At 57.2% G+C, this 140654-nt stretch overlaps 1 protein-coding gene and 1 pseudogene across 1 annotated transcript; one reads left to right on the forward strand and one right to left on the reverse strand.

Annotated features, from left to right (window-relative positions):
• Positions 1 to 25374: 25374 nt before the first annotated feature.
• On the reverse strand, positions 25375 to 109388 carry LOC147120758 (uncharacterized; the record flags this gene model as incomplete). The annotated part of the gene is made up of 5 exons (XM_085984257.1): positions 25375 to 25527; positions 58681 to 59052; positions 60397 to 60639; positions 107391 to 107762; positions 109140 to 109388. Coding segments are annotated over 5 exons (1389 nt in total), but the record flags the coding sequence as incomplete, so codon positions are not given.
• A 14942-nt stretch (positions 109389 to 124330) lies between these two features.
• The window catches only part of LOC147120759 (uncharacterized), an 18659-nt pseudogene continuing 2335 nt past the window's right edge, over positions 124331 to 140654 (forward strand).

The following is a 140654-nucleotide window of genomic DNA, read 5'->3' on the forward strand; positions in this document are numbered from 1 at the left end:
TGATTTGGGGGTTAGTGTTGATTTGGTGTTTAATGTTGATTTTGGTGTTTAGTGTTGATTTGGGGGGTTAGTGTTGATTTGGAGTTTAGTGTTGATTTGGGGTTTAGTGTTGATTTTAGGGTTTTGGGTTGATTTGGGGGTTAGTGTTGATTTGGGGTTGGTGTTGATTTGGGGTTTAGATTTGATTTTTGGGTTTTGTGTTGATTTGGGGTGTTAGTGTTGGTTTGGAGTTTAGTGTTGATTTGGAGGTTAGAGTTGATTTTGGGGTTTTGTGTTGAGATGTGGTTTAGTGTTGATTTGGGGTTTAGTGTTGATTTGGGGTTAAGTGTTGATTTGTGGGTTAGTATTGATTTTGGGGTTTGGTGTTGATTTGGGGTTTAGTGTTGATTTGGGGTTAAGTGTTGATTTGTGGGTTAGTGTTCATTTGGGGTTTAGTGTTGATTTGGGGTTTAGTGTTGATTTGGGGGTTTAGCGTTGATTTGGGGTTTAGTGTTGATTTGAGGTTTAGTGTTGATTTGGGGTTTAGTGTTGATTTGGGGTTTAGTGTTGATTTGAGGTTAGTGTTGATTTGGGGGTTAGTGTTGATTTGGTGTTTGTGTTGATTTGGTGTTTAGTGTTGATCTGGGGCTTAGTGTTGATTTGGGGGTTTAGTATTGATTGGGGGTTTAGTGTTGAGTTGAGGTTTAGTGTTGATTTGGGGGTTTAGTGTTGATTTGGAGTTGATTGTTGAATTGGGGTTTAGTGTTGACTCGGGTGTTATTGTTGATTTGGGGATTTAGTGTTGATTTGGGATGTTAGTGTTGATTTGGGGGTATAGTGTTGATTTGGGGTTTAGTGTTGATTTGGGGGTTTAGTGTTGATTTGGGGGTTAGTGTTGATTTGTGGTTTAGTGTTGATTTGGGGTTTAGTGTTAATTTGGGGTTTAGGGTTGATTTGGGGGTTTAGTGTTGATTTGAGTTTAGTGTTGATTTGGGGTTTAGTGATTTTTGGGGTTTCGTGTTGATTTGGGGCTTAGTGTTGATTTGGGGGTTTAGTGTTGATTTGGGGTTTAGTGTTGATTTGAGATTCCGTGTTGATTTGGGGTTTATTGTTGATTTTTGGGTTTTGTGTTGATTTGGGGTTTAGTGTTGATTTGGGGTTTAATGTTGATTTGGTTGTTTAGTGTTGATTTGGGGGGGTTAGTGTTGATTTGGAGTTTAGTGTTGATTTGTTTTTTATTGTTGATTTTTGGGTTTTGTGTTGATTTGTGGGTTAGTGTTGATTTGGGGTTTAGTGTTGATTTGGAGTTTGATGTTGATTTTTGGGTTTTCTGTTGATTTGGGGTTTAGTGTTGATTTGGGGTTTAATGTTGATTTGGGGGTTTTGTGTTGATTTGGGGGTTAGTGTTGATTTGGGGTTTAATGTTGTTTTGGGGGTTTAGTGTTGATTTGGGTGGTTAGTGTTGATTTGGAGGTTAGCTTTGATTTGGGGTTTAATGTTGATTTGGGTTCTAGTGTTGATTTTGGGTCTAGTGTTGATTTGGGGTTTAGCATTGATTTGGGGTTTAGTGTTGATTTGGGATTTTATGTTGATTTGGGGTTTCGTGTTGATTTGGGGTTTAGTGTTGATTTGGGGTTTAGTGTTGATTTGTTGGTTTAGTGTTGATTTCGGGGTTAGTGTTGATTTGGGGGTTAGTTTTGGGTTGTAGGGATTAGTTTTGATTTGGGCTTTAGTGTTGATATGCGGTTTAGTGTTGATTTGAGGTTTAATGTTGATTTTTGGTTTATGTGTTGATTTGGGGGTTAGTGTTGATTTGGGGTTTAATGTTGATTTAGGTGTTTAGTGTTGATTTGAGGGGTTAGTGTTGATTTGGAGTTTAGTGTTGATTTGGGGTTTAGTGTTGATTTTAGGGTTTTGTGTTGATTTGGGGGATAGTGTTGATTTGGGGTTTAGTGTTGATTTGGGGTTTAGCATTGATTTGGGGTTTAGTGTTGATTTGAGGTTTAGTGTTGATTTGGGGTTTAGTTTTGATTTGGGGGTTAGTGTTGATTTGAGGTTAGTGTTGATTTGGGGGTTAGTGTTGATTTGGGGTTTGTGTTGATTTGGTGTTTAGTGTTGATCTGGGGCTTAGTGTTGATTTGGGGGTTTAGTATTGATTTGGTGTTTAGTGTTGAGTTGAGGTTTAATGTTGATTTGGGGGTTTAGTGTTGATTTGGAGTTGAGTGTTGAATTGGGGTTTAGTGTTGACTCGGGTGTTATTGTTGATTTGGGGATTTAGTGTTGATTTGGGAGGTTAGTGTTGATTTGGGGGTATAGTGTTGATTTGGGGTTTAGTGTTGATTTGGGGGTTTAATGTTGATTTGGGGGTTAGTGTTGATTTGTGGTATAGTGTTGATTTGGGGTTTAGTGTTGATTTGGGGTTTAGTGTTGATTTGGGGGTTTAGTGTTGATTTGAGTTTAGTGTTGATTTGGGGTTTAGTGATGTTTTGGGGTTTAGTGTTGATTTGGGGTTTAGTGTTGCTTTGGGGGTTTAGTGTTGATCTGGGGCTTAGTGTTGATTTGGGGGTTTAGTGTTGATTTTGGGTTTTGTGTTGATTTGAGGTTTAGTGTTGATTTGGGGTTTATTGTTGATTTTTGGGTTTTGTGTTGATTTGGGGGTTAGTGTTGATTTGGGGTTTAATGTTGATTTGGGTGTTTAGTGTTGATTTGGGGGGTTAGTGTTGATTTGGACTTTAGTGTTGATTTGGTTTTTATTGTTGATTTTTGGGTTTTGTGTTGATTTGTTGGTTAGCGTTGATTTGGGTTTTAGTGTTGATTTGGAGTTTGATGTTGATTTTTGGGTTTTCTGTTGATTTGGGGTTTAGTGTTGATTTGGGGTTTAATGTTGATTTGGGGGTTTTGTGTTGATTTGGGGGTTAGTGTTGATTTGGGGTTTAGTGTTGATTTGGGGTTTAATGTTGATTTGGGGGTTTTGTGTTGATTTGGGGGTTAGTGTTGATTTGGGGTTTAGTGTTGATTTGGGGGTTTAGTGTTGATCTGGGGCTTAGTGTTGATTTGGGGGTTAGTGTTGATTTGGGGTTTAATGTTGATTTGGGTGTTTAGTGTTGATTTGGGGGGTGAGTGTTGATTTGGACTTTAGTGTTGATTTGTTTTTTTTCGTTGATTTTTGGGTTTTGTGTTGATTTGTGGGTTAGCGTTGATTTGGGGTTTAGTGTTGATTTGGAGTTTGATGTTGATTTTTGGGTTTTGTGTTGATTTGGGGTTTAGTGTTGATTTGGGGTTTAATGTTGTTTTGGGGGTTTAGTGTTGATTTGGGTGGTTAGTGTTAATTTGGAGTTTAGCTTTGATTTGGGGTTTAATGTTGATTAGGGTTGTAGTGTTGATTTTGGGTCTAGTGTTGATTTGGGGTTTAGCATTGATTTGGGGTTTAGTGTTGATTTGGGATTTTATGTTGATTTGGGGTTTCGTGTTGATTTGGGGTTTAGTGTTGATTTGGGGGTTTAGTGTTGATTTCGGGGTTAGTGTTGATTTGGGAGTTAGTTTTGGGTTGTGGGGATTAGTTTTGATTTGGGCTTTAGTGTTGATTTGCGGTTTAGTGTTGATTTGAGGTTTAGTTTTGATTTTTGGGTTTTGTGTTGATTTTGGGGTTAGTGTTGATTTGGGGTTTAATGTTGATTTAGGTGTTTAGTGTTGATTTGGGGGGTTAGTGTTGATTTGGAGTTTAGTTTTGATTTGGGGTTTAGTGTTGATTTTAGGGTTTTGTATTGATTTGGGGGTTAGTGTTGATTTGGGGTTTAGTGTTGATTTGGGGTTTAGATTTGATTTTTGGGTTTTGTGTTGATTTGGGGGGTTAGTGTTGATTTGGAGTTTAGTGTTGATTTGGAGTTTAGAGTTGATTTTGGGGTTTTGTGTTGATTTGGGGTTTAGTGTTGATTTGGGGTTTAGTGTTGATTTGGGGTTAAGTGTTGATTTGTGGGTTAGTATTGATTTTGGGGTTTAGTGTTGATTTGGGGTTTAGTGTTGATATGGGGTTTTGTGTTGCTTTGGGGTTTAGTGTTGATTTAGGGGGTTGGTGTTGATTTGGGAGTTTAGTGTTGATTTGGAGGTTATTGTTGATTTGGGGGTTAGTGTTGATTTGTGGGTTAGTGTTGATTTGGGGTTTAGTGTTGATTTGGGTTTTAGTGTTGATTTGGGGTTTAGTGTTGATTTGGGGTTTTGTGTTGAATTCGGGGGTTGGTTTTGATTTGGGAGTTTAGTGTTGATTTGGAGGTTATTGTTGATTTGGGGGTTAGTGTTGATTTGGGGTTTGTGTTGATTTGGTGTTTAGTGTTGATCTGGGGCTTAGTGTTGATTTAGGGGTTTAGTATTTTTTTGGGGTTTAGTGTTGAGTTGAGGTTTAATGTTGATTTGGGGGTTTAGTGTTGATATGGAGTTGAGTGTTGAATTGGGGTTTAGTGTTGACTCGGGTGTTATTGTTGATTTGGGGATTTAGTGTTGATTTGCGAGGTTAGTGTTGACTTGGGGGTATAGTGTTGATTTGGGGTTTAGTGGTGATTTGGGGGTTTAGTGTTGATTTGGGGGTTAGTGTTGATTTGTGGTATAGTGTTGATTTGGGGTTTAGTGTTGATTTGGGGTTTAGTGTTGATTTGAGGGTTTAGTGTTGATTTGAGTTTAGTGTTGATTTGGCGTTTAGTGATGTTTTGGGGTTTAGTTTTGATTTGGGGTTTATTGTTGATTTGGGGGTTTAGTGTTGATCTGGGGCTTAGTGTTGATTTTGGGGTTTAGTTTTGATTTGGGGTTTAGTGTTGATTTGGGGGTTAGTGTTGATTTGGGGTTTAATGTTGATTTGGGTGTTTAGTGTTGATTTGGGGGGTTAGTGTTGATTTGGACTTTAGTGTTGATTTGGTTTTTATTGTTGATTTTTGGGTTTTGTGTTGATTTGTGGGTTAGCGTTGATTTGGGGTTTAGCGTTGATTTGGAGTTTGATGTTGATTTTTGGGTTTTCTGTTGATTTCGGGTTTAGTGTTGATTTGGGGTTTAATGTTGATTTGGGGGTTTTGTGTTGATTTGGGGGTTAGTGTTGATTTGGGGTTTAATGTTGTTTTGGGGGTTTAGTGTTGATTTGGGTGGTTAGTGTTACATAGATACATAGATACATAGAAGATAGGAGCAGGAGTAGGCCATTCGGCCCTTCGTGCCTGCTCCGCCATTTAATGAGATCATGGCTGATCCTTTAATTCAGTATCCCGTCCCCGCCTTCTCTCCGTAACCCTTAACCCCTTTTGCCCGTAGAAATATATCTAATTCCCTCTTAAATATATTTAATGAGCTGGCGTACACTGCCCTCTGTGGCAATGAGTTCCACAGGTTCACCACTCTCTGAGTGAAGAAATTCCCCCTCATCTCTGTCCTAAATGGTTTAGCCCTTATCCTTCAATTATGTCCTCTAGTTCTGTTCTCACCCGCCAAGGGAAACATTCCTTCTGCATCCAGTCTGTCTAGACCTGTCAGAATTTTATACACTTCTATGAGGTCCCCTCTCAATCTTCTAAACTCCAGTGTGTACATCCCTAAACTACATAGTCTCTCCTCATAGGTCATTCCCGCCATTCCTGGTATCAGCCTGGTGAATCGCCGCTGCACCCCCTCCATGGCAAGAACATCCTTCCTCAGATGAGGCGACCAAAACTGTACACAGTACTCGAGGTGTGGTCTCACCAGTGCCCTGTACAGCTGCAGCAAGGTATCCCTGTTCCTGTATTCTAACCCTTTTGCTATGAAGGCCAGCATACCGTTTGCCTTCTTGACCGCCTGTTGCACCTGCATGCTCGCCTTCAGTGACTGGTGTACAAGAACACCCAGGTCTCTCTGTACTTCCCCCTCTCCCAATCTATTGCCATTTAAATAATAATTTGCCCTCCCGTTCCTGCACCCAAGGTGGATAACTTCACACTTGTCCACATTATAGTGCATCTGCCATTTATCCGCCCAATCGCCCAGTCTGTCCAAATCGCTCTGGAGCTTCCTGGTCTCTTCCTCTGAGCCCACCCCACCTCTTAGTTTAGTGTCGTCTGCAAATTTGGAAATGCTGCATCCGACTCCCTGATCCAGGTCATTAATGTAAATTGTGAACAGCTGGGGGCCCAGGACAGATCCCTGTGGTACCCCACTTGTTACTGCCTGCCATTCAGAAAATGAGCCGTTTATTCCAACTCTCTGTTTTCTATCTGACAGCCAGTTCCCTATCCACGCCAAAACTTTCCCCTTTATCCCATGAGCCTCAATTTTCCATGCTAATCTTTTATGTGGGACCTTATCGAAGGCCTTTTGGAAGTCCAGGTACACCACATCTACTGGCTCTCCCCCATCTATTCTACCAGTTACTCCCTCAAAAAATTCCAATAGATTAGTCAAGCACGATTTACCCTTTGTAAATCCATGTTGACTCTGTCCTATCCTGTCCCCATTTGCTAAGTGCTCCGCTATTTCATCCTTAATGATGGACTCCAGCATTTTGCCCACAACTGATGTAAGGCTTACAGGTCTGTAATTACCTGCTTTTTCCCTACCCCCCTTTTTGAATAGTGGGGTAACGTTAGCTACCCTCCAATCCATCGGCACTGTTCCCGAGTCTAATGAATTCTGAAAAATCATCCTTAGTGCATCCGCTATCTCTAGGGCCACCTCCTTCAGTACCCTAGGATGCATGTTATCAGGCCCTGGGGATTTGTCCACCTTCAATCCCTTTAGCTTCCTTAACACCATATCCTTAGAGATATTGATTTGCGTCAGTTCCTCCTTTGCCAATGTCCCTATTTTTCCCGATATCCCAGGGAGGTTTTTTGTGTCTTCCTTCGTAAAGACTGACCCAAAGTATGCATTTAGTTGATCTGCCATTTCCTTATTTCCCATTATATATTCCCCCGTATCTGACTGCAATGGACCAACTTTGGTTTTCACCAGTCTTTTCCTTTTGATATATTTATAAAAGCTTTTGGAGTTAGTTTTTATATTTTCCGCCAGCTTGTTTTCGTAAGCTATTTTGCCCCTCTTGATCATGCCCTTTGCCCTCCTTTGCTCTATCTTAAACTGTTCCCAATCTTCCGCTCTGGCGCTTTTTTTGGCTATTTTATACGCCCTATCTTTGGATTTTATGCTGTCTCTAATTTCCCCTGTTATCCACGGTTGAGTCACCTTTTTAGATTTCCTTTTATGCCAGATTGGTATAAACAATTTTTGCAATTTTGTCATTCTATCTTTAAATGTTTGCCATTGTTTATCTACCTCCAGTCCTCTCAGGAACGTTGTCCAATCAGACCTACTCAGTTCCCGTCTCATGGCATCATAATTCCCCTTGTTTAAATTCAGGACCTTAGTCTCTGAGTCAATTTCTTCGCTCTCCATTTCGAGTGAGAAATCGATCATGTTATGATCGCTCTGACCCAAGGGTCCCCGTACAACAAGATTACTGATTAGTCCCTTCTCATTGCACAGTACCCAGTCCAATATAGCCTGTTCCCGAGTTGGTTCCTCGACATATTGATCCAGATAACCATCCCTTAAACACTCAAGGAATTCCTCCTCCTCATTATTTTTACTGATTTTTGGGTTTTGTGTTGATTTTGGGGTTAGTGTTGATTTGGAGTTTAGCTTTCATTTGGGGTTTAATGTTGATTTGGGTTCTAGTGTTGATTTTGGGTCTAGTGTTGATTTGGGGTTTAGCATTGATTTGGGGTTTCGTGTTGATTTGGGATTTTATGTTGATTTGGGGTTTCGTGTTGATTTGGGGTTTAGTGTTGATTTGGGGTTTAGTGTTGATTTGGGGGTTTAGTGTTGATTTCGGGGTTAGTGTTGATTTGGGGGTTAGTCTTGTGTTGTGGGGATTAGTTTTGATTTGGGCTTTAGTGTTGATTTGCGGCTTGGTGTTGATTTGAGGTTTAGTTTTGATTTTTGGGTTTTGTGTTGATTTTGGGGTTAGTGTTGATTTGGGGTTTAATGTTGATTTCGGTGTTTAGTGTTGATTTGGGGGGTTAGTGTTGATTTGGGGTTTAGTGATGTTTTGGGGTTTAGTGTTGATTTGGGGTTTAGTGTTGCTTTGGGGGTTTAGTATTGATCTGGGGCTTAGTGTTGATTTGGGGGTTTAGTGTTGATTTGGGGTTTTGTGTTGATTTGAGGTTTAGTGTTGATTTGGGGTTTATTGTTGATTTTTGGGTTTTGTGTTGATTTGGGGGTTAGTGTTGATTTGGGGTTTAATGCTGATTTGGGTGTTTAGTGTTGATTTGGGGGGTTAGTGTTGATTTGGACTTTAGTGTTGATTTGGTTTTTATTGTTGATTTTTGGGTTTTGTGTTGATTTGTTGGTTAGCGTTGATTTGGGGTTTAGTGTTGATTTGGAGTTTGATGTTGATTTTTGGGTTTTCTGTTGATTTGGGGTTTAGTGTTGATTTGGGGTTTAATGTTGATTTGGGGGTTTTGTGTTGATTTGGGGGTTAGTGTTGATTTGGGGTTTAGTGTTGATTTGGGGTTTAGTGTTGATTTGGGGTTTAGTGTTGATTTGTTGGTTTAGTGTTGATTTCGATGTTAGTGTTGATTTGGGGGTTAGTGTTGATTTTTGGGTTTTGTTTTGATTTGGGGGTTAGTGTTGATTTGGTGTTTAATGTTGATTTTGGTGTTTAGTGTTGATTTGGGGGGTTAGTGTTGATTTGGAGTTTAGTGTTGATTTGGGGTTTAGTGTTGATTTTAGGGTTTTGGGTTGATTTGGGGGTTAGTGTTGATTTGGGGTTGGTGTTGATTTGGGGTTTAGATTTGATTTTTGGGTTTTGTGTTGATTTGGGGTGTTAGTGTTGGTTTGGAGTTTAGTGTTGATTTGGAGGTTAGAGTTGATTTTGGGGTTTTGTGTTGAGATGTGGTTTAGTGTTGATTTGGGGTTTAGTGTTGATTTGGGGTTAAGTGTTGATTTGTGGGTTAGTATTGATTTTGGGGTTTGGTGTTGATTTGGGGTTTAGTGTTGATTTGGGGTTAAGTGTTGATTTGTGGGTTAGTGTTCATTTGGGGTTTAGTGTTGATTTGGGGTTTAGTGTTGATTTGGGGGTTTAGCGTTGATTTGGGGTTTAGTGTTGATTTGAGGTTTAGTGTTGATTTGGGGTTTAGTGTTGATTTGGGGTTTAGTGTTGATTTGAGGTTAGTGTTGATTTGGGGGTTAGTGTTGATTTGGTGTTTGTGTTGATTTGGTGTTTAGTGTTGATCTGGGGCTTAGTGTTGATTTGGGGGTTTAGTATTGATTGGGGGTTTAGTGTTGAGTTGGAGTTGATTGTTGAATTGGGGTTTAGTGTTGACTCGGGTGTTATTGTTGATTTGGGGATTTAGTGTTGATTTGGGATGTTAGTGTTGATTTGGGGGTATAGTGTTGATTTGGGGTTTAGTGTTGATTTGGGGGTTTAGTGTTGATTTGGGGGTTAGTGTTGATTTGTGGTTTAGTGTTGATTTGGGGTTTAGTGTTAATTTGGGGTTTAGGGTTGATTTGGGGGTTTAGTGTTGATTTGAGTTTAGTGTTGATTTGGGGTTTAGTGATTTTTGGGGTTTCGTGTTGATTTGGGGCTTAGTGTTGATTTGGGGGTTTAGTGTTGATTTGGGGTTTAGTGTTGATTTGAGATTCCGTGTTGATTTGGGGTTTATTGTTGATTTTTGGGTTTTGTGTTGATTTGGGGTTTAGTGTTGATTTGGGGTTTAATGTTGATTTGGTTGTTTAGTGTTGATTTGGGGGGGTTAGTGTTGATTTGGAGTTTAGTGTTGATTTGGTTTTTATTGTTGATTTTTGGGTTTTGTGTTGATTTGTGGGTTAGTGTTGATTTGGGGTTTAGTGTTGATTTGGAGTTTGATGTTGATTTTTGGGTTTTCTGTTGATTTGGGGTTTAGTGTTGATTTGGGGTTTAATGTTGATTTGGGGGTTTTGTGTTGATTTGGGGGTTAGTGTTGATTTGGGGTTTAATGTTGTTTTGGGGGTTTAGTGTTGATTTGGGTGGTTAGTGTTGATTTGGAGTTTAGCTTTGATTTGGGGTTTAATGTTGATTTGGGTTCTAGTGTTGATTTTGGGTCTAGTGTTGATTTGGGGTTTAGCATTGATTTGGGGTTTAGTGTTGATTTGGGATTTTATGTTGATTTGGGGTTTCGTGTTGATTTGGGGTTTAGTGTTGATTTGGGGTTTAGTGTTGATTTGTTGGTTTAGTGTTGATTTCGGGGTTAGTGTTGATTTGGGGGTTAGTTTTGGGTTGTAGGGATTAGTTTTGATTTGGGCTTTAGTGTTGATATGCGGTTTAGTGTTGATTTGAGGTTTAATGTTGATTTTTGGTTTATGTGTTGATTTGGGGGTTAGTGTTGATTTGGGGTTTAATGTTGATTTAGGTGTTTAGTGTTGATTTGAGGGGTTAGTGTTGATTTGGAGTTTAGTGTTGATTTGGGGTTTAGTGTTGATTTTAGGGTTTTGTGTTGATTTGGGGGATAGTGTTGATTTGGGGTTTAGTGTTGATTTGGGGTTTAGCATTGATTTGGGGTTTAGTGTTGATTTGAGGTTTAGTGTTGATTTGGGGTTTAGTTTTGATTTGGGGGTTAGTGTTGATTTGAGGTTAGTGTTGATTTGGGGGTTAGTGTTGATTTGGGGTTTGTGTTGATTTGGTGTTTAGTGTTGATCTGGGGCTTAGTGTTGATTTGGGGGTTTAGTATTGATTTGGTGTTTAGTGTTGAGTTGAGGTTTAATGTTGATTTGGGGGTTTAGTGTTGATTTGGAGTTGAGTGTTGAATTGGGGTTTAGTGTTGACTCGGGTGTTATTGTTGATTTGGGGATTTAGTGTTGATTTGGGAGGTTAGTGTTGATTTGGGGGTATAGTGTTGATTTGGGGTTTAGTGTTGATTTGGGGGTTTAATGTTGATTTGGGGGTTAGTGTTGATTTGTGGTATAGTGTTGATTTGGGGTTTAGTGTTGATTTGGGGTTTAGTGTTGATTTGGGGGTTTAGTGTTGATTTGAGTTTAGTGTTGATTTGGGGTTTAGTGATGTTTTGGGGTTTAGTGTTGATTTGGGGTTTAGTGTTGCTTTGGGGGTTTAGTGTTGATCTGGGGCTTAGTGTTGATTTGGGGGTTTAGTGTTGATTTTGGGTTTTGTGTTGATTTGAGGTTTAGTGTTGATTTGGGGTTTATTGTTGATTTTTGGGTTTTGTGTTGATTTGGGGGTTAGTGTTGATTTGGGGTTTAATGTTGATTTGGGTGTTTAGTGTTGATTTGGGGGGTTAGTGTTGATTTGGACTTTAGTGTTGATTTGGTTTTTATTGTTGATTTTTGGGTTTTGTGTTGATTTGTTGGTTAGCGTTGATTTGGGTTTTAGTGTTGATTTGGAGTTTGATGTTGATTTTTGGGTTTTCTGTTGATTTGGGGTTTAGTGTTGATTTGGGGTTTAATGTTGATTTGGGGGTTTTGTGTTGATTTGGGGGTTAGTGTTGATTTGGGGTTTAGTGTTGATTTGGGGTTTAATGTTGATTTGGGGGTTTTGTGTTGATTTGGGGGTTAGTGTTGATTTGGGGTTTAGTGTTGATTTGGGGGTTTAGTGTTGATCTGGGGCTTAGTGTTGATTTGGGGGTTAGTGTTGATTTGGGGTTTAATGTTGATTTGGGTGTTTAGTGTTGATTTGGGGGGTGAGTGTTGATTTGGACTTTAGTGTTGATTTGTTTTTTTTCGTTGATTTTTGGGTTTTGTGTTGATTTGTGGGTTAGCGTTGATTTGGGGTTTAGTGTTGATTTGGAGTTTGATGTTGATTTTTGGGTTTTGTGTTGATTTGGGGTTTAGTGTTGATTTGGGGTTTAATGTTGTTTTGGGGGTTTAGTGTTGATTTGGGTGGTTAGTGTTAATTTGGAGTTTAGCTTTGATTTGGGGTTTAATGTTGATTAGGGTTGTAGTGTTGATTTTGGGTCTAGTGTTGATTTGGGGTTTAGCATTGATTTGGGGTTTAGTGTTGATTTGGGATTTTATGTTGATTTGGGGTTTCGTGTTGATTTGGGGTTTAGTGTTGATTTGGGGGTTTAGTGTTGATTTCGGGGTTAGTGTTGATTTGGGAGTTAGTTTTGGGTTGTGGGGATTAGTTTTGATTTGGGCTTTAGTGTTGATTTGCGGTTTAGTGTTGATTTGAGGTTTAGTTTTGATTTTTGGGTTTTGTGTTGATTTTGGGGTTAGTGTTGATTTGGGGTTTAATGTTGATTTAGGTGTTTAGTGTTGATTTGGGGGGTTAGTGTTGATTTGGAGTTTAGTTTTGATTTGGGGTTTAGTGTTGATTTTAGGGTTTTGTATTGATTTGGGGGTTAGTGTTGATTTGGGGTTTAGTGTTGATTTGGGGTTTAGATTTGATTTTTGGGTTTTGTGTTGATTTGGGGGGTTAGTGTTGATTTGGAGTTTAGTGTTGATTTGGAGTTTAGAGTTGATTTTGGGGTTTTGTGTTGATTTGGGGTTTAGTGTTGATTTGGGGTTTAGTGTTGATTTGGGGTTAAGTGTTGATTTGTGGGTTAGTATTGATTTTGGGGTTTAGTGTTGATTTGGGGTTTAGTGTTGATATGGGGTTTTGTGTTGCTTTGGGGTTTAGTGTTGATTTAGGGGGTTGGTGTTGATTTGGGAGTTTAGTGTTGATTTGGAGGTTATTGTTGATTTGGGGGTTAGTGTTGATTTGTGGGTTAGTGTTGATTTGGGGTTTAGTGTTGATTTGGGTTTTAGTGTTGATTTGGGGTTTAGTGTTGATTTGGGGTTTTGTGTTGAATTCGGGGGTTGGTTTTGATTTGGGAGTTTAGTGTTGATTTGGAGGTTATTGTTGATTTGGGGGTTAGTGTTGATTTGGGGTTTGTGTTGATTTGGTGTTTAGTGTTGATCTGGGGCTTAGTGTTGATTTAGGGGTTTAGTATTTTTTTGGGGTTTAGTGTTGAGTTGAGGTTTAATGTTGATTTGGGGGTTTAGTGTTGATATGGAGTTGAGTGTTGAATTGGGGTTTAGTGTTGACTCGGGTGTTATTGTTGATTTGGGGATTTAGTGTTGATTTGCGAGGTTAGTGTTGACTTGGGGGTATAGTGTTGATTTGGGGTTTAGTGGTGATTTGGGGGTTTAGTGTTGATTTGGGGGTTAGTGTTGATTTGTGGTATAGTGTTGATTTGGGGTTTAGTGTTGATTTGGGGTTTAGTGTTGATTTGAGGGTTTAGTGTTGATTTGAGTTTAGTGTTGATTTGGCGTTTAGTGATGTTTTGGGGTTTAGTTTTGATTTGGGGTTTATTGTTGATTTGGGGGTTTAGTGTTGATCTGGGGCTTAGTGTTGATTTTGGGGTTTAGTGTTGATTTGGGGTTTAGTGTTGATTTGGGGGTTAGTGTTGATTTGGGGTTTAATGTTGATTTGGGTGTTTAGTGTTGATTTGGGGGGTTAGTGTTGATTTGGACTTTAGTGTTGATTTGGTTTTTATTGTTGATTTTTGGGTTTTGTGTTGATTTGTGGGTTAGCGTTGATTTGGGGTTTAGCGTTGATTTGGAGTTTGATGTTGATTTTTGGGTTTTCTGTTGATTTCGGGTTTAGTGTTGATTTGGGGTTTAATGTTGATTTGGGGGTTTTGTGTTGATTTGGGGGTTAGTGTTGATTTGGGGTTTAATGTTGTTTTGGGGGTTTAGTGTTGATTTGGGTGGTTAGTGTTGATTTGGAGTTTAGCTTTGATTTGGGGTTTAATGTTGATTTGGGTTCTAGTGTTGATTTTGGGTCTAGTGTTGATTTGGGGTTTAGCATTGATTTGGGGTTTTGTGTTGATTTGGGATTTTATGTTGATTTGGGGTTTCGTGTTGATTTGGGGTTTAGTGTTGATTTGGGGTTTAGTGTTGATTTGGGGGTTTAGTGTTGATTTCGGGGTTAGTGTTGATTTGGGGGTTAGTCTTGTGTTGTGGGGATTAGTTTTGATTTGGGCTTTAGTGTTGATTTGCGGCTTGGTGTTGATTTGCGGCTTGGTGTTGATTTGAGGTTTAGTTTTGATTTTTGGGTTTTGTGTTGATTTTGGGGTTAGTGTTGATTTGGGGTTTAATGTTGATTTCGGTGTTTAGTGTTGATTTGGGGGGTTAGTGTTGATTTGGGGTTTAGTGATGTTTTGGGGTTTAGTGTTGATTTGGGGTTTAGTGTTGCTTTGGGGGTTTAGTATTGATCTGGGGCTTAGTGTTGATTTGGGGGTTTAGTGTTGATTTGGGGTTTTGTGTTGATTTGAGGTTTAGTGTTGATTTGGGGTTTATTGTTGATTTTTGGGTTTTGTGTTGATTTGGGGGTTAGTGTTGATTTGGGGTTTAATGCTGATTTGGGTGTTTAGTGTTGATTTGGGGGGTTAGTGTTGATTTGGACTTTAGTGTTGATTTGGTTTTTATTGTTGATTTTTGGGTTTTGTGTTGATTTGTTGGTTAGCGTTGATTTGGGGTTTAGTGTTGATTTGGAGTTTGATGTTGATTTTTGGGTTTTCTGTTGATTTGGGGTTTAGTGTTGATTTGGGGTTTAATGTTGATTTGGGGGTTTTGTGTTGATTTGGGGGTTAGTGTTGATTTGGGGTTTAGTGTTGATTTGGGGTTTAATGTTGCTTTGGGGGTTTTGTGTTGATTTGGGGGTTAGTGTTGATTTGGGGTTTAGTGTTGATTTGGGGGTTTAGTGTTGATCTGGGGCTTAGTGTTGATTTGGGGGTTAGTGTTGATTTGGGGTTTAATGTTGATTTGGGTGTTTAGTGTTGATTTGGGGGGTGAGTGTTGATTTGGACTTTAGTGTTGATTTGTTTTTTTTCGTTGATTTTTGGGTTTTGTGTTGATTTGTGGGTTAGCGTTGAATTGGGGTTTAGTGTTGATTTGGAGTTTGATGTTGATTTTTGGGTTTTGTGTTGATTTGGGGTTTAGTGTTGATTTGGGGTTTAATGTTGTTTTGGGGGTTTAGTGTTGATTTGGGTGGTTAGTGTTGATTTGGAGTTTAGCTTTGATTTGGGGTTTAATGTTGATTAGGGTTGTAGTGTTGATTTTGGGTCTAGTGTTGATTTGGGGTTTAGCATTGATTTGGGGTTTAGTGTTGATTTGGGATTTTATGTTGATTTGGGGTTTCGTGTTGATTTGGGGTTTCGTGTTGATTTGGGGGTTTCGTGTTGATTTCGGGGTTAGTGTTGATTTGGGAGTTAGTTTTGGGTTGTGGGGATTAGTTTTGATTTGGGCTTTAGTGTTGATTTGCGGTTTAGTGTTGATTTGAGGTTTAGTTTTGATTTTTGGGTTTTGTGTTGATTTTGGGGTTAGTGTTGATTTGGGGTTTAATGTTGATTTAGGTGCTTAGTGTTGATTTGGGGGGTTAGTGTTGATTTGGAGTTTAGTGTTGATTTGGGGTTTAGTGTTGATTTTAGGGTTTTGTATTGATTTGGGGGTTAGTGTTGATTTGGGGTTTAGTGTTGATTTGGGGTTTAGATTTGATTTTTGGGTTTTGTGTTGATTTGGGGGGTTAGTGTTGATTTGGAGTTTAGTGTTGATTTGGAGTTTAGAGTTGATTTTGGGGTTTTGTGTTGATTTGGGGTTTAGTGTTGATTTGGGGTTTAGTGTTGATTTGGGGTTAAGTGTTGATTTGTGGGTTAGTATTGATTTTGGGGTTTAGTGTTGATTTGGGGTTTAGTGTTGATATGGGGTTTTGTGTTGCTTTGGGGTTTAGTGTTGATTTAGGGGGTTGGTGTTGATTTGGGAGTTTAGTGTTGATTTGGAGGTTATTGTTGATTTGGGGGTTAGTGTTGATTTGTGGGTTAGTGTTGATTTGGGGTTTAGTGTTGATTTGGGTTTTAGTGTTGATTTGGGGTTTAGTGTTGATTTGGGGTTTAGTGTTGAATTCGGGGGTTGGTTTTGATTTGGGAGTTTAGTGTTGATTTGGAGGTTATTGTTGATTTGGGGGTTAGTGTTTTTTGGGGTTTGTGTTGATTTGGTGTTTAGTGTTGATCTGGGGCTTAGTGTTGATTTGGGGGTTTAGTATTGATTTGGGGTTTAGTGTTGAGTTGAGGTTTAATGTTGATTTGGGGGTTTAGTGTTGATATGGAGTTGAGTGTTGAATTGGGGTTTAGTGTTGACTCGGGTGTTATTGTTGATTTGGGGATTTAGTGTTGATTTGCGAGGTTAGCGTTGACTTGGGGGTATAGTGTTGATTTGGGGTTTAGTGTTGATTTGGGGGTTTAGTGTTGATTTGGGGGTTAGTGTTGATTTGTGGTATAGTGTTGATTTGGGGTTTAGTGTTGATTTGGGGTTTAGTGTTGATTTGAGGGTTTAGTGTTGATTTGAGTTTAGTGTTGATTTGGGGTTTAGTGATGTTTTGGGGTTTAGTTTTGATTTGGGGTTTAGTGTTGATTTGGGGGTTTAGTGTTGATCTGGGGCTTAGTGTTGATTGTGGGGTTTAGTGTTGATTTGGGGTTCAGTGTTGATTTGGGGGTTAGTGTTGATTTGGGGTTTAATGTTGATTTGGGTGTTTAGTGTTGATTTGGGGGGTTAGTGTTGATTTGGACTTTCGTGTTGATTTGGTTTTTATTGTTGATTTTTGGGTTTTGTGTTGATTTGTGGGTTAGCGTTGATTTGGGGTTTAGCGTTGATTTGGAGTTTGATGTTGATTTTTGGGTTTTCTGTTGATTTTGGGTTTAGTGTTGATTTGGGGTTTAATGTTGATTTGGGGGTTTTGTGTTGATTTGGGGGTTAGTGTTGATTTGGGATTTAATGTTGTTTTGGGGGTTTAGTGTTGATTTCGGTGGTTAGTGTTGATTTGGAGTTTAGCTTTGATTTGGGGTTTAATGTTGATTTGGGTTCTAGTGTTGATTTTGGGTCTAGTGTTGATTTGGGGTTTAGCATTGATTTGGGGTTTCGTGTTGATTTGGGATTTTATGTTGATTTGGGGTTTCGTGTTGATTTGGGGTTTAGTGTTGATTTGGGGTTTAGTGTTGATTTGGGGGTTTAGTGTTGATTTCGGGGTTAGTGTTGATTTGGGGGTTAGTCTTGGGTTGTGGGGATTAGTTTTGATTTGGGCTTTAGTGTTGATTTGCGGCTTGGTGTTGATTTGAGGTTTAGTTTTGATTTTTGGGTTTTGTGTTGATTTTGGGGTTAGTGTTGATTTGGGGTTTAATGTTGATTTAGTTGTTTAGTGTTGATTTGGGGGGTTAGTGTTGATTTGGAGTTTAGTGTTGATTTGGGGTTTAGTGTTGATTTTAGGGTTTTGTGTTGATTTGGGGGTTAGTGTTGATTTGGGGTTTAGTGTTGATTTGGGGTTTAGATTTGATTTTTGGGTTTTGTGTTGATTTGGGGGGTTAGTGTTGATTTGGAGTTTAGTGTTGATTTGGAGTTTAGTGTTGATTTTGGGGTTTTGTTTTGATTTGGGGTTTAGTGTTGATTTCGGGTTTAGTGATGATTTGGGTTTAAGTGTTGATTTGCGGGTTAGTATTGATTTTGGGGTTTAGTGTTGATTTGGGGTTTAGTTTTGATATGGGGTTTAGTGTTGCTTTGGGGTTTAGTGTTGATTTAGGGGGTTGGTGTTGATTTGGGAGTTCAGTGTTGATTTGGAGGTTATTGTTGATTTGGGGGTTAGTGTTGATTTGTGGGTTAGTGTTGATTTGGGGTTTAGTGTTGATTTGGGTTTTAGTGTTGATTTGGGGTTTAGTGTTGATTTGGGGTTTAGTATTGATTTATGGGGTTGGTTTTGATTTGGGTGTTTAGTGTTGATTTGGTGGTTATTGTTGATTTGGGGGTTAGTGTTCATTTGGGGTTTAGTGTTGATTTGGGGTTTAGTGTTGATTTGGGAGTTTAGAGTTGATTTGGGGGTTAGTGTTGATTTGGGGTTAGTGTTGATTTGGGGCTAAGTGTTGATTTGGGGTTTGTGTTGATTTGGTGTTTAGTGTTGATCTGGGGCTTAGTGTTGATTTGGGGGTTTAGTATTGATTTGGGGTTTAGTGTTGAGTTGAGGTTTAGTGTTGATTTGGGGTTTAGTGCTGATTTGGGGTTAAGTGTTGAATTGGGGTTTCGTGTTGACTTGGGTGTTATTGTTGATTTGGGGTTTAGTGTTGATTTGGGTTTAGTGTTGATTTGGGGTTTAATGTTGATTTGGGGTTTAGTGTTGATTAGGGGGTTGGTGTTGATTTGGGAGTTTAGTGTTGATTTGGAGGTTATTGTTGATTTGGGGGTTAGTGTTCATTTGGGGTTTAGTGTTGATTTGGGGTTTAGTGTTGATTTGGGGGTTTAGCGTTGATTTGGGGTTTAGTGTTGGTTTGAGGTTTAGTGTTGATTTGGGGTTTAGTGTTGATTTGGGGATTAGTGTTGATTTGGGGTTAGTGTTGATTTGGGGGTTAGTGTTGATTTGGGGTTTGTGTTGATTTGGTGTTTAGTGTTGATCTGGGGCTTAGTGTTGATTTGGGGGTTTAGTATTGATTTGGGGTTTAGTGTTGAGTTGAGGTTTAGTGTTGATTTGGGGGTTTAGTGTTGATTTGGAGTTGAGTGTTGAATTGGGGTTTAGTGTTGACTTGGGTGTTATTGTTGATTTGGGGATTTAGTGTTGATTTGGGTGGTTAGTGTTGATTTGGGGGTATAGTGTTGATTTGGGGTTTAGTGTTGGTTTGGGGGTTTAGTGTTGATTTGGGGGTTAGTGTTGATTTGTGGTTTAGTGTTGATTTGGGGTTTAGTGTAGATTTGGGGTTTAGTGTTGATTTGGGGGTTTAGTGTTGATTTGGGGGGTTAGTGTTGATTTGGAGTTTACTGTTGATTTGGTTTTTATTGTTGATTTTTGGGTTTTGTGTTGATTTGTGGGTTAGTGTTGATTCGGGGTATAGTGTTGATTTGGAGATAGTGTTGATTTTTGGGTTTTCTGTTGATTTGGGGTTAGTGTTGATTTGGGGTTTAATGTTGATTTGGGGGTTTTGTTTTGATTTGGGTGGTTAGTGTTTATTTGGAGTTTAGCTTTGATTTGGGGTTTAATGTTGATTTGGGTTCTAGTGTTGATTTTGGGTTTAGTGTTGTTTTGGGTTTTAGCATTGATTTGGGGTTTAGTGTTGATTTGGGGTTTCATGTTGATTTGTGGTTTCGTGGTGATTTGGGGCTTAGTGTGGATTTGGGGTTTAGTGTTGATTTGTGGGTTTAGTGTTGATTTTGGGGTTAGTGTTAATTTGGGGGTTAGTTTTGGGTTGTGTGGATTAGTTTTGATTTGAGATTTAGTGTTGATTTGCGGTTTAGTGTTGATTTGAGGTTTAGTGTTGATTTTTGGGTTTTGTGTTGATTTGGGGGTTAGTGTTGATTTGGGGTTTAATGTTGATTTGGGTGTTTAGTGTTGATTTGGGGGGTTAGTGTTGATTTGGTGTTTAGTGTTGATTTGGGGTTTAGTGTTGATTTTAGGGTTTTGTGTTGATTTGGGGGTTTGTGTTGATTTGGGGTTTTGTGTTGATTTGGGGTTAAGTGTTGATTTGTGTGTTAGTGTTGATTTGGGGTTTAGTGTTGATTTGGGGTTTAGTGTTGATTTGGGGTTTAGTGTTGCTTTGGGGTTTAGTGTTGATTTGGGGTTTAGTGTTGATTTAGGGGGTTGGTTTTGATTTGGGAGTTTAGTGTTGATTTGGAGGTTAAGTGTTGATTTGTGGGTTAGTGTTGATTTTGTGGTTTAGTGTTGATTTGGGGTTTAGTGTTGCTTTGGGGTTTAGTGTTGCTTTGGGGTTTGGTGTTGATTTAGGGGGTTGGTGTTGATTTGGGAGTTTAGTGTTGATTTGGAGGTTATTGTTGATTTGGGGGATGGTGTTGATTTGTGGGTTAGTGTTGATTTGGGGTTTAGTGTTGATTTGGGTTTTAGTGTTGATTTGGGGTTTAGTGTTGATTTGGGGTTTAGTGTTGATTTAGGGGGTTGGTTTTGATTTGGGAGTTTAGTGTTGATTTGGAGGTTATTGTTGATTTGGGGGTTAGTGTTCATTTGCGGTTTAGTGTTGGTTTGGGGTTTAGTGTTGATTTGGGGGTTTAGTGTTGATTTGGGGGTTAGTGTTGATTTGGGGTTAGTGTTGATTTGGGGCTAAGTGTTGATTTGGGGTTTGTGTTGATTTGGTGTTTGGTGTTGATTTAGGGGGTTGGTGTTGATTTGGGAGTTTAGTGTTGATTTGGAGGTTATTGTTGATTTGGGGGTTGGTGTTGATTTGTGGGTTAGTGTTGATTTGGGGTTTAGTGTTGATTTGGGTTTTAGTGTTGATTTGGGGTTTAGTGTTGATTTGGGGTTTAGTGTTGATTTAGGGGGTTGCTTTTGATTTGGGAGTTTAGTGTTGATTTGGAGGTTATTGTTGATTTGGGGGTTAGTGTTCATTTGCGGTTTAGTGTTGGTTTGGGGTTTAGTGTTGATTTGGGGGTTTAGTGTTGATTTGGGGGTTAGTGTTGATTTGGGGTTAGTGTTGATTTGGGGCTAAGTGTTGATTTGGGGTTTGTGTTGATTTGGTGTTTAGTGTTGATCTGGGGCTTAGTGTTGATTTGGGGTTAAGTTTTGAATTGGGGTTTAGTGTTGATTTGGGGTTAAGTGTTGAACTGGGGTTTCGTGTTGACTTGGGTGTTATTGTTGATTTGGGGTTTAGTGTTGATTTGGGTTTAGTGTTGATTTGGGGTTTAATGTTGATTTGGGGTTTAGTGTTGATTAGGGGGTTGGTGTTGATTTGGGAGTTTAGTGTTGATTTGGAGGTTATTGTTGATTTGGGGGTTAGTGTTCATTTGGGGTTTAGTGTTGATTTGGGGTTTAGTGTTGATTTGTGGGTTTAGCGTTGATTTCGGGTTTAGTGTTGATTTGAGGTTTAGTGTTGATTTGGGGTTTAGTGTTGATTTGGGGATTAGTGTTGATTTGGGGTTAGTGTTGATCTGGGGCTTAGTGTTGATTTGGGGGTTTAGTGTTGATTTGGGGTTTAGTGTTGATTTGATGTTTAGTGTTGATTTGGGGTTTATTCTTGATTTTTGGGTGTGGTGTTGATTTGGGGGTTAGTGCTAATTTGGGGTTGAATGTTGATTTGGGTGTTTAGTGTTGATTTGGGGGTTAGTGTTGATTTCGAGTTTAGTGTTGATTTTTGGGTTTTCTGTTGATTTGGGGTTAGTGTTGATTTGGGGTTTAATGTTGATTTGGGGGTTTTGTTTTGATTTGGGGGTTAGTGTTGATTTGGGGTTTAATGTTGATTTGGGGGTTTAGTGTTGATTTGGGTGGTTAGTGTTGATTTGGAGTTTAGCTTTGATTTGGGGTTTAATGTTGATTTGGGTTCTAGTGTTGATTTTGGGTTTAGTGTTGATTTGGGGTTTAGCATTGATTTGGGGTTTAGTGTTGATTTGGGATTTCATGTTGATTTGTGGTTTCGTGTTGATTTGGGGTTTAGTGTGGATTTGGGGTTTAGTGTTGATTTGGGGGTTTAGTGTTGTTTTTGTCGTTAGTGTTAATTTGGGGGTTAGTTTTGGGTTGTGGGGATTAGTTTTGATTTGATATTTAGTGTTGATTTGCGGTTTAGTGTTGATTTGAGGTTTAGTGTTGATTTGGGGTTTAGTGTTGATTTGGTGTTTAGTGTTGATTTGGGGGGTTAGTGTTGATTTGGTGTTTAGTGTTGATTTGGGGTTTAGCGTTGACTTTAGTGTATTGTGTTGATTTGGGGGTTTGTGTTGATTTGGGGTTTAGTGTTGATTTGGGGTTTCGTGTTGATTTGCGGTTAAGTGTTGATTTGTGGGTTAGTGTTGATTTGGGGTTTAGTGTTGATTTGGTGTTTAGTGTTGATTTGGGGTTTAGTGTTGCTTTGGGGTTTAGTGTTGATTTGGGGTTTAGTGTTGATTTAGGGGGTTGGTTTTGATTTGGGAGTTTAGTATTGATTTGGAGGTTATTGTTGATTTGGGGGTTAGTGTTCATTTGGGGTTCGTGTTGATTTGGGGTTAGTGTTGATTTGGGGCTTAGTGTTGATTTGGGGTTTGTGTTGATTTGGTGTTTAGTGTTGATCTGGGGCTTAGTGTTGATTTGGGGGTTTAGTATTGATTTGGGGTTTAGTGTTGAGTTGAGGTTTAGTGTTGATTTCGGGTTTAGTGTTGATTTGGGGTTAAGTGTTGAATTGGGGTTTCTTGTTGACTTGGGTGTTATTGTTGATTTGGGGTTTAGTGTTGATTTGTGTTTAGTGTTGATTTGGGGTTTAATGTTGATTTGGGGTTTAGTGTTGATTAGGGGGTTGTTGTTGATTTGGGAGTTTAGTGTTGATTTGGAGGTTATTGTTGATTTGGGGGTTAGTGTTCATTTGGGGTTTAGTGTTGATTTGGGGTTTGGTGTTGATTTGGGGGTTTAGCGTTGATTTGGGGTTTAGTGTTGATTTGAGGTTTAGTGTTGATTTGGGGTTTAGTGTTGATTTGGGGTTTAGTGTTGATTTGAGGTTAGTGTTGATTTGGGGGTTAGTGTTGATTTGGGGTTTGTGTTGATTTGGTGTTTAGTGTTGATCTGGGCTTAGTGTTGATTTGGGGGTTTAGTATTGATTTGGGGTTTAGTGTTGAGTTGAGGTTTAGTGTTGATTTGGGGGTTCAGTGTTGATTTGGAGTTGAGTGTTGAATTGGGGTTTAGTGTTGACTCGGGTGTTATTGTTGATTTGGGGATTTAGTGTTGATTTGGGAGGTTAGTGTTGATTTGGGGGTATAGTGTTGATTTGGGGATTAGTGTTGATTTGGGGGTTTAGTGTTGATTTGGGGATTAGTGTTGATTTGTGGTTTAGTGTTGATTTGGGGTTTAGTGCTGATTTGGGGTTTAGTGTTGATTTGGGGGTTTAGTGTTGATTTGAGTTTAGTGTTGATTTGGGGTTTAGTGATGTTTTGGGGTTTAGTGTTGATTTGGGGTTTAGTGTTGATTTGGCGGTTTAGTGTTGATCTGGGGCTTAGTGTTGATTTGGGGGTTTAGTGTTGATTTGGGGTTTAGTGTTGATTTGAGGTTTAGTGTTGATTTGAGGTTTAGTGTTGATTTGGGGTTTAGTGTTGATTTGGGGTTAAGTGTTGAATTGGGGTTTCGTGTTGACTTGGGTGTTATTGTTGATTTGGGGTTTAGTGTTGATTTGGGTTTAGTGTTGATTTGGGGTTTAATGTTGATTTGGGGTTTAGTGTTGATTAGGGGGTTGGTGTTGATTTGGGAGATTAGTGTTGATTTGGATGTTATTGCTGATTTGGGGGGTTAGCGTTGATTTGGGGTTTAGTGTTGATTTGAGGTTTAGTGTTGATTTGGGGTTTAGTGTTGATTTGGGGGTTAGCGTTGATTTGGGGTTTGTGTTGATTTGGTGTTTAGTGTTGATCTGGGGCTTAGTGTTGATTTGGGGGATTAGTATTGATTTGGGGTTTTGTGTTGAGTAGAGGTTTAGTGTTGATTTGGGGGTTTAGTGTTGATTTGGAGTTGAGTGTTGAATTGGGGTTTAGTGTTGACTTGGGTGTTATTGTTGATTTGGGGATTTAGTGTTTATTTGGGGGTTAGTGTTGATTTGGGGGTATAGTGTTGATTTGGGGTTTAGTGTTGATTTGGGGGTTTAGTGTTTATTTGGGAGTTAGTGTTGATTTGTGGTTAAAAGTTGATTTGGGGTTTAGTGTTGATTTGGGGTTAGTGTTGATATGTGGGTTTAGTGTTGATTTGAGTTTAGTTTTGATTTGGGGTTTAGTGATGTTTTGGGGTTTAGTGTTGATTTGGGGTTTAGTGTTGATTTGGGGGTTTAGTGTTGATCTGGGGCTTAGTGTTGCTTTGGGGGTTTAGTGTTGATTTGAGGTTTAGTGTTGATTTGGGGTTTATTGTTGATTTGGGATTTCATGTTGATTTGGGGTTTCGTGTTGATTTGGGGTTTAGTGTTGATTTGGGGTTTAGTGTTGATTTGGGGGTTTAGTGTTGGGTTGTGGGGATTAGTTTTGATTTGGGGTTTAGTGTTGATTTTTGAGTTTTGTGTTGATTTGGGGGTTTGTGTTGATTTGGGGTTTAGTGTTGATTTGGGGTTTAGTGTTGATTTGGGGTTAAGTGTTGATTTGTGGGTTAGTGTTGATTTGGGGTTTAGTGTTGATTTGGGGTTTAGTGTTGATTTGGGGTTTAGTGTTGCTTTGGGGTTTAGTGTTGATTTAGGGGGTTGGTGTTGATTTGGGAGTTTAGTGTTGATTTGGAGGTTATTGTTGATTTGGGGGTTAGTGTTGATTTGTGGGTTAGTGTTGATTTGAGGTTTAGTGTTGATTTGGGGTTTAGTGTTGATTTGGGGTTTAGTGTTGATTTGGGGTTCAGTGTTGATTTAGGCGGTTGGTTTTGATTTGGGAGTTTAGTGTTGATTTGGAGGTTATTGTTGATTTGGGGGTTAGTGTTCATTTGGGGTTTAGTGTTGATTTGGGGTTTAGTGTTGATTTGGGGGTATATTTTTGATTTGGGGGTTAGTGTTGTTATGGGGTTTAGTGTTGATTTGGGGGTTAGTGTTGATTTGGGGGTTTAGTGTTGCTTTGGGGGTTTGTGTTGTTTTGGGGGTTTAGTGTTGGTTTGGGGTTTAGTGTTGATTTGGGGGTTAGTGTTGTTTTGGGGGTTAGTGTTGATTTGGGGGTTTAGTATTCATTTGGGGGTTTAGTGTTGATTTGGGGGTTAGTGTTGATTTGGGGGTTTAGTGTTTATTTGGGGGTTGGTGTTGATTTGGGTGTTTAGTGTTGATTTGGGGGTTAGTGTTGATTTGGGGGGTTAGTGTTGATTTGGGGGTTTGTGTTGATTGGGCTGTCTGGGCGTGGTAAGTTGTGTAGATTGGGCGGCCTGGGCATGGTAAGTTGTGTTGATTGGGCGGTCTGTGCGTGGTAAGTTGTGTTGATTGGACCCATGGTGTTTCTCACTGGCCGCCGGTGAGGGTGAGATTCCTGTTACCATGCCGACACGCAGCCGGTGAAATAAAAGAAAACTGTATAAGAACTCGTATTTCTATAGCGTGTTTCACAGCCTCAGGATAACTCCCCTGTTCTGCTTCGAAATAGTGCTTTTATATCCACCTGAGAGAGCGGATGGGGCCTCAGTTTAACTTCCATCAGGACTGGATGCGTTCCTGGCCCAGATTGACAGCACACTCGTGCTCCCAGAGAGACAGCTAGCTTCTGCAACGAGTTAAAGGAATATGATATTTGAAATATTATAGTTTTTAAATACACTGATGATGAAAACACTAATACCAGCACAACTCACACCTCACAAGCCAATCACTGCTTCGGGAGACGCGGTACTCCGATTGTAAGTAGAAATACGCAAATCATTGATTAATGCAGCACAGAAGGAGGCCATTTAGACCAGCGTCATGTGCCGGCTCTTCGGAAGAACTGTCCAATCAATCTCGCTTCCCTGCTCCCTCCCCGGAGCCCTGCAAACGGTTTTCCCCTTCAAGTATGTGATCGATTCAGGAGGTCAGTCATTAATGTGGAGCCTAAGCCCAGGCTCGGTGCTGACTGCAGACCGCAGTGATCAGGAGTGCACAGCCCCTTCCCCACTGAAGCTGGCCCGGGTTCTGAAGGAGGTGACCTCAGCCTCAGAATCTGTGGGCATCAATCACTCAATCCCAGAGCTGTGTGCTGGGAACAGATGGCTGGGAGTCTGAGTCGCTCCAATTACTGTAAATGAGATGACAAATAGAGCTCATTGAAGTATAAAATTAGGACGATGATTATTTGATGTCGCTGCCTCGCAAATTGGTTGTAAAACACTGCATTGGAACTCAGCCAATGACAACTCTGAACTCCGAGCAATCGGGAGAAACTTGGTGTGGAGATTGTATGCAAATGCTTGCTGCCTGTTCCTTGATTACTCGGCAGTACAGGCCTGATTATTATTAAAAGGATTTAGTCCATCGGGATTTTATTTTGTTTTGCTAATTGCTGCTGCAAGATGTTAACCCTTGCTTGGCTGGCTTCTAGAACAGAGACTTGGGCAGCTGAACCGTGAGAAGTTGCTGATCTCCCAATGGTAGGTAGGGCATGTCACATGTCACAGATGGAAAAGATGCTAAACTCTATATTCTTCATACCTGAACTGGGGCAAGAGGCAGACAAGGTTTCGATTTAACGTCTCCTCCGAAAGACAGCAACTTCGACAGAGCAGCGCTCCATCGGTACTGCCCCTCCGACAGTGCAGCGCTCCCTCAGTACTGCCCCTCCGACAGTGCGGTGCTCCCTCAGTATTGCCCCTCCGACAGTGCAGCGCTCCCTCAGTACTGCCCCTCCGACAGTGCAGCACTCCCTCAGTATTGCCCCTCCGACAGTGCAGCACTCCCTCAGTACTGCCCCTCCGACAGTGCGGTGCTCCCTCAGTATTGCCCCTCCGACAGTGCAGCGCTCCCTCAGTACTGCCCCTCCGACAGTGCAGCGCTCCCTCAGTACTGCCCCTCCGACAGTGCAGCACTCCCTCAGTACTGCCCCTCCGACAGTGCAGCGCTCCCTCAGTATTGCCCCTCCGACAGTGCAGCGCTCCCGCAGTACTGCCCCTCCGACAGTGCAGCGCTCCCTCAGTACTGCCCCTCCGACAGTGCAGCACTCCCTCAGTACTGCCCCTCCGACAGTGCAGCGCTCCCTCAGTACTGCCCCTCCGACAGTGCAGCGTTCCCTCAGTGCTGCCCCTCCAACAGTGCAGTGCTCCCTCAGTACTGCCCCTCCGACAGTGCGGTGCTCCCTCAGTACTGCCCCTCCGACAGTGCAGCGCTCCCTTAGTGCTGCCCCTCCGACAGTGCAGCGCTCCCTCAGTACTGCCCCTCTGACAGTGCAGCACTCCCTCAGTACTGCCCCTTCGACAGTGCGGTGCTCCCTCAGTACTGCTCCTCCGACAGTGCAGTGCTCCCTCAGTACTGGCCCTCCGACAGTGCGGCGCTCCCTCAGTACTGCCCCTCCAACAGTGCAGCGCTCCCTCAGTATTGCCCCTCCGACAGTACGGCTCTCCCTCAGTACTGCCCCTCCGACAGTGTGGTTCTCCCTCAGGAGTGCCCCTTCGACAGCGCAGCGCTCCCTCAGTACTGCCCCTCTGACAGTATAGCGCTCCCTCAGTACTGCCCCTTCGACAGTGCAGCGCTCCCTCAGTACTGCCCCTCCAACAGTGCAGCGCTCCCTCAGTACTGCCCCTCCGGCAGTGCAGCGCTCCCTCAGTACTGCCCCTCTGACAGTGCTACGCACCCTCAGTACTGCCCCTCCAACAGTGGGAAAAAGGGAAGTGCAACGAGACCTGGGTGTCCTTGTGAACCAGTCGCTGAAGGTAAGCATGCAGGTGCAGCAGGAGGTTAAGTAGGCAAATGGTATGTTGGCCTTCATAGCGAGAGGATTCGAGTACCGGAGCAAGGATGATTTGCTGCAGTTGTACAGGGCCTTGGTGAGACCACACCTTGAGTATTCTGTGCAGTTTTGGTCGCCTTATCTGAGGAAGGATGTTCTTGCCATGAAGGAAGTGCAGCGAAGATTCACCAGACTGATACCTGGGATGGCAGGAATGACGTATGAGGAGAGATTGGGTCGATCAGGCTTATATTCACTCGAGTTTAGAAGAATGAGAGGGGATCTCATTGAAACTTATAAAATTCTAACAGGACTAGACAGACTAGATGCAGGAAGGATGTGCCCGATGGCGGGAGAGTCCAGAACCAGGGGTCACAGTCTAAGGATAAGGGGTAAGCCATTTAGGACTGAGATGAGGAGGAATTTCTTCACCCAGAGAGTGGTGAACCTGTGGAATTCTCTACCACAGAAGGCAGTTGAGGCCAGTTCATTAAATATATTCAAGAAGGAGTTGGATATATTTCTTAAGGCTAAAGGGATCAAGGGATATGGGGAGAAAGCAGGGACCGGGTACTGAATTTGGATGATCAGCCATGATCTCATTGAATGGCGGAGCAGGCTCGAGGGGCCGAATGGCCTACTCCTGCCCCTATCTTCTATGTTTCTATTGCCTCAGTACCGCCCCTTCGACAGTGCAGCACTCCCTCAGGACTGCCCCTCCGACAGTGCAGCGCTCCCTCAGTACCGCCCCTTCGACAGTGCAGCACTCCCTCAGTACTGACCCTCCGACAGTGCAGCACTCCCTCAGTACTGCCCCCCCAACAGTGCAGCACTCCCTCAGTACTGCCCCTCCGACAGTGCAGTGCTCCCTCAGTACTGCCCCTCCGACAGTGCAGCGCTCCCTAAGTACTGACCCTCCGACAGTGCAGCACTCCCTCAGTACTGCCCCTCCGACAGTGCAGCGCTCCCTCCGTACTGCCCCTTCTGTAATGTATGTACCTTTAAGGGGGAGAAATACTTTTTACAGCTCCTGTATCCTGTAGTACCAGCAGTGACCACACCTGTATATAAACCCTGAGTGGTGCTCTGTACAGTCAGTTGCAGTTTGAACCCTCATTCAGTAAACACCTGTTGATCATTCCCTGCAGTCTTTGTCTGATTATTGAAGGACACAACATTAAGATACACGGATATAACATTGGCGACGACGCAGATTCGAACCTACCTGCAACTCTGCATCACCTCCCAGGGATTTGTTCCTGGAGAACAGTGGAAGGAGGTCGAGTCCAGAAGCACGGGCGTCAACCACAGGCAACCGCCCAGTCATCCAGCGGAGATTTGAGCATCGCAGGGGAGGCTGTCGAGAGCCAGGCTTGGCTTTCCAGTCACGGTGGTCCAGCGAAACGGGCTGGCAACAGGTACTGCGCAGACCCTTCCCGGACAGCGGCTGCTAGAGCCGACCGAGCGGCACAGAAAAAGGCCGAGCAGCGTCGACGGGGGAGAGAGAGAGGGCAGAGCGCACAGGGCGCAGCCGGTGCTCAGTACCGAGCGGCGTCAACGGGGAGAGAGATGAGAGAGAGCAGAGCGCAGTCGGTGTTCAAGGGCCGAGCAGCGTCAACGGGGGAGAGAGGTGCGCAGGAAAACGCGAGGTGCTGCCATTGCCATGACGACTGCAGAGAGCGGCATTGGCAGCAGCGCAGGAGCAGCGCACGAAACCCACAGGGAGACGCCATTTTAAGCCGCAGCGGAGAAGAAAGGAAAGCACGGGAGACGCCATTTTAAGCCAGTCTAACCACACCCAAAAGTGCCGAAGAGTGGCAGTATCACAGCGTTCGACAATGAAGTCGAAGATTGGACAACATATGTCGAACGCATAGAAGTATACCGCAAGGCGAATGAAGTGCCAGATGACAAGAAAGCGCTGGTATTGTTGAATTCAATGGGTGCAAAAACGTATGGCTTACTACGAAACCTAGTAACCCCAGAGAAGCCAGTAGAAAAGTATTTTGAAAACATAGTGTCAATCCTACAGGACCACTTAAACCCCACACCGCTGCTGATAGCAGAAAGATTTAAGTTTCACAAAAGGAACCAGCATAAAGATGAAAGTAATGCTGAGTATTTAACGGAACTGCGCAAGCTATCAAAACGCTGCCAGTTTGGAACGGGACTAGCAGATACTTTAAGGGACAAGTTTGTGTGTGGGCTTCAAAATGAAGGAACCCAGAAACAGCTTCTATCAGAAAAGGATCTTACGCTGGACAAGGCTTTCAGCATTGCAGTATCACATGAAGCAGCAGCACGGGGCGCTGCAGAGATACAATGGAGACTGCAAGAATATGGCACAAATGAAATGTCATACGGAACAGTGAAGTGCTATCGCTGCAGCAGAACAACACACGACCATAAGGATTGCTGGTTCAAGGACAAAGTGTGCAGACAGTGTGGAAAAGTAGGACACATAGCAAGAGTCTGCAGGTCGGGAAAGAAAACCAGCAGCAAGAAATCTCCACAGGAGAAGTACAAGAAGGTACTTAAGGTGACGGAGAGTGGTTCAGACGAACAGAAGAGTGATACAGACTCCGGAAGCAAAGAGCTGGGTTGTCTGAATCTACATAATGTGATCAAAACGGAGGATCACCAAACTATCTGGGTCACGCTCAAGATAGCAGGAGTCCAAGTGAAAATGGAATTGGACACAGGATCAGCCCTATCAGTCATAAACCGAAGGGACTACAAGCGGCTATTCTCACATATACCCTTGAGAGATACAAAGATTGTCTTGAAGACGTACATGGGGCAAAAAGTCTACCCCAAAGGAAAAATAAGGGTGAACGTTATATATAACGGCAAGGAAACACCAAAAATGGACCTATATGTATTGCCAGATGGAGGACCACCACTACTAGGATGTGAATGGATCCGGAAGATACAGCTGGATTGGCATTCCATATAAGCACTGACTATAGATACCAAAAAGGATGATGAAGTCACACCTGGACGACTGTCAAAAATGCTAACTGACGCACAAGAAGTGTTCCAGCAGGGACTCAGAACACTAAAAGGCATAACAGCGACAATCAAAATAGAGGAAAATGCAAGCCCAAAGTTATTTAAGGCCAGACCGGTACCTTATGCGATCCGCCCAGCCGTCGAAGCAGAGCTGGAAGGTTTGGAACATTCAGGAGTACTGACCAAAGTGGACTGGAGTGAGTGGGCGACACCCATCGTTCCTGTAATGAAGAGGACGTTGAGTAATACGCCTGGGGAACCAAAGAAGGTTCGCATCTGTGGGGACTTTAAGGTGACAGTGAACCCAGTCCTTGACACTGTACAATATCCGCTTCCGCGGATTGAAGATATTTTCGCCTCGCTATCTGGAGAGAAACGCTTCACTAAGAATGATCTGGCCCAGGCGTACCTGCAAATGGAGGTAGAAGGAGCCTCGAAACAGCACCTCACGATCAACACTCATAAAGGTCTCTACCAATACAACCGGCTGGTGTTCGGGGTAGCATCAGCTCCGGCTATTTGGCAAAGGGCAATGGAACAAGTTCTGCAAGGGATTCCAGGGACCCAGTGTTATTTGGACGACATCCTGGTCACGGGCGAGAATGACAGTGATCACCTCGCCAACCTGGAGCAGGTGCTCACTAGATTGAAGGAATATGGGCTCCGAGCTAATCGCCACAAATGCAAGTTTTTCCAGAAGCAGATCTCGTATTGTGGTCACGTTATTGATAAAGAGGGGGTACATAAGTCCCCTGAAAAGATTGAGGCAGTAGTCAAGGCTCCAGCACCGGAAAATGTGTCACAACTGAGGTCGTTCCTCGGGCTGGTGAACTACTACCATAAGTTCTTGCCGAATTTGTCTACCGTATTACACCCACTGAACGCCCTACTGCAAACGGAGGTACCATGGAAGTGGAGTGACGAATGTAAATGAGCTTTCCAGAAGAGCAAAGCATTGATCACATCAAAAGAGGTGTTCGCTCATTTCAACCCAGCACTACCAATTCGGTTGGCGTGTGATGCATCACCCTATGGCATTGGAGCGGTGCTGTCGCACAAATTCCCGGACGGCTCAGAGAGGCCAGTAGCCTTTGCGTCTCGGTCACTAACCTCAGCCGAGCGTAACTACGCCCAGATTGACAGGGAGGCCCTCAGTCTAGTGTGGGGAGTGAAAAAGTTCAATCACTATCTGCACGGGCAGAAGTTCACCTTGCTGACTGACCACCAACCACTTGTCTCCATCTTTAATCCAAAGAATGGCGTTCCGGTGATGACTGCGCAACGGCTACAAAGATGGTCCCTTTTTCTAGGGGCGCACCAATATGAAATCGAGTATAAGGGCACGAAACAGCATGGAAACGCTGATGGGCTATCACACCTGCCACTGCCTACTGCGGAGGAAGCACCAGCAGTGGATCCTGTCGAAATATTTCATTCGGCTATAATTGAATGCTTGCCAGTAACTAACGCTGGTATAGAGAAGGAGACCCGAAATGACCCGATACTGCCTCGGGTATATGATTTGACGGTGACGGGATGGCCAGCACATGGCGAATCACTGTTGCCAGCATTCTCATCCAGAAGAGAACAGCTGTCAGTATGCCAGGGGACCTTGATGTGTGGATCCCGAGTGGTAATTCCACCCAAGTTAAGGGAGAGAGTGCTCAATGAGCTTCACGAAGGTCATCTGGGAGGGGTGAAAATGAAAAGCCTTGCTAGGGCTTATGTGTGGTGGCCGGGGATCGATCAGCAAATCGAGGACCTGACAAAGAGCTGCTCAGGATGCCAGGAGGTCCAAAATGTACCACCACATGCCCCTCTACACCCATGGGAGTGGCCCTCATCTCCATGGCAATGGGTGCATATTGATTTTGCTGGTCCATTCATGGACTCAATGTTTTTAATAGCTGTGGATGCGCACTCGAAATGGCCTGAGGTGATCAAAATGTCCTCCACCACCACGGAGAAAACTATTGCAGTCCTACGGACCATTTTTGCCAGGAACGGTTTGCCAGAGCAGATTTGCTCTGATAACGGACTGCAGTTTGTGTCCGAAGAGTTTCAAAGATTTATGAAAAAGAATGGGGTAAGGCATTACACATCCGCCCCGTATCATCCAGCCACAAATGGATTGGCTGAGAGGTTCATACAAACCTTTAAAAAAGCAGTAAAGGCCATGTGCGATGACGACATTCCACTGCAGCATAAGGTGGACAATTTCCTGTTAGCCTACAGAAATGCGACACATGCAGTCACCAACCAGGCCCCGGCCATGATGTTCTTTAACCGAAGGTTGAGATCTCGTCTGGATTTGCTCAGACCAAATGTACGAAGAGATGTTGAGAGTAAGCAATTCCAGCACATCAATGAGAAGCCGACAAGGAGCTTCAATGTAGGGCAACCAGTCTTGGCCCGCGACTACCGAACAGAGAAATGGCAACTAGGAACGATATGCACACGGCAGGGGCCACTAATGTACACAGTGGATGTTGGGGAGAACATTGTGAGACGCCATTCTGAACAGATCCTAGCATCACAGGAACGAGTCAACCCCATGTCTCGGCCATACGTACCTGGTGAGGAACCCGACGTACAGGTCGCATCTACCTCAGAAACAATAGCATTGGAAGCTGATGAATCAACTGACGACAGGGTGTTAGAATTGCCTCCGCACCAAGAATGAGACACTCGGGAAAGGCGTTATCCAGAAAGAATCACGGAGCCTCCCCAAAGACTGAATTTATAAATAGACTATTTTCAGTTAATGTTGCATGTTAAAAGTGTTAATTGTAATTAGTTTGATATTTAATTGTTAAATGAGTGTTATGGTACTGTTAATCTAAAAGGGGAGGAATTGTAATGTATGTACCTTTAAGGGGAGAACTACTTTTTACAGCTCCTGTATCCTGTAGTACCGGCAGTGACCACACCTGGATATAAACCCTGAGTAGTGATCTGTACAGTCAGTTGCAGTTTGAACCATCATTCAGTAAACACCTGTTGATCGTTCCCTGCAGTCTGTTGTCTGATTATTGAAGGACACAACATTAAGATGCACAGATATAACACCTTCGACAGTGCAGCGCTCCCTCAATACTGCCCCTTTGACAGTGCAACACTCCTTCAGTACTGGCCCTCCGACAGTACAGCACTCCCTCAGTACTGCCCCTCCGACAGTGCAGCACGCCCTCAGTACTGCCCCTCCGACAGTACATCGCTCCCTCAGTACTGCCCTTCCAACTGCAATGCTCCCTCAGTACTACCCTTCCATAGAAACATAGAAACAAAGAAGATAGGAGCAGGAGTAGGCCATTCGGCCCCTCGAGCCTGCTCTGCCATTCAATGCGATCATGGCTGATCATCCAAATTCAGTACCCGGTCCCTGCTTTCTCCCCATACCCCTTGATCCCTTTAGCCTTGAGAAATATATCCAACTCCTTCTTGAATATACTTAATGAATTGGCCTCTACTGCCTTCTGTGGTAGAGAATTCCGGTAGAGCAGCGCTCCCTCAGTACTGTCCCTCCAACAGCATAGAACTCCCTCAGTACTGCCCCTCCGACAGTGCAGCGCTCCCTCAGCACTGCCACTCCAACAGTACAACACTCCCTCAGTACTGCCCCTCCGAGAGTGCAGCACTCCCTCAGTACTGACCCTCTGACAGTGCAGTGCTCCCTCAGTACTGCCCCTCCGGCAGTGCAGCGCTCCCTCAGTACTGCCCCTCCGACAGTGGAGCGATCACTCAGTACTGCCCCTCTGACAGTGCAGCGCTCCCTCAGTACTGCCCCTCCAACAGTGCAGCACTCCCTCAGTACTGCCCCTCTGACAGTGCGGCGCTCCCTCAGTACTGCCCCTCCGACAGTGCAGCGCTCCCTCAGTACTGCCCCTCCGACAGTGCAGCGATCACTCGGTACTGCCCCTCCGACAGTGCAGCACCCCCTCAGTACTGCCCCTCCGACAGTGCAGCGCTCCCTCAGCACTGCCCCTCTGACAGTACAGCACTAAATCAGTACTGTACCTCCAACAGTGCAGCGCACACTCAGTACTGCCCCTCGAAAGTGCAGCACTCCTTCAGTGCTTCCCCTCTGACAGTGCAACACTCCCTCAGCACTGCCCCTCCGACAGTGCAACACTCCCTCAGCTCTGCCCCTCCAACAGTGCAACACTCCCTCGGTGCAGACCCTCCGATAGAGCAGCGCTCCCTCGGTATGGCCCATCCAACAGAGCAGCACTCCCTCAGTACTGCTCCTCTGACAGTGCAGCACGCCCTCAACACTGCCCCTCCAACAGTGCAACACTCCCTCGGTGCTGCCAATCCAACAGTGCGGCGCTCCCTCAGTACTGCCCCTCCGACAGTGCGGCACTCCCTCAGTACAGACCCTCAGGCAGTGCAGCACTCCCTCAGTACTGCCCCTCCGACAGTGCGGCACTCCCTCAGTACTGCCCCTCCGACAGTGTAGCTCCCCATCAGTATTGCCCCTCCGACAGTGCAGCACACTCTCAGTACTGCCTCTCCGAAAGTGCAACACTCCTTCAGTACTGGCCCTCCGACAGTGCAGCACTCCCTCAGTACTGCCCCTCCGACAGTGCTGACCTCCCTAAGTACTGCCCCTCTGACAGTGCAGCACACCCTCAGTACTGCCCCTCCGACAGTACATCGCTCCCTCAGTACTGCCCTTCCGACTGCAATGCTCCCTCAGTACTGACCCTCCAACAGTGCAACACTCCCTCAGCACTGCCCCTCCAACAGTGCAACACTCCCTCAGCACTGCCCCTCCAACAATGCAACACTCCCTCAGCACTGCCCCTCCAACAGTTCAACACTCCCTCAGCACTGCCCCTCCAACAGTGCAACACTCCCTCAGCACTGCCCCTCCAACAGTGCAGCACACCCTCAGTAATGCCCTTCCAACAGTGCAGCACTCCCTCGGTACTGCCCTTCCGACAGTGCAACACTCCCTCAGCACTGCCCCTCCAACAGTGCAACACTCCCTCAGTACTGCCCCTCCGACAGTGCTGCGCTCCCTCAGTACTGACCCTTCGACAGTGCAGCGCTTCCTCAGTACTGGCCCTCTGAAAGTGCAGCGCTCCCTCAGTACTGCCCCTCCAACAGTGCAACACTCCCTCAGTACTTCCCCCTCCGACAGTGCAACACTCCCTCAGCATTGCCCCTCCAACAGTGCAACACTCCCTCGGCGCTGCCACACCAATAGTGCAGTGCTCTCACAGTACTGCCCCTCCGACAGCGCTGCGGTCCCTCAGTACTGCCCATCCGACAGTGCAGTTGCCCAACAGTGCAGCACTCCCTCAGTACTGCCCCTTCGACAGTGCGGCGCTCCCTCAGCACTGCCCCTCCTACAGTGCTGCGCTCCCTCAGTACTGCCCCCCGACAGTGCAGCACTCCCTCAGTACTGCCCCTCCGACAGTGCAACGCTTCCTCAGTACTGACCCTCCGAAGGTGCAACACATCCTCAGCACTGCCCCTACGACAGTGCAGCGCTCCCTCAGTACTGCCCCTCCAACAGTGCAGCGCTCCCTCAGTACTGCCCCTCCGACAGTGGAGCACTCGCTCAGTACTGCCCCTCTGACAGTACAGCGCTCCCTCAGTACTGCCCCGCCAACAGTGGAGCACTCCCTCAGTACTGCCCATCCGACAGTGCAGCGCTCCCTCACTACTGCCCTTCCAACAGTGAAGCGCTCCCTCAGTACTGACCCTCCGACAGTGCAACGCACGCTCAGTACTGCCCCTCTGACAGTGCAGTGCTCCCTCACTACTGCCCCTCCAACAGTGCAGCGCTCCCTCAGTACTGACCCGCCGACAGTGCAGTGCTCCCTCAGTACTGACCGTCCGACAGTGCAGCACTCCCTCACTACTGCCCCTCGGACAGTGCAGCGCTCCCTCAGTACTGACCCTCCGACAGTGCAACTCACCCTCAGTACTGCCCCTACGACAGTGCAGCGCTCCCTCCGTACTGCCCCTCCAACAGAGCAGTGCTCCCTCAGCACTGTCCCTCCAACAGTGCAGAACTTCCTCAGTACTGCCCGCCGAATGTGAAGCACGCCATCAGTACTGCCCCTCCGACAGTGCGGTGCTCCCACAGTTCTGCCCCTCCAACAGTGCAGATCTCCCTCAGTACTGCCCCTCCGACTGTGCAGCATGCCCTCAGTACTGCCCCTCCGACAGTGTGGTGCTCCCTCAGTACTGCCCCTCCAACAGTGTAGAACTCCCTCAGTACTGCCCCTCCGACTGTGCAACACTCCCTCAGTACTGCCCCTCCGACAGTGCTGTGCACCCTCAGTACTGACTCTCCGACAGTGCAGCGCTCACTCAGTACTGACCCTCCGACAGTGCAACACTCCTTCAGTACTGCCCCTCTGACAGTGCAGCGCTCCCTCAGTACTGACCCTCTGACAGTGCAGCGCTCCCTCAGTTCTGACCCTCTGACAGTGCAGCGCTCCCTCAGTACTTACCCTCCGACAGTGCAGCACTCCCTCAGTACTGCCCCTCCGACAGTGCAGCGCTCCCTCAGTACTGCCCCTCCGACAGTGCAGCGCTCCCTCAGTACTGACCCTCCAACAGTGCAGCACTCCCTCAGTACTGCCATCCAACAGTGCAGCGCTCCCTCAGTACTGCCCCACCGACAGTGCTGCATACCCTCAGTACTGCCCCCGCCATATTGCAGCATTTCCTCAGTACTGCCCCTCGACAGTGCGGCGCTCGCTCAATACTGCCCCTCCGACACTGCGGCGCTCACTCAGTGCTGCCCCTCGACAGTGCGGCGCTGCCTTAGTATTGCCTCTCCGACAGTGCATTGCTCCCCCAGTACTGCCACTCCAACTGTGCAACACTCCTTCAGTACAGCCCCTCCAAAATTGGAACTCTCTCTCAGTACTTCCACTCAGACAGTGCTGCGCTCCCCCAGTACTGCCCCTCCGACAGGGCAGCATGCCCTCAGTACTGCCCCTCCGACAGTGCGGCGTTCCCTCAGTACTGCCCCTCCAACAGTGTAGAACTCCCTCAGTACTGCCCCTCCGTCTGTGCAGCACACCCTCAGTACTGCCCCTCTGACAGTGCAGAACTCCCTCAGCACTGCCCCTCCAACAGTGCAACACTCCCTCAGTACTGCCCTTCCGACAGTGCAGCACTCCCTCAGTATTGCCCCTCCCACAGTGCGGCACTGCCTCAGTACTGACCCTCCGACAGTGCAGCACTCCTTCAGTACTGCCCCTCCGACAGTGCAGCTCTCCCTCGGTACTGCCCATCCGACAGTGCAGTGCTCCCTCAGTACTGCCCCTCCGACAGTGCAGCACTCCCTCAGTACTGACCCTCCGACAGTGCAGCTCGCCCGCAGTACTGACCCTCCGACAGTGCAGTGCTCCCTCAGTACTGCCCCTCCGACATTGAAGCACTCCCTCAGTACTGCCCCTCCGACAGTGCAGCGCTCCATGAATACTGCCCCTCCGACAGTGCAACGCTCCCTCAGTACTCACCCTCCGACAGTGCGCCTCTCCCTCAGTACTGACCTTTCGACTGTGCAGCATTCCCTCAGTACTGCCGCTCGGCCAGTGCAGCTCTTCTTCATTACTGCTCCTCCGACAATGCAGTAATCCCTCAGTACTGCCCCACCGGCAGTGCAGCGCTCCCTCAGTACTGACCCTCTGACAGTACAGCGCTCCCTCAGTACTGCCCCACCGGCAGTGCAGCACACTCTCAGCACTGCCCCTCCGAGAGCACAGCGCTCACTCAGTACTGACCCTTTGACAGTGCAGCGGTACCTCAGTACTGCTTCTCTGACAATTATGAGGGGCATAGATAGGGTGGATAGAAAGGTTCTTTTCCCCTTAGTAGAGGGGTCAATAACAAGGGGGCATAGATTCAAGGTAAGGAGCAGGAGGTTTAGAGGGGATTTGAGGAAAAACTTTTTCACCCAGAGGGTGGTTGGAATCTGGAACTCACTGCCTGAAAGGGTGGTAGAGGCAGGAACCCTCACAACATTCTGTAAAGTGTGTGTCTATACTTAATCCAATAATGAAGAGACAGCTTGGCAGATTCAACGTAGGTCTTTACTTAATACCAACAGGCGGGAACTGAGGGGAGATCAGTACCCACAGTACTATTTATACCCCTATGGCCAGGGGTGGTACTACGGTATCACTACGCCCTACAAAGTAGTGCTGCCCTGGCCATAGGTTTAAAGCAACATACATATTACATACACAACATTCCTCCCCTTTTAATTAAAACGTACCCGTGCAATTAAGTCAATGGATGCCCCATAACTAGGGCTAATAACATTTGGTAACACAACATACATAACATATTTACATCAAGAGTTGTCTACTTATATATATATATAAGCAGAAACAGGTGATAGATTCAGTCTCTGAGGAGGCCTCCTGTCTCGACTAGGATAACGTCTTTCTCTAGTCGGTCTCGGTGTAGGCGGCGGTACTTCCGTCACCCCTTCATCGCTGGACTCGTCGGTGTCTGATGGCACATCCTGTGCCGTGGAGATCACTGGAGTGCTGAACTCCTCGCAATCCTGAGACCTCTGTAACGACGAGCTGGGCCATGATTCTGCTGTAACAATGTGCTGAGACGTTTGAGGTAGTGAATCAGTTGGGTTTCTGGACTCCACAAGTTGATCAGCATGTCGTCTGATTATGCCTCCCCCTGTCTCAACTGTGTACATCAAGGGTCCCTGGCGGGCCTTTATCGTACCAGACTGCCACTTTTCCTTCCTATAATCACGGGCCAACACTTGCTGCCCCACCTCGAAGCTCCGTGTCTGTCTGTCAGGAGCCCTACGAAATACTCGGTTTTTCACATCTCTCCGAATGTTTGGTTTGAGCAATTCAAGGCGAGACCTTAACCTTCTATTAAAGAACATGACGGCGGGGTCCTGGTTGGTCACCGTATGTGCAGCATTACGGTATGCGAATAGGAAGTTGTCCACCTTGTGTTGTAGTGGCAACCTTTCCTCTCCCATCGCCTTGATGGCCTTTTAAAAGTCTGTACAAATCGCTCTGCCAGCCCATTTGTAGCCGGATGATATGGTGCGGACGTATAATGTCGCACTCCATTCCTTTTTAGGAATGCTTGAAATTCTTCTGCCACAAATTATGGCCCATTGTCCGAACAGACTTGCTCGGGCACCCCGTTTCGGGCAAAAATGGTCCTTAAGACTGCGACCGCCTTTTCGGCTGTCGTTGATGACATCTTTATGACCTCCGGCCATTTTGAATGGGCGTCCACTACAATAAGGAACATCGCATCCATGAAGGGGCCAGCGAAGTCCACGTGGATCCTTTGCCACGGCGTTGAGGGCCACTCCCACGGATGTAGTGGGGCTTGTGGTGGTACGTTCTGTACCATCTGGCATCCTTGGCACGCTTTTGCTACTTCCTCAATGTCCCTGTCAATGCCGGGCCACCAGACGTAGGCTCTGGCGAGGCTTTTCATTTTGACACCCCCCAGATGACCTTCGTGTAAGTCCTGCAACACTTTATGTTGTAATTTTTGAGGGACCACTACCCTGGCTCCGCACATCAATGTGCCCCGGCAGACGGACAACTGGTCCTTCCTTGCCGAAAATGCCGGCAATGATGCGTCACCCTGCGCCGGCCAGCCTTTCACGGTTAATTCATAAACCCTTGCCAATGTCGGGTCGTTACGTGTTTCCCGCTCGATACATTGGCTGGTGATGGGCAAGTGTTCCATAACAGCCGTATGATATATTTCCACGGGGTCCTGTACTATCTCTTCGATCTCGGCAGGCAAGGGTAGCCGCAACAGGCCATCCGCATTGCCATGCTGTTGGGTACCCTTATATTCGATAAGGTACTGGTGTGCTCCTAAGAACAGTGACCATCTCTGTAGCCTTTGGGCCGTCATCAGGGCACACCTTTTGTTGGATTGAATATCGACACCAACGGTTGATGATCCGTCAGTAGTGTGAAACGTTGCCCATGTAGGTAGTGGTGGAATTTTTTTACACCCCACACCAGACTGAGGGCCTCCCTGTCGATTTGCGCATAGTTTCTTTCGGCTGTAGTTAATGACCTTGAGGCAAATGCTATTGGCCTCTCCGTCCCTTTGGGAAATTTGTGTGACAACACTGCCCCTATAGCGTACGGGGAGGCGTCACATGCCAACCTCATTGGCATTTTTGGGTCAAAGTGTGCGAGCACTTCCTTTGATGTGATGAGTTGTTTACCCTTTTTAAAAGCAGCCTCACACGCTTCGTCCCAATTCCAGGAGACTCCCTTTTGCAGCAATGAATTTAGTGGATGTAAAATGGACGATAAATTGGGGAGGAACTTATGGTAATAGTTTATAAGGCCTAAGAATGATCGTAACTGAGATACATTCTCAGGGGGCGGGGCCTTCACTACTGCCTCGATCTTTTCCGGGGACTTATGCAGGCCTTCCTTATCTATAATGTGACCACAGTATGAGATACGTTCCTGGAAAAACTCACATTTCTGCTTGTTCGCCCTGAGTCCGTATTGTTGTAACCGCAGAAGTACTCGCTCTAGGTTAGCGAGGTGGTCGTTATCCATTTGTCCTGTCACCAGGATGTCATCCAGGTAGCATTGCGTTCCTGGAATGCCCTGTAGGACCTGTTCCATGGTCCTCTGCCATATTGCCGGGGCGGACGCCACACCAAATACCAGGCGATTGTACTGGTGTGTGTTAATCGTTGTGGTGTATGTAACCTGTTCCACCTTAAGAGAACTTAAGCCTGTTCCACCTTAAGAGATGTACTACTTTCTCTGGCTGCTGTATACGTAATACCGGTGGTGACCACACCGGTATATAAGCACTGTGTAGTAATATTGTATTCAGTATAGTCCCTACCTCCAACCAGTAAAGACCTGTTGAATTTACTCTTGTAGCCTGTGTAGTAATTATCACTATAACACACAGACTTAACAGTGGCGACGAGTCCGATTCTTACCCTGCGGCAGTTATTTCCACGGCGGCTTCGTCCACAGACAGGACGTCGAAGAGAGGTTTCCACCCTCATCACCCTACTGGAAGACACGTCGAGCGGCAGGCATCGAGAAACCGGAGTGCAGAAGACATCCTGACCTCGAAGCCTCCATCAGCGACTGTCAGCTTCTTCTTTCTACCTCGGTGGTGGGTAAGCCGGGCAGCGACGCGACAGAAAGTCAACCGCGTTGGCTGTACAGACGGGGCTGGGAAGACGGAGGAATAAGGGCGGTGAGATCGATCGCGACCGGAGATAAGGGCCGGGCCGCTTTCGAGCGAAAGGCGCAGCGTGGGGACATCGATCACGACCGGAGATAAGGGCCGCATTCGGGCAAAAAGGCGCAGTGTCTGGGGAAACTGAAGGCGCGAGAGCCGCGGTGAAGCGGAGACAGCGTCGGGGGACGGTTGAAGACTGCCAAGCGCGGGAAAACCGCCATTTTGTGGGCGGAGGACGACGACAAGAGCGGGAAGCCGCCATCTTGGATAACATAAAAATACAATAAATTGCAACGATGCCTAAACATGGGAACATTAATACCTTTGATAGTGACATCGAAGATTGGGCCATGTATGTAGAACGCATACAAAATTATTGTAAGGCAAATAAAATTCCTGATGCAGATAAAGCACTAACATTATTAATTTAATGGGTGCGAAGACATACGGGCAATTGAAACACCTTGTATCACCAGATGAACCGGCGGATAAGACGTTCGAGGAGATTGTTACTGTCCTGAAAAATCATCTAAACCCCACGCCGCTGATACTAGCGGAACGATTTAAATTTTACGACAGAAGGCAGCTACAGCATGAAAGCAATGCTGAATATTTGATGGAATTACGTAAGCTAGCAAAATATTGTCAGTTTGGAACGGGACTGACAGAGGCACTACGAGATAAATTTGTGTGTGGTTTATTTAAACAGGATACACAAAAGCGACTGCTCGAGGAGAATGAGCTGACGGTTGAGAAGGCGGTCACTATGGCAGCAGCACACGAAGCCGCAGCGAGAGGCACGGCAGTAATGCAGCTACGGTCACCGGAACTCGGTACAAACAAATTGGGTTTGAGTTCTGTCAAATGTTATCGTTGTGGAAAGACAACGCATGATCAGAACCAGTGTTGGTTTAAAAAGCAAGAATGCAGAACGTGTGGCAGGCTTGGCCACATAGCTAAAGTATGCCGGTCAGGAAAGAAGACCAGCAACAAAAAGTCACCGCAAGGAAAATACGCAAAGGTACACAAGGTGACAAAGAACAGTTTGACCGAACAGAAGTCAGATTCAGACGCTAGCAGTAATGAACTGGATAGCTTAAGAGTACACAACGTTGGTAAGGATGCAGATCTCCAGACAATTTGGGTCACTCTTCAGATAGCAGGAGTCCAAGTAAAAATGGAATTGGACACTGGATCGGCATTGACGGTCATGAATAAGAAAGATTACAGAAGGTTATTCCAACATATTCCCCTACAGGATACGGAGATTATATTGAAAACATACACGGGGCAAAGAGTGTACCCCATCGGAAAAATAGAGGTAGAAGTGGTCCACAAGGGCGAAGAAAGCCAAGTAATGGACTTATATGTGCTACCTGAAGGAGGTCCACCACTACTAGGATGGGAGTGGATTAGGAAAATGAATATGGACTGGCACTCCTTGAAGGCACTAACGGTAGATTCCGAGGAAACAGATGTCAAACTTAAACGATTGTCCAGAATATTGGATGATGCTAAAGAGGTGTTCCAGCAGGGACTGGGAACACTGAGAGGAATTACAGCAAACATCAAGATTGATGAACATGCACAACCAAATTTTTTTAAAGCCAGACCGGTACCCTATACAATATGACCTACTGTTGAAGCGGAACTGGAAGCACTAGAACGTTCAGGTGTACTGTCTAAGGTAGATTGGAGTGAGTGGGCTACGCCCATTGTTCCCGTTATGAAACGTCCTGCGAGCAACAAGCCAGGACATCCAGGGAAGGTTCGCATCTGTGGCGATTTCAAAATCACTGTTAATCCGGTGCTTCACACGGTGCAGTATCCGCTTCCACGGATTGAGGATATTTTCGCTTCATTGTCTGGCGGGAAACACTTCACCAAGATAGACCTGGCGCAGGCGTACTTGCAGATGGAAGTTGAGGAAGAGTCACGCCAATACCTCACGATCAACACGCATCGAGGGTTGTACCGGTACAATAGGCTGGTTTTTGGAGTGGCATCGGCTCCAGCAATTTGGCAGAGGGCCATGGAGCAGGTATTACAGGGAATTCCAGGCACACAATGTTACCTGGACGATATTCTGATCACAGGTGATGGTGATGAACAACATCTCGCAAACTTGGAACTGGTGCTCAACAGACTGAAAGAGTATGGACTTAGAGTAAATCGGCAGAAATGTGAGTTCTTCCAGAAGCGGATCTCATACTGTGGCCATGTCATTGACCGGGAGGGGCTTCATAAGTCTCCTGACAAGATTGAGGCAGTTGTAAAGGCTCCCGCTCCGGAGAATGTCTCTCAGCTGAGGTCGTTTCTAGGATTAATTAACTATTACCATAAATTTCTGCCAAATCTATCCACGGTACTGCACCCGTTAAACGCTCTTTTACAGAAAGGGGTACCATGGGAATGGGGCGAAAACTGTAAGAAGGCATTTCACAAAAGCAAAGAATTGATCACCTCAGAGGAAGTGTTGGCTCACTTCAACCCGACACTGCCTATTCGGTTGGCTTGTGATGCTTCTCCATATGGTATTGGGGCAGTACTCTCACACAAGTTGCCAAATGGCACGGAAAGGCCAGTCGCGTTTGCATCCAGATCATTGACCTCCGCTGAGCGCAACTATGTGCAGATCGATAGGGAGGCTCTTAGCCTTGTATGGGGAGTGAAGAAGTTTAATCATTACCTGCAGGGCCAAAAATTCACACTTCTGACAGACCATCAACCGTTGGTATCCATTTTTAACCCTAAGAAGGGTGTGTCGGTGATGACAGCGCAGCATCTCCAGAGATGGTCTCTTTTCCTAGGGGCACATCAATATCAAATAGAATTCAAAGGTACGAAACAGCATGGCAATGCTGATGGGCTGTTGCGCCTGCCACTACCTGAAGAAGAAGACACGACAAAAGTTGACCCTGTTGAGTTATTTCATTCGACCATCATCGAGTGTTTACCAGTCACCAATGCAAGTATTGAAAGAGAAACCAGGAACGACCTGACACTGTCCAGAGTCTACGAGGTGACAGTGAAAGGATGGCCAACACGGGGTGATCCTCTGTTACCGGCATTTTCGGCAAGGCGAGACCAGCTGTCCGTCTGCCATGGTACCTTGATGTACGGGACAAGAGTGATTATTCCTCCCAAGTTAAGGGAAAGAGTTTTAAACGAACTGCATGAAGGTCATCTGGGGGGAGTTAAAATGAAAAGTCTTGCTAGGGCTTATGTATGGTGGCCGGGTATTGACCAACAGATTGAGGAGTTAACGAAAAGCTGCGCTGGGTGCCAAAAAGTGCAAAACGCACCTCCGATAGCACCGCTACACCCATGGGAATGGCCTTCAGCCCCATGGCAATGCGTACACATTGACTTTGCTGGTCCATTCATGGACTCCATGTTCCTAATCGCGGTGGACGCACATTCCAAATGGCCAGAAGTCATCAAGATGAATACCACTACTTCAGAAAAGACAATTGCGGTGTTAAGAACAATATTCGCAAGGAACGGATTGCCAGAACAGATCTGTTCGGACAACGGACCACAGTTTGTATCGGAAGAATTCCGACAATTCTTAAAGAAGAATGGAGTAAAACATTATACCTCTGCCCCATATCATCTGGCGACAAACGGGTTGGCTGAAAGATTTGTCCAGACATTCAAAAAGGCAATTAAGGCCATGAACGATGATCAGATTCCGCTGCAACACAAGGTCGACAAGTTCCTGATGTCATATCGAAACGCCGATTATGCAGTGACTAACCAAAGTCCTGCCATGATGTTTTATAACAGGAGGTTGCGGTCCAAGTTGGACTTGTTAAAACCAAATGTGCGGAGGGAAGTGGAAAACAAACAGTTTCGGCATATTAACAACAAGACCACTCGAACTTTCGACGTAGGACAACCAGTGTTGGCAAGGGGCTATGGAAATGAAAAATGGCAGTCCGGAACAATTCGGGCCAAACAAGGACCTCTGATGTACACAGTAGATATTGGTCATAATGTGATAAGGCGTCATGCGGATCAACTGGTAGAGTCGAGAGCAAGGGTCGAACCCATGGTTGTGACAGAGACAACTGTGGAAGACGTTAATGAACCTGAAGCATCTACCTCAGCAGGGAATGTACTTGATGATGATGACACCCAATACATTGGAAACCAAATAGAGGAGGCACCTCAACAACAAGAATCAGAGTCTACTGAGAGGCGTTATCCAAGCCGCATCAGAAAGCCTCCTGAGAGACTGAACCTTTGAACTGTTATACCTGAAGTTATATATGTATATATGTTATTATGTTATGTTAAATGGGGATATGACTGTTAAGCTAAAAAGGGAGGATTGTGGTGTATGTAACCTGTTCCACCTTAAGAGAACTTAAGCCTGTTCCACCTTAAGAGATGTACTACTTTCTCTGGCTGCTGTATACGTAATACCGGTGGTGACCACACCGGTATATAAGCACTGTGTAGTAATATTGTATTCAGTATAGTCCCTACCTCCAACCAGTAAAGGCCTGTTGAATTTACTCTTGTAGTCTGTGTAGTAATTATCACTATAACACACAGACTTAACAATCGTAAGGAGCTTTTTCGAGTCCTGCTCCACCTGTAAATAAGCTTGACAAAGGTCAATCTTCGTAAAGTGTGTACCCCCAGCTAACGATGCGAATATGTCTTCTATCCGCGGCAGCGGATACTGTAGCGTGAGCAGGACGGGGTTAAAAGTTATCTTAAAATCCCCGCAAATGCGAACCTTCTTTGGTTCCCCCGGTGTGTTATTTGCAGACTTCTTTATAACTGGGATGATGGGCGTGGCCCACTCGCTCCACTCAATCTTTGTAAGGACACCTGCACTCTCTAAGGCATCCAGTTCTGCTTCCACCGCTGGCCGAATGGCATAAGGCACCGGTCTGGCCTTACAAAACTTGGGGTTTGCGTCTTGAGTAATAGTTATTTTTGCTCTAATGTCCTTTAAGGTCCCCAGCCCTTGTTGGAACACCTCTGGTGTTTTTGCCAATAGTTTCGACAGCCTGCTTGTAATGGTTGCATCATCTGTGGTGGTCTCTACTTTTAACTCGTGTATCGACTTCCAGTCGAAGTTGATTTTTCTTATCCATTCCCTACCCAAAAGTGGTGGTCCACCGTTGGGTAGGACGTATAAATAAAGTCCTGGCACTTTTCTGCCGTTGTATTTAACTGTTACTTGCATTTTTCCCTTCGGGTAAACTTTTTGTCCCGTATATGTTTTTAATTTAATTTCCGTATCCTTTAAGGGAATGCTTTTGAACAGCCTGTTATAATCTTGTTCATTAATTACTGATAGGGCTGAACCCGTGTCCAGCTCCATATTAACTTCGATGCCTGCTACCGTCATTTTAACCCACATTGTGCTGTGGTCCTCCGTTTTGTCTACACCATATAACTTGAGACATCCTAGACCTTTAGGCTCTGCTTTTGTGCCTTCCTGTGACTCGTCTGAGCTACTGTCAGACCTCTTATGTATTTTTGTCCTTGCCTTGGTACTGCTCGGATTGCCCCCACGATTGGGTTTCGTACCAGACCGGCAAACTTTCGCTATGTGCCCCTTTTTCCCACACTGCCGGCATATTTTATCACGAAACCAACAATTACTTTGGTCGTGGGTGGTTTTGCCACAACGGTAGCATTTACCTTTGTGAAATGTCACCTCATGGGTGTCATAGCCGGTTGTGTTTTGTCGTATTTGAGCCGCACCCTGTGCTGCTGCTTCGTGGAGCGATGCTATTTCAATCGCCTGATCTAGGCTGAGCTGTTTCTTGGCTAGCAACCGTTTACGTGTATTCTCATTTAACATGCCACAGACAAATCTGTCTCTGATCACGTCCATCAATATGGCTCCAAACTGGCAATGTTTGGACAACCTTCTGAGCTCAGCTAAATAGGCTGCCTGCGACTCATCATTCCTTTGGTCGCGTCTGTAGAAGTGGTACCTTTCCGCTATAAATGGTGGCTTAGGGTTTAAATGTTCCCTTAACGTATCAACAATTTGGGCATACGTTTTGTCCGCTGGCTTTTCTGGAGTAAGAAGATTCCTCAGCAGCCCGTATGTTTTTGCCCCCATAAAATTTAATAAGGTTGCTACCTTTTGGTCATCTTCCACCTTGTTTACTATGCAGTAAAGTTCATGCCTTTCGATATAGGCCTCCCATTCTTCTGTGTCCTCCACAAATGGTGCCAACCACCCTTCTTTAGACATTTTAACTGCTGAAGAGAAAAAACTTTTCCCCTTTTGTCCACTAGATGGTGTGCTAGTCCTCGTGGCTCCGTTTGTTCCCCAGATCGCTTTCCCCTTTGTCCACTAGATGGCGCTGTTTTTTTTTGTATTTTAAACTGCTGGAGGAAAAAAAAAACTTTTCCCTTTTGTCCACTAGATGGCGTGCTAGTCCTCGTGGCTCCATTTATGTAAAGTCTGTGGGTTGTGCAGTTAATAAATACACAGACTTCAGAAGTAACAAACAAAACAGGTCTTTACTATTCGAAGGTCCGGGCGAATCTGCCCCAGCAATCCTGCCACAACACTTATATGCTGGTGTGGTCACTATCGGTATTACAGTATACAGAAGCCAAACAAATAGTGCCACACCTAAAGTAGTTCTCTTAAAGGTGAACGGTTACATTCAATAGTTCCCTTAAAGATAGACGGGTACACACACTACAATCCTTCCTTTTTAGCTTATTACTTACAGAGTCTCCGTTAAACATACATATCTTCAACTTCCTATAAAACAAATTACAGATATAATCTCGGTGGAGTCAATGTCATATAAAACAATTTACAGATATAATCTCGGTGGGAACAGTTCACAGGTTCAGTCTCTGCGGAAACAGTTCATAGATTCAGTCTCTGATCTTGACTCGTTCCGAACAACATTTCTTTGGTGTAGCCGGATTACCTGGCTAGCGTGACTCCTCCATAGCCTTTTTCTTGATGTAACAGCTTGAACTTTCGTCCTGTTGAACCAGCAGTGCGGACTTTTACAACCAACTGGCTGTCTTGACATTTTCCAGTTTTTCAACTAATTTAGCTCCTTTCGTAGTGTTCCGCCTGGAATGGTAGAAGTGCTAATATTTTAGACAGTTATTATCTTCTGCTTCTTCTTTTTCTTTTCTGCCTTTTTGAAACTCTCGGAGCTCCTTTCTCGGCTGCCAGCTGTAGCGCCACCAACTCTCTATGTTCCTTAGACCTTAAGTGCTTCCTCCGGATTTCAGCACTTTGGGAGTTTTCATCACAAGCTGGGCAGACCACATCCTCGTAATATTCAGTGTCACTCAACAGGTCATGGTAATATTCGGGTTCGTCCTGAGTTAGGCCAGCGAGAGAGCCTTCTTCTTCCTCCTCACCCGTCTGGGCGTTAGCTGACGGTGGTTCCTTCCCTAGACATCTTTCTTGAAAAGACTTCTTCATGCATTCATATTCATCCCGCTCTTCCTGGGTTGTCTGCCATTCCTTCACTACTGACCTCATTTGTGAGTTCAATACCTTCCCTTCCACCGGGGATTGCGGTATCAGGCTATTTAATCCTTCTACTGAAGCAGCTGTTTCAACATTCTTCTGTTCACATTGACGTGATTCAACGAACTCTTCATAGAGTAAACTGTAACACAAAATCTGTGTTGCCACCTCAGTTATTTCTGTAACTTTTGGGAGCTCCGAATTCCTTCCCTTTGCAGATTGAAGCTCGTGTTCCCATTGTGGAGTCTTGTCTCTCAGCATGTGAAGGAGTTGGCTGACCGTTAACTCTTCCGCGGGGACTCTGTGGATCAGAGTCTTCACCATTTCATCCACCTTTCCCTCCAATGCTTTCACCTTCCTTTCCTCTTGTACTTTGGTTTCAAGCGCTCAAAGAAGTTGTGCCTTGATGCTCCCAAGCTCATGTTCAGAGCCCATTCTTACAGTCTCTGTGTTTCTTACAGTTTCCTTCCCTTCCACTGAAAGGATTCCCAGTTGACTCTGCTCTTCAAGTCGTTGAACCTCGGTCATTGCCGCCTCATATTTGTCTTGGGTTTCCTCCAATATTTTTATGAGTTCTTGGACATCTTGTCTTTCATGTTCTGCCATGTCTTTCACCGCTAAATTCTCATCTATGGATGGAACTTCTACCGATGAGTCTGTCTTGGCCTTGAGCTCATCAAGAATTTCCTGCAGCCTTTGGACTTCTTGCTCATGTTCAACCTTTAGTTGTTCATATGCTTCTACTGAAACTAGCTTTTCGGAGGTTGCCGAGTTAATCCCCTCCAGAATTGTAGCCTGGGCCTGTTCATACTGTTCTTTCCACTTCTCACACTCTGCTTGTAAGGAGTCGTAGAGAAGAACTGGAATAAAACCCCGGCTTCCTGAAGATTCCTCTTCATTTGCTTCTTTCGCAATTTCCTGTTGGAGTTCAGCCAAGGCTGCTATGCTATCTGCCTCTTGAAGTCTCACTGCCATCAAATCTTCTTTATTCTTGCAGCCTATCTCAGTCATTTTCCCTTTATTTTCATTTAACTGAGTGATAAGCTCCTCTTGCAACATGGCCACATTATTCACATCAGGTAAAGAAGCGTTTCTCTTTTCCATGTCCAAGATTTTTTTCTGCATCTCTTTAAGTGCACACTGCGATTCAGCTTCTCTTAACCTTGCCTGCACTAGCTCCGTCTCCAATTGCAGAACAAAATCCTCAGTGTAGCGTGGTTTGCCTTTATGCTGTATCTCTAGCTCATGCAAATATTCTAACTCCTGAACATCATAAGGGAGGTGTGATCGGTAATTGGTCACGATGGCTCTATGGTCGCTCTCTGCTTGAGCCAGCAGGTTCTGTTGTCTTTCCAGACTCTCCCATTCAGTGTCATAGAACTTTTTCATTGTTTTCATCTCCTGTACGAGACGGTAACTTAATTGTTCGAATTGTTGTCGTACTTTGAAATAACGTTGAGTTCGAGCTCGGTGTTCCTCCGTAATGCATATGTCTGTGACTTGAACAGACTCAGAATTCTCTGTCTTTATGCACGCCATCGTTTTTCCAACCTTAGTCAGTGAGTTCATGTTAACCTTGTTTTTCATATGTGGGCTGGACTTATCGTCTTCCGGCTCAGAGTCTGAGCTGCTTGTCTGCACCGAGTCCTCACTCGTCATTGCTTGTAGGTAGTGCCATTCCATGTCTATTTTCTTGATCCACTCCCGTCCTAGAAGTGGTGGTCCTCCCTCATGTAGTACATACAAGTTCATTCTTGGGTGTTCTTTACCCCTATCTCTCACCTTGACTCTTATTTCTCCCATGGGGTATACTTTATGCCCCGTGTATGTCTGCAATACGAACTTGGTATCTCTTAAGGGTATGTGTGAGAATAGCCGATGGTAATCCCCTCGATTTATGACTGATACAGCTGATCCAGTGTCCAACTCCATTTTCACTTGGACTCCAGCTATTTTTAGCATGACCCAGATAGTTTGTAGGTCAGCTTCCTTACTCACATGGTGGATACTCAGACTACCCAGCTCCTGGCCGTTTGGATCTGAGTCTGGATTCTGTTCGTCTGAACTCTTCTCAGCCCCCTTGTATACCTTGTTGTACTTTTCTTGTGATGGCTTCCTTTGGTTGTTGGTCTTCTTCCCTGACCGGCATACCTTAGCGATGTGACCCAGTTTGCCACATTTCCTACATTCTTGGTTCTTAAACCAGCATTGATTCTGGTCGTGTGTTGTCTTCCCACAACGATAGCATTTTGTTGTACTCGAGGTAATTTGGTCCACCCCGAGCGCCGCCGCCTTTAGTTGCATTTCCGCCGTTCCTTTCGCTGCGGCTTCGTGTTTTCTTCCAGCAGCACGACGAGGGCGGTTGCCTCTCTTCGACGCTCTTCTTGCTTTGGTAATCTTGCCGCAGGGTACGATCGGACTCGTCGCCACTGTAAAGTCTGTGGGTTGTGCAGTTAATAAATACACAGACTTCAGAAGTAACAAACAAAACAGGTCTTTACTATTCGAAGGTCCGGGCGAATCTGCCCCAGCAATCCTGCCACAACACTTATATACTGGTGTGGTCACTATCGGTATTACAGTATACAGAAGCCAAACAAATAGTGCCACACCTAAAGTAGTTCGCTTAAAGGTGAACGGTTACATTCAATAGTTCCCTTAAAGGTAGACGGGTACATACACTACAGTTTATTCCCCAGCTTGCCTGCCCGTTCCTTGCAGCACCCGTTCCCTGGGAAGGATTTCAGTTACCTGGCCCTGGGTGGACTTTTGCCCCGTGGCTGGAGCGCCCCTCTCTGTTGCAGCTGCTCCTCTCGTACCTGGAGTGCTGGTCGATTTCCTTTGGTTGCCGCTGGACTCTGCGCCTCTCGTACCTGAAGTGCTGGGCGATTTCCTTTGGTCGACGCTGGAGTCTGCTCCTCTCGTACCTGGAGTGCTGGGCGATTTCCTTTGGTCGCCGCTGGACCCTGCAGGCTGGCTGGTAAGAAGCGTCTCTCCTTCTCTCTCCGTACTGCTGCCGTTGATTTGTTGCACCATGTACTGGTGAGTTCGAACGTTACTCGCCGCCAGTGTAAAGTATGTGTCTAAACTTAATCCAATAATGAAGAGACAGTTTGGCAGATTCAATGTAGGTCTTTACTTAATACCAGCAGGCGGGAACTGAGAGGAAATCAGTACCCACAGTACTATTTATACCCCTATGGCCAGGGGTGGTACTACGGTATCACTACGCCCTACAAAGTAGTGCTGCCCTGGCCATAGGTTTAAAGCAACATACATATTACATACACAACACATTCAAGAAGCATTTAGATGAGCACTTGAAACGCCATAGCATACAAGGCTACGGACCAAGTGCTGGAAAATGGGATTAGATTAGACAGCGCTTGATGGCCGGCGTGGACGCGATGGGCCGAAGGGCCTCTTTCTGTGCTGTATAACTCTAATGGGGGAGAAATTTGGTTTTTAGTGCCACTGATTAACGCCTAAAGAGGCCGAGAAGTGGGGCGCTAGCCAATTTCCGGGCAGGCGCAAGGTGCCTAGCGCCTCGCCCCATATTGAGCATGCATTTAGCGCTGGCGTGCCCGCTCATGGGCGCAGGCTGATTATGATGTCATTTGAGTGTGCAACGCCTTTTGGGTGCCCCGGACCGGAAATTCAGTGGTGCCTGGCGCTAATAGTGACAGCTTACCTGGACCTTACCAATTCGCTCTCAGGCTGGAGGAGCGTTATTTAAAGGGGACTGGTGCGGTTTAAAAGCGGCAGCCATTTTTGGAGCACAACTTCCTCGAGAGCTACAAAGAGTTGCTGAGCTGCACACTGAGAGCCATTTGACCACTGAGCCAGTGCAGACAGACGATTTTCAGCCTTCTGACCATCACCTTGCTGTTGGTGAGCCTTGACAACGGGGAACCTTCCTGTGGGCACTTATTAGGGGGGCTGCATTGGAGGGGAACGTCCTGCTGCTGAATCATCTGGAAAGGGCACTGAGACGCTGGGAGAGGGGGGGCCGGGCATGGCCAGACGGAGGAGGGCCAACAGACATCGCCACAGCAGACCTTACGCTGGCAACGTTTTCCGACAGCAGTTTTCCTACATGAACATGCCGGAGGAGCAGTGTGTCAGAAGGCTGCGATTTAGAAAGGAGGTGGTGACTGAGCTGTGCCAGCTGCTTCAGCCAGATCTGCAGCCTCAGATAAGGTGCAGGACATCTCTGTCGGTGGCTGAGAAGATGCCTGCTGGCCTGAACTTCTATGCGAGCGGCTCTTCTCAGGCTGCGCGTCAGAGGCTGATCAGAAGTAGCTTCTAGGCCCCTCTCACGGAATGCTTGCTGCCATTCCAAGAACAGGAATGGAACCGGTCTGATACCCCCAAGCCTGTGAAGGGTAAGATGCATGTAAATAGCAGGCATGGCCATTGTAAATGAAGAAAGTGTTTCATTACACAAAATGTGGTTCCTTCAAACATGAGAAAGTTATGGCAACAGAAAGCAAAACTAATACACTGACACATAACTGCCTCTCACACCCGGGAGACTGTCCAAAACATAAATCACATTCTGACCATCTTCCTTGGCCTTGATTCCACTGTGCCAACCACAGCATCCAATGCCCCATCAGTGAGGCGTTCCACCCTCTGCCTCACCCTTTCCATGTCTTGCTAGGCTGGTGCGCCACAGGTAGACTCCCACCGCTTTGAAGGCCTACAAGGCAGTGAGTGTGTCTGGTGATGCCAATTGACCTGCCCCTTTAAGAGCTGGCTGGCGCCAGTGTGTCTCAGGGAAAGTGATTATTGAAAGCACCTGCGCTGTGCCCCGCTGCCGCTGAATTGTGTTGCGCCCCCGGGTTAGCGCCTTAAGAGCCTCGTGCAGCACCTGATTTAGCGACGCAATCACCCTCAGGGGCGCAACGACCCAATATCGCGCCAGGTGGCACTAAATCACAACTGGTGCTAGGCTTTGCGCTTCGCCAGAACTAGCGCCCCAAATGGGGCGATACCCAATTTCTCGCCCTGTGACTCTATGCCCCTCCGACAGTACTACGCACCCTCAGTCCAGACCCATCGACAGTGCGGCGCTCCCTCAGTACTGCCCCTCCGACAGTGCAGCGCTCCCTCAGTACTGCCCCTCCGACAGTGCGGCGCTCCCTCAGTACTGCCCCTCCGACAGTGCAGCGCTCCCTCAGTACTGCCCCTCCGACAGTGCAGCGCTCCCTCAGTACTGCCCCTCCGACAGTGCAGCGCTCCCTCAGTACTGCCCCTCCGACAGTGCAGCGCTCCCTCAGTACTGCCCCTCCGACAGTACTACGCACCCTCAGTCCAGACCCATCGACAGTGCGGCGCTCCCTCAGTACTGCCCCTCCGACAGTGCAGCGCTCCCTCAGTACTGCCCCTCCGACAGTGCGGCGCTCCCTCAGTACTGCCCCTCCGACAGTGCGGCGCACCCTCAGTCCAGACCCATCGACAGTGCGGCGCTCCCTCAGTACTGCCCCTCCGACAGTGCAGCGCTCCCTCAGTACTGCCCCTCCGACAGTGCGGCGCTCCCTCAGTACTGCCCCTCCGACAGTGCAGCGCTCCCTCAGTACTGCCCCTCCGACAGTGCGGCGCTCCCTCAGTACTGCCCCTCCGACAGTGCAGCGCTCCCTCAGTACTGCCCCTCCGACAGTGCAGCGCTCCCTCAGTACTGCCCCTCCGAGAGTGCGGCGCTCCCTCAGTACTGCCCCTCCGACAGTGCGGCGCTCCCTCAGTACTGCCACTCCGACAGTGCAGCCATCGCCTTGGTAATGACCCTCCGACAGTTCGGCACTCTGTCCGCACTGCCCCTCCAACAGTGAAACATTTCCTTAGTACTGCCCCTCCGGCAGTGCAGCTCTCCCTCAGTACTGCTCCTTCGACAGTGCAGCGCTCGCTCAGTACTGACCCTTCGACAGTGCTGCGCTCCCACAGTACTGACCCTTCAACAGTGCAGTGCTCCCTCAGTACTGCCGCTCCTACAGTGCAGTGCTCCCTCAGTACTGCTCCTTCCGACAGTGGAGCACTCCCTCAGTGCTGCCCTTCCGACAGTGCTGTACTCCCTCAGTACCTCAGTACTTCCCCTCTGACAGTGCAGCGCTCCCTCAGTACTGAACTCCGACAGTGCATCGCTCCCTCAGTACTGCCCCTCCAACAGTGGAGCGCTCCCTCAGTACTGCCCCTCCGACAATGCTGTGCTCCCTCAGTACTGCTGCACCTACAGTGCAGTGTTCCCTCAGTAGTGCCGCTCCTACAGTGCAGTGCTCCCTCAGTACTGCCCCTTCGACAGTGGAGCACTCCCTCAGTACTGCCCCTTCGACAGTGCAGCGCTCCCTCAGTACTGCCCCTCTGACAGTGCAGCGCTCCCTCAGTACTGCCCCTTCGACAGTGCAGCGCTCCCTCAGTACTGCCCCTCCGACAGTGCATCGCTCTCTCAGTAATGACCCTTCGACAGTGCAACGCTCCCACAGTACTGCCCCTCTGACAGTGCAGCGCTGCCTCAGTACTGCCCTTCCAAAAGTGCAGCACTTCCTCAGTACTGCCCCTCCGACAGTGGAGCTCTCCCTCAGTACTGCACCTCCGACAGTGCAGCTCTCCCTCTGTACTGCCCCTCCGACAGTGCAGTGCTCCCTCAGTACTGCCCCTATGACAGTGTGGCACTCCCTCAATACTGATCCTTTGACAGTGCAGCGCTCTCGCAGTATTGACCCTTCGACAGTGCAGCGGTACCTCAGTACTGCTCCTCCATCAGTGCAGCACTCCCTCAGTACTGCGCCGTCAACAATGCAGCGATCCCTCCGTAATGACCCTCCGACAGTGCAGCACTCCCTCAGCACTGCCCCTCTGACAGTGCAGCACTCCCTCAGTACTGCCCTTCCAAAAGTGCTGCACTCCCTCAGTACTACCCCTCCGACAGTGGAGCACTCCCTCAGTACTGCCCTTTCGACAGTGCAGCGCTCACTCAGTACTACCCCTCTGACAGTACAGTGATCCCTCAGTACTGCCCCTCCGACAGTGGAGCACACCATCAGTACTGCCCTTTCGACAGTGCAGCGCTCACTCAGTACTAACCCTCCGACAGTGCAGCACTCTCTCAGTATTGCCCCCCCCCACAGTGGCATAGTGGTTAGCACTGTTGCCTCACAGCGCCAGGGACCCGGGTTCAAATCCGGCCTCGGGTGACTGTCTGTGTGGAGTTTGCACATTCTCCCCGTGTTTGCGTGGGTTTCCTCCGGGTGCTCCGGTTTCCTCCCACAGTCCAAAGATGTGCGGGTTAGGTTGATTGGCCATGATAAAAATTGACCCTTAGTGTTAGGGGGGATTAAATACGTGGGGTTATGGGGTTACGGGGATAGGGCTTGGGTGGGATGGCTGTCGGTGCAGGGACCGGGTGCTAGGGTTTGGATGATCAGCCACGATCTCGTTGAATGGCAGAGCAGGCTCGAAGGGCCGAATGGCCGACTCCTGCTCCTATCTTCTATGTTTCTATGTTTCTATATGTAGTGCGGCACTCCCTCAGTACTGACCCTCCGACAGTGGAGCGCTCCCTCAGTACTGACCCTCCGACAGTGGAGCGCTCCCTCAGTACTGACCCTCCGACAGTGCTGTGCTCCCTCAGTAATGAACCTCCGACAGTGCAGCACTCCCTCAGTACTGCCCCTCCGACAATGCAGCGATCCCTCAGTACTGCCCCTCCGACAGTGCAGCACTCCCTCAGTACTGCCCCTCCGACAGTGCAGCGCTCCCTCAGTACTGACCCTCCGACAGTGCAGCGATCCCTCAGTACTGCCCCTCCGACAGTGCAGCACTCCCTCAGTACAGCCCCTCCGACAGTGCAGCGCTCCCTCAGTACTGCCCATCCAACAGTGCAGCACTCCCTCAGTACCGCCCTTCAGACAGTGCAGCACACCCTCAGTACTGCCCCTCCGACAGTGGAGCATTCGCTCAGTACTGCCCCTCCGACAGTGCAGCGCTCCCTCAGTACTGACCCTCCGACAGTGCAGCCATTCCTCAGTACTGCCCCTCTGACAGTGCAGCGCTCCCACAGTACTACCAATCCAACAGTGCAGCGTTCCCTCTGTACTGCCCATCCTACAGTGATGTGCTCCCTCAGTATTGCCCCTCTGACAGTGCGGCACTCCCTCAGTACTGATTCTTCGACAGTGCAGCACTCCCTCAGTACTGCCCTTCCGACAGTGCTGCGCACCCTCAGTCCTGACCCTCCGACAGTGCAGCATTCCCTCAGTACTGCCCCTTCAAAAGTGCAGCATTCCCTCAGCACTGCCCCTCCGACAGTGGAGCACTACCTCAGTATTGCCCCTCTGACAGTACAGCGCTCCATCAATACTGCCCCTCCGACAGTGGAGCACTCCTTCAGTACAGCCCCTCCGACAGTACAGCGCTCCCACAGTACTGCCCATCCAACAGTGGAGCAATCCCTCAGTACTGCCCCTCCGACAGTGCAGCCATCACCTCGGTAATCACCCTCCGACAGTGCGGCACTCCCTCCACACTGCCCCTCCAGCAGTGAAACATTCCCTTAGTACTGACCGTCCGACAATACAGCGCACACTCAGTACTGCCCCACCGACAGTACAGCTCTCCCTCTGTACTGACCTACTGACAGTGCAGTGCTTCACCAGTACTACCCCTCCTACTGTGCAGCGCACCCCCAGTGCTGCCCCGCCGACAGTGCAGCTCTCCCTCAGTACTGCCCCTCCGACAGTGCAGCTCTCCCTCTGTACTGCCTCTCCGACAGTGCAGTGCTCCCTCAGTACTGACCCTTCGACATTGTGGCACTCCCTCAGTACTGATCCTTCGACAGTGCAGCGCTCCCTCAGTTCTGCGCCTTCGCCAATGCAGCGATCCCTCCGCACTGAACTCCCAACAGTGCAGCACTCCCTCAGTACTGCCCCTCCGACAGTGCAGCGCTCCCTCAGTACTGCCCCTCCAACAGTGCAGCGCTCCCTCAGTACAGCCCCTCCGATTGTGCAAAACTCCTTCAGTACTGCCCCTCAAAAATTGCAACTCTATCTCAGTACTGCCACTCAGACAGTGCTGCGCTCCCCCAGTACTGTCCCTCCGACAGTGCAGCGCTCCCGCAGTGCTGCCCCTCCGACAGTGCAGCGCTCCGTCAGTACTGCCCCTCCGACAGTGCGCCTCTCCCTCAGTACTGACCTTTCGACTGTGCAGTGATCCCTCAGTACTGCCATTCCAAAAGTGCAGCACTCTCGCAGTACTGCCCCTCCGACTGTGCAATACTCCCTCAATACTATCCCTCCGACAGTGCAGTGCTCACTGAGAACAGCACCCACAACTGTGCAGCACTCACTGAGTACTACCCCTACAACTGTGCAGCACTCCCACAGTACTGCCCCTCCGACAGTGGAGCACTCCCACAGTCCTGCCCCTCCGACAGTGCAGCGCTCCCGCAGTGCTGCCCCTCCGAAGGTGCAACACTCCCACAGTACTGCCCCTCCGACAGTGCAGCGCTCCCTCAATACTGCCCTTCCGACAGTGCTGCTCTCCCTCAGTACTGCCACTCCAACAGTGCTGCTCTCCCTCAGTACTGCCCCTCCGACAGTATGGCTCTCCCTCAGTACAGCCCCTCCGACAGTGCAGCGCTACCTCAGTACTGCCCCTCCAACAGTGCGGCTCTCCCTCAGTACTGCCCCTCCGACAGTGCGGCGCTCCCTCAGTACTGCCCCTCCGACAGTGCGGCGCTCCCTCAGTACTGCCCCTCCGACAGTGCGGCGCTCCCTCAGTACTGCCCCTCCGACAGTACGGCGCTCCCTCAGTACTGCCCCTCCGACAGTGCGGCGCTCCCTCAGTACTTCCCCACCGACAGTGCGGCGCTCCCTCAGTACTGCCCCTCCGACAGTGCGGCTCTCCCTCAGTACTGCCCCTCCGACAGTGTGGCGCTCCCTCAGTACTGCCCCTCCGACAGTGCGGCGCTCCCTCAGTACTGAACCTCCGACAGTGCGGCGCTCCCTCAGTACTGACCCTCCGACAGTGCGGCGCTCCCTCAGTACTGACCCTCCGACAGTATGGCGCTCCCTCAGTACTGCCCCTCCGACAGTGCGGCGCTCCCTCAGTACTGCCCCTCCGACATTGCGGTGCCACCTCAGTAATGTCCCTCCGACATTGCGACGCTCCCTCAGTACTGCCCCTCCGACAGTGCGGCGCTCCCTCAGTACTGCCCCTCCGAAAGTGCGGCTCTCCCTCAGTACTGACCCTCCGAAAGTGCGGCGCTCCCTCAGTACTGCCCCTCCGACAGTGCGGCGCTCCCTCAGTACTGCCCCTCTGACAGTGCGGCTCTCCCTCAGTACTAACCCTCCGACAGTGCGGCGCTCCCTCAGTACTGCCCAACCGACAGTGCGGCTCTCCCTCAGTACTGCCCCTCCGACAGTGCGGCGCTCCCTCAGTACTGCCCCTCCGACAGTGCATCGCTCCCTCAGTACTGCCCCTCCGACAGTGCAGCACTACCTCAGTACTGCCCCTCCGACAGTGCGGCTCTCCCTCAGTACAGAACCTCCGACAGTGCGGCGCTCCCTCAGTACTGCCCCTCCGACAGTGCGGCTCTCCCTCAGTACTGCCCCTCCGACAGTGCGGCGCTCCCTCAGTACTGCCCCTCCGACAGTGAAGCACTACCTCAGTACTGCCCCTCCGACAGTGCAGCGCTCCCTCAGTACTGCCCCTCCGACAGTGCGGCGCTCCCTCAGTAATGACCCTCCGACAGTGCGGCGCTCCCTCAGTAATGACCCTCAGACAGTGCGGCACTCCCTCAATGCTGCCCCTCCGACAGTGCGGCGCTCCCTCAGTACTGCCCCTCCGACAGTGCGGCGCTCCCTCAGTACTGCCCCTCCGACAGTGCGGCGCTCCCTCAGTACTGCCCCTCCGACAGTGCGGCGCTCCCTCAGTACTGCCCCTTTGACAGTGCGGCTCTCCCTCAGTGATCCCCCTTCGACAGTGCGGCTCTCCCTCAGTACTGCCCCTCTGACAGTGCAGCTCTCCCTCAGTACTGACCCTCCGACAGTGCGGCGCTCCCTCAGTGCTGACCCTCCAACAGTGCGGCGCTCCCTCAGTACTGCCCCTCCGACAGTGCGGCGCTCCCTCAGTATTGCCGCTCCGACAGTGCGGCGCTCCTTCAGTACTGCCCCTCCGACCGTGCGGCGCTCCCTCAGTACTGACTTTCTGACAGTGCGGCGCTCCCTCAGTACTGCCCCTCCGACAGTGCGGCGCTCCCTCAGTACTGCCCCTCCGACAGTGCAGCGCTCCCCCAGTACTGACCCTGTGACAGTGCAGCGCTCCCTCAGTATTGCCCCTCCGACAGTGCAGCTCTTTCTCAGTACTGCTCCTCCGACACTGCGGCTCTCCCTCAGTACTGCCCCTCCGACAGTGCAGCTCTCCCTCAGTACTGCCCCTCCGACAGTGCAGCTCTCCCTCAGTACTGCCCCTCCGACAGTGCAGCTCTCCCTCAGTACTGCCCCTCCGACAGAGCAGCTCTCCCTCAGTACTGCCCCTCCGACAGTGCGGCACTTCCTCAGCACTGCCCCTCCGACAGTGCGGCTCTCCCTCAGTACTGCTCCTCCGACAGTGCGGCTCTCCCTCAGTACTGCCCCTCCGACAGTGCAGCTCCCCCTCAGTACTGCCCCTCCGACAGTGCGGCACTCCCTCAGTACTGACCCTCCGACAGTGCGGCGCTCCCTCAGTACTGCCCCTCCGACAGTGCAGCGCTCCCTCAGTACTGCCCCTCCGACAGTGCGGCACTCCCTCGGTACTGCCCCTCCGACAGTGCAGCGCTCCCTCAGTACTGCCCTTCCGACAGTGCGGCGCTCCCTCAGTACTGCCCCTCCGACAGTGCGACGCTCCCTCAGTACTGACCCTCCGACAGTGCGGCTCTCCCTCAGTACTGCCCCTCCGACAGTGCGGCACTCCCTCCACACTGCCCCTCCAGCAGTGAAACATTCCTTTAGCACTGACCATCCGACAATACAGCGCACACTCAGCACTGCCCCTCCGACAGTGCAGCACACGGTCAGTGCTGACCCTTCGACAGAGCAGTGCTTCACCAGTACTACCCCTCCTGCAGTGCAGCGCACCCTCAGTGCTGCCCCGCCGACAGTGCAGCTCTCCCTCAGTACTGCCCCTCCGACAGTGCAGCTCTCCCTCTGTACTGCCTCTCCGACAGTGCAGTGCTCCCTCAGTACTGCCCCTCCAAAATTGTGGCACTCCCTCAGTACTGATCCTTCGACAGTGCAGCGCTCCCTCAGTACTGACCCTTCGACATTGTGGCACTCGCTCAGTACTGATCCTTCGACAGTGCAGCACTCCCTCAGTCCTGCGCCTTCGACAATGCAGCGAACCCTCCGTACTGAACTATCAACAGTGCAGCACTCCCTCAGTAATGCCCCTCCAACAATGCTGCTCTCCCTCAGTACTGTCCCTCCAACAGTGCGGCGCTCCCTCAGTACTGCCCCTACGACAGTACGGCTCTCCCGCAGTACAGCCCCTCCGACAGTGCGGCGCTCCCTCAGTACTGCCCCTCCAACAGTGCGGCTCTCCCTCAGTACTGCCCCTCCGACAGTGCGGCGCTCCCTCAGCACTGCCCCTCCGACAGTGCGGCGCTCCCTCAGTACTGACCCTCCGACACTGTGGCGCTCCCTCAGTACTGACCCTCTGACAGTGTGGCGCTCCCTCAGTACTGACCCTCCGACAGTATGGCGCTCCCTCAGTACTGCCCTTCCGACAGTGCGGCGCTCCCTCAGTACTGCCCCTCCGACAGTGCGGCGCTCCCTCAGTACTGCCCCTCCGACTGTTCGGCGCTTCCTCAGTACTGCCCCTCTGACAGTGCGGCTCTCCCTCAGTACTGACCCTCCGACAGTGCGGCGCTCCCTCAGTACTGCCCCTCCGACATTGCGGCTCTCCCTCAGTGCTGCCCCTCCGACAGTGCGGCGCTCCCTCAGTACTGCCCCTCCGACAGTGCATCGCTCCCTCAGTACTGCCCCTCCGACAGTGCAGCACTACCTCAGTACTGCCCCTCCGACAGTGCGGCTCTCCCTCAGTACTGCCCCTCCGACAGTGCGGCGCTCCCTCAGTACTGACCCTCCAACAGTGCGGCGCTCCCTCAGTACTGCCCCTGTGACAGTGCGGCTCTCCCTCAGTACTGACCCTCCGACAGTGCGGCACTCCCTCAGTGCTGACCCTCCGACAGTGCGGCGATCCCTCAGTACTGCCCCTCCGACAGTGCGGCGCTCCCTCAGTACTGCCCCTCCGACAGTGCTGCGCTCCCCCAAGTAATGACCCTGTGACAGTGCAGCGCTCCCTCAGTACTGCCCCTCCGACAGTGCAGCTCTTCCTCAGTACTGCCCCTCCGACAGTGCTGCGCTCCCCCAAGTAATGACCCTGTGACAGTGCAGCGCTCCCTCAGTACTGACCCTCCGACAGTGCGGCTCTCCCTCAGTACTGCCCCTCCGACAGTGCAGCTCTCCCTCAGTATTGACCCTCCGATAGAGCGGCTCTCCCTCAGTACTGCCCCTCCGACAGTGTGGCTCTCCCTCAGTACTGCCCCTCCGACAGTGCGGCTCTCCCTCAGTACTGCCCCTCCGACAGTGCAGCTCTCCCTCAGTACTGCCCCTCCGACAGTGCAGCTCCCCCTCAGTACTGCCCCTCCGACAGTGCGGCGCTCCCTCAGTACTGACCCTCCGACAGTGCGGCGCTCCCTCAGTACTGCCCCTCCGACAATACGGCGCTCCCTCAGTACTGCCCCTCCGACAGTGCAGCGCTCCCTCAGTACTGCCCCTCCGACAGTGCGGCGCTCCCTTGGTACTGCCCCTCCGACAGTGCAGCGCTCCCTCAGTACTGCCCTTCCGACAGTGCGGCGCTCCCTCAGTACTGACCCTCCGACAGTGCGGCGCTCCCTCAGTACTGCCCCTCCGACAATACGGCGCTCCCTTAATACTGCCCCTCCGACAGTGCAGCGCTCCCTCAGTACTGCCCCTCCGACAGTGCGGCGCTCCCTCGGTACTGCCCCTCCGACAGTGCAGCGCTCCCTCAGTACTGCCCCTCCGACAGTGCAGCGCTCCCTCAGTACTGCCCCTCTGACAGTGCAGCGCTCCTTCAGTCCTGCCCCTCCGACAGTGCAGCGCTCCCTCAGTGCTGACCCTCCGACAGTGCGGCGCTCCCTCAGTACTGCCCCTCCGACAGTGCAGCACTCCCTCAGTACTGCCCCTCCGACATTGCGGCGCTCCCTCAGTGCTGCCCCTCCGACAGTGTGGCACTCCCTCAGTACTGACCCTCCGACAGTGCAGCGCTCCCTCAGTACTGCCCCTCTGACAGTGCAGCGCTCCTTCAGTCCTGCCCCTCCGACAGTGCAGCGCTCCCTCAGTGCTGACCCTCCGACAGTGCGGCGCTCCCTCAGTACTGCCCCTCCGACAGTGCAGCACTCCCTCAGTACTGACCCTCCGACAGTATGGCGCTCCCTCAGTACTGCCCCTCCGACAGTGCGGTGCTCCCTCAGTACTGCCCCTCCGACAGTGCGGCGCTCCCTCAGTACTGCCCCTCTGACAGAGCAGCGCCCCCTCAGTACTGCCCCTCCGACATTGCGGCGCTCCCTCAGTGCTGCCCCTCCGACAGTGCGGCGCTCCCACAGTACTGCCCCTCCGACAGTGCGGCTCTCCCTCAGTACTGACCCTCCGACAGTGCGGCGCTCCCTCAGTACTGCCCCTCCGACAGTGCGGCGCTCCCTCAGTACTGCCCCTCTGACAGTGCGGCTCTCCCTCAGTACTGACCCTCCGACAGTGCGGCGCTCCCTCAGTACTGCCCCTCCGACATTGCGGCTCTCCCTCAATACTGCCCCTCCGACAGAGCGGCGCTCCCTCAGTACTGCCCCTCTGACAGTGCGGCTCTCCCTCAGTACTCACACTCCGACAGTGCAGCACTACCTCAGTACTGCCCCTCCGACAGTGCGGCTCTCCCTCAGTACTGCCCCTCCGACAGTGCGGCCCTCCCTCAGTACTGACCCACCGACAGTGCGGCGCTCCCTCAGTACTGCCCCTCTGACAGTACGGCTCTCCCTCAGTAATGAACCTCCGACAGTGCGGCGCTCCCTCAGTGCTGCCCTCCGACAGTGCGGCGCTCCCTCAGTACTGCCCCTCCGACAGTGCGGCTCTCCCTCAGTATTGACCCTCCGACAGTGCGGCGCTCCCTCAGTACTGACCCTCCAACAGTGCGGCGCTCCCTCAGTACTGCCCCTGTGACAGTGCGGCTCTCCCTCAGTACTGACCCTCCGACAGTGCGGCGCTCCCTCAGTGCTGACCCTCCGACAGTGCGGCGATCCCTCAGTACTGACTCTCTGACAGTGCGGCGCTCCCTCAGTACTGCCCCTCCGACAGTGCGGCGCTCCCTCAGTACTGCCCCTCCGACAGTGCTGCGCTCCCCCAAGTAATGACCCTGTGACAGTGCAGCGCTCCCTCAGTACTGCCCCTCCGACATTGCAGCTCTTCCTCAGTACTGCCCCTCCGACAGTGCTGCGCTCCCCCAAGTAATGACCCTGTGACAGAGCAGCTCTCCCTCAGTACTGCCCCTCCGACAGTGTGGCTCTCCCTCAGTACTGCCCCTCCGACAGTGCGGCTCTCCCTCAGTACTGCCCCTCCGACAGTGCAGCTCTCCCTCAGTACTGCCCCTCCGACAGTGCAGCTCCCCCTCAGTACTGCCCCTCCGACAGTGCGGCGCTCCCTCAGTACTGACCCTCCGACAGTGCGGCGCTCCCTCAGTACTGCCCCTCCGACAATACGGCGCTCCCTTAGTACTGCCCCTCCGACAGTGCAGCGCTCCCTCAGTACTGCCCCGCCGACAGTGCAGCTCTCCCTCAGTACTGCCCCTCCGACAGTGCAGCTCTCCCTCTGTACTGCCTCTCCGACAGTGCAGTGCTCCCTCAGTACTGCCCCTCCAAAATTGTGGCACTCCCTCAGTACTGATCCTTCGACAGTGCAGCGCTCCCTCAGTACTGACCCTTCGACATTGTGGCACTCGCTCAGTACTGATCCTTCGACAGTGCAGCACTCCCTCAGTCCTGCGCCTTCGACAATGCAGCGAACCCTCCGTACTGAACTTCCAACAGTGCAGCACTCCCTCAGTAATGCCCCTCCAACAGTGCTGCTCTCCCTCAGTACTGTCCCTCCAACAGTGCGGCGCTCCCTCAGTACTGCCCCTACGACAGTACGGCTCTCCCTCAGTACAGCCCCTCCGACAGTGCGGCGCTCCCTCAGTACTGCCCCTCCAACAGTGCGGCTCTCCCTCAGTACTGCCCCTCCGACAGTGCGGCGCTCCCTCAGCACTGCCCCTCCGACAGTGCGGCGCTCCCTCAGTACTGACCCTCCGACACTGCGGCGCTCCCTCAGTACTGACCCTCCGACAGTGCGGCGCTCCCTCAGTACTGACCCTCCGACAGTATGGCGCTCCCTCAGTACTGCCCTTCCGACAGTGCGGCGCTCCCTCAGTACTGCCCCTCCGACAGTGCGGCGCTCCCTCAGTACTGCCCCTCCGACAGTGCAGCGCCCCCTCAGTACTGCCCCTCCGACATTGCGGCGCTCCCTCAGTACTGCCCCTCCGACAGTGCGGCGCTCCCTCAGTAATGCCCCTCCGAAAGTGCGGCTCTCCCTCAGTACTGACCCTCCGACAGTGCGGCGCTCCCTCAGTACTGCCCCTCCAACAGTTCGGCGCTTCCTCAGTACTGCCCCTCTGACAGTGCGGCTCTCCCTCAGTACTGACCCTCCGACAGTGCGGCGCTCCCTCAGTACTGCCCCTCCGACATTGCGGCTCTCCCTCAGTGCTGCCCCTCCGACAGTGCGGCGCTCCCTCAGTACTGCCCCTCCGACAGTGCATCGCTCCCTCAGTACTGCCCCTCCGACAGTGCAGCACTACCTCAGTACTGCCCCTCCGACAGTGCGGCTCTCCCTCAGTACTGCCCCTCCGACAGTGCGGCGCTCCCTCAGTACTGACCCTCCAACAGTGCGGCGCTCCCTCAGTACTGCCCCTGTGACAGTGCGGCTCTCCCTCAGTACTGACCCTCCGACAGTGCGGCACTCCCTCAGTGCTGACCCTCCGACAGTGCGGCGATCCCTCAGTACTGACTCTCCGACAGTGCGGCGCTCCCTCAGTACTGCCCCTCCGACAGTGCTGCGCTCCCCCAAGTAATGACCCTGTGACAGTGCAGCGCTCCCTCAGTACTGCCCCTCCGACAGTGCAGCTCTTCCTCAGTACTGCCCCTCCGACAGTGCTGCGCTCCCCCAAGTAATGACCCTGTGACAGTGCAGCGCTCCCTCAGTACTGACCCTCCGACAGTGCGGCTCTCCCTCAGTACTGCCCCTCCGACAGTGCAGCTCTCCCTCAGTATTGACCCTCCGATAGTGCGGCTCTCCCTCAGTACTGCCCCTCCGACAGTGCAGCTCTCCCTCAGTACTGCCCCTCCGACAGTGTGGCGCTCCCTCAGTATTGCCCCTCCGACAGTGCGGCTCTCCCTCAGTACTGCCCCTCCGACAGTGCAGCTCTCCCTCAGTACTGCCCCTCCGACAGTGCAGCTCCCCCTCAGTACTGCCCCTCCGACAGTGCGGCGCTCCCTCAGTACTGACCCTCCGACAGTGCGGCGCTCCCTCAGTACTGCCCCTCCGACAATACGGCGCTCCCTCAGTACTGCCCCTCCGACAGTGCAGCGCTCCCTCAGTACTGCCCTTCCGACAGTGCGGCGCTCCCTCAGTACTGACCCTCCGACAGTGCGGCGCTCCCTCAGTACTGCCCCTCCGACAATACGGTGCTCCCTTAATACTGCCCCTCCGACAGTGCAGCGCTCCCTGAGTACTGCCCCTCCGACAGTGCGGCGCTCCCTCGGTACTGCCCCTCCGACAGTGCAGCGCTCCCTCAGTACTGCCCCTCCGACAGTGCAGCGCTCCCTCAGTACTGCCCCTCTGACAGTGCAGCGCTCCTTCAGTCCTGCCCCTCCGACAGTGCAGCGCTCCCTCAGTGCTGACCCTCCGACAGTGCGGCGCTCCCTCAGTACTGCCCCTCCGACAGTGCAGCACTCCCTCAGTACTGCCCCTCCGACATTGCGGCGCTCCCTCAGTGCTGCCCCTCCGACAGTGTGGCACTCCCTCAGTACTGACCCTCCGACAGTATGGCGCTCCCTCAGTACTGCCCCTCCGACAGTGCGGTGCTCCCTCAGTACTGCCCCTCCGACAGTGCGGCGCTCCCTCAGTACTGCCCCTCTGACAGAGCGGCGCCCCCTCAGTACTGCCCCTCCGACATTGCGGCGCTCCCTCAGTGCTGCCCCTCCGACAGTGCGGCGCTCCCACAGTACTGCCCCTCCGACAGTGCGGCTCTCCCTCAATACTGACCCTCCGACAGTGCGGCGCTCCCTCAGTACTGCCCCTCCGACAGTGCGGCGCTCCCTCAGTACAGCCCCTCTGACAGTGCGGCTCTCCCTCAGTACTGACCCTCCGACAGTGCGGCGCTCCCTCAGTACTGCCCCTCCGACATTGCGGCTCTCCCTCAATACTGCCCCTCCGACAGAGCGGCGCTCCCTCAGTACTGCCCCTCTGACAGTGCGGCTCTCCCTCAGTACTCACCCTCCGACAGTGCAGCACTACCTCAGTACTGCCCCTCCGACAGTGCGGCTCTCCCTCAGTACTGCCCCTCCGACAGTGCGGCCCTCCCTCAGTACTGACCCACCGACAGTGCGGCGCTCCCTCAGTACTGCCCCTCTGACAGTGCGGCTCTCCCTCAGTAATGAACCTCCGACAGTGCGGCGCTCCCTCAGTGCTGCCCCTCCGACAGTGCGGCGCTCCCTCAGTACTGCCCCTCCGACAGTGCGGCTCTCCCTCAGTACTGACCCTCCGACAGTGCGGCGCTCCCTCAGTACTGACCCTCCAACAGTGCGGCGCTCCCTCAGTACTGCCCCTGTGACAGTGCGGCTCTCCCTCAGTACTGACCCTCTGACAGTGCGGCGCTCCCTCAGTGCTGACCCTCCGACAGTGCGGCGATCCCTCAGTACTGACTCTCTGACAGTGCGGCGCTCCCTCAGTACTGCTCCTCCGACAGTGCAGCACTCCCTCAGTACTGCCCCTCCGACATTGCGGCGCTCCCTCAGTGCTGCCCCTCCGACAGTGTGGCACTCCCTCAGTACTGACCCTCCGACAGTGCGGCGCTCCCTCAGTACTGCCCCTCCGACAGTGCAGCACTCCCTCAGTACTGACCCTCCGACAGTATGGCGCTCCCTCAGTACTGCCCCTCCGACAGTGCGGTGCTCCCTCAGTTCTGCCCCTCCGACAGTGCGGCGCTCCCTCAGTACTGCCCCTCTGACAGAGCAGCGCCCCCTCAGTACTGCCCCTCCGACATTGCGGCGCTCCCTCAGTGCTGCCCCTCCGACAGTGCGGCGCTCCCACAGTACTGCCCCTCCGACAGTGCGGCTCTCCCTCAGTACTGACCCTCCGACAGTGCGGCGCTCCCTCAGTACTGCCCCTCCGACAGTGCGGCGCTCCCTCAGTACTGCCCCTCTGACAGTGCGGCTCTCCCTCAGTACTGACCCTCCGACAGTGCGGCGCTCCCTCAGTACTGCCCCTCCGACATTGCGGCTCTCCCTCAATACTGCCCCTCCGACAGAGCGGCGCTCCCTCAGTACTGCCCCTCTGACAGTGCGGCTCTCCCTCAGTACTCACACTCCGACAGTGCAGCACTACCTCAGTACTGCCCCTCCGACAGTGCGGCTCTCCCTCAGTACTGCCCCTCCGACAGTGCGGCCCTCCCTCAGTACTGACCCACCGACAGTGCGGCGCTCCCTCAGTACTGCCCCTCTGACAGTGCGGCTCTCCCTCAGTAATGAACCTCCGACAGTGCGGCGCTCCCTCAGTGCTGCCCTCCGACAGTGCGGCGCTCCCTCAGTATTGACCCTCCGACAGTGCGGCGCTCCCTCAGTACTGCCCCTCCGACAGTGCTGCGCTCCCCCAAGTAATGACCCTGTGACAGTGCAGCGCTCCCTCAGTACTGACCCTCCGACAGTGCGGCTCTCCCTCAGTACTGCCCCTCCGACAGTGCAGCTCTCCCTCAGTATTGACCCGCCGATAGTGCGGCTCTCCCTCAGTACTGCCCCTCCGACAGTGCAGCTCTCCCTCAGTACTGCCCCTCCGACAGAGCAGCTCTCCCTCAGTACTGCCCCTCCGACAGTGTGGCTCTCCCTCAGTACTGCCCCTCCGACAGTGCGGCTCTCCCTCAGTACTGCCCCTCCGACAGTGCAGCTCTCCCTCAGTACTGCCCCTCCGACAGTGCAGCTCCCCCTCAGTACTGCCCCTCCGACAGTGCGGCGCTCCCTCAGTACTGCCCCTCCGACAGTGCGGCGCTCCCTCAGTACTGCCCCTCCGACAATACGGCGCTCCCTTAGTACTGCCCCTCCGACAGTGCAGCGCTCCCTCAGTACTGCCCCGCCGACAGTGCAGCTCTCCCTCAGTACTGCCTCTCCGACAGTGCAGTGCTCCCTCAGTACTGCCCCTCCAAAATTGTGGCACTCCCTCAGTACTGATCCTTCGACAGTGCAGCGCTCCCTCAGTACTGACCCTTCGACATTGTGGCACTCGCTCAGTACTGATCCTTCGACAGTGCAGCACTCCCTCAGTCCTGCGCCTTCGACAATGCAGCGAACCCTCCGTACTGAACTTCCAACAGTGCAGCACTCCCTCAGTAATGCCCCTCCAACAGTGCTGCTCTCCCTCAGTACTGTCCCTCCAACAGTGCGGCGCTCCCTCAGTACTGCCCCTACGACAGTACGGCTCTCCCTCAGTACAGCCCCTCCGACAGTGCGGCGCTCCCTCAGTACTGCCCCTCCAACAGTGCGGCTCTCCCTCAGTACTGCCCCTCCGACAGTGCGGCGCTCCCTCAGCACTGCCCCTCCGACAGTGCGGCGCTCCCTCAGTACTGACCCTCCGACACTGCGGCGCTCCCTCAGTACTGCCCCTCCGACAGTTCGGCGCTTCCTCAGTACTGCCCCTCTGACAGTGCGGCTCTCCCTCAGTACTGACCCTCCGACAGTGCGGCGCTCCCTCAGTACTGCCCCTCCGACATTGCGGCTCTCCCTCAGTGCTGCCCCTCCGACAGTGCGGCGCTCCCTCAGTACTGCCCCTCCGACAGTGCATCGCTCCCTCAGTACTGCCCCTCCGACAGTGCAGCACTACCTCAGTACTGCCCCTCCGACAGTGCGGCTCTCCCTCAGTACTGCCCCTCCGACAGTGCGGCGCTCCCTCAGTACTGACCCTCCAACAGTGCGGCGCTCCCTCAGTACTGCCCCTGTGACAGTGCGGCTCTCCCTCAGTACTGACCCTCCGACAGTGCGGCACTCCCTCAGTGCTGACCCTCCGACAGTGCGGCGATCCCTCAGTACTGACTCTCTTACAGTGCGGCGCTCCCTCAGTACTGCCTCTCCGACAGTGCGGCGCTCCCTCAGTACTGCCCCTCCGACAGTGCTGCGCTCCCCCAAGTAATGACCCTGTGACAGTGCAGCGCTCCCTCAGTACTGCCCCTCCGACAGTGCAGCTCTTCCTCAGTACTGCCCCTCCGACAGTGCTGCGCTCCCCCAAGTAATGACCCTGTGACAGTGCAGCGCTCCCTCAGTACTGACCCTCCGACAGTGCGGCTCTCCCTCAGTACTGCCCCTCCGACAGTGCAGCTCTCCCTCAGTATTGACCCTCCGATAGTGCGGCTCTCCCTCAGTACTGCCCCTCCGACAGTGCAGCTCTCCCTCAGTACTGCCCCTCCGACAGAGCAGCTCTCCCTCAGTACTGCCCCTCCGACAGTGTGGCGCTCCCTCAGTATTGCCCCTCCGACAGTGCGGCTCTCCCTCAGTACTGCCCCTCCGACAGTGCAGCTCTCCCTCAGTACTGCCCCTCCGACAGTGCAGCTCCCCCTCAGTACTGCCCCTCCGACAGTGCGGCGCTCCCTCAGTACTGACCCTCCGACAGTGCGGCGCTCCCTCAGTACTGCCCCTCCGACAATACGGCGCTCCCTCAGTACTGCCCCTCCGACAGTGCAGCGCTCCCTCAGTACTGCCCCTCCGACAGTGCGGCGCTCCCTTGGTACTGCCCCTCCGACAGTGCAGCGCTCCCTCAGTACTGCCCTTCCGACAGTGCGGCGCTCCCTCAGTACTGACCCTCCGACAGTGCGGCGCTCCCTCAGTACTGCCCCTCCGACAATACGGTGCTCCCTTAATACTGCCCCTCCGACAGTGCAGCGCTCCCTGAGTACTGCCCCTCCGACAGTGCGGCGCTCCCTCGGTACTGCCCCTCCGACAGTGCAGCGCTCCCTCAGTACTGCCCCTCCGACAGTGCAGCGCTCCCTCAGTACTGCCCCTCTGACAGTGCAGCGCTCCTTCAGTCCTGCCCCTCCGACAGTGCAGCGCTCCCTCAGTGCTGACCCTCCGACAGTGCGGCGCTCCCTCAGTACTGCCCCTCCGACAGTGCAGCACTCCCTCAGTACTGCCCCTCCGACATTGCGGCGCTCCCTCAGTGCTGCCCCTCCGACAGTGTGGCACTCCCTCAGTACTGACCCTCCGACAGTATGGCGCTCCCTCAGTACTGCCCCTCCGACAGTGCGGTGCTCCCTCAGTACTGCCCCTCCGACAGTGCGGCGCTCCCTCAGTACTGCCCCTCTGACAGAGCGGCGCCCCCTCAGTACTGCCCCTCCGACATGGCGGCGCTCCCTCAGTGCTGCCCCTCCGACAGTGCGGCGCTCCCACAGTACTGCCCCTCCGACAGTGCGGCTCTCCCTCAATACTGACCCTCCGACAGTGCGGCGCTCCCTCAGTACTGCCCCTCCGACAGTGCGGCGCTCCCTCAGTACAGCCCCTCTGACAGTGCGGCTCTCCCTCAGTACTGCCCCTCCGACATTGCGGCTCTCCCTCAATACTGCCCCTCCGACAGAGCGGCGCTCCCTCAGTACTGCCCCTCTGACAGTGCGGCTCTCCCTCAGTACTCACCCTCCGACAGTGCAGCACTACCTCAGTACTGCCCCTCCGACAGTGCGGCTCTCCCTCAGTACTGCCCCTCCGACAGTGCGGCCCTCCCTCAGTACTGACCCACCGACAGTGCGGCGCTCCCTCAGTACTGCCCCTCTGACAGTGCGGCTCTCCCTCAGTAATGAACCTCCGACAGTGCGGCGCTCCCTCAGTGCTGCCCCTCCGACAGTGCGGCGCTCCCTCAGTACTGCCCCTCCGACAGTGCGGCTCTCCCTCAGTACTGACCCTCCGACAGTGCGGCGCTCCCTCAGTACTGACCCTCCAACAGTGCGGCGCTCCCTCAGTACTACCCCTGTGACAGTGCGGCTCTCCCTCAGTACTGACCCTCTGACAGTGCGGCGCTCCCTCAGTGCTGACCCTCCGACAGTGCGGCGATCCCTCAGTACTGACTCTCTGACAGTGCGGCGCTCCCTCAGTACTGCCCCTCCGACAGTGCGGCGCTCCCTCAGTACTGCCCCTCCGACAGTGCTGCGCTCCCCCAAGTAATGACCCTGTGACAGTGCAGCGCTCCCTCAGTACTGCCCCTCCGACATTGCAGCTCTTCCTCTGTACTGCCCCTCCGACAGTGCTGCGCTCCCCCAAGTAATGACCCTGTGACAGTGCAGCGCTCCCTCAGTACTGACCCTCCGACAGTGCGGCTCTCCCTCAGTACTGCCCCTCCGACAGTGCAGCTCTCCCTCAGTATTGACCCGCCGATAGTGCGGCTCTCCCTCAGTACTGCCCCTCCGACAGTGCAGCTCTCCCTCAGTACTGCCCCTCCGACAGAGCAGCTCTCCCTCAGTACTGCCCCTCCGACAGTGTGGCTCTCCCTCAGTACTGCCCCTCCGACAGTGCGGCTCTCCCTCAGTACTGCCCCTTCGACAGTGCAGCTCTCCCTCAGTACTGCCCCTCCGACAGTGCAGCTCCCCCTCAGTACTGCCCCTCCGACAGTGCGGCGCTCCCTCAGTACTGACCCTCCGACAGTGCGGCGCTCCCTCAGTACTGCCCCTCCGACAATACGGCGCTCCCTTAGTACTGCCCCTCCGACAGTGCAGCGCTCCCTCAGTACTGCCCCTCCGACAGTGCGGCGCTCCCTCGGTACTGCCCCTCCGACAGTGCAGCGCTCCCTCAGTACTGCACTTCCGACAGTGCGGCGCTCCCTCAGTACTGACCCTCCGACAGTGCGGCGCTCCCTCAGTACTGCCCCTCCGACAATACGGCGCTCCCTCAGTACTGCCCCTCCGACAGTGCAGCGCTCCCTCAGTACTGCCCCTCCGACAGTGCGGCGCTCCCTCGGTACTGCCCCTCCGACAGTGCAGCGCTCCCTCAGTACTGCCCTTCCGACAGTGCGGCGCTCCCTCAGTGCTGCCCCTCCGACAGTGCAGCGCTCCCTCAGTACTGCCCCTCCGACAGTGCAGCGCTCCTTCAGTACTGCCCCTCCGACAGTGCAGCGCTCCCTCAGTGCTGACCCTCCGACAGTGCGGCGCTCCCTCAGTACTGCCCCTCCGACAGTGCAGCACTCCCTCAGTACTGCCCCTCTGACATTGCAGCGCTCCCTCAGTGCTGCCCCTCCGACAGTGCGGCACTCCCTCAGTACTGACCCTCCGACAGTATGGCGCTCCCTCAGTACTGCCCCTCCGACAGTGCGGTGCTCCCTCAGTACTGCCCCTCCGACAGTGCGGCGCCCCCTCAGTACTGCCCCTCCGACATTGCGGCGCTCCCTCAGTGCTGCCCCTCCGACAGTGCGGCGCTCCCTCAGTACTGCCCCTCTGACAGTGCGGCTCTCGCTCAGTACTGACCCTCCGACAGTGCGGCGCTCCCTCAGTACTGCCCCTCCGACATTGCGGCTCTCCCTCAGTACTGCCCCTCCGACAGAGCGGCGCTCCCTCAGTACCGCCCCTCTGACAGTGCGGCTCTCCCTCAGTACTCACCCTCCGACAGTGCAGCACTACCTCAGTACTGCCCCTCCGACAGTGCGGCTCTCCCTCAGTACTGCCCCTCCGACAGTGCGGCCCTCCCTCAGTACTGACCCACCGACAGTGCGGCGCTCCCTCAGTACTGCCCCTCTGACAGTGCGGCTCTCCCTCAGTACTGCCCCTCCGACAGTGCGGCGCTCCTTCAGCACTGCCCCTCCAACAGTGCGGCTCTCCCTCAGTACTGCCCCTCCGACAGTGCGGCGCTCCTTCAGCACTGCCCCTCCGACAGTGCGACGCTCCCTCAGTACTGACCCTCCGACACTGCGGCGCTCCCTCAGTACTGACCCTCCGACAGTGCGGCGCTCCCTCAGTACTGACCCTCCGACAGTATGGCGCTCCCTCAGTACTGCCCTTCCGACAGTGCGGCGCTCCCTCAGTACTGCCCCTCCGACAGTGCGGCGCTCCCTCAGTACTGCCCCTCAGACAGTGCGACGCCCCCTCAGTACTGCCCCTCCGACATTGCGGCGCTCCCTCAGTACTGCCCCTCCGACAGTGCGGCGCTCCCCCAGTAATGCCCCTCCGAAAGTGCGGCTCTCCCTCAGTACTGACCCTCCGACAGTGCGACGCTCCCTCAGTACTGCCCCTCCGACAGTTCGGCGCTTCCTCAGTACTGCCCCTCTGACAGTGCGGCTCTCCCTCAGTACTGACCTTCCGACAGTGCGGCGCTCCCTCAGTTCTGCCCCTCCGACATTGCGGCTCTCCCTCAGTGCTGCCCCTCCGACAGTGCGGCGCTCCCTCAGTACTGCCCCTCCGACAGTGCATCGCTCCCTCTGTACTGCCACTGTGACAGTGCGGCGCTCCCTCAGTGCTGACCCTCCGACAGTGCGGCGATCCCTCAGTACTGACTCTCTGACAGTGCGGCGCTCCCTCAGTACTGCCCCTCCGACAGTGCGGCACTCCCTCAGTACTGCCCCTCCGACAGTGCTGCGCTCCCCCAAGTAATGACCCTGTGACAGTGCAGCGCTCCCTCAGTACTGCCCCTCCGACAGTGCAGCTCTTCCTCAGTACTGCCCCTCCGACAGTGCTGCGCTCCCCCAAGTAATGACCATGTGACAGTGCAGCGCTCCCTCAGTACTGACCCTCCGACAGTGCGGCTCTCCCTCAGTACTGCCCCTCCGACAGTGCAGCTCTCCCTCAGTATTGACCCTCCGATAGTGCAGCGCTCCCTCAGTACTGCCCCTCCGACAGTGCAGCGCTCCCTCAGTACTGCCCCTCCGACAGTGCAGCTCTCCCTCAGTACTGCCCCTCCGACAGAGCAGCTCTCCCTCAGTACTGCCCCTCCGACATTGTGGCTCTCCCTCAGTACTGCCCCTCCGACAGTGCGGCTCTCCCTCAGTACTGCCCCTCCGACAGTGCAGCTCTCCCTCAGTACTGCCCCTCCGACAGTGCAGCTCCCCCTCAGTACTGCCCCTCCGACAGTGCGGCGCTCCCTCAGTACTGACCCTCCGACAGTGCGGCGCTCCCTCAGTACTGCCCCTCCGACAATACGGCGCTCCCTCAGTACTGCCCCTCCGACAGTGCAGCGCTCCCTCAGTACTGCCCCTCCGACAGTGCGGCGCTCCCTTGGTACTGCCCCTCCGACAGTGCAGCGCTCCCTCAGTACTGCCCTTCCGACAGTGCGGCGCTCCCTCAGTACTGACCCTCCGACAGTGCGGCGCTCCCTCAGTACTGCCCCTCCGACAATACGGCGCTCCCTTAATACTGCCCCTCCGACAGTGCAGCGCTCCCTCAGTACTGCCCCTCCGACAGTGCGGCACTCCCTCGGTACTGCCCCTCCGACAGTGCAGCGCTCCCTCAGTACTGCCCCTCCGACAGTGCAGCGCTCCCTCAGTACTGCCCCTCCGACAGTGCAGCGCTCCTTCAGTACTGCCCCTCCGACAGTGCAGCGCTCCCTCAGTGCTGACACTCCGACAGTGCGGCGCTCCCTCAGTACTGCCCCTCCGACAGTGCAGCACTCCCTCAGTACTGCCCCTCCGACATTGCGGCGCTCCCTCAGTGCTGCCCCTCCGACAGTGCGGCACTCCCTCAGTACTGACCCTCCGACAGTATGGCGCTCCCTCAGTACTGCCCCTCCGACAGTGCGGTGCTCCCTCAGTACTGCCCCTCCGACAGAGCGGCGCCCCCTCAGTACTGCCCCTCCGACATTGCGGCGCTCCCTCAGTGCTGCCCCTCCGACAGTGCGGCGCTCCCACAGTACTGCCCCTCCGACAGTGCGGCTCTCCCTCAGTACTGACCCTCCGACATTGCGGCGCTCCCTCAGTACTGCCCCTCCGACAGTGCGGCTCTCCCTCAGTACTGACCCTCCGACAGTGCGGCGCTCCCTCAGTACTGCCCCTCCGACATTGCGGCTCTCCCTCAGTACTGCCCCTCCGACAGAGCGGCGCTCCCTCAGTACTGCCCCTCCGACAGTGCGGCTCTCCCTCAGTACTCACCCTCCGACAGTGCAGCACTACCTCAGTACTGCCCCTCCGACAGTGCGGCTCTCCCTCAGTACTGCCCCTCCGACAGTGCGGCCCTCCTTCAGTACTGACCCACCGACAGTGCGGCGCTCCCTCAGTACTGCCCCTCTGACAATGCGGCTCTCCCTCAGTAATGAACCTCCGACAGTGCGGCGCTCCCTCAGTGCTGCCCCTCCGACAGTGCGGCGCTCCCTCAGTACTGCCCCTCCGACAGTGCGGCTCTCCCTCAGTACTGACCCTCCGACAGTGCGGCGCTCCCTCAGTACTGACCCTCCAACAGTGCGGCGCTCCCTCAGTACTGCCCCTGTGACAGTGCGGCTCTCCCTCAGTACTGACCCTCTGACAGTGCGGCGCTCCCTCAGTGCTGACCCTCCGACAGTGCGGCGATCCCTCAGTACTGCCTCTCCGACAGTGCTGCGCTCCCCCAAGTAATGACCCTGTGACAGTGCAGCGCTCCCTCAGTACTGACCCTCCGACAGTGCGGCTCTCCCTCAATACTGCCCCTCCGACAGTGCTGCGCTCCCCCAAGTAATGACCCTGTGACAGTGCAGCGCTCCCTCAGTACTGCCCCTCCGACAGTGCAGCTCTTCCTCAGTACTGCCTCTCCGACAGTGCTGCGCTCCCCCAAGTAATGACCCTGTGACAGTGCAGCGCTCCCTCAGTACTGACCCTCCGACAGTGCGGCTCTCCCTCAGTACTGCCCCCTCCGACAGTGCAGCTCTCCCTCAGTACTGCCCCTCCGACAAAGCAGCTCTCCCTCAGTACTGCCCCTCCAACAGTGTGGATCTCCCTCAGTACTGCCCCTCCGACAGTGCGGCTCTCCCTCAGTACTGCCCCTCCGACAGTGCAGCTCTCCCTCAGTACTGCCCCTCCGACAGTGCAGCTCCCCCTCAGTACTGCCCCTCCGACAGTGTGGCGCTCCCTCAGTACTGACCCTCCGACAGTGCGGCGCTCCCTCAGTACTGCCCCTCCGACAGTGCGGCTCTCCCTCAGTACTGACCCTCCGACAGTGCGGCGCTCCCTCAGTACTGCCCCTCCGACAGTGCGGCGCTCCCTCAGTACTGCCCCTCTGACAGTGCGGCTCTCCCTCAGTACTGCCCCTCCGACAGTGCGGCGCTCCCTCAGTACTGACCCTCCAACAGTGCGGCGCTCCCTCAGTACTGCCCCTCCGACAGTGCGGCGCTCCGTCAGTACTGACCCTCCGACAGTGCGGCGCTCCCTCAGTACTGACCATCCGACAATACGGCGCTCCCTCAGTACTGCCCCTCCGACAGTGCAGCGCTCCCTCAGTACTGCCCCTCCGACAGTGCGGCGCTCCCTTGGTACTGACCCTCCGACAGTATGGCGCTCCCTCAGTACTGCCCCTCCGACAGTGCGGTGCTCCCTCAGTACTGCCCCTCCGACAGTGCGGCGCTCCCTCAGTACTGCCCCTCCGACATTGCGGCGCTCCCTCAGTGCTGCCCCTCCGACAGTGCGGCGCTCCCACAGTACTGCCCCTCCGACAGTGCGGCTCTCCCTCAGTACTGACCCTCCGACAGTGCGGCGCTCCCTCAGTACTGCCCCTCCGACAGTGCGGCGCTCCCTCAGTACTGCCCCTCTGACAGTGCAGCGCTCCCTCAGTACTGCCCCTCCGACAGTGCGGCGCTCCCTCGGTACTGCCCCTCCGACAGTGCAGCGCTCCCTCAGTACTGCCCTTCCGACAGTGCGGCGCTCCCTCAGTGCTGCCCCTCCGACAGTGCAGCGCTCCCTCAGTACTGCCCCTCCGACAGTGCAGCGCTCCTTCAGTACTGCCCCTCCGACAGTGCAGCGCTCCCTCAGTGCTGACCCTCCGACAGTGCGGCGCTCCCTCAGTACTGCCCCTCCGACATTGCGGCTCTCCCTCAGTACTGCCCCTCCGACAGAGCGGCGCTCCCTCAGTACCGGCCCTCTGACAGTGCGGCTCTCCCGCAGTCCTGACCCACCGACAGTGCGGCGCTCCCTCAGTACTGCCCCTCCGACAGTGCAGCTCTTCCTCAGTACTGCCCCTCCGACAGTGCTGCGCTCCCCCAAGTAATGACCCTGTGACAGTGCAGCGCTCCCTCAGTACTGCCCCTCCGACAGTGCAGCTCTTCCTCAGTACTGCCCCTCCGACAGTGCTGCGCTCCCCCAAGTAATGACCCTGTGACAGTGCAGCGCTCCCTCAGTACTGACCCTCCGACAGTGCGGCTCTCCCTCAGTACTGCCCCTCCGACAGTGCAGCTCTCCCTCAGTATTGACCCTCCGATAGTGCGGCTCTCCCTCAGTACTGCCCCTCCGACAGTGCAGCTCTCCCTCAGTACTGCCCCTCCGACAGAGCAGCTCTCCCTCAGTACTGCCCCTCCGACAGTGTGGCTCTCCCTCAGTACTGCCCCTCCGACAGTGCGGCTCTCCCTCAGTACTGCCCCTCCGACAGTGCAGCTCTCCCTCAGTACTGCCCCTCCGACAGTGCAGCTCCCCCTCAGTACTGCCCCTCCGACAGTGCGGCGCTCCCTCAGTACTGACCCTCCGACAGTGCGGCGCTCCCTCAGTACTGACCATCCGACAATACGGCGCTCCCTCAGTACTGCCCCTCCGACAGTGCAGCGCTCCCTCAGTACTGCCCCTCCGACAGTGCGGCGCTCCCTTGGTACTGCCCCTCCGACAGTGCAGCGCTCCCTCAGTACTGCCCTTCTGACAGTGCGGCGCTCCCTCAGTACTGACCCTCCGACAGTGCGGCGCTCCCTCAGTACTGCCCCTCCGACAATACGGCGCTCCCTTAATACCGCCCCTCCGACAGTGCAGCGCTCCCTCAGTACTGCCCCTCCGACAGTGCGGCACTCCCTCAGTACTGACCCTCCGACAGTATGGCGCTCCCTCAGTACTGCCCCTCCGACAGTGCGGTGCTCCCTCAGTACTGCCCCTCCGACAGTGCGGCGCTCCCTCAGTACTGACCCTCCGACAGTGCGGCGCTCCCTCAGTACTGCCCCTCCGACAGTGCGGCGCTCCCTCAGTACTGCCCCTCTGACAGTGCGGCGTTCCCTCAGTACTGCCCCTCCGACAGTGCGGCGCTCCCTCGGTACTGCCCCTCCGACAGTGCGGCGCTCCCTCAGTACTGCCCTTCCGACAGTGCGGCGCTCCCTCAGTGCTGCCCCTCCGACAGTGCAGCGCTCCTTCAGTACTGCCCCTCCGACAGTGCAGCGCTCCCTCAGTGCTGACCCGACAGTGCGGCGCTCCCTCAGTACTGCCCCTCCGACAGTGCAGCACTCCCTCAGTACTGCCCCTCTGACATTGCAGCGCTCCCTCAGTGCTGCCCCTCCGACAGTGCGGCACTCCCTCAGTACTGACCCTCCGACAGTATGGCGCTCCCTCAGTACTGCCCCTCCGACAGTGCGGTGCTCCCTCAGTACTGCCCCTCCGACAGTGCGGCGCTCCCTCAGTACTGCCCCTCTGACAGAGCGGCGCCCCCTCAGTACTGCCCCTCCGACATTGCGGCGCTCCCTCAGTGCTGCCCCTCCGACAGTGCGGCGCTCCCTCAGTACTGCCCCTCTGACAGTGCGGCTCTCGCTCAGTACTGACCCTCCGACAGTGCGGCGCTCCCTCAGTACTGCCCCTCCGACATTGCGGCTCTCCCTCAGTACTGCCCCTCCGACAGAGCGGCGCTCCCTCAGTACCGCCCCTCTGACAGTGCGGCTCTCCCTCAGTACTCACCCTCCGACAGTGCGGCGCTCCCTCAGTACTGCCCCTCCGACAGTGCGGCTCTCCCTCAGTACTGCCCCTCCGACATTGCCGCCCTCCCTCAGTACTGACCCACCGACAGTGCGGCGCTCCCTCAGTACTGCCCCTCTGACAGTGCGGCGCTCCCTCAGTACTGCCCCTCCAACAGTGCGGCTCTCCCTCAGTACTGCCCCTCCGACAGTGCGGCGCTCCCTCAGCACTGCCCCTCCGACAGTGCGATGCTCCCTCAGTACTGACCCTCTGACACTGCGGCGCTCCCTCAGTACTGACCCTCCGACAGTGCGGCGCTCCCTCAGTACTGACCCTCCGACAGTATGGCGCTCCCTCAGTACTGCCCTTCCGACAGTGCGGCGCTCCCTCAGTACTGCCCCTCCGACATTGCGGCGCTCCCTCAGTACTGCCCCTCCGACAGTGCGGCGCTCCCCCAGTAATGCCCCTCCGAAAGTGCGGCTCTCCCTCAGTACTGACCTTCCGACAGTGCGGCGCTCCCTCAGTTCTGCCCCTCCGACATTGCGGCTCTCCCTCAGTGCTGCCCCTCCGACAGTGCGGCGCTCCCTCAGTACTGCCCCTCCGACAGTGCATCGCTCCCTCTGTACTGCCCCTCCGACAGTGCAGCACTACCTCAGTACTGACCCTCCGACAGTGCGGCTCTCCCTCAGTACTGCCCCTCGAACAGTGCGGCGCTCCCTCAGTACTGACCCTCCAACAGTGCGGCGCTCCCTCAGTACTGCCACTGTGACAGTGCGGCGCTCCCTCAGTGCTGACCCTCCGACAGTGCGGCGATCCCTCAGTACTGACTCTCTGACAGTGCGGCGCTCCCTCAGTACTGCCCCTCCGACAGTGCGGCGCTCCCTCAGTACTGCCCCTCCGACAGTGCTGCGCTCCCCCAAGTAATGACCCTGTGACAGTGCAGCGCTCCCTCAGTACTGCCCCTCCGACAGTGCTGCGCTCCCCCAAGTAATGACCATGTGACAGTGCAGCGCTCCCTCAGTACTGACCCTCCGACAGTGCGGCTCTCCCTCTGTACTGCCCCTCCGACAGTGCAGCTCTCCCTCAGTACTGCCCCTCCGACAGAGCAGCTCTCCCTCAGTACTGCCCCTCCGACATTGTGACTCTCCCTCAGTACTGCCCCTCCGACAGTGCGGCTCTCCCTCAGTACTGCCGCTCCGACAGTGCAGCTCTCCCTCAGTACTGCCCCTCCGACAGTGCAGCTCCCCCTCAGTACTGCCCCTCCGACAGTGCGGCGCTCCCTCAGTACTGACCCTCCGACAGTGCGGCGCTCCCTCAGTACTGCCCCTCCGACAATACGGCGCTCCCTCAGTACTGCCCCTCCGACAGTGCAGCACTCCCTCAGTACTGCCCCTCCGACAGTGCGGCGCTCCCTTGGTACTGCCCCTCCGACAGTGCAGCGCTCCCTCAGTACTGCCCTTCCGACAGTGCGGCGCTCCCTCAGTACTGACCCTCCGACAGTGCGGCGCTCCCTCAGTACTGCCCCTCCGACAATACGGCGCTCCCTTAATACTGCCCCTCCGACAGTGCAGCGCTCCCTCAGTACTGCCCCTCCGACAGTGCGGCACTCCCTCGGTACTGCCCCTCCGACAGTGCAGCGCTCCCTCAGTACTGCCCCTCCGACAGTGCAGCGCTCCCTCAGTACTGCCCCTCCGACAGTGCAGCGCTCCTTCAGTACTGCCCCTCCGACAGTGCAGCGCTCCCTCAGTGCTGACCCTCCGACAGTGCAGCGCTCCCTCAGTACTGCCCCTCCGACATTGCGGCGCTCCCTCAGTGCTGCCCCTCCGACAGTGCGGCACTCCCTCAGTACTGACCCTCCGACAGTATGGCGCTCCCTCAGTACTGCCCCTCCGACAGTGCGGTGCTCCCTCAGTACTGCCCCTCCGACAGTGCGGCGCTCCCTCAGTACTGCCCCTCTGACAGTGCGGCTCTCCCTCAGTACTGACCCTCCGACAGTGCGGCGCTCCCTCAGTACTGCCCCTCCGACATTGCGGCTCTCCCTCAGTACTGCCCCTCCGACAGAGCGGCGCTCCCTCAGTACTGCCCCTCCGACAGTGCAGCACTACCTCAGTACTGCCCCTCCGACAGTGCGGCTCTCCCTCAGTACTGCCCCTCCGACAGTGCGGCCCTCCTTCAGTACTGACCCACCGACAGTGCGGCGCTCCCTCAGTACTGCCCCTCTGACAATGCGGCTCTCCCTCAGTAATGAACCTCCGACAGTGCGGCGCTCCCTCAGTGCTGCCCCTCCGACAGTGCGGCGCTCCCTCAGTACTGCCCCTCCGACAGTGCGGCTCTCCCTCAGTACTGCCCCTCCGACAGTGCTGCGCTCCCCCAAGTAATGACCCTGTGACAGTGCAGCGCTCCCTCAGTACTGCCTCTCCGACAGTGCTGCACTCCCCCAAGTAATGACCCTGTGACAGTGCAGCGCTCCCTCAGTACTGACCCTCCGACAGTGCGGCTCTCCCTCAATACTGCCCCTCCGACAGTGCTGCGCTCCCCCAAGTAATGACCCTGTGACAGTGCAGCGCTCCCTCAGTACTGCCTCTCCGACAGTGCTGCGCTCCCCCAAGTAATGACCCTGTGACAGTGCAGCGCTCCCTCAGTACTGCCCCTCCGACAGTGCAGCTCTCCCTCAGTACTGCCCCTCCGACAAAGCAGCTCTCCCTCAGTACTGCCCCTCCGACAGTGTGGATCTCCCTCAGTACTGCCCCTCCGAAAGTGCGGCTCTCCCTCAGTACTGCCCCTCCGACAGTGCAGCTCTCCCTCAGTACTGCCCCTCCGACAGTGCAGCTCTCCCTCAGTACTGCCCCTCCGACAGTGCAGCTCCCCCTCAGTACTGCCCCTCCGACAGTGCGGCGCTCCCTCAGTACTGACCCTCCGACAGTGCGGCGCTCCCTCAGTACTGCCCCTCCGACAGTGCGGCTCTCCCTCAGTACTGACCCTCCGACAGTGCGGCGCTCCCTCAGTACTGCCCCTCCGACAGTGCGGCGCTCCCTCAGTACTGCCCCTCCGACAGTGCGGCTCTCGCTCAGTACTGCCCCTCCGACAGTGCGGCTCTCCCTCAGTACTCACCCTCCGACAGTGCGGCCCTCCCTCAGTACTGACCCACCGACAGTGCGGCGCTCCCTCAGTACTGCCCCTCTGACAGTGCGGCTCTCCCTCAGTACTGCCCCTCCGACAGTGCGGCGCTCCCTCAGTACTGACCCTCCAACAGTGCGGCGCTCCCTCAGTACTGCCCCTCCGACAGTGCGGCGCTCCCTCAGTACTGACCCTCCGACAGTGCGGCGCTCCCTCAGTACTGACCATCCGACAATACGGCGCTCCCTCAGTACTGCCCCTCCGACAGTGCAGCGCTCCCTCAGTACTGCCCCTCCGACAGTGCGGCGCTCCCTTGGTACTGACCCTCCGACAGTATGGCGCTCCCTCAGTACTGCCCCTCCGACAGTGCGGTGCTCCCTCAGTACTGCCCCTCCGACAGTGCGGCGCTCCCTCAGTACTGCCCCTCCGACATTGCGGCGCTCCCTCAGTGCTGCCCCTCCGACAGTGCGGCGCTCCCACAGTACTGCCCCTCCGACAGTGCGGCTCTCCCTCAGTACTGACCCTCCGACAGTGCGGCGCTCCCTCAGTACTGCCCCTCCGACAGTGCGGCGCTCCCTCAGTACTGCCCCTCTGACAGTGCAGCGCTCCCTCAGTACTGCCCCTCCGACAGTGCGGCGCTCCCTCGGTACTGCCCCTCCGACAGTGCAGCGCTCCCTCAGTACTGCCCTTCCGACAGTGCGGCGCTCCCTCAGTGCTGCCCCTCCGACAGTGCAGCGCTCCCTCAGTACTGCCCCTCCGACAGTGCAGCGCTCCTTCAGTACTGCCCCTCCGACAGTGCAGCGCTCCCTCAGTGCTGACCCTCCGACAGTGCGGCGCTCCCTCAGTACTGCCCCTCCGACATTGCGGCTCTCCCTCAGTACTGCCCCTCCGACAGAGCGGCGCTCCCTCAGTACCGGCCCTCTGACAGTGCGGCTCTCCCGCAGTACTGACCCACCGACAGTGCGGCGCTCCCTCAGTACTGCCCCTCCGACAGTGCAGCTCTTCCTCAGTACTGCCCCTCCGACAGTGCTGCGCTCCCCCAAGTAATGACCCTGTGACAGTGCAGCGCTCCCTCAGTACTGCCCCTCCGACAGTGCAGCTCTTCCTCAGTACTGCCCCTCCGACAGTGCTGCGCTCCCCCAAGTAATGACCCTGTGACAGTGCAGCGCTCCCTCAGTACTGACCCTCCGACAGTGCGGCTCTCCCTCAGTACTGCCCCTCCGACAGTGCAGCTCTCCCTCAGTATTGACCCTCCGATAGTGCGGCTCTCCCTCAGTACTGCCCCTCCGACAGTGCAGCTCTCCCTCAGTACTGCCCCTCCGACAGAGCAGCTCTCCCTCAGTACTGCCCCTCCGACAGTGTGGCTCTCCCTCAGTACTGCCCCTCCGACAGTGCGGCTCTCCCTCAGTACTGCCCCTCCGACAGTGCAGCTCTCCCTCAGTACTGCCCCTCCGACAGTGCAGCTCCCCCTCAGTACTGCCCCTCCGACAGTGCGGCGCTCCCTCAGTACTGACCCTCCGACAGTGCGGCGCTCCCTCAGTACTGACCATCCGACAATACGGCGCTCCCTCAGTACTGCCCCTCCGACAGTGCAGCGCTCCCTCAGTACTGCCCCTCCGACAGTGCGGCGCTCCCTTGGTACTGCCCCTCCGACAGTGCAGCGCTCCCTCAGTACTGCCCTTCTGACAGTGCGGCGCTCCCTCAGTACTGACCCTCCGACAGTGCGGCGCTCCCTCAGTACTGCCCCTCCGACAATACGGCGCTCCCTTAATACCGCCCCTCCGACAGTGCAGCGCTCCCTCAGTACTGCCCCTCCGACAGTGCGGCACTCCCTCAGTACTGACCCTCCGACAGTATGGCGCTCCCTCAGTACTGCCCCTCCGACAGTGCGGTGCTCCCTCAGTACTGCCCCTCCGACAGTGCGGCGCTCCCTCAGTACTGACCCTCCGACAGTGCGGCGCTCCCTCAGTACTGCCCCTCCGACAGTGCGGCGCTCCCTCAGTACTGCCCCTCTGACAGTGCGGCGCTCCCTCAGTACTGCCCCTCCGACAGTGCGGCGCTCCCTCGGTACTGCCCCTCCGACAGTGCGGCGCTCCCTCAGTACTGCCCTTCCGACAGTGCGGCGCTCCCTCAGTGCTGCCCCTCCGACAGTGCAGCGCTCCTTCAGTACTGCCCCTCCGACAGTGCAGCGCTCCCTCAGTGCTGACCCGACAGTGCGGCGCTCCCTCAGTACTGCCCCTCCGACAGTGCAGCACTCCCTCAGTACTGCCCCTCTGACATTGCAGCGCTCCCTCAGTGCTGCCCCTCCGACAGTGCGGCACTCCCTCAGTACTGACCCTCCGACAGTATGGCGCTCCCTCAGTACTGCCCCTCCGACAGTGCGGTGCTCCCTCAGTACTGCCCCTCCGACAGTGCGGCGCTCCCTCAGTACTGCCCCTCTGACAGAGCGGCGCCCCCTCAGTACTGCCCCTCCGACATTGCGGCGCTCCCTCAGTGCTGCCCCTCCGACAGTGCGGCGCTCCCTCAGTACTGCCCCTCTGACAGTGCGGCTCTCGCTCAGTACTGACCCTCCGACAGTGCGGCGCTCCCTCAGTACTGCCCCTCCGACATTGCGGCTCTCCCTCAGTACTGCCCCTCCGACAGAGCGGCGCTCCCTCAGTACCGCCCCTCTGACAGTGCGGCTCTCCCTCAGTACTCACCCTCCGACAGTGCGGCGCTCCCTCAGTACTGCCCCTCCGACAGTGCGGCTCTCCCTCAGTACTGCCCCTCCGACATTGCCGCCCTCCCTCAGTACTGACCCACCGACAGTGCGGCGCTCCCTCAGTACTGCCCCTCTGACAGTGCGGCGCTCCCTCAGTACTGCCCCTCCAACAGTGCGGCTCTCCCTCAGTACTGCCCCTCCGACAGTGCGGCGCTCCCTCAGCACTGCCCCTCCGACAGTGCGATGCTCCCTCAGTACTGACCCTCTGACACTGCGGCGCTCCCTCAGTACTGACCCTCCGACAGTGCGGCGCTCCCTCAGTACTGACCCTCCGACAGTATGGCGCTCCCTCAGTACTGCCCTTCCGACAGTGCGGCGCTCCCTCAGTACTGCCCCTCCGACATTGCGGCGCTCCCTCAGTACTGCCCCTCCGACAGTGCGGCGCTCCCCCAGTAATGCCCCTCCGAAAGTGCGGCTCTCCCTCAGTACTGCCCCTCTGACAGTGCGGCTCTCCCTCAGTACTGACCTTCCGACAGTGCGGCGCTCCCTCAGTTCTGCCCCTCCGACATTGCGGCTCTCCCTCAGTGCTGCCCCTCCGACAGTGCGGCGCTCCCTCAGTACTGCCCCTCCGACAGTGCATCGCTCCCTCTGTACTGCCCCTCCGACAGTGCAGCACTACCTCAGTACTGACCCTCCGACAGTGCGGCTCTCCCTCAGTACTGCCCCTCGAACAGTGCGGCGCTCCCTCAGTACTGACCCTCCAACAGTGCGGCGCTCCCTCAGTACTGCCACTGTGACAGTGCGGCGCTCCCTCAGTGCTGACCCTCCGACAGTGCGGCGATCCCTCAGTACTGACTCTCTGACAGTGCGGCGCTCCCTCAGTACTGCCCCTCCGACAGTGCGGCGCTCCCTCAGTACTGCCCCTCCGACAGTGCTGCGCTCCCCCAAGTAATGACCCTGTGACAGTGCAGCGCTCCCTCAGTACTGCCCCTCCGACAGTGCTGCGCTCCCCCAAGTAATGACCATGTGACAGTGCAGCGCTCCCTCAGTACTGACCCTCCGACAGTGCGGCTCTCCCTCTGTACTGCCCCTCCGACAGTGCAGCTCTCCCTCAGTACTGCCCCTCCGACAGAGCAGCTCTCCCTCAGTACTGCCCCTCCGACATTGTGACTCTCCCTCAGTACTGCCCCTCCGACAGTGCGGCTCTCCCTCAGTACTGCCGCTCCGACAGTGCAGCTCTCCCTCAGTGCTGCCCCTCCGACAGTGCGGCACTCCCTCAGTACTGACCCTCCGACAGTATGGCGCTCCCTCAGTACTGCCCCTCCGACAGTGCGGTGCTCCCTCAGTACTGCCCCTCCGACAGTGCGACGCTCCCTCAGTACTGCCCCTCCGACAGTTCGGCGCTTCCTCAGTACTGCCCCTCTGACAGTGCGGCTCTCCCTCAGTACTGACCTTCCGACAGTGCGGCGCTCCCTCAGTTCTGCCCCTCCGACATTGCGGCTCTCCCTCAGTGCTGCCCCTCCGACAGTGCGGCGCTCCCTCAGTACTGCCCCTCCGACAGTGCATCGCTCCCTCTGTACTGCCACTGTGACAGTGCGGCGCTCCCTCAGTGCTGACCCTCCGACAGTGCGGCGATCCCTCAGTACTGACTCTCTGACAGTGCGGCGCTCCCTCAGTACTGCCCCTCCGACAGTGCGGCACTCCCTCAGTACTGCCCCTCTGACAGTGCTGCGCTCCCCCAAGTAATGACCCTGTGACAGTGCAGCGCTCCCTCAGTACTGCCCCTCCGACAGTGCAGCTCTTCCTCAGTACTGCCCCTCCGACAGTGCTGCGCTCCCCCAAGTAATGACCATGTGACAGTGCAGCGCTCCCTCAGTACTGACCCTCCGACAGTGCGGCTCTCCCTCAGTACTGCCCCTCCGACAGTGCAGCTCTCCCTCAGTATTGACCCTCCGATAGTGCAGCGCTCCCTCAGTACTGCCCCTCCGACAGTGCAGCGCTCCCTCAGTACTGCCCCTCCGACAGTGCAGCTCTCCCTCAGTACTGCCCCTCCGACAGAGCAGCTCTCCCTCAGTACTGCCCCTCCGACATTGTGGCTCTCCCTCAGTACTGCCCCTCCGACAGTGCGGCTCTCCCTCAGTACTGCCCCTCCGACAGTGCAGCTCTCCCTCAGTACTGCCCCTCCGACAGTGCAGCTCCCCCTCAGTACTGCCCCTCCGACAGTGCGGCGCTCCCTCAGTACTGACCCTCCGACAGTGCGGCGCTCCCTCAGTACTGCCCCTCCGACAATACGGCGCTCCCTCAGTACTGCCCCTCCGACAGTGCAGCGCTCCCTCAGTACTGCCCCTCCGACAGTGCGGCGCTCCCTTGGTACTGCCCCTCCGACAGTGCAGCGCTCCCTCAGTACTGCCCTTCCGACAGTGCGGCGCTCCCTCAGTACTGACCCTCCGACAGTGCGGCGCTCCCTCAGTACTGCCCCTCCGACAATACGGCGCTCCCTTAATACTGCCCCTCCGACAGTGCAGCGCTCCCTCAGTACTGCCCCTCCGACAGTGCGGCACTCCCTCGGTACTGCCCCTCCGACAGTGCAGCGCTCCCTCAGTACTGCCCCTCCGACAGTGCAGCGCTCCCTCAGTACTGCCCCTCCGACAGTGCAGCGCTCCTTCAGTACTGCCCCTCCGACAGTGCAGCGCTCCCTCAGTGCTGACACTCCGACAGTGCGGCGCTCCCTCAGTACTGCCCCTCCGACAGTGCAGCACTCCCTCAGTACTGCCCCTCCGACATTGCGGCGCTCCCTCAGTGCTGCCCCTCCGACAGTGCGGCACTCCCTCAGTACTGACCCTCCGACAGTATGGCGCTCCCTCAGTACTGCCCCTCCGACAGTGCGGTGCTCCCTCAGTACTGCCCCTCCGACAGAGCGGCGCCCCCTCAGTACTGCCCCTCCGACATTGCGGCGCTCCCTCAGTGCTGCCCCTCCGACAGTGCGGCGCTCCCACAGTACTGCCCCTCCGACAGTGCGGCTCTCCCTCAGTACTGACCCTCCGACATTGCGGCGCTCCCTCAGTACTGCCCCTCCGACAGTGCGGCTCTCCCTCAGTACTGACCCTCCGACAGTGCGGCGCTCCCTCAGTACTGCCCCTCCGACATTGCGGCTCTCCCTCAGTACTGCCCCTCCGACAGAGCGGCGCTCCCTCAGTACTGCCCCTCCGACAGTGCGGCTCTCCCTCAGTACTCACCCTCCGACAGTGCAGCACTACCTCAGTACTGCCCCTCCGACAGTGCGGCTCTCCCTCAGTACTGCCCCTCCGACAGTGCGGCCCTCCTTCAGTACTGACCCACCGACAGTGCGGCGCTCCCTCAGTACTGCCCCTCTGACAATGCGGCTCTCCCTCAGTAATGAACCTCCGACAGTGCGGCGCTCCCTCAGTGCTGCCCCTCCGACAGTGCGGCGCTCCCTCAGTACTGCCCCTCCGACAGTGCGGCTCTCCCTCAGTACTGACCCTCCGACAGTGCGGCGCTCCCTCAGTACTGACCCTCCAACAGTGCGGCGCTCCCTCAGTACTGCCCCTGTGACAGTGCGGCTCTCCCTCAGTACTGACCCTCTGACAGTGCGGCGCTCCCTCAGTGCTGACCCTCCGACAGTGCGGCGATCCCTCAGTACTGCCTCTCCGACAGTGCTGCGCTCCCCCAAGTAATGACCCTGTGACAGTGCAGCGCTCCCTCAGTACTGACCCTCCGACAGTGCGGCTCTCCCTCAATACTGCCCCTCCGACAGTGCTGCGCTCCCCCAAGTAATGACCCTGTGACAGTGCAGCGCTCCCTCAGTACTGCCCCTCCGACAGTGCAGCTCTTCCTCAGTACTGCCTCTCCGACAGTGCTGCGCTCCCCCAAGTAATGACCCTGTGACAGTGCAGCGCTCCCTCAGTACTGACCCTCCGACAGTGCGGCTCTCCCTCAGTACTGCCCCTCCGACAGTGCAGCTCTCCCTCAGTATTGACCCTCCGATAGTGCGGCTCTCCCTCAGTACTGCCCCTCCGACAGTGCAGCTCTCCCTCAGTACTGCCCCTCCGACAAAGCAGCTCTCCCTCAGTACTGCCCCTCCAACAGTGTGGATCTCCCTCAGTACTGCCCCTCCGACAGTGCGGCTCTCCCTCAGTACTGCCCCTCCGACAGTGCAGCTCTCCCTCAGTACTGCCCCTCCGACAGTGCAGCTCCCCCTCAGTACTGCCCCTCCGACAGTGCGGCGCTCCCTCAGTACTGACCCTCCGACAGTGCGGCGCTCCCTCAGTACTGCCCCTCCGACAGTGCGGCTCTCCCTCAGTACTGACCCTCCGACAGTGCGGCGCTCCCTCAGTACTGCCCCTCCGACAGTGCGGCGCTCCCTCAGTACTGCCCCTCTGACAGTGCGGCTCTCCCTCAGTACTGCCCCTCCGACAGTGCGGCGCTCCCTCAGTACTGACCCTCCAACAGTGCGGCGCTCCCTCAGTACTGCCCCTCCGACAGTGCGGCGCTCCCTCAGTACTGACCCTCCGACAGTGCGGCGCTCCCTCAGTACTGACCATCCGACAATACGGCGCTCCCTCAGTACTGCCCCTCCGACAGTGCAGCGCTCCCTCAGTACTGCCCCTCCGACAGTGCGGCGCTCCCTTGGTACTGACCCTCCGACAGTATGGCGCTCCCTCAGTACTGCCCCTCCGACAGTGCGGTGCTCCCTCAGTACTGCCCCTCCGACAGTGCGGCGCTCCCTCAGTACTGCCCCTCCGACATTGCGGCGCTCCCTCAGTGCTGCCCCTCCGACAGTGCGGCGCTCCCACAGTACTGCCCCTCCGACAGTGCGGCTCTCCCTCAGTACTGACCCTCCGACAGTGCGGCGCTCCCTCAGTACTGCCCCTCCGACAGTGCGGCGCTCCCTCAGTACTGCCCCTCTGACAGTGCAGCGCTCCCTCAGTACTGCCCCTCCGACAGTGCGGCGCTCCCTCGGTACTGCCCCTCCGACAGTGCAGCGCTCCCTCAGTACTGCCCTTCCGACAGTGCGGCGCTCCCTCAGTGCTGCCCCTCCGACAGTGCAGCGCTCCCTCAGTACTGCCCCTCCGACAGTGCAGCGCTCCTTCAGTACTGCCCCTCCGACAGTGCAGCGCTCCCTCAGTGCTGACCCTCCGACAGTGCGGCGCTCCCTCAGTACTGCCCCTCCGACATTGCGGCTCTCCCTCAGTACTGCCCCTCCGACAGAGCGGCGCTCCCTCAGTACCGGCCCTCTGACAGTGCGGCTCTCCCGCAGTACTGACCCACCGACAGTGCGGCGCTCCCTCAGTACTGCCCCTCCGACAGTGCAGCTCTTCCTCAGTACTGCCCCTCCGACAGTGCTGCGCTCCCCCAAGTAATGACCCTGTGACAGTGCAGCGCTCCCTCAGTACTGCCCCTCCGACAGTGCAGCTCTTCCTCAGTACTGCCCCTCCGACAGTGCTGCGCTCCCCCAAGTAATGACCCTGTGACAGTGCAGCGCTCCCTCAGTACTGACCCTCCGACAGTGCGGCTCTCCCTCAGTACTGCCCCTCCGACAGTGCAGCTCTCCCTCAGTATTGACCCTCCGATAGTGCGGCTCTCCCTCAGTACTGCCCCTCCGACAGTGCAGCTCTCCCTCAGTACTGCCCCTCCGACAGAGCAGCTCTCCCTCAGTACTGCCCCTCCGACAGTGTGGCTCTCCCTCAGTACTGCCCCTCCGACAGTGCGGCTCTCCCTCAGTACTGCCCCTCCGACAGTGCAGCTCTCCCTCAGTACTGCCCCTCCGACAGTGCAGCTCCCCCTCAGTACTGCCCCTCCGACAGTGCGGCGCTCCCTCAGTACTGACCCTCCGACAGTGCGGCGCTCCCTCAGTACTGACCATCCGACAAAACGGCGCTCCCTCAGTACTGCCCCTCCGACAGTGCAGCGCTCCCTCAGTACTGCCCCTCCGACAGTGCGGCGCTCCCTTGGTACTGCCCCTCCGACAGTGCAGCGCTCCCTCAGTACTGCCCTTCTGACAGTGCGGCGCTCCCTCAGTACTGACCTCCGACAGTGCGGCGCTCCCTCAGTACTGCCCCTCCGACAATACGGCGCTCCCTTAATACCGCCCCTCCGACAGTGCAGCGCTCTCAGTACTGCCCCTCCGACAGTGCGGCACTCCCTCAGTACTGACCCTCCGACAGTATGGCGCTCCCTCAGTACTGCCCCTCCGACAGTGCGGTGCTCCCTCAGTACTGCCCCTCCGACAGTGCGGCGCTCCCTCAGTACTGACCCTCCGACAGTGCGGCGCTCCCTCAGTACTGCCCCTCCGACAGTGCGGCGCTCCCTCAGTACTGCCCCTCTGACAGTGCGGCGCTCCCTCAGTACTGCCCCTCCGACAGTGCGGCGCTCCCTCGGTACTGCCCCTCCGACAGTGCGGCGCTCCCTCAGTACTGCCCTTCCGACAGTGCGGCGCTCCCTCAGTGCTGCCCCTCCGACAGTGCAGCGCTCCTTCAGTACTGCCCCTCCGACAGTGCAGCGCTCCCTCAGTGCTGACCCGACAGTGCGGCGCTCCCTCAGTACTGCCCCTCCGACAGTGCAGCACTCCCTCAGTACTGCCCCTCTGACATTGCAGCGCTCCCTCAGTGCTGCCCCTCCGACAGTGCGGCACTCCCTCAGTACTGACCCTCCGACAGTATGGCGCTCCCTCAGTACTGCCCCTCCGACAGTGCGGTGCTCCCTCAGTACTGCCCCTCCGACAGTGCGGCGCTCCCCTCAGTACTTGCCCCTCTGACAGAGCGGCGCCCCCTCAGTACTGCCCCTCCGACATTGCGGCGCTCCCTCAGTGCTGCCCCTCCGACAGTGCGGCGCTCCCTCAGTACTGCCCCTCTGACAGTGCGGCTCTCGCTCAGTACTGACCCTCCGACAGTGCGGCGCTCCCTCAGTACTGCCCCTCCGACATTGCGGCTCTCCCTCAGTACTGCCCCTCCGACAGAGCGGCGCTCCCTCAGTACCGCCCCTCTGACAGTGCGGCTCTCCCTCAGTACTCACCCTCCGACAGTGCGGCGCTCCCTCAGTACTGCCCCTCCGACAGTGCGGCTCTCCCTCAGTACTGCCCCTCCGACATTGCCGCCCTCCCTCAGTACTGACCCACCGACAGTGCGGCGCTCCCTCAGTACTGCCCCTCTGACAGTGCGGCGCTCCCTCAGTACTGCCCCTCCAAACAGTGCGGCTCTCCCTCAGTACTGCCCCTCCGACAGTGCGGCGCTCCCTCAGCACTGCCCCTCCGACAGTGCGATGCTCCCTCAGTACTGACCCTCTGACACTGCGGCGCTCCCTCAGTACTGACCCTCCGACAGTGCGGCGCTCCCTCAGTACTGACCCTCCGACAGTATGGCGCTCCCTCAGTACTGCCCTTCCGACAGTGCGGCGCTCCCTCAGTACTGCCCCTCCGACATTGCGGCGCTCCCTCAGTACTGCCCCTCCGACAGTGCGGCGCTCCCCAGTAATGCCCCTCCGAAAGTGCGGCTCTCCCTCAGTACTGCCCCTCTGACAGTGCGGCTCTCCCTCAGTACTGACCTTCCGACAGTGCGGCGCTCCCTCAGTTCTGCCCCTCCGACATTGCGGCTCTCCCTCAGTGCTGCCCCTCCGACAGTGCGGCGCTCCCTCAGTACTGCCCCTCCGACAGTGCATCGCTCCCTCTGTACTGCCCCTCCGACAGTGCAGCACTACCTCAGTACTGACCCTCCGACAGTGCGGCTCTCCCTCAGTACTGCCCCTCGAACAGTGCGGCGCTCCCTCAGTACTGACCCTCCAACAGTGCGGCGCTCCCTCAGTACTGCCACTGTGACAGTGCGGCGCTCCCTCAGTGCTGACCCTCCGACAGTGCGGCGATCCCTCAGTACTGACTCTCTGACAGTGCGGCGCTCCCTCAGTACTGCCCCTCCGACAGTGCGGCGCTCCCTCAGTACTGCCCCTCCGACAGTGCTGCGCTCCCCCAAGTAATGACCCTGTGACAGTGCAGCGCTCCCTCAGTACTGCCCCTCCGACAGTGCTGCGCTCCCCCAAGTAATGACCATGTGACAGTGCAGCGCTCCCTCAGTACTGACCCTCCGACAGTGCGGCTCTCCCTCTGTACTGCCCCTCCGACAGTGCAGCTCTCCCTCAGTACTGCCCCTCCGACAGAGCAGCTCTCCCTCAGTACTGCCCCTCCGACAGTGCGGCTCTCCCTCAGTACTGCCGCTCCGACAGTGCAGCTCTCCCTCAGTACTGCCCCTCCGACAGTGCAGCTCCCCCTCAGTACTGCCCCTCCGACAGTGCGGCGCTCCCTCAGTACTGACCCTCCGACAGTGCGGCGCTCCCTCAGTACTGCCCCTCCGACAATACGGCGCTCCCTCAGTACTGCCCCTCCGACAGTGCAGCACTCCCTCAGTACTGCCCCTCCGACAGTGCGGCGCTCCCTTGGTACTGCCCCTCCGACAATACGGCGCTCCCTTAATACTGCCCCTCCGACAGTGCAGCGCTCCCTCAGTACTGCCCCTCCGACAGTGCGGCACTCCCTCGGTACTGCCCCTCCGACAGTGCAGCGCTCCCTCAGTACTGCCCCTCCGACAGTGCAGCGCTCCCTCAGTACTGCCCCTCCGACAGTGCAGCGCTCCTTCAGTACTGCCCCTCCGACAGTGCAGCGCTCCCTCAGTGCTGACCCTCCGACAGTGCAGCGCTCCCTCAGTACTGCCCCTCCGACATTGCGGCGCTCCCTCAGTGCTGCCCCTCCGACAGTGCGGCACTCCCTCAGTACTGACCCTCCGACAGTATGGCGCTCCCTCAGTACTGCCCCTCCGACAGTGCGGTGCTCCCTCAGTACTGCCCCTCCGACAGTGCGGCGCTCCCTCAGTACTGCCCCTCTGACAGTGCGGCTCTCCCTCAGTACTGACCCTCCGACAGTGCGGCGCTCCCTCAGTACTGCCCCTCCGACATTGCGGCTCTCCCTCAGTACTGCCCCTCCGACAGAGCGGCGCTCCCTCAGTACTGCCCCTCCGACAGTGCAGCACTACCTCAGTACTGCCCCTCCGACAGTGCGGCTCTCCCTCAGTACTGCCCCTCCGACAGTGCGGCCCTCCTTCAGTACTGACCCACCGACAGTGCGGCGCTCCCTCAGTACTGCCCCTCTGACAATGCGGCTCTCCCTCAGTAATGAACCTCCGACAGTGCGGCGCTCCCTCAGTGCTGCCCCTCCGACAGTGCGGCGCTCCCTCAGTACTGCCCCTCCGACAGTGCGGCTCTCCCTCAGTACTGCCCCTCCGACAGTGCTGCGCTCCCCCAAGTAATGACCCTGTGACAGTGCAGCGCTCCCTCAGTACTGCCTCTCCGACAGTGCTGCACTCCCCCAAGTAATGACCCTGTGACAGTGCAGCGCTCCCTCAGTACTGACCCTCCGACAGTGCGGCTCTCCCTCAATACTGCCCCTCCGACAGTGCTGCGCTCCCCCAAGTAATGACCCTGTGACAGTGCAGCGCTCCCTCAGTACTGCCTCTCCGACAGTGCTGCGCTCCCCCAAGTAATGACCCTGTGACAGTGCAGCGCTCCCTCAGTACTGCCCCTCCGACAGTGCAGCTCTCCCTCAGTACTGCCCCTCCGACAAAGCAGCTCTCCCTCAGTACTGCCCCTCCGACAGTGTGGATCTCCCTCAGTACTGCCCCTCCGAAAGTGCGGCTCTCCCTCAGTACTGCCCCTCCGACAGTGCAGCTCTCCCTCAGTACTGCCCCTCCGACAGTGCAGCTCTCCCTCAGTACTGCCCCTCCGACAGTGCAGCTCCCCCTCAGTACTGCCCCTCCGACAGTGCGGCGCTCCCTCAGTACTGACCCTCCGACAGTGCGGCGCTCCCTCAGTACTGCCCCTCCGACAGTGCGGCTCTCCCTCAGTACTGACCCTCCGACAGTGCGGCGCTCCCTCAGTACTGCCCCTCCGACAGTGCGGCGCTCCCTCAGTACTGCCCCTCCGACAGTGCGGCTCTCGCTCAGTACTGCCCCTCCGACAGTGCGGCTCTCCCTCAGTACTCACCCTCCGACAGTGCGGCCCTCCCTCAGTACTGACCCACCGACAGTGCGGCGCTCCCTCAGTACTGCCCCTCTGACAGTGCGGCTCTCCCTCAGTACTGCCCCTCCGACAGTGCGGCGCTCCCTCAGTACTGACCCTCCAACAGTGCGGCGCTCCCTCAGTACTGCCCCTCCGACAGTGCGGCGCTCCCTCAGTACTGACCCTCCGACAGTGCGGCGCTCCCTCAGTACTGACCATCCGACAATACGGCGCTCCCTCAGTACTGCCCCTCCGACAGTGCAGCGCTCCCTCAGTACTGCCCCTCCGACAGTGCGGCGCTCCCTTGGTACTGACCCTCCGACAGTATGGCGCTCCCTCAGTACTGCCCCTCCGACAGTGCGGTGCTCCCTCAGTACTGCCCCTCCGACAGTGCGGCGCTCCCTCAGTACTGCCCCTCCGACATTGCGGCGCTCCCTCAGTGCTGCCCCTCCGACAGTGCGGCGCTCCCACAGTACTGCCCCTCCGACAGTGCGGCTCTCCCTCAGTACTGACCCTCCGACAGTGCGGCGCTCCCTCAGTACTGCCCCTCCGACAGTGCGGCGCTCCCTCAGTACTGCCCCTCTGACAGTGCAGCGCTCCCTCAGTACTGCCCCTCCGACAGTGCGGCGCTCCCTCGGTACTGCCCCTCCGACAGTGCAGCGCTCCCTCAGTACTGCCCTTCCGACAGTGCGGCGCTCCCTCAGTGCTGCCCCTCCGACAGTGCAGCGCTCCCTCAGTACTGCCCCTCCGACAGTGCAGCGCTCCTTCAGTACTGCCCCTCCGACAGTGCAGCGCTCCCTCAGTGCTGACCCTCCGACAGTGCGGCGCTCCCTCAGTACTGCCCCTCCGACATTGCGGCTCTCCCTCAGTACTGCCCCTCCGACAGAGCGGCGCTCCCTCAGTACCGGCCCTCTGACAGTGCGGCTCTCCCGCAGTACTGACCCACCGACAGTGCGGCGCTCCCTCAGTACTGCCCCTCCGACAGTGCAGCTCTTCCTCAGTACTGCCCCTCCGACAGTGCTGCGCTCCCCCAAGTAATGACCCTGTGACAGTGCAGCGCTCCCTCAGTACTGCCCCTCCGACAGTGCAGCTCTTCCTCAGTACTGCCCCTCCGACAGTGCTGCGCTCCCCCAAGTAATGACCCTGTGACAGTGCAGCGCTCCCTCAGTACTGACCCTCCGACAGTGCGGCTCTCCCTCAGTACTGCCCCTCCGACAGTGCAGCTCTCCCTCAGTATTGACCCTCCGATAGTGCGGCTCTCCCTCAGTACTGCCCCTCCGACAGTGCAGCTCTCCCTCAGTACTGCCCCTCCGACAGAGCAGCTCTCCCTCAGTACTGCCCCTCCGACAGTGTGGCTCTCCCTCAGTACTGCCCCTCCGACAGTGCGGCTCTCCCTCAGTACTGCCCCTCCGACAGTGCAGCTCTCCCTCAGTACTGCCCCTCCGACAGTGCAGCTCCCCCTCAGTACTGCCCCTCCGACAGTGCGGCGCTCCCTCAGTACTGACCCTCCGACAGTGCGGCGCTCCCTCAGTACTGACCATCCGACAATACGGCGCTCCCTCAGTACTGCCCCTCCGACAGTGCAGCGCTCCCTCAGTACTGCCCCTCCGACAGTGCGGCGCTCCCTTGGTACTGCCCCTCCGACAGTGCAGCGCTCCCTCAGTACTGCCCTTCTGACAGTGCGGCGCTCCCTCAGTACTGACCCTCCGACAGTGCGGCGCTCCCTCAGTACTGCCCCTCCGACAATACGGCGCTCCCTTAATACCGCCCCTCCGACAGTGCAGCGCTCCCTCAGTACTGACCCTCCGACAGTGCGGCACTCCCTCAGTACTGACCCTCCGACAGTATGGCGCTCCCTCAGTACTGCCCCTCCGACAGTGCGGTGCTCCCTCAGTACTGCCCCTCCGACAGTGCGGCGCTCCCTCAGTACTGACCCTCCGACAGTGCGGCGCTCCCTCAGTACTGCCCCTCCGACAGTGCGGCGCTCCCTCAGTACTGCCCCTCTGACAGTGCGGCGCTCCCTCAGTACTGCCCCTCCGACAGTGCGGCGCTCCCTCGGTACTGCCCCTCCGACAGTGCGGCGCTCCCTCAGTACTGCCCTTCCGACAGTGCGGCGCTCCCTCAGTGCTGCCCCTCCGACAGTGCAGCGCTCCTTCAGTACTGCCCCTCCGACAGTGCAGCGCTCCCTCAGTGCTGACCCGACAGTGCGGCGCTCCCTCAGTACTGCCCCTCCGACAGTGCAGCACTCCCTCAGTACTGCCCCTCTGACATTGCAGCGCTCCCTCAGTGCTGCCCCTCCGACAGTGCGGCACTCCCTCAGTACTGACCCTCCGACAGTATGGCGCTCCCTCAGTACTGCCCCTCCGACAGTGCGGTGCTCCCTCAGTACTGCCCCTCCGACAGTGCGGCGCTCCCTCAGTACTGCCCCTCTGACAGAGCGGCGCCCCCTCAGTACTGCCCCTCCGACATTGCGGCGCTCCCTCAGTGCTGCCCCTCCGACAGTGCGGCGCTCCCTCAGTACTGCCCCTCTGACAGTGCGGCTCTCGCTCAGTACTGACCCTCCGACAGTGCGGCGCTCCCTCAGTACTGCCCCTCCGACATTGCGGCTCTCCCTCAGTACTGCCCCTCCGACAGAGCGGCGCTCCCTCAGTACTGACCCTCCGACAGTGCGGCGCTCCCTCAGTACTGACCCTCCGACAGTATGGCGCTCCCTCAGTACTGCCCTTCCGACAGTGCGGCGCTCCCTCAGTACTGCCCCTCCGACATTGCGGCGCTCCCTCAGTACTGCCCCTCCGACAGTGCGGCGCTCCCCCAGTAATGCCCCTCCGAAAGTGCGGCTCTCCCTCAGTACTGCCCCTCTGACAGTGCGGCTCTCCCTCAGTACTGACCTTCCGACAGTGCGGCGCTCCCTCAGTTCTGCCCCTCCGACATTGCGGCTCTCCCTCAGTGCTGCCCCTCCGACAGTGCGGCGCTCCCTCAGTACTGCCCCTCCGACAGTGCATCGCTCCCTCTGTACTGCCCCTCCGACAGTGCAGCACTACCTCAGTACTGACCCTCCGACAGTGCGGCTCTCCCTCAGTACTGCCCCTCGAACAGTGCGGCGCTCCCTCAGTACTGACCCTCCAACAGTGCGGCGCTCCCTCAGTACTGCCACTGTGACAGTGCGGCGCTCCCTCAGTGCTGACCCTCCGACAGTGCGGCGATCCCTCAGTACTGACTCTCTGACAGTGCGGCGCTCCCTCAGTACTGCCCCTCCGACAGTGCGGCGCTCCCTCAGTACTGCCCCTCCGACAGTGCTGCGCTCCCCCAAGTAATGACCCTGTGACAGTGCAGCGCTCCCTCAGTACTGCCCCTCCGACAGTGCTGCGCTCCCCCAAGTAATGACCATGTGACAGTGCAGCGCTCCCTCAGTACTGACCCTCCGACAGTGCGGCTCTCCCTCTGTACTGCCCCTCCGACAGTGCAGCTCTCCCTCAGTACTGCCCCTCCGACAGAGCAGCTCTCCCTCAGTACTGCCCCTCCGACATTGTGACTCTCCCTCAGTACTGCCCCTCCGACAGTGCGGCTCTCCCTCAGTACTGCCGCTCCGACAGTGCAGCTCTCCCTCAGTACTGCCCCTCCGACAGTGCAGCTCCCCCTCAGTACTGCCCCTCCGACAGTGCGGCGCTCCCTCAGTACTGACCCTCCGACAGTGCGGCGCTCCCTCAGTACTGCCCCTCCGACAATACGGCGCTCCCTCAGTACTGCCCCTCCGACAGTGCAGCACTCCCTCAGTACTGCCCCTCCGACAGTGCGGCGCTCCCTTGGTACTGCCCCTCCGACAGTGCAGCGCTCCCTCAGTACTGCCCTTCCGACAGTGCGGCGCTCCCTCAGTACTGACCCTCCGACAGTGCGGCGCTCCCTCAGTACTGCCCCTCCGACAATACGGCGCTCCCTTAATACTGCCCCTCCGACAGTGCAGCGCTCCCTCAGTACTGCCCCTCCGACAGTGCGGCACTCCCTCGGTACTGCCCCTCCGACAGTGCAGCGCTCCCTCAGTACTGCCCCTCCGACAGTGCAGCGCTCCCTCAGTACTGCCCCTCCGACAGTGCAGCGCTCCTTCAGTACTGCCCCTCCGACAGTGCAGCGCTCCCTCAGTGCTGACCCTCCGACAGTGCAGCGCTCCCTCAGTACTGCCCCTCCGACATTGCGGCGCTCCCTCAGTGCTGCCCCTCCGACAGTGCGGCACTCCCTCAGTACTGACCCTCCGACAGTATGGCGCTCCCTCAGTACTGCCCCTCCGACAGTGCGGTGCTCCCTCAGTACTGCCCCTCCGACAGTGCGGCGCTCCCTCAGTACTGCCCCTCTGACAGTGCGGCTCTCCCTCAGTACTGACCCTCCGACAGTGCGGCGCTCCCTCAGTACTGCCCCTCCGACATTGCGGCTCTCCCTCAGTACTGCCCCTCCGACAGAGCGGCGCTCCCTCAGTACTGCCCCTCCGACAGTGCAGCACTACCTCAGTACTGCCCCTCCGACAGTGCGGCTCTCCCTCAGTACTGCCCCTCCGACAGTGCGGCCCTCCTTCAGTACTGACCCACCGACAGTGCGGCGCTCCCTCAGTACTGCCCCTCTGACAATGCGGCTCTCCCTCAGTAATGAACCTCCGACAGTGCGGCGCTCCCTCAGTGCTGCCCCTCCGACAGTGCGGCGCTCCCTCAGTACTGCCCCTCCGACAGTGCGGCTCTCCCTCAGTACTGCCCCTCCGACAGTGCTGCGCTCCCCCAAGTAATGACCCTGTGACAGTGCAGCGCTCCCTCAGTACTGCCTCTCCGACAGTGCTGCACTCCCCCAAGTAATGACCCTGTGACAGTGCAGCGCTCCCTCAGTACTGACCCTCCGACAGTGCGGCTCTCCCTCAATACTGCCCCTCCGACAGTGCTGCGCTCCCCCAAGTAATGACCCTGTGACAGTGCAGCGCTCCCTCAGTACTGCCTCTCCGACAGTGCTGCGCTCCCCCAAGTAATGACCCTGTGACAGTGCAGCGCTCCCTCAGTACTGCCCCTCCGACAGTGCAGCTCTCCCTCAGTACTGCCCCTCCGACAAAGCAGCTCTCCCTCAGTACTGCCCCTCCGACAGTGTGGATCTCCCTCAGTACTGCCCCTCCGAAAGTGCGGCTCTCCCTCAGTACTGCCCCTCCGACAGTGCAGCTCTCCCTCAGTACTGCCCCTCCGACAGTGCAGCTCTCCCTCAGTACTGCCCCTCCGACAGTGCAGCTCCCCCTCAGTACTGCCCCTCCGACAGTGCGGCGCTCCCTCAGTACTGACCCTCCGACAGTGCGGCGCTCCCTCAGTACTGCCCCTCCGACAGTGCGGCTCTCCCTCAGTACTGACCCTCCGACAGTGCGGCGCTCCCTCAGTACTGCCCCTCCGACAGTGCGGCGCTCCCTCAGTACTGCCCCTCCGACAGTGCGGCTCTCGCTCAGTACTGCCCCTCCGACAGTGCGGCTCTCCCTCAGTACTCACCCTCCGACAGTGCGGCCCTCCCTCAGTACTGACCCACCGACAGTGCGGCGCTCCCTCAGTACTGCCCCTCTGACAATGCGGCTCTCCCTCAGTACTGCCCCTCCGACAGTGCGGCGCTGCCTCAGTACTGCCCCTCCGACAGTGCGGCTCTCCCTCAGTACTGCCCCTCCGACAGTGCGGCGCTCCCTCAGCACTGCCCCTCCGACAGTGCGGCGCTCCCTCAGTACTGACCCTCCGACACTGCGGCGCTCCCTCAGTACTGACCCTCCGACAGTGCGGCGCTCCCTCAGTACTGACCCTCCGACAGTATGGCGCTCCCTCAGTACTGCCCCTCCGACAGTGCGGCGCTCCCTCAGTAATGCCCCTCCGAAAGTGCGGCTCTCCCTCAGTGCTGCCCCTCCGACAGTGCGGCGCTCCCTCAGTACTGCCCCTCCGACAGTGCATCGCTCCCTCAGTACTGCCCCTCCGACAGTGCAGCACTACCTCAGTACTGCCCCTCCGACAGTGCGGCTCTCCCTCAGTACTGCCCCTCCGACAGTGCAGCTCCCCCTCAGTACTGCCCCTCCGACAGTGCGGTGCTCCCTCAGTACTGACCCTCCGACAGTGCGGCGCTCCCTCAGTACTGCCCCTCCGACAGTGCGGCGCTCCCTCAGTACTGCCCCTCCGACAGTGCGGCGCTCCCTCAGTACTGCCCCTCCGACAGTGCGGCTCTCGCTCAGTACTGACCCTCCGACAGTGCGGCGCTCCCTCAGTACTGCCCCTCCGACATTGCGGCTCTCCCTCAGTACTGCCCCTCCGACAGAGCGGCGCTCCCTCAGTACCGCCCCTCTTACAGTGCGGCTCTCCCTCAGTACTCACCCTCCGACAGTGCAGCACTACCTCAGTACTGCCCCTCCGACAGTGCGGCTCTCCCTCAGTACTGCCCCTCCGACAGTGCGGCCCTCCCTCAGTACTGACCCACCGACAGTGCGGCGCTCCCTCAGTACTGCCCCTCTGACAATGCGGCTCTCCCTCAGTACTGCCCCTCCGACAGTGCGGCGCTCCCTCAGTACTGCCCCTCCGACAGTGCGGCTCTCCCTCAGCACTGCCCCTCCGACAGTGCGGCGCTCCCTCAGTACTGACCCTCCGACACTGCGGCGCTCCCTCAGTACTGACCCTCCGACAGTGCGGCGCTCCCTCAGTACTGACCCTCCGACAGTATGGCGCTCCCTCAGTACTGCCCCTCCGACAGTGCGGCGCTCCCTCAGTACTGCCCCTCCGACAGTTCGGCACTTCCTCAGTACTGCCCCTCTGACAGTGCGGCTCTCCCTCAGTACTGACCCTCCGACAGTGCGGCGCTCCCTCAGTACTGCCCCTCCGACATTGCGGCTCTCCCTCAGTGCTGCCCCTCCGACAGTGCGGCGCTCCCTCAGTACTGCCCCTCCGACAGTGCATCGCTCCCTCAGTACTGCCCCTCCGACAGTGCGGCTCTCCCTCAGTACTGACCCTCCGACAGTGCGGCGCTCCCTCAGTACTGCCCCTCCGACAGTGCGGCGCTCCCTTGGTACTGCCCCTCCGACAGTGCAGCGCTCCCTCAGTACTGCCCTTCTGACAGTGCGGCGCTCCCTCAGTACTGACCCTCCGACAGTGCGGCGCTCCCTCAGTACTGCCCCTCCGACAATACGGCGCTCCCTTAATACCGCCCCTCCGACAGTGCAGCGCTCCCTCAGTACTGCCCCTCCGACAGTGCGGCGCTCCCTCGGTACTGCCCATCCGACAGTGCAGCGCTCCCTCAGTACTGCCCCTCCGACAGTGCAGCGCTCCCTCAGTACTGCCCCTCCGACAGTGCAGCGCTCCTTCAGTACTGCCCCTCCGACAGTGCAGCGCTCCCTCAGTGCTGACCCTCCGACAGTGCGGCGCTCCCTCAGTACTGCCCCTCCGACAGTGCAGCACTCCCTCAGTACTGCCCCTCCGACATTGCGGCGCTCCCTCAGTGCTGCCCCTCTGACAGTGCGGCACTCCCTCAGTACTGACCCTCCGACAGTATGGCGCTCCCTCAGTACTGCCCCTCCGACAGTGCGGTGCTCCCTCAGTACTGCCCCTCCGACAGTGCGGCGCTCCCTCAGTACTGCCCCTCCGACATTGCGGCGCTCCCTCAGTGCTGCCCCTCCGACAGTGCGGCGCTCCCACAGTACTGCCCCTCCGACAGTGCGGCTCTCCCTCAGTACTGACCCTCCGACAGTGCGGCGCTCCCTCAGTACTGCCCCTCCGACAGTGCGGCGCTCCCTCAGTACTGCCCCTCTGACAGTGCGGCTCTCCCTCAGTACTGACCTCCGACAGTGCGGCGCTCCCTCAGTACTGCCCCTCCGACATTGCGGCTCTCCCTCAGTACTGCCCCTCCGACAGAGCGGCGCTCCCTCAGTACTGCCCCTCTGACAGTGCGGCTCTCCCTCAGTACTCACCCTCCGACAGTGCAGCACTACCTCAGTACTGCCCCTCCGACAGTGCGGCTCTCCCTCAGTACTGCCCCTCCGACAGTGCGGCCCTCCCTCAGTACTGACCCACCGACAGTGCGGCGCTCCCTCAGTACTGCCCCTCTGACAGTGCGGCTCTCCCTCAGTAATGAACCTCCGACAGTGCGGCGCTCCCTCAGTGCTGCCCCTCCGACAGTGCGGCGCTCCCTCAGTACTGCCCCTCCGACAGTGCGGCTCTCCCTCAGTACTGACCCTCCGACAGTGCGGCGCTCCCTCAGTACTGACCCTCCAACAGTGCGGCGCTCCCTCAGGACTGCCCCTGTGATAGTGCGGCTCTCCCTCAGTACTGACCCTCCGACAGTGCGGCGCTCCCTCAGTGCTGACCCTCCGACAGTGCGGCGATCCCTCAGTACTGACTCTCTGACAGTGCGGCGCTCCCTCAGTACTGCCCCTCCGACAGTGCGGCGCTCCCTCAGTACTGCCCCTCCGACAGTGCTGCGCTCCCCCAAGTAATGACCTGTGACAGTGCAGCGCTCCCTCAGTACTGACCCTCCGACAGTGCGGCTCTTCCTCAGTACTGCCCCTCCGACAGTGCTGCGCTCCCCCAAGTAATGACCCTGTGACAGTGCAGCGCTCCCTCAGTACTGACCCTCCGACAGTGCGGCTCTCCCTCAGTACTGCCCCTCCGACAGTGCAGCTCTCCCTCAGTATTGACCCTCCGATAGTGCGGCTCTCCCTCAGTACTGCCCCTCCGACAGTGCAGCTCTCCCTCAGTACTGCCCCTCCGACAGAGCAGCTCTCCCTCAGTACTGCCCCTCCGACAGTGTGGCTCTCCCTCAGTACTGCCCCTCCGACAATGCGGCACTCCCTCAGTACTGCCCCTCCGACAGTGCAGCTCTCCCTCAGTACTGCCCCTCCGACAGTGCAGCTCCCCCTCAGTACTGCCCCTCCGACAGTGCGGCGCTCCCTCAGTACTGACCCTCCGACAGTGCGGCGCTCCCTCAGTACTGCCCCTCCGACAATACGGCGCTCCCTTAGTACTGCCCCTCCGACAGTGCAGCGCTCCCTCAGTACTGCCCTTCCGACAGTGCGGCGCTCCCTCAGTACTGCCCCTCCGACAATACGGCGCTCCCTTAGTACTGCCCCTCCGACAGTGCGGCGCTCCCTCGGTACTGCCCCTCCGACAGTGCAGCGCTCCCTCAGTACTGCCCTTCCGACAGTGCGGCGCTCCCTCAGTACTGCCCCTCCGACAGTGCGGCGCTCCCTCAGTACTGACCCTCCGACAATACGGCGCTCCCTCAGTACTGCCCCTCCGACAGTGCGGCGCTCCCTCAGTACTGCCCCTCCGAGAGTGCGGCGCTCCCTCAGTACTGCCCCTCTGACAGTGCGGCTCTCCCTCAGTAATGACCCTCCGACAGTGCGGCGCTCCCTCAGTACTGACCCTCCGACAGTGCGGCGCTCCCTCAGTACTGCCCCTCCGAGAGTGCGGCTCTCCCTCAGTACTGACCCTCCGACAGTGCCGCGCTCCCTCAGTGCTGCCCCTCCGACAGTGCGGCGCTCCCTTAGTACTGCCCCTCCGACATTGCGGCTCTCCCTCAGTACTGACCCTCCGACAGTGCGGCGCTCCCTCAGTACTGCCCCTCCGACAGTGCGGCGCTCCCTCAGTCCTGCCCCTCCGACAGTGCGGCGCTCCCTCAGTACTGCCCCTCCGGCAGTGCAGCTCTCCCTTAGTACTGCCCCTCCGACAGTGCAGCTCTCCCTCAGTACTGCCCCTCCGACAGTGCAGCTCTCCCTCATTACTGCCCCTCTGACAGTGCAGCTCTCCCTCAGTACTGCCCCTCCGACAGTGCAGCTCTCCCTCAGTACTGCCCCTCCGACAGTGCGGCTCTCCCTCAGTACTGCCCCTCCGACAGTACGGCGCTCCCTCAGTACTGCCCCTCCGACAGTGCGGCGCTCCCTCAGTACTGACCCTCCGACAGTGCGGCGCTCCCTCAGTACTGCCCCTCCGACAATACGGCGCTCCCTCAGTACTGCCCCTCCGACAGTGCAGCGCTCCCTCAGTACTGCCCCTCCGACAGTGCGGCGCTCCCTCAATACTGCCCTTCCGACAGTGCTGCGCACCCTCAGTACTGCCCCTCCGACAGTGCGGCGCTCCCTCAGTACTGACCCTCCGACAGTGCGGCGCTCCCTCAGTACTGCCCCTCCGACAATACGGCGCTCCCTCAGTACCGCCCCTCCGACAGTGCAGCGCTCCCTCAGTACTGACCCATCGACAGTGCGGCGCTCCCTCAGCACTGCCCCTCCGACAGTGCAGCACACCCTCAGTGCTGACCCTTCGACAGTGCAGTGCTCCCACAGTACTGCCCCACCGACAGTGCAGCTCTCCCTCTGTACTGACCTACTGACAGTGCAGTGCTTCACCAGTACTACCCCTCCTACTGTGCAGCGCACCCTCAGTGCTGCCCCGCCGACAGTGCAGCTCTCCCTCAGTACTGCCCCTCCGACAGTGCAGCTCTCCCTCTGTACTGCCTCTCCGACAGTGCAGTGCTCCCTCAGTACTGACCCTTCGACATTGTGGCACTCCCTCAGTACTGATCCTTCGACAGTGCAGCAGTCCCTCAGTTCTGCGCCTTCGCCAATGCAGCGATCCCTCCGTACTGAACTCCCAACAGTGCAGCACTCCCTCAGTACTGCCCCTCCGACAGTGCAGCGCTCCCTCAGTACTGCCACTCCAACAGTGCAGCGCTCCCTCAGTACTGCCCCTCCGATTGTGCAAAACTCCTTCAGTACTGCCCCTCAAAAATTGCAACTCTATCTCAGTACTGCCACTCAGACAGTGCTGCGCTCCCGCAGTGCTGCCCCTCCGACAGTGCAGCGCTCCCTCAGTACTGCCCCTCTGACAGTGCGCCTCTCCCTCAGTACTGACCTTTCGACTGTGCAGTGATCCCTCAGTACTGCCATTCCAAAAGTGCAGCACTCTCTCAGTACTGCCCCTCCGACTGTGCAATACTCCCTCAATACTATCCCTCCGACAGTGCAGAGCTCACTGAGAACAGCACCCACAACTGTGCAGCACTCACTGAGTACTACCCCTACAACTGTGCAGCACTCCCACAGTACTGCCCCTCCGACAGTGGAGCACTCCCACAGTACTGCCCCTCCGACAGTGCAGCGCTCACTCAATACTGCCCTTCCGACAGTGCTGCTCTCCCTCAGTACTGCCACTCCAACAGTGCTGCTCTCCCTCAGTACTGCCCCTCCGACAGTAAGGCTCTCCCTCAGTACAGCCCCTCCGACAGTGCGGCGCTATCTCAGTACTGCCCCTCCAACAGTGCGGCTCTCCCTCAGTACTGCCCCTCCGACAGTGCGGCGCTCCCTCAGTACTGCCCCTCCGACAGTGCGGTACTCCCTCAGTACTGCCCCTCCGACAGTGCGGCGCTCCCTCAGTACTGCCCCTCCGACAGTACGGCGCTCCCTCAGTACTGCCCCTCCGACAGTGCGGCGCTCCCTCAGTACTTCCCCACCGACAGTGCGGCGCTCCCTCAGTACTGCCCCTCCGACAGTGCGGCTCTCCCTCAGTACTGCCCCTCCGACAGTGCGGCGCTCTCTCAGTACTGCCCCTCCGACAGTGCGGCGCTCCCTCAGTACTGAACCTCCGACAGTGCGGCGCTCCCTCAGTACTGATCCTCCGACAGTGCGGCGCTCCCTCAGTACTGACCCTCCGACAGTATGGCGCTCCCTCAGTACTGCCCCTCCGACAGTGCGGCGCTCCCTCAGTACTGCCCCTCCGACAGTGCGGCGCTCCCTCAGTACTGCCCCTCCGACAGTGCGGTGCCCCCTCAGTAATGTCCCTCCGACATTGCGGCGCTCCCTCATTACTGCCCCTCCGACAGTGCGGCGCTCCCTCAGTACTGCCCCTCCGACAGTGCGGCTCTCCCTCAGTACTGACCCTCCGACAGTGCGGCGCTCCCTCAGTACTGCCCCTCCGACAGTGCGGCGCTCCCTCAGTACTGCCCCTCTGACAGTGCGGCTCTCCCTCAGTACTGACCCTCCGACAGTGCGGCGCTCCCTCAGTACTGCCCCTCCGACAGTGCGGCTCTCCCTCAGTACTGCCCCTCCGACAGTGCGGCTCTCCCTCAGTACTGACCCTCCGACAGTGCGGCGTTCCCTCAGTACTGCCCCTCCGACAGTGCGGCTCTCCCTCAGTACTGCCCCTCCGACAGTGCGGCGCTCCCTCAGTACTGCCCTTCCGACAGTGCATCGCTCCCTCAGTACTGCCCCTCCGACAGTGCAGCACTACCTCAGTACTGCCCCTCTGACAGTGCAGCGCTCCCTCAGTACTGCCCCTCCGACAGTGCGGCGCTCCCTCAGTACTGATCCTCCGACAGTGCGGCGCTCCCTCAGTACTGCCCCTCCGACAGTGCGGCTCTCCCTCAGTAATGACCCTCCGACAGTGCGGCGCTCCCTCAATGCTGCCCCTCCGACAGTGCGGCGCTCCCTCAGTACTGCCCCTCCGACATTGCGGATCTGCCTCAGTACTGACCCTCCGACAGTGCGGCGCTCCCTCAGTACTGCCCCTCCGACAGTACGGCGCTCCCTCAGTACTGCCCCTCCGACAGTGCGGCGCTCCCTCAGTACTGCCCCTCCGACAGTGCGGCGCTCCCTCAGTACTGCCCCTTTGACAGTGCGGCTCTCCCTCAGTGATCCCCCTCCGACAGTGCGGCTCTCCCTCAGTACTCCCCCTCTGACAGTGCAGCTCTCCCTCAGTACTGACCCTCCGACAGTGCGGCCCTCCCTCAGTGCTGACCCTCCGACAGTGCGGCGCTCCCTCAGTACTGCCCCTCCGACAGTGCGGTGGTCCCTCAGTACTGCCCCTCCGACAGTGCGGCGCTCCTTCAGTAGTGCCCCTCCGACAGTGCGGCGCTCCCTCAGTACTGACTTTCTGACAGTGCGGCGCTCCCTCAGTACTGCCCCTCCGACAGTGCGGCGCTCCCTCAGTACTGCCCCTCCGACAGTGCAACGCTACCCCAGTACTGACCCTGTGACAGTGCAGCGCTCCCTCAGTACTGCCCCTCCGACAGTGCAGCTCTTTCTCAGTACTGCTCCTCCGACATTGCGGCTCTCCCTCAGTACTGCCCCTCTGACAGTGCAGCTCTCCCTCAGTACTGCCTCTCCGACAGTGCAGCTCTCCCTCAGTACTGCCCCTCCGACAGTGCAGCTCTCCCTCAGTACTGCCCCTCCGACAGAGCAGCTCTCCCTCAGTACTGCCCCTCCGACAGTGCGGCTCTCCCTCAGCACTGCCCCTCCGACAGTGCGGCTCTCCCTCAGTACTGCCCCTCCGACAGTGCGGCTCTCCCTCAGTACTGCCCCTCCGACAGTGCAGCTACCCCTCAGTACTGCCCCTCCGACAGTGCGGCGCTCCCTCAGTACTGACCCTCCGACAGTGCGGCGCTCCCTCAGTACTGCCCCTCCGACAATACGGCGCTCCCTCAGTACTGCCCCTCCGACAGTGCAGCGCTCCCTCAGTACTGCCCCTCCGACAATGCGGCGCTCCCTCGGTACTGCCACTCCGACAGTGCAGCGCTCCCTCAGAACTGCCCTTCCGACAGTGCGGCGCTCCCTCAGTGCTGCCCCTCCGACAGTGCAGCGCTCCCTCAGTACTGCCCCTCCGACAGTGCAGCGCTCCTTCAGTACTGCCCCTCCGACAGTGCAGCGCTCCCTCAGTACTGACCCTCCGACAGTGCGGCACTCCCTCAGTACTGCCCTTCCGACAGTGCAGCACTCCCTCAGTACTGACCTACTGAAAGTGCAGTGCTTCACCAGTACTACCCCTCCTGCAGTGCAGCGCACCCTCAGTGCTGCCCCGCCGACAGTGCGGCGCTCCCTCAGTACTGACCCTCCGACAGTGCGGCGCTCCCTCAGTACTGACTCTCTGACAGTGCGGCGCTCCCTCAGTACTGCCCCTCCGACAGTGCGGCGCTCCCTCAGTACTGCCCCTCTGACAGTGCTGCGCTCAGCCAAGTAATGACCCTGTGACAGTGCAGCGCTCCCTCAGTACTGCCCCTCCGACAGTGCAGCTCTTCCTCAGTACTGCCCCTCCGACAGTGCTGCGCTCCCCCAAGTAATGACCCTGTGACAGTGCAGCGCTCCCTCTATACTGACCCTCCGACAGTGCGGCTCTCCCTCAGTACTGCCCCTCCGACAGTGCGGCGCTCCCTCAGTACTGACCCTCCGACAGTGCGGCGCTCCCTCAGTACTGCCCCTCCGACAATACGGCGCTCCCTCAGTACTGCCCCTCCGACAGTGCAGCACTCCATCAGTACTGCCCCTTCGACAGTGCGGCGCTCCCTCGGTACTGCCCCTCCGACAGTGCAGCGCTCCCTCAGTACTGCCCTTCCGACAGTGCGGCGCTCCCTCAGTACTGACCCTCCGACAGCGCGGCGCTCCCTCAGTACTGCCCCTCCGACAATACGGCGCTCCCTCAGTACTGCCCCTCCGACAGTGCGGCGCTCCCTCAGTACTGCCCCTCCGACAGTGCGGCGCTCCCTCGGTACTGCCCCTCCGACAATGCAGCGCTCCCTCAGTACTGCCCTTCCGACAGTGCAGCGCTCCCTCAGTGCTGCCCCTCCGACAGTGCGGCGCTCCCTCAGTACTGCCCCTCCGACAGTGCAGCGCTCCTTCAGTACTGCCCCTCCGACAGTGCAGCGCTCCCTCAGTGCTGACCCTCCGACAGTGCGGCGCTCCCTCAGTACTGCCCCTCCGACAGTGCAGCACTCCCTCAGTACAGCCCCTCCGACATTGCGGCGCTCCCTCAGTGCTGCCCCTCCGACAGTGCAGCACTCCCTCAGTACTGACCCTCCGACAGTATGGCGCTCCCTCAGTACTGCCCCTCCGACAGTGCGGTGCTCCCTCAGTACTGCCCCTCCGACAGTGCGGCGCTCCCTCAGTACTGCCCCGCTGACAGTGCGGCGCCCCCTCAGTACTGCCCCTCCGACATTGCGGCGCTCCCTCAGTGCTGCCCCTCCGACAGTGCGGCGATCCCTCAGTACTGCCCCTCCGACAGTGCGGCTCTCCCTCAGTACTGACCCTCCGACAGTGCGGCGCTCCCTCAGTACTGCCCCTCCGACAGTGCGGCGCTCCCTCAGTACTGCCCCTCTGACAGTGCGGCTCTCCCTCAGTACTGACCCTCCGACAGTGCGGCTCTCCCTCAGTACTGCCCCTCCGACATTACGGCTCTCCCTCAGTACTGCCCCTCCGACAGAGCGGCGCTCCCTCAGTACTGCCCCTCTGACAGTGCGGCTCTCCCTCTGTACTGTCCCTCTGACAGTGCGGCACTCCCTCAGTACTGCCCCTCTGACAGTGCGGCTCTCCCTCAGTGATGACCCTCCGACAGTGCGGCGCTCCCTCAGTGCTGCCCCTCCGACAGTGCGGCGCTCCCTCAGTACTGCCCCTCCGACAGTGCGGCTCTCCCTCAGTACTGACCCTCCGACAGTGCGGCGCTCCCTCAGTACTGCCCCTCCGACAGTGCGGCTCTCCCTCAGTACTGACCCTCCGACAGTGCGGCGCTCCCTCAGTGCTGCCCCTCCGACAGTGCGGCGCTCCCTCAGTACTGCCCCTCCGACATTGCGGCTCTCCCTCAGTACTGACCTTCCGACAGTGCGGCGCTCCCTCAGTACTGCCCCTCCGACAGTGCGGCGCTCCCTCAGTCCTGCCCCTCCGACAGTGCGGCGCTCCCTCAGTACTGCCCCTCCGGCAGTGCAGCTCTCCCTCAGTATTGCCCCTCCGACAGTGCAGCTCTCCCTCAGTACTGCCCCTCCGACAGTGCAGCTCTCCCTCATTACTGCCCCTCTGACAGTGCAGCTCTCCCTCAGTACTGCCCCTCCGACAGTGCAGCTCTCCCTCAGTACTGCCCCTCCGAAAGTGCGGCTCTCCCTCAGTACTGCCCCTCCGACAGTGCGGCTCTCCCTCAGTACTGCCCCTCCGACAGTACGGCTCTCCCTCAGTAGTGCCCCTCCGACAGTGCAGCTCCCCCTCAGTATTGCCCCTCCGACAGTGCGGCGCTCCCTCAGTACTGACCCTCCGACAGTGCGGCGCTCCCTCAGTACTGCCCCTCCGACAATACGGCGCTCCCTCAGTACTGCCCCTCCGACAGTGCAGCGCTCCCTCAGTACTGCCCCTCCGACAGTGCGGCGCTCCCTCGGTACTGCCCCTCCGACAGTGCAGCGCTCCCTCAGTACTGCCCTTCCGACAGTGCGGCGCTCCCTCAGTGCTGCCCCTCCGACAGTGCAGCGCTCCCTCAGTACTGCCCCTCCGACAGTGCAGCGCTCCTTCAGTACTGCCCCTCCGACAGTGCGACGCTCCCTCAGTACTGCCCCTCTGACAGTGCAGCGCTCCCTCAGTACTGCCCCTCCGACAGTGCAGCGCTCCTTCAGTACTACCCCTCCGACAGTGCGGCGCTCCCTCAGTACTGCCCCTCCGACAGTGCAGCACTCCCTCAGTACTGCCTCTGCGACAGTGCGACGCTCCCTCAGTACTGACCCTCCGACAATGCGGCGCTCCCTCAGTACTGCCCCTCCGACAGTGCAGCACTCCCTCAGTACTGCCACTCAGACAGTGCTGCGCTCCCCCAGTACTGCCCCTCCGACCGTGCAGCGCTCCCGCAGTGCTGCCCTTCCGACAGTGCAGCACACCCTCAGTACTGTCCCTCCAACAGTGCTGCCCTCCCCCAGTACTGCGCCGCTGACAGTGCAGCCCTCCCTCAGTATTGCCCATCTGACAGTGCAGCGCTCCCGCAGTGCTGCCCCTCCGACAGTGCAGCGCTTCCTCAGTACTGCCCTTCCGACAGTGCTGCTCTCCCTCAGTACTGCCCCTGCGACAGTGCTGCGCTCCCTCAGTACTGCCCCTCCGACAGTGCGGCGCTCCCTCAGTGCTGACCCTCCAACAGTGCGGCGATCCCTCAGTACTGACTCTCTGACAGTGCGGCGCTCCCTCAGTACTGCCCCTCCGACAGTGCAGCGCTCCCTCAGTACTGCCCCTCTGACAGTGCTGCGCTCAGCCAAGTAATGACCCTGTGACAGTGCAGCGCTCCCTCAGTACTGCCCCTCCGACAGTGCAGCTCTTCCTCAGTACTGCCCCTCCGACAGTGCTGCGCTCCCCCAAGTAATGACCCTGTGACAGTGCAGCGCTCCCTCTATACTGACCCTCCGACAGTGCGGCTCTCCCTCAGTGCTGACCCTCCGACAGTGCGGCGCTCCCTCAGTACTGCCCCTCCGACAGTGCAGCACTCCCTCAGTACAGCCCCTCCGACATTGCGGCGCTCCCTCAGTGCTGCCCCTCCGACAGTGCAGCACTCCCTCAGTACAGCCCCTCCGACATTGCGGCGCTCCCTCAGTGCTGCCCCTCCGACAGTGCAGCACTCCCTCAGTACTGACCCTCCGACAGTATGGCGCTCCCTCAGTACTGCCCCTCCGGCAGTGCAGCTCTCCCTCAGTATTGCCCCTCCGACAGTGCAGCTCTCCCTCAGTACTGCCCCTCCGACAGTGCAGCTCTCCCTCATTACTGCCCCTCTGACAGTGCAGCTCTCCCTCAGTACTGCCCCTCCGACAGTGCAGCTCTCCCTCAGTACTGCCCCTCCGAAAGTGCGGCTCTCCCTCAGTACTGCCCCTCCGACAGTGCGGCTCTCCCTCAGTACTGCCCCTCCGACAGTACGGCTCTCCCTCAGTAGTGCCCCTCCGACAGTGCAGCTCCCCCTCAGTATTGCCCCTCCGACAGTGCGGCGCTCCCTCAGTACTGACCCTCCGACAGTGCGGCGCTCCCTCAGTACTGCCCCTCCGACAATACGGCGCTCCCTCAGTACTGCCCCTCCGACAGTGCAGCGCTCCCTCAGTACTGCCCCTCCGACAGTGCGGCGCTCCCTCGGTACTGCCCCTCCGACAGTGCAGCGCTCCCTCAGTACTGCCCTTCCGACAGTGCGGCGCTCCCTCAGTGCTGCCCCTCCGACAGTGCAGCGCTCCCTCAGTACTGCCCCTCCGACAGTGCAGCGCTCCTTCAGTACTGCCCCTCCGACAGTGCGACGCTCCCTCAGTACTGCCCCTCTGACAGTGCAGCGCTCCCTCAGTACTGCCCCTCCGACAGTGCAGCGCTCCTTCAGTACTACCCCTCCGACAGTGCGGCGCTCCCTCAGTACTGCCCCTCCGACAGTGCAGCACTCCCTCAGTACTGCCTCTGCGACAGTGCGACGCTCCCTCAGTACTGACCCTCCGACAATGCGGCGCTCCCTCAGTACTGCCCCTCCGACAGTGCAGCACTCCCTCAGTACTGCCACTCAGACTGTGCTGCGCTCCCCCAGTACTGCCCCTCCGACCGTGCAGCGCTCCCGCAGTGCTGCCCTTCCGACAGTGCAGCACACCCTCAGTACTGTCCCTCCAACAGTGCTGCCCTCCCCCAGTACTGCGCCGCTGACAGTGCAGCCCTCCCTCAGTATTGCCCATCTGACAGTGCAGCGCTCCCGCAGTGCTGCCCCTCCGACAGTGCAGCGCTTCCTCAGTACTGCCCTTCCGACAGTGCTGCTCTCCCTCAGTACTGCCCCTGCGACAGTGCTGTGCTCCCTCAGTACTGCCCCTCCGACAGTGCGGCGCTCCCTCAGTGCTGACCCTCCAACAGTGCGGCGATCCCTCAGTACTGACTCTCTGACAGTGCGGCGCTCCCTCAGTACTGCCCCTCCGACAGTGCAGCGCTCCCTCAGTACTGCCCCTCTGACAGTGCTGCGCTCAGCCAAGTAATGACCCTGTGACAGTGCAGCGCTCCCTCAGTACTGCCCCTCCGACAGTGCAGCTCTTCCTCAGTACTGCCCCTCCGACAGTGCTGCGCTCCCCCAAGTAATGACCCTGTGACAGTGCAGCGCTCCCTCTATACTGACCCTCCGACAGTGCGGCTCTCCCTCAGTGCTGACCCTCCGACAGTGCGGCGCTCCCTCAGTACTGCCCCTCCGACAGTGCAGCACTCCCTCAGTACAGCCCCTCCGACATTGCGGCGCTCCCTCAGTGCTGCCCCTCCGACAGTGCAGCACTCCCTCAGTACAGCCCCTCCGACATTGCGGCGCTCCCTCAGTGCTGCCCCTCCGACAGTGCAGCACTCCCTCAGTACTGACCCTCCAACAGTATGGCGCTCCCTCAGTACTGCCCCTCCGACAGTGCGGTGCTCCCTCAGTACTGCCCCTCCGACAGTGCGGCGCTCCCTCAGTACTGCCCCGCTGACAGTGCGGCGCCCCCTCAGTACTGCCCCTCCGACATTGCGGCGCTCCCTCAGTGCTGCCCCTCCGACAGTGCGGCGATCCCTCAGTACTGCCCCTCCGACAGTGCGGCTCTCCCTCAGTACTGACCCTCCGACAGTGCGGCGCTCCCTCAGTACTGCCCCTCCGACAGTGCGGCGCTCCCTCAGTACTGCCCCTCTGACAGTGCGGCTCTCCCTCAGTACTGACCCTCCGACAGTGCGGCGCTCCCTCAGTACTGCCCCTCCGACATTACGGCTCTCCCTCAGTACTGCCCCTCCGACAGAGCGGCGCTCCCTCAGTACTGCCCCTCTGACAGTGCGGCTCTCCCTCTGTACTGTCCCTCTGACAGTGCGGCACTCCCTCAGTACTGCCCCTCTGACAGTGCGGCTCTCCCTCAGTGATGACCCTCCGACAGTGCGGCGCTCCCTCAGTGCTGCCCCTCCGACAGTGCGGCGCTCCCTCAGTACTGCCCCTCCGACAGTGCGGCTCTCCCTCAGTACTGACCCTCCGACAGTGCGGCGCTCCCTCAGTACTGCCCCTCCGACAGTGCGGCTCTCCCTCAGTACTGACCCTCCGACAGTGCGGCGCTCCCTCAGTGCTGCCCCTCCGACAGTGCGGCGCTCCCTCAGTACTGCCCCTCCGACATTGCGGCTCTCCCTCAGTACTGACCTTCCGACAGTGCGGCGCTCCCTCAGTACTGCCCCTCCGACAGTGCGGCGCTCCCTCAGTCCTGCCCCTCCGACAGTGCGGCGCTCCCTCAGTACTGCCCCTCCGGCAGTGCAGCTCTCCCTCAGTATTGCCCCTCCGACAGTGCAGCTCTCCCTCAGTACTGCCCCTCCGACAGTGCAGCTCTCCCTCATTCCTGCCCCTCTGACAGTGCAGCTCTCCCTCAGTACTGCCCCTCCGACAGTGCAGCTCTCCCTCAGTACTGCCCCTCCGAAAGTGCGGCTCTCCCTCAGTACTGCCCCTCCGACAGTGCGGCTCTCCCTCAGTACTGCCCCTCCGACAGTACGGCTCTCCCTCAGTAGTGCCCCTCCGACAGTGCAGATCCCCCTCAGTATTGCCCCTCCGACAGTGCGGCGCTCCCTCAGTACTGACCCTCCGACAGTGCGGCGCTCCCTCAGTACTGCCCCTCCGACAATACGGCGCTCCCTCAGTACTGCCCCTCCGACAGTGCAGCGCTCCCTCAGTACTGCCCCTCCGACAGTGCGGCGCTCCCTCGGTACTGCCCCTCCGACAGTGCAGCGCTCCCTCAGTACTGCCCTTCCGACAGTGCGGCGCTCCCTCAGTGCTGCCCCTCCGACAGTGCAGCGCTCCCTCAGTACTGCCCCTCCGACAGTGCAGCGCTCCTTCAGTACTGCCCCTCCGACAGTGCGACGCTCCCTCAGTACTGCCCCTCTGACAGTGCAGCGCTCCCTCAGTACTGCCCCTCCGACAGTGCAGCGCTCCTTCAGTACTACCCCTCCGACAGTGCGGCGCTCCCTCAGTACTGCCCCTCCGACAGTGCAGCACTCCCTCAGTACTGCCTCTGCGACAGTGCGACGCTCCCTCAGTACTGACCCTCCGACAATGCGGCGCTCCCTCAGTACTGCCCCTCCGACAGTGCAGCACTCCCTCAGTACTGCCACTCAGACAGTGCTGCGCTCCCCCAGTACTGCCCCTCCGACCGTGCAGCGCTCCCGCAGTGCTGCCCTTCCGACAGTGCAGCACACCCTCAGTACTGTCCCTCCAACAGTGCTGCCCTCCCCCAGTACTGCGCCGCTGACAGTGCAGCCCTCCCTCAGTATTGCCCATCTGACAGTGCAGCGCTCCCGCAGTGCTGCCCCTCCGACAGTGCAGCGCTTCCTCAGTACTGCCCTTCCGACAGTGCTGCTCTCCCTCAGTACTGCCCCTGCGACAGTGCTGCGCTCCCTCAGTACTGCCCCTCCGACAGTGCGGCGCTCCCTCAGTGCTGACCCTCCAACAGTGCGGCGATCCCTCAGTACTGACTCTCTGACAGTGCGGCGCTCCCTCAGTACTGCCCCTCTGACAGTGCAGCGCTCCCTCAGTACTGCCCCTCTGACAGTGCTGCGCTCAGCCAAGTAATGACCCTGTGACAGTGCAGCGCTCCCTCAGTACTGCCCCTCCGACAGTGCAGCTCTTCCTCAGTACTGCCCCTCCGACAGTGCTGCGCTCCCCCAAGTAATGACCCTGTGACAGTGCAGCGCTCCCTCTATACTGACCCTCCGACAGTGCGGCTCTCCCTCAGTACTGCCCCTCCGACAGTGCGGCGCTCCCTCAGTACTGACCCTCCGACAGTGCGGCGCTCCCTCAGTACTGCCCCTCCGACAATACGGCGCTCCCTCAGTACTGCCCCTCCGACAGTGCAGCACTCCATCAGTACTGCCCCTTCGACAGTGCGGCACTCCCTCGGTACTGCCCCTCCGACAGTGCAGCGCTCCCTCAGTACTGCCCTTCCGACAGTGCGGCGCTCCCTCAGTACTGACCCTCCGACAGTGCGGCGCTCCCTCAGTACTGCCCCTCCGACAATACGGCGCTCCCTCAGTACTGCCCCTCCGACAGTGCAGCGCTCCCTCAGTACTGCCCCTCCGACAGTGCGGCGCTCCCTCGGTACTGCCCCTCCGACAATGCAGCGCTCCCTCAGTGCTGCCCTTCCGACAGTGCGGCGCTCCCTCAGTGCTGCCCCTCCGACAGTGCGGCGCTCCCTCAGTACTGCCCCTCCGACAGTGCAGCGCTCCTTCAGTACTGCCCCTCCGACAGTGCAGCGCTCCCTCAGTGCTGACCCTCCGACAGTGCGGCGCTCCCTCAGTACTGCCCCTCCGACAGTGCAGCACTCCCTCAGTACAGCCCCTCCGACATTGCGGCGCTCCCTCAGTGCTGCCCCTCCGACAGTGCAGCACTCCCTCAGTACTGACCCTCCGACAGTATGGCGCTCCCTCAGTACTGCCCCTCCGACAGTGCGGTGCTCCCTCAGTACTGCCCCTCCGACAGTGCGGCGCTCCCTCAGTACTGCCCCGCTGACAGTGCGGCGCCCCCTCAGTACTGCCCCTCCGACATTGCGGCGCTCCCTCAGTGCTGCCCCTCCGACAGTGCGGCGATCCCTCAGTACTGCCCCTCCGACAGTGCAGCTCTCCCTCAGTACTGACCCTCCGACAGTGCGGCGCTCCCTCAGTACTGCCCCTCCGACAGTGCGGCGCTCCCTCAGTACTGCCCCTCTGACAGTGCGGCTCTCCCTCAGTACTGACCCTCCGACAGTGCGGCGCTCCCTCAGTACTGCCCCTCCGACATTACGGCTCTCCCTCAGTACTGCCCCTCCGACAGAGCGGCGCTCCCTCAGTACTGCCCCTCTGACAGTGCGGCTCTCCCTCTGTACTGACCCTCCGAGAGTGCAGCACTACCTCAGTACTGCCCCTCCGACAGTGCGGCTCTCCCTCAGTACTGCCTCTCCGACAGTGCGGCCCTCCCTCAGTACTGACCCACCGACAGTGCGGCGCTCCCTCAGTACTGTCCCTCTGACAGTGCGGCACTCCCTCAGTACTGCCCCTCTGACAGTGCGGCTCTCCCTCAGTGCTGCCCCTCCGACAGTGCGGCGCTCCCTCAGTACTGCCCCTCCGACAGTGCGGCTCTCCCTCAGTACTGACGCTCCGACAGTGCGGCGCTCCCTCAGTACTGCCCCTCCGACAGTGCGGCTCTCCCTCAGTACTGACCCTCCGACAGTGCGGCGCTCCCTCAGTACTGACCCTCCGACACTGCGGCGCTCCCTCAGTACTGCCCCTCCGACATTGCGGCTCTCCCTCAGTACTGACCTTCCGACAGTGCGGCTCTCCCTCAGTACTGCCCCTCCGACAGTGCGGCGCTCCCTCAGTCCTGCCCCTCCGACAGTGCGGCGCTCCCTCAGTACTGCCCCTCCGGCAGTGCAGCTCTCCCTCAGTACTGCCCCTCCGACAGTGCAGCTCTCCCTCAGTACTGCCCCTCCGACAGTGCAGCTCTCCCTCATTACTGCCCCTCTGACAGTGCAGCTCTCCCTCAGTACTGCCCCTCCGACAGTGCAGCTCTCCCTCAGTACTGCCCCTCCGAAAGTGCGGCTCTCCCTCAGTACTGCCCCTCCGACAGTGCGGCTCTCCCTCAGTACTGCCCCTCCGACAGTACGGCTCTCCCTCAGTAGTGCCCCTCCGACAGTGCAGCTCCCCCTCAGTATTGCCCCTCCGACAGTGCGGCGCTCCCGCAGTACTGACCCTCCGACAGTGCGGCGCTCCCTCAGTACTGCCCCTCCGACAATACGGCGCTCCCTCAGTACTGCCCCTCCGACAGTGCAGCGCTCCCTCAGTACTGCCCCTCCGACAGTGCGGCGCTCCCTCGGTACTGCCCCTCCGACAGTGCAGCGCTCCCTCAGTATTGCCCTTCCGACAGTGCGGCGCTCCCTCAGTGCTGCCCCTCCGACAGTGCAGCGCTCCCTCAGTACTGCCCCTCCGACAGTGCAGCGCTCCTTCAGTACTGCCCCTCCGACAGTGCGACGCTCCCTCAGTACTGCCCCTCTGACAGTGCAGCGCTCCCTCAGTACTGCCCCTCCGACAGTGCAGCGCTCCTTCAGTACTACCCCTCCGACAGTGCGGCGCTCCCTCAGTACTGCCCCTCCGACAGTGCAGCACTCCCTCAGTACTGCCCCTGCGACAGTGCGACGCTCCCTCAGTACTGACCCTCCGACAATGCGGCGCTCCCTCAGTACTGCCCCTCCGACAGTGCAGCACTCCCTCAGTACTGCCACTCAGACAGTGCTGCGCTCCCCCAGTACTGCCCCTCCGACCGTGCAGCGCTCCCGCAGTGCTGCCCTTCCGACAGTGCAGCACACCCTCAGTACTGTCCCTCCAACAGTGCTGCCCTCCCCCCAGTACTGCGCCGCTGACAGTGCAGCCCTCCCTCAGTATTGCCCATCTGACAGTGCAGCGCTCCCGCAGTGCTGCCCCTCCGACAGTGCAGCGCTTCCTCAGTACTGCCCTTCCGACAGTGCTGCTCTCCCTCAGTACTGCCCCTCCGACAGTGCTGCGCTCCCTCAGTACTGCCCCTCCGACAGTGCTGCACTCCCTCAGTACTGCCCCTCCGACAGTGCTGCTCTCCCTCAGTACTGTCCCTCCAAAAGTGCGGCACTCCCTCAGTACCGCCCCTCCGACAGTACGGCTCTCCCTCAGTACAGCCCCTCCGACAGTGCGGCGCTCCCTCAGTCCTGCGCCTTCGACAATGCAGCGAACCCTCCGTACTGAACTTCCAACAGTGCAGCACTCCCTCAGTACTGCCCCTCCAACAGTGCTGCTCTCCCTCAGTACTGTCCCTCCAACAGTGCGGCGCTCCCTCAGTACTGCCCCTACGACAGTACGGCCCTCCATCAGTACAGCCCCTCCGACAGTGCGGCGCTCCCTCAGTGCTGCCCCTCCAACAGTGCGGCTCTCCCTCAGTACTGCCCCTCCGACAGTGTGGCGCTCCCTCAGTACTTCCCCTCCGACAGTGCGGCGCTCCCTCAGTACTGCCCCTCCGACAGTGCGGCGCTCCCTCAGTACGGCCCCTCCTACAGTACGGCGCTCCCTCAGTACTGCCCGTCCGACAGTGCGGCACTCCCTCAGTACTGCCCCACCGACAGTGCGGCGCTCCCTCAGTACTGCCCCTCCGACACTGCGGCTCTCCCTCTGTACTGCCCCTCCAACAGTGCGGCGCTCCCTCAGCACTGCCCCTCCGACAGTGCAGCGCTCCCTCAGTACTGACCCTCCGACAGTGCGGCGCTCCCTCAGTGCTGACCCTCCGACAGTGCGGCGCTCCCTCATTACTGACCCTCCGACAGTATGGCGCTCCCTCAGTACTGCCCCTCCGACAGTGCGGTGCTCCCTCAGTACTGCCCCTCCGACAGTGCGGTGCTCCCTCAGTACTGCCCCTCTGACAGTGCGGAGCCCCCTCAGTACTGCCCCTCCGACATTGCGGCGCTCCCTCAGTACTGCCCCTCCGACAGTGCGGCGCTCCTTCAGCACTGCCCCTCCGACAGTGCGGCTCTCCCTCAGTACTGACCCTCCGACAGTGCGGCGCTCCCTCAGTACTGCCCCTCTGACAGTGCGGCGCTCCCTCAGTACTGCCCCTCTGACAGTGCGGCTCTCCCTCAGTACTGCCCCTCCGACAGTGCATCGCTCCCTCAGTACTGCCCCTCCGACAGTGCAGCACTACCTCAGTACTGCCCCTCCGACAGTGCGGCTCTCCCTCAGTACTGCCCCTCCGACAGTGCGGCGCTCCCTCAGTCCTGCCCCTCCGACAGTGCGGCGCTCCCTCAGTACTGACCCTCCGACAGTGCGGCGCTCCCTCAGTACTGCCCCTCCGACAGTGCGGCGCTCCCTCAGTGCTGCCATTCCGACAGTGCGGCGCTCCCTCAGTACTGCCCCTCCGACAGTGCGGCTCTCCCTCAGTACTGACCCTCCGACAGTGCGGCGCTCCCTCAGTGCTGCCCCTCCGACAGTGCGGCGCTCCCTCAGTAGTGCCCCTCCGAAATTGCGGCTTTCCCTCTGTACTGCCCCTCCGACAGTGCGGCGCTCCCTCAGTACTGCCCCTCCGACAGTGCGGTGCTCCCTCAGTGCTGCCCCTCTGACAGTGCGGCGCTCCCCTCAGTACTGCCACTCCGAGAGTGCGGCTCTCCCTCAGTACTGCCCCTCCGACAGTGCAGCTCTCCCTCAGTACTGCCCCTCCGACAGTGCAGCTCTCCCTCTGTACTGCCTCTCCGACAGTGCAGTGCTCCCTCAGTACTGCCCCTCCAACATTGTGGCACTCCCTCAGTACTGATCCTTCGACAGTGTGGCGCTCCCTCAGTACTGACCCTCCGACAGTGCGGCGCTCCCTCAGTACTGCCCCTCCGACAATACGGCGCTCCCTCAGTACAGACCCGCCGACAGTGCAGCGCTCCCTCAGTACTGCCCTTCCGACAGTGCGGCGCTCCCTCAGTGCTGCCCCTCCGACAGTGCGACGCTCCCTCAGTACTGCCCCTCCGACAGTGCAGGGCTCCTTCAGTACTACCCCTCCGACAGTGCAGCACTCCCTCAGTACTGACCCTCCGACAGTGCAGCGCTCCCTCTGTACTGCCTCTCCGACAGTGCAGTGCTCCCTCAGTACTGCCCCTCCAACATTGTGGCACTCCCTCAGTACTGATCCTTCGACAGTGCAGCGCTCCCTCAGTACTGACCCTTCGACATTGTGGCACTCCCTCAGTACTGATCCTTCGACAGTGCAGCACTCCCTCAGTCCTGCGCCTTCGACAATGCAGCGAACCCTTCGTACTGAACTTCCAAAAGTGCAGCACTCCCTCAGTACTGCCCCTCCGACAGTGCAGCGCTCCCTCAGTACTGCCCCTCCGATTGTGCAAAACTCCTTCAGTACTGCCCCTCAAAAATTGCAACTCTATCTCAGTACTGCCACTCAGACAGTGCTGCGCTCCCCCAGTACTGCCCCTCCGACCGTGCAGCGCTCCCGCAGTGCTGCCCCTCCGACAGTGCAGCACACCCTCAGTACTGCCCCTCCGACATTGCGGCGCTCCCTCAGTACTGCCCCTCCGACAGTGCGGCGCTCCCTCAGCACTGCCCCTCCGACAGTGCGGCTCTCCCTCAGTACTGACCCTCCGACAGTGCGGCGCTCCCTCAGCACTGCCCCTCCGACTATGCGGCTCTCCCTCAGCACTGCCCCTCCGACAGTGCGGCGCTCCCTCAGTACTGCCCCTCTGACAGTGCGGCTCTCCCTCAGTACTGACCCTCCGACAGTGCGGCGCTCCCTCAGTACTGCCCCTCCGACATTGCGGCTCTCCCTCAGTACTGCCCCTCCGACAGTGCGGCGCTCCCTCAGTACTGCCCCTCCGACAGTGCATCGCTCCCTCAGTACTGCCCCTCCGACAGTGCGGCTCTCCCTCAGTACTGCCCCTCCGACAGTGCGGCGCTCCCTCAGTACTGCCCCTCCGACAGTGCGGCGCTCCCTCAGTACTGACCCTCCGACAGTGCGGCTCTCCCTCAGTAATGACCCTCCGACAGTGCGGCGCTCCCTCAGTGCTGCCCCTCCGACAGTGCGGCGCTCCCTCAGTACTGCCCCTCCAACAGTGCGGCTCTCCCTCAGTACTGACCCTCCGACAGTGCGGCGCTCCCTCAGTACTGCCCCTCCGACAGTGCGGCTCTCCCTCAGTACTGACCCTCCGACAGTGCGGCGCTCCCTCAGTGCTGCCCCTCCGACAGTGCGGCGCTCCCTCAGTACAGCCCCTCCGACATTGCGGCTCTCCCTCAGTACTGACCCTCCGACAGTGCGGCGCTCCCTCAGTACTGCCCCTCCGACAGTGCGGCGCTCCCTCAGTGCTGCCCCTCCGACAGTGCGGCGCTCCCTCAGTACTGCCCCTCTGACAGTGCGGCTCTCCATCAGTACTGCCCCTCCGACAGTGCAGCTCTCCCTCATTACTGCCCCTCCGACAGTGCAGCTCTCCATCAGTACTGCCCCTCCGACAGTGCGGCTCTCCCTCAGTACTGCCCCTCCGACAGTGCGGCTCTCCCTCAGTACTGCCCCTCCGACAGTGCAGCTCCCCCTCAGTACTGCCCCTCCGACAGTGCGGCGCTCCCTCAGTACTGCCCCTCCGACAATACGGCGTTCCCTCAGTACTGCCCCTCTGACAGTGCAGCGCTCCCTCAGTACTGCCCCTCCGACAGTGCGGCGCTCCCTCGGTACTGCCCCTCCGACAGTGCAGCGCTCCCTCAGTACTGCCATTCGTACAGTGCGGCGCTCCCTCAGTGCTGCCCCTCCGACAGTGCAGCGCTCCCTCTGTACTGACCTACTGACAGTGCAGTGCTTCAGCAGTACTACCCCTCCTACAGTGCAACGCACCCCCAGTGCTGCCCCGCCGACAGTGCAGCTCTCCCTCTGTACTGCCTCTCCGACAGTGTAGTGCTCCCTCAGTACTGCCCCTCCAACATTGTGGCACTCCCTCAGTACTGATCCTTCGACAGTGCAGCGCTCCCTCAGTACTGACCCTTCGACATTGTGGCACTCCCTCAGTACTGATCCTTCGACAGTGCAGCACTCCCTCAGTCCTGCGCCTTCGACAATGCAGCGAACCCTCCGTACTGAACTTCCAAAAGTGCAGCACTGCCTCAGTACTGCCCCTCCGACAGTGCAGCGCTCCCTCCGTACTGCCCCTCCGATTGTGCAAAACTCCTTCAGTACTGCCACTCAAAAATTGCAACTCTATCTCAGTACTGCCACTCAGACAGTGCTGCGCTCCCCCAGTACTGCCCCTCCGACCGTGCAGCGCTCCCGCAGTGCTGCCCCTCCGACAGTGCAGCACACACTCAGTACTGTCCCTCCAACAGTGCTGCCCTCCCCCAGTACTGCGCCGCTGACAGTGCAGCCCTCCCTCAGTATTGCCCATCTGACAGTGCAGCGCTCCCTCAGTACTGCTCCTCCGACAGTGCGGCACTCTCTCAGTACTGCCCCTCTGACAGTGCGGCGCTCCCTCAGTACTGCCCCTCTGACAGTGCGGCGCCCCCTCAGTACTGCCCCTCTGACAGTGCAGCGCTCCCTCAGTACTGCCCCTCCGACAGTGCAGCGCTCCCTCAGTACTGCCCCTCCGACAGTGCAGCTCTCCCTCAGTACTGCCCCTCCGACAGTGCAGCTCTCCCTCAGTACTGCCCCTCCGACAGTGCGGCTCTCCCTCAGGACTGCCCCTCCGACAGTGCGGCTCTCCCTCAGTACTGCCCCTCCGACAGTGCGGCTCTCCCTCAGTACTGCCCCTCCGACAGTGCAGCTCCCCCTCAGTACTGCCCCTCCGACAGTGCGGCGCTCCCTCAGTACTGCCCCTCCGACAATACGGCGCTCCCTCAGTGCTGCCCCTCCGACAGTGCAGCGCTCCCTCAGTACTGCCCCTCCGACAGTGCGGCTCTCCCTCAGTACTGACCCTCCGACAGTGCGGCGCTCCCTCAGTGCTGCCCCTCCGACAGTGCGGCGCTCCCTCAGTAGTGCCCCTCCGAAATTGCGGCTTTCCCTCTGTACTGCCCCTCCGACAGTGCGGCGCTCCCTCAGTACTGCCCCTCCGACAGTGCGGTGCTCCCTCAGTGCTGCCCCTCTGACAGTGCGGCGCTCCCTCAGTACTGCCACTCCGAGAGTGCGGCTCTCCCTCAGTACTGCCCCTCCGACAGTGCAGCTCTCCCTCAGTACTGCCCCTCCGACAGTGCAGCTCTCCCTCAGTACTGCCCCTCCGACAGTGCAGCTCTCCCTCAGTACTGCCCCTCCGACAGTGCGGCTCTCCCTCAGTACTGCCCCTCCGACAGTGCGGCTCTCCCTCAGTACTGCCCCTCCGACAGTGCGGCTCTCCCTCAGTACTGCCCCTCCGACAGTGCGGCTCCCCCTCAGTACTGCCCCTCCGACAGTGTGGCGCTCCCTCAGTACTGACCCTCCGACAGTGCGGCGCTCCCTCAGTACTGCCCCTCCGACAATACGGCGCTCCCTCAGTACAGACCCGCCGACAGTGCAGCGCTCCCTCAGTACTGCCCTTCCGACAGTGCGGCGCTCCCTCAGTGCTGCCCCTCCGACAGTGCGACGCTCCCTCAGTACTGCCCCTCCGACAGTGCAGCGCCTCTTCAGTACTACCCCTCCGACAGTGCAGCGCTCCCTCAGTACTGACCCTCCGACAGTGCAGCGCTCCCTCTGTACTGCCTCTCCGACAGTGCAGTGCTCCCTCAGTACTGCCCCTCCAACATTGTGGCACTCCCTCAGTACTGATCCTTCGACAGTGTGGCGCTCCCTCAGTACTGACCCTCCGACAGTGCGGCGCTCCCTCAGTACTGCCCCTCCGACAATACGGCGCTCCCTCAGTACAGACCCGCCGACAGTGCAGCGCTCCCTCAGTACTGCCCTTCCGACAGTGCGGCGCTCCCTCAGTGCTGCCCCTCCGACAGTGCGACGCTCCCTCAGTACTGCCCCTCCGACAGTGCAGGGCTCCTTCAGTACTACCCCTCCGACAGTGCAGCACTCCCTCAGTACTGACCCTCCGACAGTGCAGCGCTCCCTCTGTACTGCCTCTCCGACAGTGCAGTGCTCCCTCAGTACTGCCCCTCCAACATTGTGGCACTCCCTCAGTACTGATCCTTCGACAGTGCAGCGCTCCCTCAGTACTGACCCTTCGACATTGTGGCACTCCCTCAGTACTGATCCTTCGACAGTGCAGCACTCCCTCAGTCCTGCGCCTTCGACAATGCAGCGAACCCTTCGTACTGAACTTCCAAAAGTGCAGCACTCCCTCAGTACTGCCCCTCCGACAGTGCAGCGCTCCCTCAGTACTGCCCCTCCGATTGTGCAAAACTCCTTCAGTACTGCCCCTCAAAAATTGCAACTCTATCTCAGTACTGCCACTCAGACAGTGCTGCGCTCCCCCAGTACTGCCCCTCCGACCGTGCAGCGCTCCCGCAGTGCTGCCCCTCCGACAGTGCAGCACACCCTCAGTACTGCCCCTCCGACATTGCGGCGCTCCCTCAGTACTGCCCCTCCGACAGTGCGGCGCTCCCTCAGCACTGCCCCTCCGACAGTGCGGCTCTCCCTCAGTACTGACCCTCCGACAGTGCGGCGCTCCCTCAGCACTGCCCCTCCGACTATGCGGCTCTCCCTCAGCACTGCCCCTCCGACAGTGCGGCGCTCCCTCAGTACTGCCCCTCTGACAGTGCGGCTCTCCCTCAGTACTGACCCTCCGACAGTGCGGCGCTCCCTCAGTACTGCCCCTCCGACATTGCGGCTCTCCCTCAGTACTGCCCCTCCGACAGTGCGGCGCTCCCTCAGTACTGCCCCTCCGACAGTGCATCGCTCCCTCAGTACTGCCCCTCCGACAGTGCGGCTCTCCCTCAGTACTGCCCCTCCGACAGTGCGGCGCTCCCTCAGTACTGCCCCTCCGACAGTGCGGCGCTCCCTCAGTACTGACCCTCCGACAGTGCGGCTCTCCCTCAGTAATGACCCTCCGACAGTGCGGCGCTCCCTCAGTGCTGCCCCTCCGACAGTGCGGCGCTCCCTCAGTACTGCCCCTCCAACAGTGCGGCTCTCCCTCAGTACTGACCCTCCGACAGTGCGGCGCTCCCTCAGTACTGCCCCTCCGACAGTGCGGCTCTCCCTCAGTACTGACCCTCCGACAGTGCGGCGCTCCCTCAGTGCTGCCCCTCCGACAGTGCGGCGCTCCCTCAGTACAGCCCCTCCGACATTGCGGCTCTCCCTCAGTACTGACCCTCCGACAGTGCGGCGCTCCCTCAGTACTGCCCCTCCGACAGTGCGGCGCTCCCTCAGTGCTGCCCCTCCGACAGTGCGGCGCTCCCTCAGTACTGCCCCTCTGACAGTGCGGCTCTCCATCAGTACTGCCCCTCCGACAGTGCAGCTCTCCCTCATTACTGCCCCTCCGACAGTGCAGCTCTCCATCAGTACTGCCCCTCCGACAGTGCGGCTCTCCCTCAGTACTGCCCCTCCGACAGTGCGGCTCTCCCTCAGTACTGCCCCTCCGACAGTGCAGCTCCCCCTCAGTACTGCCCCTCCGACAGTGCGGCGCTCCCTCAGTACTGCCCCTCCGACAATACGGCGTTCCCTCAGTACTGCCCCTCTGACAGTGCAGCGCTCCCTCAGTACTGCCCCTCCGACAGTGCGGCGCTCCCTCGGTACTGCCCCTCCGACAGTGCAGCGCTCCCTCAGTACTGCCATTCGTACAGTGCGGCGCTCCCTCAGTGCTGCCCCTCCGACAGTGCAGCGCTCCCTCTGTACTGACCTACTGACAGTGCAGTGCTTCAGCAGTACTACCCCTCCTACAGTGCAACGCACCCCCAGTGCTGCCCCGCCGACAGTGCAGCTCTCCCTCTGTACTGCCTCTCCGACAGTGTAGTGCTCCCTCAGTACTGCCCCTCCAACATTGTGGCACTCCCTCAGTACTGATCCTTCGACAGTGCAGCGCTCCCTCAGTACTGACCCTTCGACATTGTGGCACTCCCTCAGTACTGATCCTTCGACAGTGCAGCACTCCCTCAGTCCTGCGCCTTCGACAATGCAGCGAACCCTCCGTACTGAACTTCCAAAAGTGCAGCACTGCCTCAGTACTGCCCCTCCGACAGTGCAGCGCTCCCTCCGTACTGCCCCTCCGATTGTGCAAAACTCCTTCAGTACTGCCACTCAAAAATTGCAACTCTATCTCAGTACTGCCACTCAGACAGTGCTGCGCTCCCCCAGTACTGCCCCTCCGACCGTGCAGCGCTCCCGCAGTGCTGCCCCTCCGACAGTGCAGCACACACTCAGTACTGTCCCTCCAACAGTGCTGCCCTCCCCCAGTACTGCGCCGCTGACAGTGCAGCCCTCCCTCAGTATTGCCCATCTGACAGTGCAGCGCTCCCTCAGTACTGCTCCTCCGACAGTGCGGCACTCTCTCAGTACTGCCCCTCTGACAGTGCGGCGCTCCCTCAGTACTGCCCCTCTGACAGTGCGGCGCCCCCTCAGTACTGCCCCTCTGACAGTGCAGCGCTCCCTCAGTACTGCCCCTCCGACAGTGCAGCGCTCCCTCAGTACTGCCCCTCCGACAGTGCAGCTCTCCCTCAGTACTGCCCCTCCGACAGTGCAGCTCTCCCTCAGTACTGCCCCTCCGACAGTGCGGCTCTCCCTCAGGACTGCCCCTCCGACAGTGCGGCTCTCCCTCAGTACTGCCCCTCCGACAGTGCGGCTCTCCCTCAGTACTGCCCCTCCGACAGTGCAGCTCCCCCTCAGTACTGCCCCTCCGACAGTGCGGCGCTCCCTCAGTACTGCCCCTCCGACAATACGGCGCTCCCTCAGTGCTGCCCCTCCGACAGTGCAGCGCTCCCTCAGTACTGCCCCTCCGACAGTGCGGCGCTCCCTCGGTACTGCCCCTCCGACAGTGCAGTGCGCCCTCAGTACTGCCCCACCGTCAGTGCGGCTCTCCCTCAGTACTGCCCCTCCGACAGTGCGGCTCTCCCTCAGTACTGCCCCTCCGACAGTGCGGCTCTCCCTCAGTACTGCCCCTCCGACAGTGCAGCTCCCCCTCAGTATTGCCCCTCCGACAGTGCGGCGCTCCCTCAGTACTGACCCTCCGACAGTGCGGCGCTCCCTCAGTACAGCACCTCCGACAATACGGCGCTCCCTCAGTACTGCCCCTCCGACAGTGCAGCGCTCCCTCAGTACTGCCCCTCCGACAGTGCGGCGCTCCCTCGGTACTGCCCCTCCGACAGTGCAGCGCTCCCTCAGTACTGCCCTTCCGACAGTGCGGCGCTCCCTCAGTGCTGCCCCTCCAACAGTGCAGCGCTCCCTCAGTACTGCCCCTCCGACAGTGCAGCGCTCCTTCAGTACTGCCCCTCCGACAGTGCGACGCTCCCTCAGTACTGCCCCTCCGACAGTGCAGCGCTCCTTCAGTACTACCCCTCCGACAGTGCAGCGCTCCCTCAGTACTGACCCTCCGACAGTGCAGCTCTCCCTCTGTACTGCCTCTCCGACAGTGCAGTGCTCCCTCAGTACTGCCCCTCCAACATTGTGGCGCTCCCTCAGTACTGACCCTTCGACATTGTGGCACTCCCTCAGTACTGATCCTTCGACAGTGCAGCACTCCCTCAGTCCTGCGCCTTCGACAATGCAGCGAACCCTCCGTACTGAACTTCCAAAAGTGCAGCACTCCCTCAGTACTGCCCCTCCGACAGTGCAGCGCACCCTCAGTACTGCCCCTCCGATTGTGCAAAACTCCTTCAGTACTGCCCCTCAAAAATTGCAACTCTATCTCAGTACTGCCACTCAGACAGTGCTGCGCTCCCCCAGTACTGCCCCTCCGACCGTGCAGCGCTCCCGCAGTGCTGCCCCTCCGACAGTGCAGCACACCCTCAGTACTGCCCCTCCGACATTGCGGCGCTCCCTCAGTACTGCCCCTCCGACAGTGCGGCGCTCCCTCAGCACTGCCCCTCCGACAGTGCGGCTCTCCCTCAGTACTGACCCTCCGACAGTGCGGCGCTCCCTCAGTACTGCCCCTCCGACTATGCGGCTCTCCCTCAGTACTGCCCCTCCGACAGTGCGGCGCTCCCTCAGTACTGCCCCTCTGACAGTGCGGCTCTCCCTCAGTACTGACCCTCCGACAGTGCGGCGCTCCCTCAGTACTGCCCCTCCGACATTGCGGCTCTCCCTCAGTACTGCCCCTCCGACAGTGCGGCGCTCCCTCAGTACTGCCCCTCCGACAGTGCATCGCTCCCTCAGTACTGCCCCTCCGACAGTGCAGCACTACCTCGGTACTGCCCCTCCGACAGTGCGGCTCACCCTCAGTACTGCCCCTCCGACAGTGCGGCGCTCGCTCAGTACTGCCCCTCTGACAGTGCGGCGCTCCGTCAGTACTGCCCCTCCGACAGTGCGGCTTTCCTCAGTACTGACCCTCCGACAGTGCGGCGCTCCCTCAGTACTGCCCCTCCGACAGTGCGGCTCTCCCTCAGTACTGACCCTCCGACAGTGCGGCGCTCCCTCAGTGCTGCCCCTCCGACAGTGCGGCGCTCCCTCAGTACCGCCCCTCCGACATTGCGGCTCTCCCTCAGTACTGACCCTCCGACAGTGCGGCGCTCCCTCAGTTATGCCCCTCCGACAGTGTGGCGCTCCCTCAGTGCTGCCCCTCCGACAGTGCGGCGCTCCCTCAGTACTGCCCCTCCGACAGTGCGGCTCTCCATCAGTACTGCCCCTCCGACAGTGCAGCTCTCCCTCAGTACTGCCCCTCCGACAGTGCAGCTCTCCATCAGTACTGCCCCTCCGACAGTGCGGCTCTCCCTCAGTACTGCCCCTCCGACAGTGCGGCTCTCCCTCAGTACTGCCCCTCCGACAGTGCAGCTCCCCCTCAGTACTGCCCCTCCGACAGTGCGGCGCTCCCTCAGTACTGCCCCTCCGACAATACGGCGTTCCCTCAGTACTGCCCCTCTGACAGTGCAGCGCTCCCTCAGTACTGCCCCTCCGACAGTGCGGCGCTCCCTCGGTACTGCCCCTCCGACAGTGCAGCGCTCGCTCAGTACTGCACTTCGTACAGTGCGGCGCTCCCTCAGTGCTGCCCCTCCGACAGTGCAGCGCTCCCTCTGTACTGACCTACTGACAGTGCAGTGCTTCACCAGTACTACCCCTCCTACAGTGCAACGCACCCCCAGTGCTGCCCCGCCGACAGTGCAGCTCTCCCTCTGTACTGCCTCTCCGACAGTGCAGTGCTCCCTCAGTACTGCCCCTCCAACATTGTGGCACTCCCTCAGTACTGATCCTTCGACAGTGCAGCGCTCCCTCAGTACTGACCCTTCGACATTGTGGCACTCCCTCAGTACTGATCCTTCGACAGTGCAGCACTCCCTCAGTCCTGCGCCTTCGACAATGCAGCGAACCCTCCGTACTGAACTTCCAAAAGTGCAGCACTGCCTCAGTACTGCCCCTCCGACAGTGCAGCGCTCCCTCCGTACTGCCCCTCCGATTGTGCAAAACTCCTTCAGTACTGCCCCTCAAAAATTGCAACTCTATCTCAGTACTGCCACTCAGACAGTGCTGCGCTCCCTCAGTGCTGCCCCTCCGACAGTGCAGCGCTCCCTCAGTACTGCCCCTCCGACAGTGCGGCGCTCCCTCTGTACTGCCCCTCCGACAGTGCGGCGCTCCCTCAGTACTGCCCCACCGTCAGTGCGGCTCTCCCTCAGTACTGCCCCTCCGACAGTGCGGCTCTCCCTCAGTACTGCCCCTCTGACAGTGCGGCTCTCCCTCAGTACTGCCCCTCCGACAGTGCGGCTCCCCCTCAGTACTGCCCCTCCGACAGTGCGGCGCTCCCTCAGTACTGAACCTCCGACAGTGCGGCGCTCCCTCAGTACTGCCCCTCCGACAATACGGCGCTCTCTCAGTACTGCCCCTCCGACAGTGCAGCGCTCCCTCAGTACTGCCCCTCCGACAGTGAGGCGCTCCCTCGGTACTGCCCCTCCGACAGTGCAGTGCTCCCTCAGTACTGCCCTTCCGACAGTGCGGCGCTCCCTCAGTGCTGCCACTCCAACAGTGCAGCGCTCCCACAGTACTGCCCCTCCGACAGTGCAGCACTCCTTCAGTACTGCCCCTCCGACAGTGCGACGCTCCCTCAGTACTGCCCCTCCGACAGTGCAGTGCTCCTTCAGTACTACCCCTCCGACAGTGCAGCGCTCCCTCAGTACTGACCCTCCGACAGTGCAGCTCTCCCTCTGTACTGCCTCTCCGACAGTGCAGTGCTCCCTCAGTACTGCCCCTCCAACATTGTGGCACTCCCTCAGTACTGATCCTTCGACAGTGCAGCGCTCCCTCAGTACTGACCCTTCGACATTGTGGCACTCCCTCAGTACTGATCCTTCGACAGTGCAGCACTCCCTCAGTCCTGCGCCTTCGACAATGCAGCGAACCCTCCGTACTGAACTTCCAAAAGTGCAGCACTCCCTCAGTACTGCCCCTCCGACAGTGCAGCGCTCCCTCAGTACTGCCCCTCCGATTGTGCAAAACTCCTTCAGTACTGCCCCTCAAAAATTGCAACTCTATCTCAGTACTGCCACTCAGACAGTGCTGCGCTCCCCCAGTACTGCCCCTCCGACCGTGCAGTGCTCCCGCAGTGCTGCCCCTCCGACAGTGCAGCACACCCTCAGTACTGCCCCTCCGACATTGCGGCGCTCCCTCAGTACTGCCCCTCCGACAGTGCGGCGCTCCCTCAGCACTGCCCCTCCGACAGTGCGGCTCTCCCTCAGTACTGACCCTCCGACAGTGCGGCGCTCCCTCAGTACTGCCCCTCCGATTATGCGGCTCTCCCTCAGTACTGCCCCTCCGACATTGCGGCTCTCCCTCAGTACTGACCCTCCGACAGTGCGGCGCTCCCTCAGTACTGCCCCTCCGACAGTGCGGCGCTCCCTCAGTGCTGCCCCTCCGACAGTGCGGCGCTCCCTCAGTACTGCCCCTCCGACAGTGCGGCTCTCCATCAGTACTGCCCCTCCGACAGTGCAGCTCTCCCTCAGTACTGCCCCTCCGACAGTGCAGCTCTCCATCAGTACTGCCCCTCGAACAGTGCGGCTCTCCCTCAGTACTGCCCCTCCGACAGTGCGGCTCTCCCTCAGTACTGCCCCTCCGACAGTGCAGCTCCCCCTCAGTACTGCCCCTCCGAAAGTGCGGCGCTCCCTCAGTACTGCCCCTCCGACAATACGGCGTTCCCTCAGTACTGCCCCTCTGACAGTGCAGCGCTCCCTCAGTACTGCCCCTCCGACAGTGCGGCGCTCCCTCGGTACTGCCCCTCCGACAGTGCAGCGCTCCCTCAGTACTGCCATTCGTACAGTGCGGCGCTCCCTCAGTGCTGCCCCTCCGACAGTGCAGCGCTCCCTCTGTACTGACCTACTGACAGTGCAGTGCTTCACCAGTACTGCCCCTCCTACAGTGCAACGCACCCCCAGTGCTGCCCCGCCGACAGTGCAGCTCTCCCTCTGTACTGCCTCTCCGACAGTGCAGTGCTCCCTCAGTACTGCCCCTCCAACATTGTGGCACTCCCTCAGTACTGATCCTTCGACAGTGCAGCGCTCCCTCAGTACTGACCCTTCGACATTGTGGCACTCCCTCAGTACTGATCCTTCGACAGTGCAGCACTCCCTCAGTCCTGCGCCTTCGACAATGCAGCGAACCCTCCGTACTGAACTTCCATAAGTGCAGCACTGCCTCAGTACTGCCCCTCCGACAGTGCAGCGCTCCCTCCGTACTGCCCCTCCGATTGTGCAAAACTCCTTCAGTACTGCCACTCAAAAATTGCAACTCTATCTCAGTCCTGCCACTCAGACAGTGCTGCGCTCCCCCAGTACTGCCCCTCCGACCGTGCAGCGCTCCCGCAGTGCTGCCCCTCCGACAGTGCAGCACACCCTCAGTACTGTCCCTCCAACAGTGCTGCCCTCCCCCAGTACTGCGCCGCTGACAGTGCAGCCCTCCCTCAGTATTGCCCATCTGACAGTGCAGCGCTCCCTCAGTACTGCTCCTCCGACAGTGCGGCACTCCCTCAGTACTGCCCCTCTGACAGTGCGGCGCTCCCTCAGTACTGCCCCTCTGACAGTGCGGCGCCCCCTCAGTACTGCCCCTCCGACAGTGCAGCGCTCCCTCAGTACTGCCCCTCCGACAGTGCAGCGCTCCCTCAGTACTGCCCCTCCGACAGTGCAGCTCTCCCTCAGTACTGCCCCTCCGACAGTGCAGCTCTCCCTCAGTACTGCCCCTCCGACAGTGCGGCTCTCCCTCAGGACTGCCCCTCCGACAGTGCGGCTCTCCCTCAGTACTGCCCCTCCGACAGTGCAGCTCCCCCTCAGTACTGCCCCTCCGACAGTGCGGCGCTCCCTCAGTACTGCCCCTCCGACAATACGGCGCTCCCTCAGTGCTGCCCCTCCGACAGTGCAGCGCTCCCTCAGTACTGCCCCTCCGACAGTGCGGCGCTCCCTCGGTACTGCCCCTCCGACAGTGCAGTGCTCCCTCAGTACTGCCCTTCCGACAGTGCGGCGCTCCCTCAGTGCTGCCCCTCCGACAGTGCAGCGCTCCCTCAGTACTGCCCCTCCGACAGTGCAGCGCTCCTTCAGTACTGCCCCTCCGACAGTGCGACGCTACCTCAGTACTGTCCCTCCGACAGTGCAGCGCTCCTTCAGTACTGCCCCTCCGACAGTGCAGCACTCCCTCAGTACTGCCCCTCTGACAGTGCAACGCTCCTTCAGTACTGCCCCTCCGACAGTTCGGCACTCCCTCCACACTGCCCCTCCAGCAGTGAAACATTCCCTTAGTACTGACCGTCCGGCAATACAGCGCACACTCAGCACTGCCCCTCCGACAGTGCAGCACACCCTCAGTGCTGACCCTTCGACAGTGCAGTGCTCCCACAGTACTGGCACACCGACAGTACAGCTCTCCCTCTGTACTGACCTACTGACAGTGCAGTGCTTCACCAGTACTACCCCTCCTACAGTGCAGCGCACCCCTAGTGCTGCCCCGCCGACAGTGCAGCTCTCCCTCAGTACTGCTCCTCCGACAGTGCAGCTCTCCCTCTGTACTGCCTCTCCGACAGTGCAGTGCTCCCTCAGTACTGCCCCTCCAACATTGTGGCACTCCCGCAGTACTGATCCTTCGACAGTGCAGCGCACCCTCAGTACTGACCCTTCGACATTGTGGCACTCCCTCAGTACTGATCCTTCGACAGTGCAGCACTCCCTCAGTCCTGCGCCTTCGACAATGCAGCGAACCCTCCGTACTGAACTTCCAAAAGTGCAGCACTCCCTCAGTACTGCCCCTCTGATTGTGCAAAACTCCTTCAGTACTGCCCCTCAAAAATTGCAACTCTATCTCAGTACTGCCACTCAGACAGTGCTGCGCTCCCCCAGTACTGCCCCTCCGACCGTGCAGCCCTCCCGCAGTGCTGCCCCTCCGACAGTGCAGCACACCCTCAGTACTGTCCCTCCAACAGTGCTGCCCTCCCCCAGTACTGCACCACTGACAGTGCAGCCCTCCCTCAGTATTGCCCATCTGACAGTGCAGCGCTCCCGCAGTGCTGCCCCTCCGACAGTGCAGCGCTTCCTCAGTACTGCCCTTCCGACAGTGCTGCTCTCCCTCAGTACAGCCCCTCCGACAGTGCTGCGCTCCCTCAGTACTGCCCCTCCGACAGTGCTGCACTCCTTCAGTACTGCCCCTCCGACAGGGCTGCTCTCCCTCAGTACTGTCCCTCCAAAAGTGCGGCGCTCCCTCAGTACTGCCCCTCCGACAGTACGGTTCTCCCTCAGTACAGCCCCTCCGACAGTGCGGCGCTCCCTCAGTATTGCCCTTCCAACAGTGCGGCTCTCCCTCAGTACTGCCCCTCCGACAGTGCGGCGCTCCCTCAGTACTGCCCCTCCGACAGTGCGGCGCTCCCTCAGTACTGCCCCTCCGACAGTGCGGCGCTCCCTCAGTACTGCCCCTCCGACAGTGTGGCGCTCCCTCTGTACTGCCCCTCCGACAGTGCGGCGCTCCCTCAGTACTGCCCCACCGTCAGTACGGCGCTCCCTCAGTACTGCCCCACCGTCAGTGCGGCGCTCCCTCAGTACTGCCCCTCCGACAGTGCGGCTCTCCCTCAGTACTGCCCCTCCAACAGTGCGGCGCTCCCTCAGTACTGCCCCTCCGACAGTGCGGCGCTCCCTCAGTACTGCCCCTCCGACAGTGCGGCGCTCCCTCAGTACTGCCCCTCCGACAGTGCGGCGCTCCCTCAGTACGGACCCTCCGACAGTGCGGCGCTCCCTCAGTACTGCCCCTCCGACAGTGCGGCTCTCCCTAAGTACTGCCCCACCGACAGTGCGGCGCTCCCTCAGTACTGCCCCTCCGACAGTGCGGCTCTCCCTCAGTACTGCCCCTCCGACAGTGCGGCGCTCCCTCAGTACTGCCCCTCCGACAGTGCAGCGCTCCCTCAGTACTGCCCCTCCGACAGTGCGGCGCTCCCTCAGTACTGCCCCTCCGACAGTGCGGCGCTCCCTCAGTACTGCCCCTCCGACAGTGCGGCGCCCCCTCAGTACTGCCCCTCCTACATTGCGGCGCTCCCTCAGTACTGCCCCTCCGAAAGTGCGGCGCTCCCTCAGTACTGCCCCTCTGACAGTGCGGCGCTCCCTCAGTACTGCCCCTCTGACAGTGTGGCTCTCCCTCAGTACTGACCCTCCGACAGTGCGGCGCTCCCTCAGTACTGCCCCTCTGACAGTGTGGCTCTCCCTCAGTACTGACCCTCCGACAGTGCGGCGCTCCCTCAGTACTGACCCTCCGACAGTGCGGCTCTCCCTTAATACTGCCCCTCCGACAGTGCGGCGCTCCCTCAGTACTGCCCCTCCGACAGTGCATCGCTCCCTCAGTACTGCTCCTCCGACAGTGCGGCACTCCCTCAGTACTGCCCCTCTGACAGTGCGGCGCTCCCTCAGTACTGCCCCTCTGACAGTGCGGCGCCCCCTCAGTACTGCCCCTCCGACAGTGCAGCGCTCCCTCAGTACTGCCCCTCCGACAGTGCAGCGCTCCCTCAGTACTGCCCCTCCGACAGTGCAGCTCTCCCTCAGTACTGCCCCTCCGACAGTGCAGCTCTCCCTCAGTACTGCCCCTCCGACAGTGCGGCTCTCCCTCAGGACTGCCCCTCCGACAGTGCGGCTCTCCCTCAGTACTGCCCCTCCGACAGTGCAGCTCCCCCTCAGTACTGCCCCTCCGACAGTGCGGCGCTCCCTCAGTACTGCCCCTCCGACAATACGGCGCTCCCTCAGTGCTGCCCCTCCGACAGTGCAGCGCTCCCTCAGTACTGCCCCTCCGACAGTGCGGCGCTCCCTCGGTACTGCCCCTCCGACAGTGCAGTGCTCCCTCAGTACTGCCCTTCCGACAGTGCGGCGCTCCCTCAGTGCTGCCCCTCCGACAGTGCAGCGCTCCCTCAGTACTGCCCCTCCGACAGTGCAGCGCTCCTTCAGTACTGCCCCTCCGACAGTGCGACGCTACCTCAGTACTGTCCCTCCGACAGTGCAGCGCTCCTTCAGTACTGCCCCTCCGACAGTGCAGCACTCCCTCAGTACTGCCCCTCTGACAGTGCAACGCTCCTTCAGTACTGCCCCTCCGACAGTTCGGCACTCCCTCCACACTGCCCCTCCAGCAGTGAAACATTCCCTTAGTACTGACCGTCCGGCAATACAGCGCACACTCAGCACTGCCCCTCCGACAGTGCAGCACACCCTCAGTGCTGACCCTTCGACAGTGCAGTGCTCCCACAGTACTGGCACACCGACAGTACAGCTCTCCCTCTGTACTGACCTACTGACAGTGCAGTGCTTCACCAGTACTACCCCTCCTACAGTGCAGCGCACCCCTAGTGCTGCCCCGCCGACAGTGCAGCTCTCCCTCAGTACTGCTCCTCCGACAGTGCAGCTCTCCCTCTGTACTGCCTCTCCGACAGTGCAGTGCTCCCTCAGTACTGCCCCTCCAACATTGTGGCACTCCCGCAGTACTGATCCTTCGACAGTGCAGCGCACCCTCAGTACTGACCCTTCGACATTGTGGCACTCCCTCAGTACTGATCCTTCGACAGTGCAGCACTCCCTCAGTCCTGCGCCTTCGACAATGCAGCGAACCCTCCGTACTGAACTTCCAAAAGTGCAGCACTCCCTCAGTACTGCCCCTCTGATTGTGCAAAACTCCTTCAGTACTGCCCCTCAAAAATTGCAACTCTATCTCAGTACTGCCACTCAGACAGTGCTGCGCTCCCCCAGTACTGCCCCTCCGACCGTGCAGCCCTCCCGCAGTGCTGCCCCTCCGACAGTGCAGCACACCCTCAGTACTGTCCCTCCAACAGTGCTGCCCTCCCCCAGTACTGCACCACTGACAGTGCAGCCCTCCCTCAGTATTGCCCATCTGACAGTGCAGCGCTCCCGCAGTGCTGCCCCTCCGACAGTGCAGCGCTTCCTCAGTACTGCCCTTCCGACAGTGCTGCTCTCCCTCAGTACAGCCCCTCCGACAGTGCTGCGCTCCCTCAGTACTGCCCCTCCGACAGTGCTGCACTCCTTCAGTACTGCCCCTCCGACAGGGCTGCTCTCCCTCAGTACTGTCCCTCCAAAAGTGCGGCGCTCCCTCAGTACTGCCCCTCCGACAGTACGGTTCTCCCTCAGTACAGCCCCTCCGACAGTGCGGCGCTCCCTCAGTATTGCCCTTCCAACAGTGCGGCTCTCCCTCAGTACTGCCCCTCCGACAGTGCGGCGCTCCCTCAGTACTGCCCCTCCGACAGTGCGGCGCTCCCTCAGTACTGCCCCTCCGACAGTGCGGCGCTCCCTCAGTACTGCCCCTCCGACAGTGTGGCGCTCCCTCTGTACTGCCCCTCCGACAGTGCGGCGCTCCCTCAGTACTGCCCCACCGTCAGTACGGCGCTCCCTCAGTACTGCCCCACCGTCAGTGCGGCGCTCCCTCAGTACTGCCCCTCCGACAGTGCGGCTCTCCCTCAGTACTGCCCCTCCAACAGTGCGGCGCTCCCTCAGTACTGCCCCTCCGACAGTGCGGCGCTCCCTCAGTACTGCCCCTCCGACAGTGCGGCGCTCCCTCAGTACTGCCCCTCCGACAGTGCGGCGCTCCCTCAGTACGGACCCTCCGACAGTGCGGCGCTCCCTCAGTACTGCCCCTCCGACAGTGCGGCTCTCCCTAAGTACTGCCCCACCGACAGTGCGGCGCTCCCTCAGTACTGCCCCTCCGACAGTGCGGCTCTCCCTCAGTACTGCCCCTCCGACAGTGCGGCGCTCCCTCAGTACTGCCCCTCCGACAGTGCAGCGCTCCCTCAGTACTGCCCCTCCGACAGTGCGGCGCTCCCTCAGTACTGCCCCTCCGACAGTGCGGCGCTCCCTCAGTACTGCCCCTCCGACAGTGCGGCGCCCCCTCAGTACTGCCCCTCCTACATTGCGGCGCTCCCTCAGTACTGCCCCTCCGAAAGTGCGGCGCTCCCTCAGTACTGCCCCTCTGACAGTGCGGCGCTCCCTCAGTACTGCCCCTCTGACAGTGTGGCTCTCCCTCAGTACTGACCCTCCGACAGTGCGGCGCTCCCTCAGTACTGCCCCTCTGACAGTGTGGCTCTCCCTCAGTACTGACCCTCCGACAGTGCGGCGCTCCCTCAGTACTGACCCTCCGACAGTGCGGCTCTCCCTTAATACTGCCCCTCCGACAGTGCGGCGCTCCCTCAGTACTGCCCCTCCGACAGTGCATCGCTCCCTCAGTACTGCCCCTCCGACAGTGCAGCACTACCTCAGTACTGCCCCTCCGACAGTGCGGCTCTCCCTCAGTGCTGCCCCTCCGACAGTGCGGCGCTCCCTCAGTACTGACCCTCCGACAGTGCAGCGCTCCCTCAGTACTGCCCCTCCGACAGTGCGGCTCTCCCTCAGTACTGCCCCTCCGACAGTGCGGCGCTCCCCCAGTACTGCCCCTCCGACAGTGCATCACTCCCTCAGTACTGCCCCTCTGACAGTGTAGCTCTCCCTCAGTACTGCCCCTCCGACAGTGCGGCGCTCCGTCAGTACTGCCCCTCCGACAGTGCAGCTCTCCCTCAGTACTGCCCCTCCGACAGTGCAGCTCTCCCTCAGTATTGCCCATCTGACAGTACAGCGCTCCCGCAGTGCTGCCCCTCCGACAGTGCAGCGCTCCCTCAGTACTGACCCTCCGACAGTGCGTCTCTCCCTCAGTACTGCCCCTCCGACAGTGCATCACTCCCTCAGTACTGCCCCTCTGACAGTGTAGCTCTCCCTCAGTACTGCCCCTCCGACAGTGCGGCGCTCCGTCAGTACTGCCCCTCCGACAGTGCAGCTCTCCCTCAGTACTGCCCCTCCGACAGTGCAGCTCCCCCTTCGTACTGCACCTCCGACAGTGCGGCGCTCCCTCAGTACTGA

The sequence above is a fragment of the Somniosus microcephalus genome, chromosome 4 (assembly GCF_052327205.1).
Source record: "Somniosus microcephalus isolate GS21.2 chromosome 4, FLI_Smic_1.0, whole genome shotgun sequence".
In the NCBI taxonomy this organism is placed as follows: Eukaryota; Metazoa; Chordata; class Chondrichthyes; order Squaliformes; family Somniosidae; genus Somniosus; species Somniosus microcephalus.